Below are 144,179 nucleotides of genomic sequence, written 5' to 3'. Positions count from 1 at the left end.
GAAAAAAAAAAACGACAGTGGTACCCCTTTCGTATTTTATTTTTTTTTTGGGCGAAAAATTAAGTTTCTCCAATCTTCTCAAAACTCTGGTTTCTGATAGAGGGCCATGGGACTTAAACCTGAGTGCAAAAATGGAGGCTCTAGACCCTTCCAGAGCTGAGATATCGAAACTCAAAAATTCGACCCGGAAAAAAAACGACAGTGGTACCCCTTTCGTTTTTTTTTTTCGGGCGAAAAATTAAGTTTCTCCAATCTTCTCAAAACTCTGGATTCTGATAGAGGGCCACGAGACTTAAACCTGAGTGCAAAAATGGAGGCTCTAGAACCGTCCAGAGCGGAAATATCGAAACTCAAAAATTCGACCTGAAAAAAAAACGACAGTGGTACCCCTTTCGTTTTTTTTTTTGGGCAAAAAATTAAGTTTCTCCAATCTTCTCAAAACTCTGGATTCTGATAGAGGGCCATGAGACTTAGACCTGAGTGCAAAAATGGAGGCTCTAGACCCTTCCAGAGCTGAGATATCGAAACTCAAAAATTCGACCTGAAAAAAAAAACGACAGTGGTACCCCTTTCGTTTTTTTTTTTCTGGGCGAAAAATTAAGTTTCTCCAATCTTCTCAAAACTCTGGATTCTGATAGAGGGCCATGAGACTTAGACCTGAGTGCAAAAATGGAGTCTCTAGACCCTTTCAGAGATGAGTTATCGAAACTCAAAAATTCGACCCGAAAAAAAAAAAACGACAGTGGTACCCCTTTCGTTTTTTTTTTTGGGCGAAAAATTAAGTTTCTCCAATCTTCTCAAAACTCTGGTTTCTGATAGAGGGCCATGAGACTTAAACCTGAGTGCAATAATGGAGGCTCTAGACCCTTCCAGAGCTGAGATATCGAAACTCAAAAATTCGACCCGGAAAAAAAACGACAGTGGTACCCCTTTCGTTTTTTTTTTCGGGCGAAAAATTAAGTTTCTTCAATCTTCTCAAAACTCTGGATTCTGATAGAGGGCCATGAGACTTAAACTTGAGTGCAAAAATTGAGGCTCTAGACCCTTCCAGAGCTGAGATATCGAAACTCAAAAATTCGTCCCGAAAAAAAAAAACGACAGTGGTACCCCTTTCGTTTTTTTTTCTGGGCGAAAAATTAAGTTTCTCCAATCTTCTCAAAACTCTGGTTTCTGATAGAGGGCCATGAGACTTAAACCTGAGTGCAAAAATGGAGTCTCTAGACCCTTTCAGAGATGAGTTATCGAAACTCAAAAATTCGACCCGAAAAAAAAAAAACGACAGTGGTACCCCTTTCGTTTTTTTTTTTCGGCGAAAAATTAAGTTTCTCCAATCTTCTCAAAACTCTGCATTCTGATAGAGGGCCATGAGACTTAAACCTGAGTGCAAAAATGGAGGCTCTAGACCCTTCCAGAGCTGAGATATCGAAACTCAAAAATTCTACCCGAAAAAAAAAACGACAGTGGTACCCCTTTCGTATTTTTTTACGGGCGAAAAATTAAGTTTCTCCAATCTTCTCAAAACTCTGGATTCTGATAGAGGGCCATGAGACTTAAACCTGAGTGCAAAAAATGGAGGCTCTAGACCCTTCCAGATCTGAGATATCGAAACTCAATACTGAGATATCGAGTGGTACCCCTTTCGTGGTTTTTTTTTCGTGTGAAAAATTAAATTTCTCCAATCTTCTCAAAACTCTGGATTCTGATAGAGGGCCATGAGACTTAGACCTGAGTGCAAAAATGGAGGCTCTAGACCCTTCCAGAGCTGAGATATCGAAACTCAAAAATTCGACCCAAAATAAAAACGACAGTGGTACCCCTTTCGTATTTTTTTTTTTGGGCGAAAAATTAAGTTTCTCCAATCTTCTCAAAACTCTGGTTTCTGATAGAGGGCCATGAGACTTCAACCTGAGTGCAAACATTGAGGCTCTAGACCCTTCCAGAGCTGAGATATCGAAACTCAAAAATTCGACCCGGAAAAAAAACGATAGTGGTACCCCTTTCGGGTTTTTTTTCGGGCGAAAAATTAAGTTTCTCCAATCTTCTCAAAACTCTGGATTCTGATAGGGCTATGAGACTTAAACCTGAGTGCAAAAATTGAGGCTCTAGACCCTTCCAGAGCTGAGATATCGAAACTCGAAAATTCCACCCGAAAAAAAAAAACGACAGTGGTACCCCTTTCGTTTTTTTTTTTTCGGGCGAAAAATTAAGTTTCTCCAATCTTCTCAAAACTCTGGATTCTGATAGAGGACCATGAGACTTAAACCTGAGTGCAAAAATGGAGGCTCTAGACCCTTCCAGAGCTGAGATATCGAAACTCAAAAATTCCACCCGAAAAAAAAAAACGACAGTGGTACCCCTTTCGTATTTTATTTTTTTTTTGGGCGAAAAATTAAGTTTCTCCAATCTTCTCAAAACTCTGGTTTCTGATAGAGGGCCATGGGACTTAAACCTGAGTGCAAAAATGGAGGCTCTAGACCCTTCCAGAGCTGAGATATCGAAACTCAAAAATTCGACCCGGAAAAAAAACGACAGTGGTACCCCTTTCGTTTTTTTTTTTCGGGCGAAAAATTAAGTTTCTCCAATCTTCTCAAAACTCTGGATTCTGATAGAGGGCCACGAGACTTAAACCTGAGTGCAAAAATGGAGGCTCTAGAACCGTCCAGAGCGGAAATATCGAAACTCAAAAATTCGACCTGAAAAAAAAACGACAGTGGTACCCCTTTCGTTTTTTTTTTTGGGCAAAAAATTAAGTTTCTCCAATCTTCTCAAAACTCTGGATTCTGATAGAGGGCCATGAGACTTAGACCTGAGTGCAAAAATGGAGGCTCTAGACCCTTCCAGAGCTGAGATATCGAAACTCAAAAATTCGACCTGAAAAAAAAAACGACAGTGGTACCCCTTTCGTTTTTTTTTTTCTGGGCGAAAAATTAAGTTTCTCCAATCTTCTCAAAACTCTGGATTCTGATAGAGGGCCATGAGACTTAGACCTGAGTGCAAAAATGGAGTCTCTAGACCCTTTCAGAGATGAGTTATCGAAACTCAAAAATTCGACCCGAAAAAAAAAAAACGACAGTGGTACCCCTTTCGTTTTTTTTTTTGGGCGAAAAATTAAGTTTCTCCAATCTTCTCAAAACTCTGGTTTCTGATAGAGGGCCATGAGACTTAAACCTGAGTGCAATAATGGAGGCTCTAGACCCTTCCAGAGCTGAGATATCGAAACTCAAAAATTCGACCCGGAAAAAAAACGACAGTGGTACCCCTTTCGTTTTTTTTTTCGGGCGAAAAATTAAGTTTCTTCAATCTTCTCAAAACTCTGGATTCTGATAGAGGGCCATGAGACTTAAACTTGAGTGCAAAAATTGAGGCTCTAGACCCTTCCAGAGCTGAGATATCGAAACTCAAAAATTCGTCCCGAAAAAAAAAAACGACAGTGGTACCCCTTTCGTTTTTTTTTCTGGGCGAAAAATTAAGTTTCTCCAATCTTCTCAAAACTCTGGTTTCTGATAGAGGGCCATGAGACTTAAACCTGAGTGCAAAAATGGAGTCTCTAGACCCTTTCAGAGATGAGTTATCGAAACTCAAAAATTCGACCCGAAAAAAAAAAAACGACAGTGGTACCCCTTTCGTTTTTTTTTTGGGGCGAAAAATTAAGTTTCTCCAATCTTCTCAAAACTCTGGTTTCTGATAGAGGGCCATGAGACTTAAACCTGAGTGCAAAAATGAAGGCTCTAGACCCTTCCAGAGCTGAGATATCGAAACTCAAAAATTCGACCCGGAAAAAAAACGACAGTGGTACCCCTTTCGTTTTTTTTTCCGGGCGAAAAATTAAGTTTCTCCAATCTTCTCAAAACTCTGGATTCTGATAGAGGGCCATGAGACTTAAACTTGAGTGCAAAAATTGAGGCTCTAGACCCTTCCAGAGCTGAGATATCGAAACTCAAAAATTCCACCCGAAAAAAAAAACGACAGTGGTACCCCTTTCGTTTTTTTTTTTTCGGGCGAAAAATTAAGTTTCTCCAATCTTCTCAAAACTCTGGATTCTGATAGAGGGCCATGAGATTTAAACCTGAGTGCAAAAATGGAGGCTCTAGAACCGTCCAGAGCGGAAATATCGAAACTCAAAAATTCGACCTGAAAAAAAAACGACAGTGGTACCCCTTTCGTTTTTTTTTTTCGGGCAAAAAATTTAGTTTCTCCAATCTTCTCAAAACTCTGGATTCTGATAGAGGGCCATGAGACTTAGACCTGAGTGCAAAATGGAGGCTCTAGACCCTTCCAGAGCGGAAATATCGAAACTCAAAAATTCGACCTGAAAAAAAAAACGACAGTGGTACCCCTTTCGTTTTTTTTTTGGGGCGAAAAATTAAGTTTCTCCAATCTTCTCAAAACTCTGGTTTCTGATAGAGGGCCATGAGACTTAAACCTGAGTGCAAAAATGGAGGCTCTAGACCCTTCCAGAGCTGAGATATCGAAACTCAAAAATTCGACCCGGAAAAAAAACGACAGTGGTACCCCTTTCGTTTTTTTTTTCGGGCGAAAAATTAAGTTTCTCCAATCTTCTCAAAACTCTGGATTCTGATAGAGGGCCATGAGACTTAAACTTGAGTGCAAAAATTGAGGCTCTAGACCCTTCCAGAGCTGAGATATCGAAACTCAAAAATTCGTCCCGAAAAAAAAAAAACGACAGTGGTACCCCTTTCGTTTTTTTTTTCTGGGCGAAAAATTAAGTTTCTCCAATCTTCTCAAAACTCTGGTTTCTGATAGAGGGCCATGAGACTTAAACCTGAGTGCAAAAATGGAGTCTCTAGACCCTTTCAGAGATGAGTTATCGAAACTCAAAAATTCGACCCGAAAAAAAAAAAACGACAGTGGTACCCCTTTCGTTTTTTTTTTTGGGCGAAAAATTAAGTTTCTCCAATCTTCTCAAAACTCTGGTTTCTGATAGAGGGCCATGAGACTTAAACCTGAGTGCAAAAATGGAGGCTCTAGACCCTTCCAGAGCTGAGATATCGAAGCTCAAAAATTCGACCCGGAAAAAAAACGACAGTGGTACCCCTTTCGTTTTTTTTTTCGGGCGAAAAATTAAGTTTCTCCAATCTTCTCAAAACTCTGGATTCTGATAGAGGGCCATGAGACTTAAACCTGAGTGCAAAAATTGAGGCTCTAGACCCTTCCAGAGCTGAGATATCGAAACTCAAAAATTCCACCCGAAAAAAAAAACGACAGTGGTACCCCTTTCGTTTTTTTTTTTTCGGGCGAAAAATTAAGTTTCTCCAATCTTCTCAAAACTCTGGATTCTGATAGAGGGCCATGAGACTTAAACCGGAGTGCAAAAATGGAGGCTCTAGAACAGTCCAGAGCGGAAATATCGAAACTCAAAAATTCGACCTAAAAAAAAAAACGACAGTGGTACCCCTTTCGTTTTTTTTTTTCGGGCAAAAAATTAAGTTTCTCCAATCTTCTCAAAACTCTGGATTCTGATAGAGGGCCATGAGACTTAGACCTGAGTGCAAAAATGGAGGCTCTAGACCCTTCCAGAGATGAGATATCGAAACTAAAAAATTCCACCCGAAAAAAAAAAAACGACACTGGTACCCCTTTCGTTTTTTTTTTTTTCGGGCGAAAAATTAAGTTTCTCCAATCTTCTCAAAACTCTGGATTCTGATAGAGGGCCATGAGACTTAAACCTGAGTGCAAAAATGGAGGCTCTAGACCCTTCCAGAGCGGAAATATCGAAACTCAAAAATTCGACCTGAAAAAAAAAACGACAGTGGTACCCCTTTCGTTTTTTTTTTTCGGGCAAAAAATTAAGTTTCTCCAATCTTCTCAAAACTCTGGATTCTGATAGAGGGCCATGAGACTTAGACCTGAGTGCAAAAATGGAGGCTCTAGACCCTTCCAGAGATGAGATATCGAAACTAAAAAATTCGACCGGAAAAAAAAACGACAGTGCTACCCCTTTCGTTTTTTTTTTTTCGGGAGAAAAATTAAGTTTATCCAAACTTCTCAAAACTCTGGATTCTGATAGAGGGCCATGAGACTTAAACCTGAGTGCAAAAATGGAGGCTCTAGACCCTTCCAGAGCTGAGATATCGAAACTCAAAAATTCATCCCGAAAAAAAAAAACGACAGTGGTACCCCTTTCGGTTTTTTTTTCTGGGCGAAAAATTAAGTTTCTCCAATCTTCTCAAAACTCTGGATTCTGATAGAGGGCCATGAGACTTAGACCTGAGTGCAAAAATGGAGGCTCTAGACCCTTTCAGAGATGAGTTATCGAAACTCAAAAATTCGACCCGAAAAAAAAAAAACGACAGTGGTACCCCTTTCGGTTTTTTTTTCTGGGCGAAAAATTAAGTTTCTCCAATCTTCTCAAAACTCTGCATTCTGATAGAGGGCCATGAGACTTAAACCTGAGTGCAAAAATGGAGGCTCTAGACCCTTCCAGAGCTGAGATATCGAATCTCAAAAATTCGACCCGAAAAAAAAAACGACAGTGGTACCCCTTTCGTTTTTTTTTTTCGGGTGATAAATTAAGTTTCTCCAAACTTCTCAAAACTCTGGATTCTGATAGAGGGCCATGAGACTTAAACCTGAGTGCAAAAATGGAGGCTCTAGACCCTTCCAGAGCTGAGATATCGAAACTCAAAAATTCTACCCGAAAAAAAAAAACGACAGTGGTACCCCTTTCGTATTTTTTTACGGGCGAAAAATTAAGTTTCTCCAATCTTCTCAAAACTCTGGATTCTGATAGAGGGCCATGAGACTTAAACCTGAGTGCAAAAATGGAGGCTCTAGACCCTTCCAGAGCGGAAATATCGAAACTCAAAAATTCGACCTGAAAAAAAAAACGACAGTGGTACCCCTTTCGGTTTTTTTTTTCGGGCAAAAAATTAAGTTTCTCCAATCTTCTCAAAACTCTGGATTCTGATAGAGGGCCATGAGACTTAGACCTGAGTGCAAAAATGGAGGCTCTAGACCCTTCCAGAGATGAGATATCGAAACTAAAAAATTCGACCCGAAAAAAAAAACGACAGTGCTACCCCTTTCGTTTTTTTTTTTTCGGGAGAAAAATTAAGTTTATCCAAACTTCTCAAAACTCTGGATTCTGATAGAGGGCCATGAGACTTAAACCTGAGTGCAAAAATGGAGGCTCTAGACCCTTCCAGAGCTGAGATATCGAAACTCAAAAATTCATCCCGAAAAAAAAAAACGACAGTGGTACCCCTTTCGGTTTTTTTTTCTGGGCGAAAAATTAAGTTTCTCCAATCTTCTCAAAACTCTGGATTCTGATAGAGGGCCATGAGACTTAGACCTGAGTGCAAAAATGGAGGCTCTAGACCCTTTCAGAGATGAGTTATCGAAACTCAAAAATTCGACCCGAAAAAAAAAAAACGACAGTGGTACCCCTTTCGGTTTTTTTTTCTGGGCGAAAAATTAAGTTTCTCCAATCTTCTCAAAACTCTGCATTCTGATAGAGGGCCATGAGACTTAAACCTGAGTGCAAAAATGGAGGCTCTAGACCCTTCCAGAGCTGAGATATCGAATCTCAAAAATTCGACCCGAAAAAAAAAACGACAGTGGTACCCCTTTCGTTTTTTTTTTTTCGGGTGATAAATTAAGTTTCTCCAAACTTCTCAAAACTCTGGATTCTGATAGAGGGCCATGAGACTTAAACCTGAGTGCAAAAATGGAGGCTCTAGACCCTTCCAGAGCTGAGATATCGAAACTCAAAAATTCTACCCGAAAAAAAAAAACGACAGTGGTACCCCTTTCGTATTTTTTTACGGGCGAAAAATTAAGTTTCTCCAATCTTCTCAAAACTCTGGATTCTGATAGAGGGCCATGAGACTTAAACCTGAGTGCAAAAAATGGAGGCTCTAGACCCTTCCAGATCTGAGATATCGAAACTCAATACTGAGATATCGAGTGGTACCCCTTTTGTGTTTTTTTTTTTCGTGTGAAAAATTAAATTTCTCCAATCTTCTCAAAACTCTGGATTCTGATAGAGGGCCATGAGACTTAGACCTGAGTGCAAAAATGGAGGCTCTAGACCCTTCCAGAGCTGAGATATCGAAACTCAAAAATTCGACCCAAAATAAAAACGACAGTGGTACCCCTTTCGTTTTTTTTTTTTCGGGCAAAAAATTAAGATCTGAGATATCGAAACTCAAAAAATTGACCCAAAAAAAAACGACAGTGGAGATATCGAAACTCAAAAATTCGACCCGAAAAAAAAAAAAACGACAGTGGTACCCCTTTCGTTTTTTTTTTTCGGCGAAAAATTAAGTTTCTCCAATCTTCTCAAAACTCTGGATTCTGATAGAGGGCCATGAGACTTAGACCTGAGTGCAAAAATGGAGGCTCTAGACCCTTCCAGAGCTGAGATATCGAATCTCAAAAATTCGACCCGAAAAAAAAAACGACAGTGGTACCCCTTTCGTTTTTGTTTTTTTTTTCGGGTGAAAAATTAAGTTTCTCCAAACTTCTCAAAACTCTGGATTCTGATAGAGGGCCATGAGACTTAGACCTGAGTGCAAAAATGGAGGCTCTAGACCCTTCCAGAGCGGAAATATCGAAACTAAAAAATTCGACCTGAAAAAAAAAACGACAGTGGTACCCCTTTCGTTTTTTTTTTTTCGGGCAAAAAATTAAGTTTCTCCAATCTTCTCAAAACTCTGGATTCTGATAGAGGGCCATGAGACTTAGACCTGAGTGCAAAAATGGAGGCTCTAGACCCTTCCAGAGCGGAAATATCGAAACTCAAAAATTCGACCTGAAAAAAAAACGACAGTGGTACCTCTTTCGTTTTTTTTTTTTCGGGCAAAAAATTAAGTTTCTCCAATCTTCTCAAAACTCTGGATTCTGATAGAGGGCCATGAGACTTAAACCTAAGTGCAAAAATGGAGGCTCTAGACCCTTCCAGAGCTGAGATATCGAAACTCAAAAATTCGTCCCGAAAAAAAAAAAACGACAGTGGTACCCCTTTCGTTTTTTTTTTCTGGGCGAAAAATTAAGTTTCTCCAATCTTCTCAAAACTCTGGATTCTGATAGAGGGCCATGAGACTTAGACCTGAGTGCAAAAATGGAGTCTCTAGACCCTTTCAGAGATGAGTTATCGAAACTCAAAAATTCGACCCGAAAAAAAAAAAACGACAGTGGTACCCCTTTCGTTTTTTTTTTTCGGCGAAAAATTAAGTTTCTCCAATCTTCTCAAAACTCTGCATTCTGATAGAGGGCCATGAGACTTAAACCTGAGTGCAAAAATGGAGGCTCTAGACCCTTCCAGAGCTGAGATATCGAAACTCAAAAATTCTACCCGAAAAAAAAAAACGACAGTGGTACCCCTTTCGTATTTTTTTACAGGCGAAAAATTAAGTTTCTCCAATCTTCTCAAAACTCTGGATTCTGATAGAGGGCCATGAGACTTAAACCTGAGTGCAAAAAATGGAGGCTCTAGACCCTTCCAGATCTGAGATATCGAAACTCAATACTGAGATATCGAGTGGTACCCCTTTCGTGTTTTTTTTTTCGTGTGAAAAATTAAATTTCTCCAATCTTCTCAAAACTCTGGATTCTGATAGAGGGCCATGAGACTTAGACCTGAGTGCAAAAATGGAGGCTCTAGACCCTTCCAGAGCTGAGATATCGAAACTCAAAAATTCGACCCAAAATAAAAACGACAGTGGTACCCCTTTCGTATTTTTTTTTTTTTGGGCGAAAAATTAAGTTTCTCCAATCTTCTCAAAACTCTGGATTCTGATAGAGGACCATGAGACTTAAACCTGAGTGCAAAAATGGAGGCTCTAGACCCTTCCAGAGCTGAGATATCGAAACTCAAAAATTCCACCCGAAAAAAAAAAACGACAGTGGTACCCCTTTCGTATTTTATTTTTTTTTGGGCGAAAAATTAAGTTTCTCCAATCTTCTCAAAACTCTGGTTTCTGATAGAGGGCCATGAGACTTAAACCTGAGTGCAAAAATGGAGACTCTAGACCCTTCCAGAGCTGAGATATCGAAACTCAAAAATTCGACCCGGAAAAAAAACGACAGTGGTACCCCTTTCGTTGTTTTTTTCGGGCGAAAAATTAAGTTTCTCCAATCTTCTCAAAACTCTGGATTCTGATAGAGGGCCATGAGACTTAAACTTGAGTGCAAAAATTGAGGCTCTAGACCCTTCCAGAGCTGAGATATCGAAACTCAAAAATTCGTCCCGAAAAAAAAAAAACGACAGTGGTACCCCTTTCGTTTTTTTTTTCTGGGCGAAAAATTAAGTTTCTCCAATCTTCTCAAAACTCTGGATTCTGATAGAGGGCCATGAGACTTAGACCTGAGTGCAAAAATGGAGTCTCTAGACCCTTTCAGAGATGAGTTATCGAAACTCAAAAATTCGACCCGAAAAAAAAAAAACGACAGTGGTACCCCTTTCGTTTTTTTTTTTCGGCGAAAAATTAAGTTTCTCCAATCTTCTCAAAACTCTGCATTCTGATAGAGGGCCATGAGACTTAAACCTGAGTGCAAAAATGGAGGCTCTAGACCCTTCCAGAGCTGAGATATCGAAACTCAAAAATTCTACCCGAAAAAAAAAAACGACAGTGGTACCCCTTTCGTATTTTTTTACAGGCGAAAAATTAAGTTTCTCCAATCTTCTCAAAACTCTGGATTCTGATAGAGGGCCATGAGACTTAAACCTGAGTGCAAAAAATGGAGGCTCTAGACCCTTCCAGATCTGAGATATCGAAACTCAATACTGAGATATCGAGTGGTACCCCTTTCGTGTTTTTTTTTTCGTGTGAAAAATTAAATTTCTCCAATCTTCTCAAAACTCTGGATTCTGATAGAGGGCCATGAGACTTAGACCTGAGTGCAAAAATGGAGGCTCTAGACCCTTCCAGAGCTGAGATATCGAAACTCAAAAATTCGACCCAAAATAAAAACGACAGTGGCACCCCTTTCGTATTTTTTTTTTTTTGGGCGAAAAATTAAGTTTCTCCAATCTTCTCAAAACTCTGGATTCTGATAGAGGACCATGAGACTTAAACCTGAGTGCAAAAATGGAGGCTCTAGACCCTTCCAGAGCTGAGATATCGAAACTCAAAAATTCCACCCGAAAAAAAAAAACGACAGTGGTACCCCTTTCGTATTTTATTTTTTTTTGGGCGAAAAATTAAGTTTCTCCAATCTTCTCAAAACTCTGGTTTCTGATAGAGGGCCATGAGACTTAAACCTGAGTGCAAAAATGGAGACTCTAGACCCTTCCAGAGCTGAGATATCGAAACTCAAAAATTCGACCCGGAAAAAAAACGACAGTGGTACCCCTTTCGTTGTTTTTTTCGGGCGAAAAATTAAGTTTCTCCAATCTTCTCAAAACTCTGGATTCTGATAGAGGGCCATGAGACTTAAACTTGAGTGCAAAAATTGAGGCTCTAGACCCTTCCAGAGCTGAGATATCGAAACTCAAAAATTCCACCCGAAAAAAAAAACGACAGTGGTACCCCTTTCGTTTTTTTTTTTTCGGGCGAAAAATTAAGTTTCTCCAATCTTCTCAAAACTCTGGATTCTGATAGAGGGCCATGAGACTTAAACCTGAGTGCAAAAATGGAGGCTCTAGAACCGTCCAGAGCGGAAATATCGAAACTCAAAAATTCGACCTGAAAAAAAAAACGACAGTGGTACCCCTTTCGTTTTTTTTTTTCGGGCAAAAAATTAAGTTTCTCCAATCTTCTCAAAACTCTGGATTCTGATAGAGGGCCATGAGACTTAGACCTGAGTGCAAAAATGGAGGCTCTAGACCCTTCCAGAGCTGAGATATCGAAACTCAAAAATTCGACCTGAAAAAAAAAACGACAGTGGTACCCCTTTCGTTTTTTTTTTCTGGGCGAAAAATTTAGTTTCTCCAATCTTCTCAAAACTCTGGATTCTGATAGAGGGCCATGAGACTTAGACCTGAGTGCAAAAATGGAGTCTCTAGACCCTTTCAGAGATGAGTTATCGAAACTCAAAAATTCGACCCGAAAAAAAAAAAACGACAGTGGTACCCCTTTCGTTTTTTTTTTTGGGCGAAAAATTAAGTTTCTCCAATCTTCTCAAAACTCTGGTTTCTGATAGAGGGCCATGAGACTTAAACCTGAGTGCAAAAATGGAGGCTCTAGACCCTTCCAGAGCTGAGATATCGAAACTCAAAAATTCGACCCGGAAAAAAAACGACAGTGGTACCCCTTTCGTTTATTTTTTCGGGCGAAAAATTAAGTTTCTCCAATCTTCTCAAAACTCTGGATTCTGATAGAGGGCCATGAGACTTAAACTTGAGTGCAAAAATTGAGGCTCTAGACCCTTCCAGAGCTGAGATATCGAAACTCAAAAATTCGACCCGGAAAAAAAACGACAGTGGTACCCCTTTCGTTTATTTTTTCGGGCGAAAAATTAAGTTTCTCCAATCTTCTCAAAACTCTGCATTCTGATAGAGGGCCATGAGACTTAAACCTGAGTGCAAAAATGGAGGCTCTAGACCCTTCCAGAGCTGAGATATCGAAACTCAAAAATTCTACCCGAAAAAAAAAAACGACAGTGGTACCCCTTTCGTATTTTATTTTTTTTTGGGCGAAAAATTAAGTTTCTCCAATCTTCTCAAAACTCTGGTTTCTGATAGAGGGCCATGAGACTTAAACCTGAGTGCAAAAATGGAGGCTCTAGACCCTTCCAGAGCTGAGATATCGAAACTCAAAAATTCGACCCGGAAAAAAAACGACAGTGGTACCCCTTTCGTTTTTTTTTTCGGGCGAAAAATTAAGTTTCTCCAATCTTCTCAAAACTCTGGATTCTGATAGAGGGCCATGAGACTTAAACTTGAGTGCAAAAATTGAGGCTCTAGACCCTTCCAGAGCTGAGATATCGAAACTCAAAAATTCCACCCGAAAAAAAAAACGACAGTGGTACCCCTTTCGTTTTTTTTTTTTCGGGCGAAAAATTAAGTTTCTCCAATCTTCTCAAAACTCTGGATTCTGATAGAGGGCCATGAGACTTAAACCTGAGTGCAAAAATGGAGGCTCTAGAACCGTCCAGAGCGGAAATATCGAAACTCAAAAATTCGACCTGAAAAAAAAACGACAGTGGTACCCCTTTCGTTTTTTTTTTTCGGGCAAAAAATTAAGTTTCTCCAATCTTCTCAAAACTCTGGATTCTGATAGAGGGCCATGAGACTTAGACCTGAGTGCAAAAATGGAGGCTCTAGACCCTTCCAGAGCTGAGATATCGAAACTCAAAAATTCGACCTGAAAAAAAAAACGACAGTGGTACCCCTTTCGTTTTTTTTTTCTGGGCGAAAAATTTAGTTTCTCCAATCTTCTCAAAACTCTGGATTCTGATAGAGGGCCATGAGACTTAGACCTGAGTGCAAAAATGGAGTCTCTAGACCCTTTCAGAGATGAGTTATCGAAACTCAAAAATTCGACCCGAAAAAAAAAAAACGACAGTGGTACCCCTTTCGTTTTTTTTTTTTGGGCGAAAAATTAAGTTTCTCCAATCTTCTCAAAACTCTGGTTTCTGTTAGAGGGCCATGAGACTTAAACCTGAGTGCAAAAATGGAGGCTCTAGACCCTTCCAGAGCTGAGATATCGAAACTCAAAAATTCGACCCGGAAAAAAAACGACAGTGGTACCCCTTTCGTTTATTTTTTCGGGCGAAAAATTAAGTTTCTCCAATCTTCTCAAAACTCTGGATTCTGATAGAGGGCCATGAGACTTAAACTTGAGTGCAAAAATTGAGGCTCTAGACCCTTCCAGAGCTGAGATATCGAAACTCAAAAATTCGTCCCGAAAAAAAAAAAACGACAGTGGTACCCCTTTCGTTTTTTTTTTCTGGGCGAAAAATTAAGTTTCTCCAATCTTCTCAAAACTCTGGTTTCTGATAGAGGGCCATGAGACTTAAACCTGAGTGCAAAAATGGAGTCTCTAGACCCTTTCAGAGATGAGTTATCGAAACTCAAAAATTCGACCCGAAAAAAAAAAAACGACAGTGGTACCCCTTTCGTTTTTTTTTTTGGGCGAAAAATTAAGTTTCTCCAATCTTCTCAAAACTTTGGTTTCTGATAGAGGGCCATGAGACTTAAACCTGAGTGCAAAAATGAAGGCTCTAGACCCTTCCAGAGCTGAGATATCGAAACTCAAAAATTCGACCCGGAAAAAAAACGACAGTGGTACCCCTTTCGTTTTTTTTTTCGGGCGAAAAATTAAGTTTCTCCAATTTTCTCAAAACTCTGGATTCTGATAGAGGGCCATGAGACTTAAACTTGAGTGCAAAAATTGAGGCTCTAGACTCTTCCAGAGCTGAGATATCGAAACTCAAAAATTCCACCCGAAAAAAAAACGACAGTGGTACCCCTTTCGTTGTTTTTTTTTTCGGGCGAAAAATTAAGTTTCTCCAATCTTCTCAAAACTCTGGATTCTGATAGAGGGCCATGAGACTTAGACCTGAGTGCAAAAATGGAGGCTCTAGACCCTTCCAGAGCGGAAATATCGAAACTCAAAAATTCGACCTGAAAAAAAAAACGACAGTGGTACCCCTTTCGTTTTTTTTTTTCGGGCAAAAAATTAAGTTTCTCCAATCTTCTCAAAACTCTGGATTCTGATAGAGGGCCATGAGACTTAAACCTGAGTGCAAAAATGGAGGCTCTAGACCCTTCCAGAGCTGAGATATCGAAACTCAAAAATTCGTCCCGAAAAAAAAAAAACGACAGTGGTACCCCTTTCGTTTTTTTTTTCTGGGCGAAAAATTAAGTTTCTCCAATCTTCTCAAAACTCTGGATTCTGATAGAGGGCCATGAGACTTAGACCTGAGTGCAAAAATGGAGTCTCTAGACCCTTTCAGAGATGAGTTATCGAAACTCAAAAATTCGACCCGAAAAAAAAAAAACGACAGTGGTACCCCTTTCGTTTTTTTTTTTCGGCGAAAAATTAAGTTTCTCCAATCTTCTCAAAACTCTGCATTCTGATAGAGGGCCATGAGACTTAAACCTGAGTGCAAAAATGGAGGCTCTAGACCCTTCCAGAGCTGAGATATCGAAACTCAAAAATTCTACCCGAAAAAAAAAACGACAGTGGTACCCCTTTCGTATTTTTTTACGGGCGAAAAATTAAGTTTCTCCAATCTTCTCAAAACTCTGGATTCTGATAGAGGGCCATGAGACTTAAACCTGAGTGCAAAAAATGGAGGCTCTAGACCCTTCCAGATCTGAGATATCGAAACTCAATACTGAGATATCGAGTGGTACCCCTTTCGTGGTTTTTTTTTCGTGTGAAAAATTAAATTTCTCCAATCTTCTCAAAACTCTGGATTCTGATAGAGGGCCATGAGACTTAGACCTGAGTGCAAAAATGGAGGCTCTAGACCCTTCCAGAGCTGAGATATCGAAACTCAAAAATTCGACCCAAAATAAAAACGACAGTGGTACCCCTTTCGTATTTTTTTTTTTGGGCGAAAAATTAAGTTTCTCCAATCTTCTCAAAACTCTGGTTTCTGATAGAGGGCCATGAGACTTCAACCTGAGTGCAAACATTGAGGCTCTAGACCCTTCCAGAGCTGAGATATCGAAACTCAAAAATTCGACCCGGAAAAAAAACGATAGTGGTACCCCTTTCGGGTTTTTTTTCGGGCGAAAAATTAAGTTTCTCCAATCTTCTCAAAACTCTGGATTCTGATAGGGCTATGAGACTTAAACCTGAGTGCAAAAATTGAGGCTCTAGACCCTTCCAGAGCTGAGATATCGAAACTCGAAAATTCCACCCGAAAAAAAAAAACGACAGTGGTACCCCTTTCGTTTTTTTTTTTTCGGGCGAAAAATTAAGTTTCTCCAATCTTCTCAAAACTCTGGATTCTGATAGAGGACCATGAGACTTAAACCTGAGTGCAAAAATGGAGGCTCTAGACCCTTCCAGAGCTGAGATATCGAAACTCAAAAATTCCACCCGAAAAAAAAAAACGACAGTGGTACCCCTTTCGTATTTTATTTTTTTTTTGGGCGAAAAATTAAGTTTCTCCAATCTTCTCAAAACTCTGGTTTCTGATAGAGGGCCATGGGACTTAAACCTGAGTGCAAAAATGGAGGCTCTAGACCCTTCCAGAGCTGAGATATCGAAACTCAAAAATTCGACCCGGAAAAAAAACGACAGTGGTACCCCTTTCGTTTTTTTTTTTCGGGCGAAAAATTAAGTTTCTCCAATCTTCTCAAAACTCTGGATTCTGATAGAGGGCCACGAGACTTAAACCTGAGTGCAAAAATGGAGGCTCTAGAACCGTCCAGAGCGGAAATATCGAAACTCAAAAATTCGACCTGAAAAAAAAACGACAGTGGTACCCCTTTCGTTTTTTTTTTTGGGCAAAAAATTAAGTTTCTCCAATCTTCTCAAAACTCTGGATTCTGATAGAGGGCCATGAGACTTAGACCTGAGTGCAAAAATGGAGGCTCTAGACCCTTCCAGAGCTGAGATATCGAAACTCAAAAATTCGACCTGAAAAAAAAAACGACAGTGGTACCCCTTTCGTTTTTTTTTTTCTGGGCGAAAAATTAAGTTTCTCCAATCTTCTCAAAACTCTGGATTCTGATAGAGGGCCATGAGACTTAGACCTGAGTGCAAAAATGGAGTCTCTAGACCCTTTCAGAGATGAGTTATCGAAACTCAAAAATTCGACCCGAAAAAAAAAAAAACGACAGTGGTACCCCTTTCGTTTTTTTTTTCGGGCGAAAAATTAAGTTTCTCCAATCTTCTCAAAACTCTGGATTCTGATAGGGCTATGAGACTTAAACCTGAGTGCAAAAATTGAGGCTCTAGACCCTTCCAGAGCTGAGATATCGAAACTCGAAAATTCCACCCGAAAAAAAAAAAAACGACAGTGGTACCCCTTTCGTTTTTTTTTTTTCGGGCGAAAAATTAAGTTTCTCCAATCTTCTCAAAACTCTGGATTCTGATAGAGGACCATGAGACTTAAACCTGAGTGCAAAAATGGAGGCTCTAGACCCTTCCAGAGCTGAGATATCGAAACTCAAAAATTCCACCCGAAAAAAAAAAACGACAGTGGTACCCCTTTCGTATTTTATTTTTTTTCGGGCAAAAAATTAAGTTTCTCCAATCTTCTCAAAACTCTGGATTCTGATAGAGGGCCATGAGACTTAGACCTGAGTGCAAAAATGGAGGCTCTAGACCCTTCCAGAGCTGAGATATCGAAACTCAAAAATTCGACCTGAAAAAAAAAACGACAGTGGTACCCCTTTCGTTTTTTTTTTCTGGGCGAAAAATTAAGTTTCTCCAATCTTCTCAAAACTCTGGATTCTGATAGAGGGCCATGAGACTTAGACCTGAGTGCAAAAATGGAGGCTCTAGACCCTTCCAGAGCTGAGATATCGAAACTCAAAAATTCGACCTGAAAAAAAAAACGACAGTGGTACCCCTTTCGTTTTTTTTTTCTGGGCGAAAAATTAAGTTTCTCCAATCTTCTCAAAACTCTGGATTCTGATAGAGGGCCATGAGACTTAGACCTGAGTGCAAAAATGGAGTCTCTAGACCCTTTCAGAGATGAGTTATCGAAACTCAAAAATTCGACCCGAAAAAAACAAAAACGACAGTGGTACCCTTTCGGTTTTTTTTTTGGGCGAAAAATTAAGTTTCTCCAATCTTCTCAAAACTCTGGTTTCTGATAGAGGGCCATGAGACTTAAACCTGAGTGCAAAAATGGAGGCTCTAGACCCTTCCAGAGCTGAGATATCGAAACTCAAAAATTCGACCCGGAAAAAAAACGACAGTGGTACCCCTTTCGTTTATTTTTTCGGGCGAAAAATTAAGTTTCTCCAATCTTCTCAAAACTCTGGATTCTGATAGAGGGCCATGAGACTTAAACTTGAGTGCAAAAATTGAGGCTCTAGACCCTTCCAGAGCTGAGATATCGAAACTCAAAAATTCGTCCCGAAAAAAAAAAAACGACAGTGGTACCCCTTTCGGTTTTTTTTTCTGGGCGAAAAATTAAGTTTCTCCAATCTTCTCAAAACTCTGGTTTCTGATAGAGGGCCATGAGACTTAAACCTGAGTGCAAAAATGGAGTCTCTAGACCCTTTCAGAGATGAGTTATCGAAACTCAAAAATTCGACCCGAAAAAAAAAAAAACGACAGTGGTACCCCTTTCGTTTTTTTTTTTGGGCGAAAAATTAAGTTTCTCCAATCTTCTCAAAACTCTGGTTTCTGATAGAGGGCCATGAGACTTAAACCTGAGTGCAAAAATGAAGGCTCTAGACCCTTCCAGAGCTGAGATATCGAAACTCAAAAATTCGACCCGGAAAAAAAACGACAGTGGTACCCCTTTCGTTTTTTTTTTCGGGCGAAAAATTAAGTTTCTCCAATCTTCTCAAAACTCTGGATTCTGATAGAGGGCCATGAGACTTAGACCTGAGTGCAAAAATGGAGGCTCTAGACCCTTCCAGAGCTGAGATATCGAAACTCAAAAATTCCACCCGAAAAAAAAACGACAGTGGTACCCCTTTCGTTTTTTTTTTTTCGGGCGAAAAATTAAGTTTCTCCAATCTTCTCAAAACTTTGGATTCTGATAGAGGGCCATGAGACTTAAACCTGAGTGCAAAAATGGAGGCTCTAGAACCGTCCAGAGCGGAAATATCGAAACTCAAAAATTCGACCTGAAAAAAAAACGACAGTGGTACCTCTTTCGTTTTTTTTTTTTCGGGCAAAAAATTAAGTTTCTCCAATCTTCTCAAAACTCTGGATTCTGATAGAGGGCCATGAGACTTAGACCTGAGTGCAAAAATGGAGGCTCTAGACCCTTCCAGAGCGGAAATATCGAAACTAAAAAATTCGACCTGAAAAAAAAAACGACAGTGGTACCCCTTTCGTTTTTTTTTTTTCGGGCAAAAAATTAAGTTTCTCCAATCTTCTCAAAACTCTGGATTCTGATAGAGGGCCATGAGACTTAGACCTGAGTGCAAAAATGGAGGCTCTAGACCCTTCCAGAGCGGAAATATCGAAACTCAAAAATTCGACCTGAAAAAAAAACGACAGTGGTACCTCTTTCGTTTTTTTTTTTCGGGCAAAAAATTAAGTTTCTCCAATCTTCTCAAAACTCTGGATTCTGATAGAGGGCCATGAGACTTAAACCTGAGTGCAAAAATGGAGGCTCTAGACCCTTCCAGAGCTGAGATATCGAAACTCAAAAATTCGTCCCGAAAAAAAAAAAACGACAGTGGTACCCCTTTCGTTTTTTTTTTCTGGGCGAAAAATTAAGTTTCTCCAATCTTCTCAAAACTCTGGATTCTGATAGAGGGCCATGAGACTTAGACCTGAGTGCAAAAATGGAGTCTCTAGACCCTTTCAGAGATGAGTTATCGAAACTCAAAAATTCGACCCGAAAAAAAAAAAAACGACAGTGGTACCCCTTTCGTTTTTTTTTTTCGGCGAAAAATTAAGTTTCTCCAATCTTCTCAAAACTCTGCATTCTGATAGAGGGCCATGAGACTTAAACCTGAGTGCAAAAATGGAGGCTCTAGACCCTTCCAGAGCTGAGATATCGAAACTCAAAAATTCTACCCGAAAAAAAAAAACGACAGTGGTACCCCTTTCGTATTTTTTTACAGGCGAAAAATTAAGTTTCTCCAATCTTCTCAAAACTCTGGATTCTGATAGAGGGCCATGAGACTTAAACCTGAGTGCAAAAAATGGAGGCTCTAGACCCTTCCAGATCTGAGATATCGAAACTCAATACTGAGATATCGAGTGGTACCCCTTTCGTGTTTTTTTTTTCGTGTGAAAAATTAAATTTCTCCAATCTTCTCAAAACTCTGGATTCTGATAGAGGGCCATGAGACTTAGACCTGAGTGCAAAAATGGAGGCTCTAGACCCTTCCAGAGCTGAGATATCGAAACTCAAAAATTCGACCCAAAATAAAAACGACAGTGGTACCCCTTTCGTATTTTTTTTTTTTTGGGCGAAAAATTAAGTTTCTCCAATCTTCTCAAAACTCTGGATTCTGATAGAGGACCATGAGACTTAAACCTGAGTGCAAAAATGGAGGCTCTAGACCCTTCCAGAGCTGAGATATCGAAACTCAAAAATTCCACCCGAAAAAAAAAAACGACAGTGGTACCCCTTTCGTATTTTATTTTTTTTTGGGCGAAAAATTAAGTTTCTCCAATCTTCTCAAAACTCTGGTTTCTGATAGAGGGCCATGAGACTTAAACCTGAGTGCAAAAATGGAGACTCTAGACCCTTCCAGAGCTGAGATATCGAAACTCAAAAATTCGACCCGGAAAAAAAACGACAGTGGTACCCCTTTCGTTGTTTTTTTCGGGCGAAAAATTAAGTTTCTCCAATCTTCTCAAAACTCTGGATTCTGATAGAGGGCCATGAGACTTAAACTTGAGTGCAAAAATTGAGGCTCTAGACCCTTCCAGAGCTGAGATATCGAAACTCAAAAATTCGTCCCGAAAAAAAAAAAACGACAGTGGTACCCCTTTCGTTTTTTTTTTCTGGGCGAAAAATTAAGTTTCTCCAATCTTCTCAAAACTCTGGATTCTGATAGAGGGCCATGAGACTTAGACCTGAGTGCAAAAATGGAGTCTCTAGACCCTTTCAGAGATGAGTTATCGAAACTCAAAAATTCGACCCGAAAAAAAAAAAACGACAGTGGTACCCCTTTCGTTTTTTTTTTTCGGCGAAAAATTAAGTTTCTCCAATCTTCTCAAAACTCTGCATTCTGATAGAGGGCCATGAGACTTAAACCTGAGTGCAAAAATGGAGGCTCTAGACCCTTCCAGAGCTGAGATATCGAAACTCAAAAATTCTACCCGAAAAAAAAAAACGACAGTGGTACCCCTTTCGTATTTTTTTACAGGCGAAAAATTAAGTTTCTCCAATCTTCTCAAAACTCTGGATTCTGATAGAGGGCCATGAGACTTAAACCTGAGTGCAAAAAATGGAGGCTCTAGACCCTTCCAGATCTGAGATATCGAAACTCAATACTGAGATATCGAGTGGTACCCCTTTCGTGTTTTTTTTTTCGTGTGAAAAATTAAATTTCTCCAATCTTCTCAAAACTCTGGATTCTGATAGAGGGCCATGAGACTTAGACCTGAGTGCAAAAATGGAGGCTCTAGACCCTTCCAGAGCTGAGATATCGAAACTCAAAAATTCGACCCAAAATAAAAACGACAGTGGCACCCCTTTCGTATTTTTTTTTTTTGGGCGAAAAATTAAGTTTCTCCAATCTTCTCAAAACTCTGGATTCTGATAGAGGACCATGAGACTTAAACCTGAGTGCAAAAATGGAGGCTCTAGACCCTTCCAGAGCTGAGATATCGAAACTCAAAAATTCCACCCGAAAAAAAAAAACGACAGTGGTACCCCTTTCGTATTTTATTTTTTTTTGGGCGAAAAATTAAGTTTCTCCAATCTTCTCAAAACTCTGGTTTCTGATAGAGGGCCATGAGACTTAAACCTGAGTGCAAAAATGGAGACTCTAGACCCTTCCAGAGCTGAGATATCGAAACTCAAAAATTCGACCCGGAAAAAAAACGACAGTGGTACCCCTTTCGTTGTTTTTTTCGGGCGAAAAATTAAGTTTCTCCAATCTTCTCAAAACTCTGGATTCTGATAGAGGGCCATGAGACTTAAACTTGAGTGCAAAAATTGAGGCTCTAGACCCTTCCAGAGCTGAGATATCGAAACTCAAAAATTCCACCCGAAAAAAAAAACGACAGTGGTACCCCTTTCGTTTTTTTTTTTTCGGGCGAAAAATTAAGTTTCTCCAATCTTCTCAAAACTCTGGATTCTGATAGAGGGCCATGAGACTTAAACCTGAGTGCAAAAATGGAGGCTCTAGAACCGTCCAGAGCGGAAATATCGAAACTCAAAAATTCGACCTGAAAAAAAAACGACAGTGGTACCCCTTTCGTTTTTTTTTTTCGGGCAAAAAATTAAGTTTCTCCAATCTTCTCAAAACTCTGGATTCTGATAGAGGGCCATGAGACTTAGACCTGAGTGCAAAAATGGAGGCTCTAGACCCTTCCAGAGCTGAGATATCGAAACTCAAAAATTCGACCTGAAAAAAAAAACGACAGTGGTACCCCTTTCGTTTTTTTTTTCTGGGCGAAAAATTTAGTTTCTCCAATCTTCTCAAAACTCTGGATTCTGATAGAGGGCCATGAGACTTAGACCTGAGTGCAAAAATGGAGTCTCTAGACCCTTTCAGAGATGAGTTATCGAAACTCAAAAATTCGACCCGAAAAAAAAAAAACGACAGTGGTACCCCTTTCGTTTTTTTTTTTGGGCGAAAAATTAAGTTTCTCCAATCTTCTCAAAACTCTGGTTTCTGATAGAGGGCCATGAGACTTAAACCTGAGTGCAAAAATGGAGGCTCTAGACCCTTCCAGAGCTGAGATATCGAAACTCAAAAATTCGACCCGGAAAAAAAACGACAGTGGTACCCCTTTCGTTTATTTTTTCGGGCGAAAAATTAAGTTTCTCCAATCTTCTCAAAACTCTGGATTCTGATAGAGGGCCATGAGACTTAAACTTGAGTGCAAAAATTGAGGCTCTAGACCCTTCCAGAGCTGAGATATCGAAACTCAAAAATTCGACCCGGAAAAAAAACGACAGTGGTACCCCTTTCGTTTATTTTTTCGGGCGAAAAATTAAGTTTCTCCAATCTTCTCAAAACTCTGCATTCTGATAGAGGGCCATGAGACTTAAACCTGAGTGCAAAAATGGAGGCTCTAGACCCTTCCAGAGCTGAGATATCGAAACTCAAAAATTCTACCCGAAAAAAAAAAACGACAGTGGTACCCCTTTCGTATTTTATTTTTTTTTGGGCGAAAAATTAAGTTTCTCCAATCTTCTCAAAACTCTGGTTTCTGATAGAGGGCCATGAGACTTAAACCTGAGTGCAAAAATGGAGGCTCTAGACCCTTCCAGAGCTGAGATATCGAAACTCAAAAATTCGACCCGGAAAAAAAACGACAGTGGTACCCCTTTCGTTTTTTTTTTCGGGCGAAAAATTAAGTTTCTCCAATCTTCTCAAAACTCTGGATTCTGATAGAGGGCCATGAGACTTAAACTTGAGTGCAAAAATTGAGGCTCTAGACCCTTCCAGAGCTGAGATATCGAAACTCAAAAATTCCACCCGAAAAAAAAAACGACAGTGGTACCCCTTTCGTTTTTTTTTTTTCGGGCGAAAAATTAAGTTTCTCCAATCTTCTCAAAACTCTGGATTCTGATAGAGGGCCATGAGACTTAAACCTGAGTGGAAAATGGAGGCTCTAGAACCGTCCAGAGCGGAAATATCGAAACTCAAAAATTCGACCTGAAAAAAAAACGACAGTGGTACCCCTTTCGTTTTTTTTTTTCGGGCAAAAAATTAAGTTTCTCCAATCTTCTCAAAACTCTGGATTCTGATAGAGGGCCATGAGACTTAGACCTGAGTGCAAAAATGGAGGCTCTAGACCCTTCCAGAGCTGAGATATCGAAACTCAAAAATTCGACCTGAAAAAAAAAACGACAGTGGTACCCCTTTCGTTTTTTTTTTCTGGGCGAAAAATTTAGTTTCTCCAATCTTCTCAAAACTCTGGATTCTGATAGAGGGCCATGAGACTTAGACCTGAGTGCAAAAATGGAGTCTCTAGACCCTTTCAGAGATGAGTTATCGAAACTCAAAAATTCGACCCGAAAAAAAAAAAACGACAGTGGTACCCCTTTCGTTTTTTTTTTTTGGGCGAAAAATTAAGTTTCTCCAATCTTCTCAAAACTCTGGTTTCTGTTAGAGGGCCATGAGACTTAAACCTGAGTGCAAAAATGGAGGCTCTAGACCCTTCCAGAGCTGAGATATCGAAACTCAAAAATTCGACCCGGAAAAAAAACGACAGTGGTACCCCTTTCGTTTATTTTTTCGGGCGAAAAATTAAGTTTCTCCAATCTTCTCAAAACTCTGGATTCTGATAGAGGGCCATGAGACTTAAACTTGAGTGCAAAAATTGAGGCTCTAGACCCTTCCAGAGCTGAGATATCGAAACTCAAAAATTCGTCCCGAAAAAAAAAAAACGACAGTGGTACCCCTTTCGTTTTTTTTTTCTGGGCGAAAAATTAAGTTTCTCCAATCTTCTCAAAACTCTGGTTTCTGATAGAGGGCCATGAGACTTAAACCTGAGTGCAAAAATGGAGTCTCTAGACCCTTTCAGAGATGAGTTATCGAAACTCAAAAATTCGACCCGAAAAAAAAAAAACGACAGTGGTACCCCTTTCGTTTTTTTTTTTGGGCGAAAAATTAAGTTTCTCCAATCTTCTCAAAACTTTGGTTTCTGATAGAGGGCCATGAGACTTAAACCTGAGTGCAAAAATGAAGGCTCTAGACCCTTCCAGAGCTGAGATATCGAAACTCAAAAATTCGACCCGGAAAAAAAACGACAGTGGTACCCCTTTCGTTTTTTTTTTCGGGCGAAAAATTAAGTTTCTCCAATTTTCTCAAAACTCTGGATTCTGATAGAGGGCCATGAGACTTAAACTTGAGTGCAAAAATTGAGGCTCTAGACTCTTCCAGAGCTGAGATATCGAAACTCAAAAATTCCACCCGAAAAAAAAACGACAGTGGTACCCCTTTCGTTGTTTTTTTTTTCGGGCGAAAAATTAAGTTTCTCCAATCTTCTCAAAACTCTGGATTCTGATAGAGGGCCATGAGACTTAGACCTGAGTGCAAAAATGGAGGCTCTAGACCCTTCCAGAGCGGAAATATCGAAACTCAAAAATTCGACCTGAAAAAAAAAACGACAGTGGTACCCCTTTCGTTTTTTTTTTTTCGGGCAAAAAATTAAGTTTCTCCAATCTTCTCAAAACTCTGGATTCTGATAGAGGGCCATGAGACTTAAACCTGAGTGCAAAAATGGAGGCTCTAGACCCTTCCAGAGCTGAGATATCGAAACTCAAAAATTCGTCCCGAAAAAAAAAAAACGACAGTGGTACCCCTTTCGTTTTTTTTTTCTGGGCGAAAAATTAAGTTTCTCCAATCTTCTCAAAACTCTGGATTCTGATAGAGGGCCATGAGACTTAGACCTGAGTGCAAAAATGGAGTCTCTAGACCCTTTCAGAGATGAGTTATCGAAACTCAAAAATTCGACCCGAAAAAAAAAAAACGACAGTGGTACCCCTTTCGTTTTTTTTTTTCGGCGAAAAATTAAGTTTCTCCAATCTTCTCAAGACTCTGCATTCTGATAGAGGGCCATGAGACTTAAACCTGAGTGCAAAAATGGAGGCTCTAGACCCTTCCAGAGCTGAGATATCGAAACTCAAAAATTCTACCCGAAAAAAAAAACGACAGTGGTACCCCTTTCGTATTTTTTTACGGGCGAAAAATTAAGTTTCTCCAATCTTCTCAAAACTCTGGATTCTGATAGAGGGCCATGAGACTTAAACCTGAGTGCAAAAAATGGAGGCTCTAGACCCTTCCAGATCTGAGATATCGAAACTCAATACTGAGATATCGAGTGGTACCCCTTTCGTGGTTTTTTTTTCGTGTGAAAAATTAAATTTCTCCAATCTTCTCAAAACTCTGGATTCTGATAGAGGGCCATGAGACTTAGACCTGAGTGCAAAAATGGAGGCTCTAGACCCTTCCAGAGCTGAGATATCGAAACTCAAAAATTCGACCCAAAATAAAAACGACAGTGGTACCCCTTTCGTATTTTTTTTTTTGGGCGAAAAATTAAGTTTCTCCAATCTTCTCAAAACTCTGGTTTCTGATAGAGGGCCATGAGACTTCAACCTGAGTGCAAACATTGAGGCTCTAGACCCTTCCAGAGCTGAGATATCGAAACTCAAAAATTCGACCCGGAAAAAAAACGATAGTGGTACCCCTTTCGGGTTTTTTTTCGGGCGAAAAATTAAGTTTCTCCAATCTTCTCAAAACTCTGGATTCTGATAGGGCTATGAGACTTAAACCTGAGTGCAAAAATTGAGGCTCTAGACCCTTCCAGAGCTGAGATATCGAAACTCGAAAATTCCACCCGAAAAAAAAAAACGACAGTGGTACCCCTTTCGTTTTTTTTTTTTCGGGCGAAAAATTAAGTTTCTCCAATCTTCTCAAAACTCTGGATTCTGATAGAGGACCATGAGACTTAAACCTGAGTGCAAAAATGGAGGCTCTAGACCCTTCCAGAGCTGAGATATCGAAACTCAAAAATTCCACCCGAAAAAAAAAAACGACAGTGGTACCCCTTTCGTATTTTATTTTTTTTTTGGGCGAAAAATTAAGTTTCTCCAATCTTCTCAAAACTCTGGTTTCTGATAGAGGGCCATGGGACTTAAACCTGAGTGCAAAAATGGAGGCTCTAGACCCTTCCAGAGCTGAGATATCGAAACTCAAAAATTCGACCCGGAAAAAAAACGACAGTGGTACCCCTTTCGTTTTTTTTTTTCGGGCGAAAAATTAAGTTTCTCCAATCTTCTCAAAACTCTGGATTCTGATAGAGGGCCACGAGACTTAAACCTGAGTGCAAAAATGGAGGCTCTAGAACCGTCCAGAGCGGAAATATCGAAACTCAAAAATTCGACCTGAAAAAAAAACGACAGTGGTACCCCTTTCGTTTTTTTTTTTGGGCAAAAAATTAAGTTTCTCCAATCTTCTCAAAACTCTGGATTCTGATAGAGGGCCATGAGACTTAGACCTGAGTGCAAAAATGGAGGCTCTAGACCCTTCCAGAGCTGAGATATCGAAACTCAAAAATTCGACCTGAAAAAAAAAACGACAGTGGTACCCCTTTCGTTTTTTTTTTTCTGGGCGAAAAATTAAGTTTCTCCAATCTTCTCAAAACTCTGGATTCTGATAGAGGGCCATGAGACTTAGACCTGAGTGCAAAAATGGAGTCTCTAGACCCTTTCAGAGATGAGTTATCGAAACTCAAAAATTCGACCCGAAAAAAAAAAAACGACAGTGGTACCCCTTTCGTTTTTTTTTTTGGGCGAAAAATTAAGTTTCTCCAATCTTCTCAAAACTCTGGTTTCTGATAGAGGGCCATGAGACTTAAACCTGAGTGCAATAATGGAGGCTCTAGACCCTTCCAGAGCTGAGATATCGAAACTCAAAAATTCGACCCGGAAAAAAAACGACAGTGGTACCCCTTTCGTTTTTTTTTTCGGGCGAAAAATTAAGTTTCTTCAATCTTCTCAAAACTCTGGATTCTGATAGAGGGCCATGAGACTTAAACTTGAGTGCAAAAATTGAGGCTCTAGACCCTTCCAGAGCTGAGATATCGAAACTCAAAAATTCGTCCCGAAAAAAAAAAACGACAGTGGTACCCCTTTCGTTTTTTTTTCTGGGCGAAAAATTAAGTTTCTCCAATCTTCTCAAAACTCTGGTTTCTGATAGAGGGCCATGAGACTTAAACCTGAGTGCAAAAATGGAGTCTCTAGACCCTTTCAGAGATGAGTTATCGAAACTCAAAAATTCGACCCGAAAAAAAAAAAACGACAGTGGTACCCCTTTCGTTTTTTTTTTTCGGCGAAAAATTAAGTTTCTCCAATCTTCTCAAAACTCTGCATTCTGATAGAGGGCCATGAGACTTAAACCTGAGTGCAAAAATGGAGGCTCTAGACCCTTCCAGAGCTGAGATATCGAAACTCAAAAATTCTACCCGAAAAAAAAAACGACAGTGGTACCCCTTTCGTATTTTTTTACGGGCGAAAAATTAAGTTTCTCCAATCTTCTCAAAACTCTGGATTCTGATAGAGGGCCATGAGACTTAAACCTGAGTGCAAAAAATGGAGGCTCTAGACCCTTCCAGATCTGAGATATCGAAACTCAATACTGAGATATCGAGTGGTACCCCTTTCGTGGTTTTTTTTTCGTGTGAAAAATTAAATTTCTCCAATCTTCTCAAAACTCTGGATTCTGATAGAGGGCCATGAGACTTAGACCTGAGTGCAAAAATGGAGGCTCTAGACCCTTCCAGAGCTGAGATATCGAAACTCAAAAATTCGACCCAAAATAAAAACGACAGTGGTACCCCTTTCGTATTTTTTTTTTTGGGCGAAAAATTAAGTTTCTCCAATCTTCTCAAAACTCTGGTTTCTGATAGAGGGCCATGAGACTTCAACCTGAGTGCAAACATTGAGGCTCTAGACCCTTCCAGAGCTGAGATATCGAAACTCAAAAATTCGACCCGGAAAAAAAACGATAGTGGTACCCCTTTCGGGTTTTTTTTCGGGCGAAAAATTAAGTTTCTCCAATCTTCTCAAAACTCTGGATTCTGATAGGGCTATGAGACTTAAACCTGAGTGCAAAAATTGAGGCTCTAGACCCTTCCAGAGCTGAGATATCGAAACTCGAAAATTCCACCCGAAAAAAAAAAACGACAGTGGTACCCCTTTCGTTTTTTTTTTTTCGGGCGAAAAATTAAGTTTCTCCAATCTTCTCAAAACTCTGGATTCTGATAGAGGACCATGAGACTTAAACCTGAGTGCAAAAATGGAGGCTCTAGACCCTTCCAGAGCTGAGATATCGAAACTCAAAAATTCCACCCGAAAAAAAAAAACGACAGTGGTACCCCTTTCGTATTTTATTTTTTTTTTGGGCGAAAAATTAAGTTTCTCCAATCTTCTCAAAACTCTGGTTTCTGATAGAGGGCCATGGGACTTAAACCTGAGTGCAAAAATGGAGGCTCTAGACCCTTCCAGAGCTGAGATATCGAAACTCAAAAATTCGACCCGGAAAAAAAACGACAGTGGTACCCCTTTCGTTTTTTTTTTTCGGGCGAAAAATTAAGTTTCTCCAATCTTCTCAAAACTCTGGATTCTGATAGAGGGCCACGAGACTTAAACCTGAGTGCAAAAATGGAGGCTCTAGAACCGTCCAGAGCGGAAATATCGAAACTCAAAAATTCGACCTGAAAAAAAAACGACAGTGGTACCCCTTTCGTTTTTTTTTTTGGGCAAAAAATTAAGTTTCTCCAATCTTCTCAAAACTCTGGATTCTGATAGAGGGCCATGAGACTTAGACCTGAGTGCAAAAATGGAGGCTCTAGACCCTTCCAGAGCTGAGATATCGAAACTCAAAAATTCGACCTGAAAAAAAAAACGACAGTGGTACCCCTTTCGTTTTTTTTTTTCTGGGCGAAAAATTAAGTTTCTCCAATCTTCTCAAAACTCTGGATTCTGATAGAGGGCCATGAGACTTAGACCTGAGTGCAAAAATGGAGTCTCTAGACCCTTTCAGAGATGAGTTATCGAAACTCAAAAATTCGACCCGAAAAAAAAAAAACGACAGTGGTACCCCTTTCGTTTTTTTTTTTGGGCGAAAAATTAAGTTTCTCCAATCTTCTCAAAACTCTGGTTTCTGATAGAGGGCCATGAGACTTAAACCTGAGTGCAATAATGGAGGCTCTAGACCCTTCCAGAGCTGAGATATCGAAACTCAAAAATTCGACCCGGAAAAAAAACGACAGTGGTACCCCTTTCGTTTTTTTTTTCGGGCGAAAAATTAAGTTTCTTCAATCTTCTCAAAACTCTGGATTCTGATAGAGGGCCATGAGACTTAAACTTGAGTGCAAAAATTGAGGCTCTAGACCCTTCCAGAGCTGAGATATCGAAACTCAAAAATTCGTCCCGAAAAAAAAAAACGACAGTGGTACCCCTTTCGTTTTTTTTTCTGGGCGAAAAATTAAGTTTCTCCAATCTTCTCAAAACTCTGGTTTCTGATAGAGGGCCATGAGACTTAAACCTGAGTGCAAAAATGGAGTCTCTAGACCCTTTCAGAGATGAGTTATCGAAACTCAAAAATTCGACCCGAAAAAAAAAAAACGACAGTGGTACCCCTTTCGTTTTTTTTTTGGGGCGAAAAATTAAGTTTCTCCAATCTTCTCAAAACTCTGGTTTCTGATAGAGGGCCATGAGACTTAAACCTGAGTGCAAAAATGAAGGCTCTAGACCCTTCCAGAGCTGAGATATCGAAACTCAAAAATTCGACCCGGAAAAAAAACGACAGTGGTACCCCTTTCGTTTTTTTTTCCGGGCGAAAAATTAAGTTTCTCCAATCTTCTCAAAACTCTGGATTCTGATAGAGGGCCATGAGACTTAAACTTGAGTGCAAAAATTGAGGCTCTAGACCCTTCCAGAGCTGAGATATCGAAACTCAAAAATTCCACCCGAAAAAAAAAACGACAGTGGTACCCCTTTCGTTTTTTTTTTTTCGGGCGAAAAATTAAGTTTCTCCAATCTTCTCAAAACTCTGGATTCTGATAGAGGGCCATGAGATTTAAACCTGAGTGCAAAAATGGAGGCTCTAGAACCGTCCAGAGCGGAAATATCGAAACTCAAAAATTCGACCTGAAAAAAAAACGACAGTGGTACCCCTTTCGTTTTTTTTTTTCGGGCAAAAAATTTAGTTTCTCCAATCTTCTCAAAACTCTGGATTCTGATAGAGGGCCATGAGACTTAGACCTGAGTGCAAAATGGAGGCTCTAGACCCTTCCAGAGCGGAAATATCGAAACTCAAAAATTCGACCTGAAAAAAAAAACGACAGTGGTACCCCTTTCGTTTTTTTTTTGGGGCGAAAAATTAAGTTTCTCCAATCTTCTCAAAACTCTGGTTTCTGATAGAGGGCCATGAGACTTAAACCTGAGTGCAAAAATGGAGGCTCTAGACCCTTCCAGAGCTGAGATATCGAAACTCAAAAATTCGACCCGGAAAAAAAACGACAGTGGTACCCCTTTCGTTTTTTTTTTCGGGCGAAAAATTAAGTTTCTCCAATCTTCTCAAAACTCTGGATTCTGATAGAGGGCCATGAGACTTAAACTTGAGTGCAAAAATTGAGGCTCTAGACCCTTCCAGAGCTGAGATATCGAAACTCAAAAATTCGTCCCGAAAAAAAAAAAACGACAGTGGTACCCCTTTCGTTTTTTTTTTCTGGGCGAAAAATTAAGTTTCTCCAATCTTCTCAAAACTCTGGTTTCTGATAGAGGGCCATGAGACTTAAACCTGAGTGCAAAAATGGAGTCTCTAGACCCTTTCAGAGATGAGTTATCGAAACTCAAAAATTCGACCCGAAAAAAAAAAAACGACAGTGGTACCCCTTTCGTTTTTTTTTTTGGGCGAAAAATTAAGTTTCTCCAATCTTCTCAAAACTCTGGTTTCTGATAGAGGGCCATGAGACTTAAACCTGAGTGCAAAAATGGAGGCTCTAGACCCTTCCAGAGCTGAGATATCGAAGCTCAAAAATTCGACCCGGAAAAAAAACGACAGTGGTACCCCTTTCGTTTTTTTTTTCGGGCGAAAAATTAAGTTTCTCCAATCTTCTCAAAACTCTGGATTCTGATAGAGGGCCATGAGACTTAAACCTGAGTGCAAAAATTGAGGCTCTAGACCCTTCCAGAGCTGAGATATCGAAACTCAAAAATTCCACCCGAAAAAAAAAACGACAGTGGTACCCCTTTCGTTTTTTTTTTTTCGGGCGAAAAATTAAGTTTCTCCAATCTTCTCAAAACTCTGGATTCTGATAGAGGGCCATGAGACTTAAACCGGAGTGCAAAAATGGAGGCTCTAGAACAGTCCAGAGCGGAAATATCGAAACTCAAAAATTCGACCTAAAAAAAAAAACGACAGTGGTACCCCTTTCGTTTTTTTTTTTCGGGCAAAAAATTAAGTTTCTCCAATCTTCTCAAAACTCTGGATTCTGATAGAGGGCCATGAGACTTAGACCTGAGTGCAAAAATGGAGGCTCTAGACCCTTCCAGAGATGAGATATCGAAACTAAAAAATTCCACCCGAAAAAAAAAAACGACACTGGTACCCCTTTCGTTTTTTTTTTTTTCGGGCGAAAAATTAAGTTTCTCCAATCTTCTCAAAACTCTGGATTCTGATAGAGGGCCATGAGACTTAAACCTGAGTGCAAAAATGGAGGCTCTAGACCCTTCCAGAGCGGAAATATCGAAACTCAAAAATTCGACCTGAAAAAAAAAACGACAGTGGTACCCCTTTCGTTTTTTTTTTTCGGGCAAAAAATTAAGTTTCTCCAATCTTCTCAAAACTCTGGATTCTGATAGAGGGCCATGAGACTTAGACCTGAGTGCAAAAATGGAGGCTCTAGACCCTTCCAGAGATGAGATATCGAAACTAAAAAATTCGACCGGAAAAAAAAACGACAGTGCTACCCCTTTCGTTTTTTTTTTTTCGGGAGAAAAATTAAGTTTATCCAAACTTCTCAAAACTCTGGATTCTGATAGAGGGCCATGAGACTTAAACCTGAGTGCAAAAATGGAGGCTCTAGACCCTTCCAGAGCTGAGATATCGAAACTCAAAAATTCATCCCGAAAAAAAAAAACGACAGTGGTACCCCTTTCGGTTTTTTTTTCTGGGCGAAAAATTAAGTTTCTCCAATCTTCTCAAAACTCTGGATTCTGATAGAGGGCCATGAGACTTAGACCTGAGTGCAAAAATGGAGGCTCTAGACCCTTTCAGAGATGAGTTATCGAAACTCAAAAATTCGACCCGAAAAAAAAAAAACGACAGTGGTACCCCTTTCGGTTTTTTTTTCTGGGCGAAAAATTAAGTTTCTCCAATCTTCTCAAAACTCTGCATTCTGATAGAGGGCCATGAGACTTAAACCTGAGTGCAAAAATGGAGGCTCTAGACCCTTCCAGAGCTGAGATATCGAATCTCAAAAATTCGACCCGAAAAAAAAAACGACAGTGGTACCCCTTTCGTTTTTTTTTTTCGGGTGATAAATTAAGTTTCTCCAAACTTCTCAAAACTCTGGATTCTGATAGAGGGCCATGAGACTTAAACCTGAGTGCAAAAATGGAGGCTCTAGACCCTTCCAGAGCTGAGATATCGAAACTCAAAAATTCTACCCGAAAAAAAAAAACGACAGTGGTACCCCTTTCGTATTTTTTTACGGGCGAAAAATTAAGTTTCTCCAATCTTCTCAAAACTCTGGATTCTGATAGAGGGCCATGAGACTTAAACCTGAGTGCAAAAATGGAGGCTCTAGACCCTTCCAGAGCGGAAATATCGAAACTCAAAAATTCGACCTGAAAAAAAAAACGACAGTGGTACCCCTTTCGGTTTTTTTTTTCGGGCAAAAAATTAAGTTTCTCCAATCTTCTCAAAACTCTGGATTCTGATAGAGGGCCATGAGACTTAGACCTGAGTGCAAAAATGGAGGCTCTAGACCCTTCCAGAGATGAGATATCGAAACTAAAAAATTCGACCCGAAAAAAAAAACGACAGTGCTACCCCTTTCGTTTTTTTTTTTTCGGGAGAAAAATTAAGTTTATCCAAACTTCTCAAAACTCTGGATTCTGATAGAGGGCCATGAGACTTAAACCTGAGTGCAAAAATGGAGGCTCTAGACCCTTCCAGAGCTGAGATATCGAAACTCAAAAATTCATCCCGAAAAAAAAAAACGACAGTGGTACCCCTTTCGGTTTTTTTTTCTGGGCGAAAAATTAAGTTTCTCCAATCTTCTCAAAACTCTGGATTCTGATAGAGGGCCATGAGACTTAGACCTGAGTGCAAAAATGGAGGCTCTAGACCCTTTCAGAGATGAGTTATCGAAACTCAAAAATTCGACCCGAAAAAAAAAAAACGACAGTGGTACCCCTTTCGGTTTTTTTTTCTGGGCGAAAAATTAAGTTTCTCCAATCTTCTCAAAACTCTGCATTCTGATAGAGGGCCATGAGACTTAAACCTGAGTGCAAAAATGGAGGCTCTAGACCCTTCCAGAGCTGAGATATCGAATCTCAAAAATTCGACCCGAAAAAAAAAACGACAGTGGTACCCCTTTCGTTTTTTTTTTTTCGGGTGATAAATTAAGTTTCTCCAAACTTCTCAAAACTCTGGATTCTGATAGAGGGCCATGAGACTTAAACCTGAGTGCAAAAATGGAGGCTCTAGACCCTTCCAGAGCTGAGATATCGAAACTCAAAAATTCTACCCGAAAAAAAAAAACGACAGTGGTACCCCTTTCGTATTTTTTTACGGGCGAAAAATTAAGTTTCTCCAATCTTCTCAAAACTCTGGATTCTGATAGAGGGCCATGAGACTTAAACCTGAGTGCAAAAAATGGAGGCTCTAGACCCTTCCAGATCTGAGATATCGAAACTCAATACTGAGATATCGAGTGGTACCCCTTTTGTGTTTTTTTTTTTCGTGTGAAAAATTAAATTTCTCCAATCTTCTCAAAACTCTGGATTCTGATAGAGGGCCATGAGACTTAGACCTGAGTGCAAAAATGGAGGCTCTAGACCCTTCCAGAGCTGAGATATCGAAACTCAAAAATTCGACCCAAAATAAAAACGACAGTGGTACCCCTTTCGTTTTTTTTTTTTCGGGCAAAAAATTAAGATCTGAGATATCGAAACTCAAAAAATTGACCCAAAAAAAAACGACAGTGGAGATATCGAAACTCAAAAATTCGACCCGAAAAAAAAAAAAACGACAGTGGTACCCCTTTCGTTTTTTTTTTTCGGCGAAAAATTAAGTTTCTCCAATCTTCTCAAAACTCTGGATTCTGATAGAGGGCCATGAGACTTAGACCTGAGTGCAAAAATGGAGGCTCTAGACCCTTCCAGAGCTGAGATATCGAATCTCAAAAATTCGACCCGAAAAAAAAAACGACAGTGGTACCCCTTTCGTTTTTGTTTTTTTTTTCGGGTGAAAAATTAAGTTTCTCCAAACTTCTCAAAACTCTGGATTCTGATAGAGGGCCATGAGACTTAGACCTGAGTGCAAAAATGGAGGCTCTAGACCCTTCCAGAGCGGAAATATCGAAACTAAAAAATTCGACCTGAAAAAAAAAACGACAGTGGTACCCCTTTCGTTTTTTTTTTTTCGGGCAAAAAATTAAGTTTCTCCAATCTTCTCAAAACTCTGGATTCTGATAGAGGGCCATGAGACTTAGACCTGAGTGCAAAAATGGAGGCTCTAGACCCTTCCAGAGCGGAAATATCGAAACTCAAAAATTCGACCTGAAAAAAAAACGACAGTGGTACCTCTTTCGTTTTTTTTTTTTCGGGCAAAAAATTAAGTTTCTCCAATCTTCTCAAAACTCTGGATTCTGATAGAGGGCCATGAGACTTAAACCTAAGTGCAAAAATGGAGGCTCTAGACCCTTCCAGAGCTGAGATATCGAAACTCAAAAATTCGTCCCGAAAAAAAAAAAACGACAGTGGTACCCCTTTCGTTTTTTTTTTCTGGGCGAAAAATTAAGTTTCTCCAATCTTCTCAAAACTCTGGATTCTGATAGAGGGCCATGAGACTTAGACCTGAGTGCAAAAATGGAGTCTCTAGACCCTTTCAGAGATGAGTTATCGAAACTCAAAAATTCGACCCGAAAAAAAAAAAACGACAGTGGTACCCCTTTCGTTTTTTTTTTTCGGCGAAAAATTAAGTTTCTCCAATCTTCTCAAAACTCTGCATTCTGATAGAGGGCCATGAGACTTAAACCTGAGTGCAAAAATGGAGGCTCTAGACCCTTCCAGAGCTGAGATATCGAAACTCAAAAATTCTACCCGAAAAAAAAAAACGACAGTGGTACCCCTTTCGTATTTTTTTACAGGCGAAAAATTAAGTTTCTCCAATCTTCTCAAAACTCTGGATTCTGATAGAGGGCCATGAGACTTAAACCTGAGTGCAAAAAATGGAGGCTCTAGACCCTTCCAGATCTGAGATATCGAAACTCAATACTGAGATATCGAGTGGTACCCCTTTCGTGTTTTTTTTTTCGTGTGAAAAATTAAATTTCTCCAATCTTCTCAAAACTCTGGATTCTGATAGAGGGCCATGAGACTTAGACCTGAGTGCAAAAATGGAGGCTCTAGACCCTTCCAGAGCTGAGATATCGAAACTCAAAAATTCGACCCAAAATAAAAACGACAGTGGTACCCCTTTCGTATTTTTTTTTTTTTGGGCGAAAAATTAAGTTTCTCCAATCTTCTCAAAACTCTGGATTCTGATAGAGGACCATGAGACTTAAACCTGAGTGCAAAAATGGAGGCTCTAGACCCTTCCAGAGCTGAGATATCGAAACTCAAAAATTCCACCCGAAAAAAAAAAACGACAGTGGTACCCCTTTCGTATTTTATTTTTTTTTGGGCGAAAAATTAAGTTTCTCCAATCTTCTCAAAACTCTGGTTTCTGATAGAGGGCCATGAGACTTAAACCTGAGTGCAAAAATGGAGACTCTAGACCCTTCCAGAGCTGAGATATCGAAACTCAAAAATTCGACCCGGAAAAAAAACGACAGTGGTACCCCTTTCGTTGTTTTTTTCGGGCGAAAAATTAAGTTTCTCCAATCTTCTCAAAACTCTGGATTCTGATAGAGGGCCATGAGACTTAAACTTGAGTGCAAAAATTGAGGCTCTAGACCCTTCCAGAGCTGAGATATCGAAACTCAAAAATTCGTCCCGAAAAAAAAAAAACGACAGTGGTACCCCTTTCGTTTTTTTTTTCTGGGCGAAAAATTAAGTTTCTCCAATCTTCTCAAAACTCTGGATTCTGATAGAGGGCCATGAGACTTAGACCTGAGTGCAAAAATGGAGTCTCTAGACCCTTTCAGAGATGAGTTATCGAAACTCAAAAATTCGACCCGAAAAAAAAAAAACGACAGTGGTACCCCTTTCGTTTTTTTTTTTCGGCGAAAAATTAAGTTTCTCCAATCTTCTCAAAACTCTGCATTCTGATAGAGGGCCATGAGACTTAAACCTGAGTGCAAAAATGGAGGCTCTAGACCCTTCCAGAGCTGAGATATCGAAACTCAAAAATTCTACCCGAAAAAAAAAACGACAGTGGTACCCCTTTCGTATTTTTTTACAGGCGAAAAATTAAGTTTCTCCAATCTTCTCAAAACTCTGGATTCTGATAGAGGGCCATGAGACTTAAACCTGAGTGCAAAAAATGGAGGCTCTAGACCCTTCCAGATCTGAGATATCGAAACTCAATACTGAGATATCGAGTGGTACCCCTTTCGTGTTTTTTTTTTCGTGTGAAAAATTAAATTTCTCCAATCTTCTCAAAACTCTGGATTCTGATAGAGGGCCATGAGACTTAGACCTGAGTGCAAAAATGGAGGCTCTAGACCCTTCCAGAGCTGAGATATCGAAACTCAAAAATTCGACCCAAAATAAAAACGACAGTGGCACCCCTTTCGTATTTTTTTTTTTTTGGGCGAAAAATTAAGTTTCTCCAATCTTCTCAAAACTCTGGATTCTGATAGAGGACCATGAGACTTAAACCTGAGTGCAAAAATGGAGGCTCTAGACCCTTCCAGAGCTGAGATATCGAAACTCAAAAATTCCACCCGAAAAAAAAAAACGACAGTGGTACCCCTTTCGTATTTTATTTTTTTTTGGGCGAAAAATTAAGTTTCTCCAATCTTCTCAAAACTCTGGTTTCTGATAGAGGGCCATGAGACTTAAACCTGAGTGCAAAAATGGAGACTCTAGACCCTTCCAGAGCTGAGATATCGAAACTCAAAAATTCGACCCGGAAAAAAAACGACAGTGGTACCCCTTTCGTTGTTTTTTTCGGGCGAAAAATTAAGTTTCTCCAATCTTCTCAAAACTCTGGATTCTGATAGAGGGCCATGAGACTTAAACTTGAGTGCAAAAATTGAGGCTCTAGACCCTTCCAGAGCTGAGATATCGAAACTCAAAAATTCCACCCGAAAAAAAAAACGACAGTGGTACCCCTTTCGTTTTTTTTTTTTCGGGCGAAAAATTAAGTTTCTCCAATCTTCTCAAAACTCTGGATTCTGATAGAGGGCCATGAGACTTAAACCTGAGTGCAAAAATGGAGGCTCTAGAACCGTCCAGAGCGGAAATATCGAAACTCAAAAATTCGACCTGAAAAAAAAACGACAGTGGTACCCCTTTCGTTTTTTTTTTTCGGGCAAAAAATTAAGTTTCTCCAATCTTCTCAAAACTCTGGATTCTGATAGAGGGCCATGAGACTTAGACCTGAGTGCAAAAATGGAGGCTCTAGACCCTTCCAGAGCTGAGATATCGAAACTCAAAAATTCGACCTGAAAAAAAAAACGACAGTGGTACCCCTTTCGTTTTTTTTTTCTGGGCGAAAAATTTAGTTTCTCCAATCTTCTCAAAACTCTGGATTCTGATAGAGGGCCATGAGACTTAGACCTGAGTGCAAAAATGGAGTCTCTAGACCCTTTCAGAGATGAGTTATCGAAACTCAAAAATTCGACCCGAAAAAAAAAAAACGACAGTGGTACCCCTTTCGTTTTTTTTTTTGGGCGAAAAATTAAGTTTCTCCAATCTTCTCAAAACTCTGGTTTCTGATAGAGGGCCATGAGACTTAAACCTGAGTGCAAAAATGGAGGCTCTAGACCCTTCCAGAGCTGAGATATCGAAACTCAAAAATTCGACCCGGAAAAAAAACGACAGTGGTACCCCTTTCGTTTATTTTTTCGGGCGAAAAATTAAGTTTCTCCAATCTTCTCAAAACTCTGGATTCTGATAGAGGGCCATGAGACTTAAACTTGAGTGCAAAAATTGAGGCTCTAGACCCTTCCAGAGCTGAGATATCGAAACTCAAAAATTCGACCCGGAAAAAAAACGACAGTGGTACCCCTTTCGTTTATTTTTTCGGGCGAAAAATTAAGTTTCTCCAATCTTCTCAAAACTCTGCATTCTGATAGAGGGCCATGAGACTTAAACCTGAGTGCAAAAATGGAGGCTCTAGACCCTTCCAGAGCTGAGATATCGAAACTCAAAAATTCTACCCGAAAAAAAAAAACGACAGTGGTACCCCTTTCGTATTTTATTTTTTTTTGGGCGAAAAATTAAGTTTCTCCAATCTTCTCAAAACTCTGGTTTCTGATAGAGGGCCATGAGACTTAAACCTGAGTGCAAAAATGGAGGCTCTAGACCCTTCCAGAGCTGAGATATCGAAACTCAAAAATTCGACCCGGAAAAAAAACGACAGTGGTACCCCTTTCGTTTTTTTTTTCGGGCGAAAAATTAAGTTTCTCCAATCTTCTCAAAACTCTGGATTCTGATAGAGGGCCATGAGACTTAAACTTGAGTGCAAAAATTGAGGCTCTAGACCCTTCCAGAGCTGAGATATCGAAACTCAAAAATTCCACCCGAAAAAAAAAACGACAGTGGTACCCCTTTCGTTTTTTTTTTTTCGGGCGAAAAATTAAGTTTCTCCAATCTTCTCAAAACTCTGGATTCTGATAGAGGGCCATGAGACTTAAACCTGAGTGCAAAAATGGAGGCTCTAGAACCGTCCAGAGCGGAAATATCGAAACTCAAAAATTCGACCTGAAAAAAAAACGACAGTGGTACCCCTTTCGTTTTTTTTTTTCGGGCAAAAAATTAAGTTTCTCCAATCTTCTCAAAACTCTGGATTCTGATAGAGGGCCATGAGACTTAGACCTGAGTGCAAAAATGGAGGCTCTAGACCCTTCCAGAGCTGAGATATCGAAACTCAAAAATTCGACCTGAAAAAAAAAACGACAGTGGTACCCCTTTCGTTTTTTTTTTCTGGGCGAAAAATTTAGTTTCTCCAATCTTCTCAAAACTCTGGATTCTGATAGAGGGCCATGAGACTTAGACCTGAGTGCAAAAATGGAGTCTCTAGACCCTTTCAGAGATGAGTTATCGAAACTCAAAAATTCGACCCGAAAAAAAAAAAACGACAGTGGTACCCCTTTCGTTTTTTTTTTTTGGGCGAAAAATTAAGTTTCTCCAATCTTCTCAAAACTCTGGTTTCTGTTAGAGGGCCATGAGACTTAAACCTGAGTGCAAAAATGGAGGCTCTAGACCCTTCCAGAGCTGAGATATCGAAACTCAAAAATTCGACCCGGAAAAAAAACGACAGTGGTACCCCTTTCGTTTATTTTTTCGGGCGAAAAATTAAGTTTCTCCAATCTTCTCAAAACTCTGGATTCTGATAGAGGGCCATGAGACTTAAACTTGAGTGCAAAAATTGAGGCTCTAGACCCTTCCAGAGCTGAGATATCGAAACTCAAAAATTCGTCCCGAAAAAAAAAAAACGACAGTGGTACCCCTTTCGTTTTTTTTTTCTGGGCGAAAAATTAAGTTTCTCCAATCTTCTCAAAACTCTGGTTTCTGATAGAGGGCCATGAGACTTAAACCTGAGTGCAAAAATGGAGTCTCTAGACCCTTTCAGAGATGAGTTATCGAAACTCAAAAATTCGACCCGAAAAAAAAAAAACGACAGTGGTACCCCTTTCGTTTTTTTTTTTGGGCGAAAAATTAAGTTTCTCCAATCTTCTCAAAACTTTGGTTTCTGATAGAGGGCCATGAGACTTAAACCTGAGTGCAAAAATGAAGGCTCTAGACCCTTCCAGAGCTGAGATATCGAAACTCAAAAATTCGACCCGGAAAAAAAACGACAGTGGTACCCCTTTCGTTTTTTTTTTCGGGCGAAAAATTAAGTTTCTCCAATTTTCTCAAAACTCTGGATTCTGATAGAGGGCCATGAGACTTAAACTTGAGTGCAAAAATTGAGGCTCTAGACTCTTCCAGAGCTGAGATATCGAAACTCAAAAATTCCACCCGAAAAAAAAACGACAGTGGTACCCCTTTCGTTGTTTTTTTTTTCGGGCGAAAAATTAAGTTTCTCCAATCTTCTCAAAACTCTGGATTCTGATAGAGGGCCATGAGACTTAGACCTGAGTGCAAAAATGGAGGCTCTAGACCCTTCCAGAGCGGAAATATCGAAACTCAAAAATTCGACCTGAAAAAAAAAACGACAGTGGTACCCCTTTCGTTTTTTTTTTTCGGGCAAAAAATTAAGTTTCTCCAATCTTCTCAAAACTCTGGATTCTGATAGAGGGCCATGAGACTTAAACCTGAGTGCAAAAATGGAGGCTCTAGACCCTTCCAGAGCTGAGATATCGAAACTCAAAAATTCGTCCCGAAAAAAAAAAAACGACAGTGGTACCCCTTTCGTTTTTTTTTTCTGGGCGAAAAATTAAGTTTCTCCAATCTTCTCAAAACTCTGGATTCTGATAGAGGGCCATGAGACTTAGACCTGAGTGCAAAAATGGAGTCTCTAGACCCTTTCAGAGATGAGTTATCGAAACTCAAAAATTCGACCCGAAAAAAAAAAAACGACAGTGGTACCCCTTTCGTTTTTTTTTTTCGGCGAAAAATTAAGTTTCTCCAATCTTCTCAAAACTCTGCATTCTGATAGAGGGCCATGAGACTTAAACCTGAGTGCAAAAATGGAGGCTCTAGACCCTTCCAGAGCTGAGATATCGAAACTCAAAAATTCTACCCGAAAAAAAAAACGACAGTGGTACCCCTTTCGTATTTTTTTACGGGCGAAAAATTAAGTTTCTCCAATCTTCTCAAAACTCTGGATTCTGATAGAGGGCCATGAGACTTAAACCTGAGTGCAAAAAATGGAGGCTCTAGACCCTTCCAGATCTGAGATATCGAAACTCAATACTGAGATATCGAGTGGTACCCCTTTCGTGGTTTTTTTTTCGTGTGAAAAATTAAATTTCTCCAATCTTCTCAAAACTCTGGATTCTGATAGAGGGCCATGAGACTTAGACCTGAGTGCAAAAATGGAGGCTCTAGACCCTTCCAGAGCTGAGATATCGAAACTCAAAAATTCGACCCAAAATAAAAACGACAGTGGTACCCCTTTCGTATTTTTTTTTTTGGGCGAAAAATTAAGTTTCTCCAATCTTCTCAAAACTCTGGTTTCTGATAGAGGGCCATGAGACTTCAACCTGAGTGCAAACATTGAGGCTCTAGACCCTTCCAGAGCTGAGATATCGAAACTCAAAAATTCGACCCGGAAAAAAAACGATAGTGGTACCCCTTTCGGGTTTTTTTTCGGGCGAAAAATTAAGTTTCTCCAATCTTCTCAAAACTCTGGATTCTGATAGGGCTATGAGACTTAAACCTGAGTGCAAAAATTGAGGCTCTAGACCCTTCCAGAGCTGAGATATCGAAACTCGAAAATTCCACCCGAAAAAAAAAAACGACAGTGGTACCCCTTTCGTTTTTTTTTTTTCGGGCGAAAAATTAAGTTTCTCCAATCTTCTCAAAACTCTGGATTCTGATAGAGGACCATGAGACTTAAACCTGAGTGCAAAAATGGAGGCTCTAGACCCTTCCAGAGCTGAGATATCGAAACTCAAAAATTCCACCCGAAAAAAAAAAACGACAGTGGTACCCCTTTCGTATTTTATTTTTTTTTTGGGCGAAAAATTAAGTTTCTCCAATCTTCTCAAAACTCTGGTTTCTGATAGAGGGCCATGGGACTTAAACCTGAGTGCAAAAATGGAGGCTCTAGACCCTTCCAGAGCTGAGATATCGAAACTCAAAAATTCGACCCGGAAAAAAAACGACAGTGGTACCCCTTTCGTTTTTTTTTTTCGGGCGAAAAATTAAGTTTCTCCAATCTTCTCAAAACTCTGGATTCTGATAGAGGGCCACGAGACTTAAACCTGAGTGCAAAAATGGAGGCTCTAGAACCGTCCAGAGCGGAAATATCGAAACTCAAAAATTCGACCTGAAAAAAAAACGACAGTGGTACCCCTTTCGTTTTTTTTTTTGGGCAAAAAATTAAGTTTCTCCAATCTTCTCAAAACTCTGGATTCTGATAGAGGGCCATGAGACTTAGACCTGAGTGCAAAAATGGAGGCTCTAGACCCTTCCAGAGCTGAGATATCGAAACTCAAAAATTCGACCTGAAAAAAAAAACGACAGTGGTACCCCTTTCGTTTTTTTTTTTCTGGGCGAAAAATTAAGTTTCTCCAATCTTCTCAAAACTCTGGATTCTGATAGAGGGCCATGAGACTTAGACCTGAGTGCAAAAATGGAGTCTCTAGACCCTTTCAGAGATGAGTTATCGAAACTCAAAAATTCGACCCGAAAAAAAAAAAACGACAGTGGTACCCCTTTCGTTTTTTTTTTTGGGCGAAAAATTAAGTTTCTCCAATCTTCTCAAAACTCTGGTTTCTGATAGAGGGCCATGAGACTTAAACCTGAGTGCAATAATGGAGGCTCTAGACCCTTCCAGAGCTGAGATATCGAAACTCAAAAATTCGACCCGGAAAAAAAACGACAGTGGTACCCCTTTCGTTTTTTTTTTCGGGCGAAAAATTAAGTTTCTTCAATCTTCTCAAAACTCTGGATTCTGATAGAGGGCCATGAGACTTAAACTTGAGTGCAAAAATTGAGGCTCTAGACCCTTCCAGAGCTGAGATATCGAAACTCAAAAATTCGTCCCGAAAAAAAAAAACGACAGTGGTACCCCTTTCGTTTTTTTTTCTGGGCGAAAAATTAAGTTTCTCCAATCTTCTCAAAACTCTGGTTTCTGATAGAGGGCCATGAGACTTAAACCTGAGTGCAAAAATGGAGTCTCTAGACCCTTTCAGAGATGAGTTATCGAAACTCAAAAATTCGACCCGAAAAAAAAAAAACGACAGTGGTACCCCTTTCGTTTTTTTTTTGGGGCGAAAAATTAAGTTTCTCCAATCTTCTCAAAACTCTGGTTTCTGATAGAGGGCCATGAGACTTAAACCTGAGTGCAAAAATGAAGGCTCTAGACCCTTCCAGAGCTGAGATATCGAAACTCAAAAATTCGACCCGGAAAAAAAACGACAGTGGTACCCCTTTCGTTTTTTTTTCCGGGCGAAAAATTAAGTTTCTCCAATCTTCTCAAAACTCTGGATTCTGATAGAGGGCCATGAGACTTAAACTTGAGTGCAAAAATTGAGGCTCTAGACCCTTCCAGAGCTGAGATATCGAAACTCAAAAATTCCACCCGAAAAAAAAAACGACAGTGGTACCCCTTTCGTTTTTTTTTTTTCGGGCGAAAAATTAAGTTTCTCCAATCTTCTCAAAACTCTGGATTCTGATAGAGGGCCATGAGATTTAAACCTGAGTGCAAAAATGGAGGCTCTAGAACCGTCCAGAGCGGAAATATCGAAACTCAAAAATTCGACCTGAAAAAAAAACGACAGTGGTACCCCTTTCGTTTTTTTTTTTCGGGCAAAAAATTTAGTTTCTCCAATCTTCTCAAAACTCTGGATTCTGATAGAGGGCCATGAGACTTAGACCTGAGTGCAAAATGGAGGCTCTAGACCCTTCCAGAGCGGAAATATCGAAACTCAAAAATTCGACCTGAAAAAAAAAACGACAGTGGTACCCCTTTCGTTTTTTTTTTGGGGCGAAAAATTAAGTTTCTCCAATCTTCTCAAAACTCTGGTTTCTGATAGAGGGCCATGAGACTTAAACCTGAGTGCAAAAATGGAGGCTCTAGACCCTTCCAGAGCTGAGATATCGAAACTCAAAAATTCGACCCGGAAAAAAAACGACAGTGGTACCCCTTTCGTTTTTTTTTTCGGGCGAAAAATTAAGTTTCTCCAATCTTCTCAAAACTCTGGATTCTGATAGAGGGCCATGAGACTTAAACTTGAGTGCAAAAATTGAGGCTCTAGACCCTTCCAGAGCTGAGATATCGAAACTCAAAAATTCGTCCCGAAAAAAAAAAAACGACAGTGGTACCCCTTTCGTTTTTTTTTTCTGGGCGAAAAATTAAGTTTCTCCAATCTTCTCAAAACTCTGGTTTCTGATAGAGGGCCATGAGACTTAAACCTGAGTGCAAAAATGGAGTCTCTAGACCCTTTCAGAGATGAGTTATCGAAACTCAAAAATTCGACCCGAAAAAAAAAAAACGACAGTGGTACCCCTTTCGTTTTTTTTTTTGGGCGAAAAATTAAGTTTCTCCAATCTTCTCAAAACTCTGGTTTCTGATAGAGGGCCATGAGACTTAAACCTGAGTGCAAAAATGGAGGCTCTAGACCCTTCCAGAGCTGAGATATCGAAGCTCAAAAATTCGACCCGGAAAAAAAACGACAGTGGTACCCCTTTCGTTTTTTTTTTCGGGCGAAAAATTAAGTTTCTCCAATCTTCTCAAAACTCTGGATTCTGATAGAGGGCCATGAGACTTAAACCTGAGTGCAAAAATTGAGGCTCTAGACCCTTCCAGAGCTGAGATATCGAAACTCAAAAATTCCACCCGAAAAAAAAAACGACAGTGGTACCCCTTTCGTTTTTTTTTTTTCGGGCGAAAAATTAAGTTTCTCCAATCTTCTCAAAACTCTGGATTCTGATAGAGGGCCATGAGACTTAAACCGGAGTGCAAAAATGGAGGCTCTAGAACAGTCCAGAGCGGAAATATCGAAACTCAAAAATTCGACCTAAAAAAAAAAACGACAGTGGTACCCCTTTCGTTTTTTTTTTTCGGGCAAAAAATTAAGTTTCTCCAATCTTCTCAAAACTCTGGATTCTGATAGAGGGCCATGAGACTTAGACCTGAGTGCAAAAATGGAGGCTCTAGACCCTTCCAGAGATGAGATATCGAAACTAAAAAATTCCACCCGAAAAAAAAAAAACGACACTGGTACCCCTTTCGTTTTTTTTTTTTTCGGGCGAAAAATTAAGTTTCTCCAATCTTCTCAAAACTCTGGATTCTGATAGAGGGCCATGAGACTTAAACCTGAGTGCAAAAATGGAGGCTCTAGACCCTTCCAGAGCGGAAATATCGAAACTCAAAAATTCGACCTGAAAAAAAAAACGACAGTGGTACCCCTTTCGTTTTTTTTTTTCGGGCAAAAAATTAAGTTTCTCCAATCTTCTCAAAACTCTGGATTCTGATAGAGGGCCATGAGACTTAGACCTGAGTGCAAAAATGGAGGCTCTAGACCCTTCCAGAGATGAGATATCGAAACTAAAAAATTCGACCGGAAAAAAAAACGACAGTGCTACCCCTTTCGTTTTTTTTTTTTCGGGAGAAAAATTAAGTTTATCCAAACTTCTCAAAACTCTGGATTCTGATAGAGGGCCATGAGACTTAAACCTGAGTGCAAAAATGGAGGCTCTAGACCCTTCCAGAGCTGAGATATCGAAACTCAAAAATTCATCCCGAAAAAAAAAAACGACAGTGGTACCCCTTTCGGTTTTTTTTTCTGGGCGAAAAATTAAGTTTCTCCAATCTTCTCAAAACTCTGGATTCTGATAGAGGGCCATGAGACTTAGACCTGAGTGCAAAAATGGAGGCTCTAGACCCTTTCAGAGATGAGTTATCGAAACTCAAAAATTCGACCCGAAAAAAAAAAAACGACAGTGGTACCCCTTTCGGTTTTTTTTTCTGGGCGAAAAATTAAGTTTCTCCAATCTTCTCAAAACTCTGCATTCTGATAGAGGGCCATGAGACTTAAACCTGAGTGCAAAAATGGAGGCTCTAGACCCTTCCAGAGCTGAGATATCGAATCTCAAAAATTCGACCCGAAAAAAAAAACGACAGTGGTACCCCTTTCGTTTTTTTTTTTCGGGTGATAAATTAAGTTTCTCCAAACTTCTCAAAACTCTGGATTCTGATAGAGGGCCATGAGACTTAAACCTGAGTGCAAAAATGGAGGCTCTAGACCCTTCCAGAGCTGAGATATCGAAACTCAAAAATTCTACCCGAAAAAAAAAAACGACAGTGGTACCCCTTTCGTATTTTTTTACGGGCGAAAAATTAAGTTTCTCCAATCTTCTCAAAACTCTGGATTCTGATAGAGGGCCATGAGACTTAAACCTGAGTGCAAAAATGGAGGCTCTAGACCCTTCCAGAGCGGAAATATCGAAACTCAAAAATTCGACCTGAAAAAAAAAACGACAGTGGTACCCCTTTCGGTTTTTTTTTTCGGGCAAAAAATTAAGTTTCTCCAATCTTCTCAAAACTCTGGATTCTGATAGAGGGCCATGAGACTTAGACCTGAGTGCAAAAATGGAGGCTCTAGACCCTTCCAGAGATGAGATATCGAAACTAAAAAATTCGACCCGAAAAAAAAAACGACAGTGCTACCCCTTTCGTTTTTTTTTTTTCGGGAGAAAAATTAAGTTTATCCAAACTTCTCAAAACTCTGGATTCTGATAGAGGGCCATGAGACTTAAACCTGAGTGCAAAAATGGAGGCTCTAGACCCTTCCAGAGCTGAGATATCGAAACTCAAAAATTCATCCCGAAAAAAAAAAACGACAGTGGTACCCCTTTCGGTTTTTTTTTCTGGGCGAAAAATTAAGTTTCTCCAATCTTCTCAAAACTCTGGATTCTGATAGAGGGCCATGAGACTTAGACCTGAGTGCAAAAATGGAGGCTCTAGACCCTTTCAGAGATGAGTTATCGAAACTCAAAAATTCGACCCGAAAAAAAAAAAACGACAGTGGTACCCCTTTCGGTTTTTTTTTCTGGGCGAAAAATTAAGTTTCTCCAATCTTCTCAAAACTCTGCATTCTGATAGAGGGCCATGAGACTTAAACCTGAGTGCAAAAATGGAGGCTCTAGACCCTTCCAGAGCTGAGATATCGAATCTCAAAAATTCGACCCGAAAAAAAAAACGACAGTGGTACCCCTTTCGTTTTTTTTTTTTCGGGTGATAAATTAAGTTTCTCCAAACTTCTCAAAACTCTGGATTCTGATAGAGGGCCATGAGACTTAAACCTGAGTGCAAAAATGGAGGCTCTAGACCCTTCCAGAGCTGAGATATCGAAACTCAAAAATTCTACCCGAAAAAAAAAAACGACAGTGGTACCCCTTTCGTATTTTTTTACGGGCGAAAAATTAAGTTTCTCCAATCTTCTCAAAACTCTGGATTCTGATAGAGGGCCATGAGACTTAAACCTGAGTGCAAAAAATGGAGGCTCTAGACCCTTCCAGATCTGAGATATCGAAACTCAATACTGAGATATCGAGTGGTACCCCTTTTGTGTTTTTTTTTTTCGTGTGAAAAATTAAATTTCTCCAATCTTCTCAAAACTCTGGATTCTGATAGAGGGCCATGAGACTTAGACCTGAGTGCAAAAATGGAGGCTCTAGACCCTTCCAGAGCTGAGATATCGAAACTCAAAAATTCGACCCAAAATAAAAACGACAGTGGTACCCCTTTCGTTTTTTTTTTTTCGGGCAAAAAATTAAGATCTGAGATATCGAAACTCAAAAAATTGACCCAAAAAAAAACGACAGTGGAGATATCGAAACTCAAAAATTCGACCCGAAAAAAAAAAAAACGACAGTGGTACCCCTTTCGTTTTTTTTTTTCGGCGAAAAATTAAGTTTCTCCAATCTTCTCAAAACTCTGGATTCTGATAGAGGGCCATGAGACTTAGACCTGAGTGCAAAAATGGAGTCTCTAGACCCTTTCAGAGATGAGTTATCGAAACTCAAAAATTCGACCCGAAAAAAAAAAAACGACAGTGGTACCCCTTTCGTTTTTTTTTTTTGGGCGAAAAATTAAGTTTCTCCAATCTTCTCAAAACTCTGGTTTCTGTTAGAGGGCCATGAGACTTAAACCTGAGTGCAAAAATGGAGGCTCTAGACCCTTCCAGAGCTGAGATATCGAAACTCAAAAATTCGACCCGGAAAAAAAACGACAGTGGTACCCCTTTCGTTTATTTTTTCGGGCGAAAAATTAAGTTTCTCCAATCTTCTCAAAACTCTGGATTCTGATAGAGGGCCATGAGACTTAAACTTGAGTGCAAAAATTGAGGCTCTAGACCCTTCCAGAGCTGAGATATCGAAACTCAAAAATTCGTCCCGAAAAAAAAAAAACGACAGTGGTACCCCTTTCGTTTTTTTTTTCTGGGCGAAAAATTAAGTTTCTCCAATCTTCTCAAAACTCTGGTTTCTGATAGAGGGCCATGAGACTTAAACCTGAGTGCAAAAATGGAGTCTCTAGACCCTTTCAGAGATGAGTTATCGAAACTCAAAAATTCGACCCGAAAAAAAAAAAACGACAGTGGTACCCCTTTCGTTTTTTTTTTTGGGCGAAAAATTAAGTTTCTCCAATCTTCTCAAAACTTTGGTTTCTGATAGAGGGCCATGAGACTTAAACCTGAGTGCAAAAATGAAGGCTCTAGACCCTTCCAGAGCTGAGATATCGAAACTCAAAAATTCGACCCGGAAAAAAAACGACAGTGGTACCCCTTTCGTTTTTTTTTTCGGGCGAAAAATTAAGTTTCTCCAATTTTCTCAAAACTCTGGATTCTGATAGAGGGCCATGAGACTTAAACTTGAGTGCAAAAATTGAGGCTCTAGACTCTTCCAGAGCTGAGATATCGAAACTCAAAAATTCCACCCGAAAAAAAAACGACAGTGGTACCCCTTTCGTTGTTTTTTTTTTCGGGCGAAAAATTAAGTTTCTCCAATCTTCTCAAAACTCTGGATTCTGATAGAGGGCCATGAGACTTAGACCTGAGTGCAAAAATGGAGGCTCTAGACCCTTCCAGAGCGGAAATATCGAAACTCAAAAATTCGACCTGAAAAAAAAAACGACAGTGGTACCCCTTTCGTTTTTTTTTTTTCGGGCAAAAAATTAAGTTTCTCCAATCTTCTCAAAACTCTGGATTCTGATAGAGGGCCATGAGACTTAAACCTGAGTGCAAAAATGGAGGCTCTAGACCCTTCCAGAGCTGAGATATCGAAACTCAAAAATTCGTCCCGAAAAAAAAAAAACGACAGTGGTACCCCTTTCGTTTTTTTTTTCTGGGCGAAAAATTAAGTTTCTCCAATCTTCTCAAAACTCTGGATTCTGATAGAGGGCCATGAGACTTAGACCTGAGTGCAAAAATGGAGTCTCTAGACCCTTTCAGAGATGAGTTATCGAAACTCAAAAATTCGACCCGAAAAAAAAAAAACGACAGTGGTACCCCTTTCGTTTTTTTTTTTCGGCGAAAAATTAAGTTTCTCCAATCTTCTCAAAACTCTGCATTCTGATAGAGGGCCATGAGACTTAAACCTGAGTGCAAAAATGGAGGCTCTAGACCCTTCCAGAGCTGAGATATCGAAACTCAAAAATTCTACCCGAAAAAAAAAACGACAGTGGTACCCCTTTCGTATTTTTTTACGGGCGAAAAATTAAGTTTCTCCAATCTTCTCAAAACTCTGGATTCTGATAGAGGGCCATGAGACTTAAACCTGAGTGCAAAAAATGGAGGCTCTAGACCCTTCCAGATCTGAGATATCGAAACTCAATACTGAGATATCGAGTGGTACCCCTTTCGTGGTTTTTTTTTCGTGTGAAAAATTAAATTTCTCCAATCTTCTCAAAACTCTGGATTCTGATAGAGGGCCATGAGACTTAGACCTGAGTGCAAAAATGGAGGCTCTAGACCCTTCCAGAGCTGAGATATCGAAACTCAAAAATTCGACCCAAAATAAAAACGACAGTGGTACCCCTTTCGTATTTTTTTTTTTGGGCGAAAAATTAAGTTTCTCCAATCTTCTCAAAACTCTGGTTTCTGATAGAGGGCCATGAGACTTCAACCTGAGTGCAAACATTGAGGCTCTAGACCCTTCCAGAGCTGAGATATCGAAACTCAAAAATTCGACCCGGAAAAAAAACGATAGTGGTACCCCTTTCGGGTTTTTTTTCGGGCGAAAAATTAAGTTTCTCCAATCTTCTCAAAACTCTGGATTCTGATAGGGCTATGAGACTTAAACCTGAGTGCAAAAATTGAGGCTCTAGACCCTTCCAGAGCTGAGATATCGAAACTCGAAAATTCCACCCGAAAAAAAAAAACGACAGTGGTACCCCTTTCGTTTTTTTTTTTTCGGGCGAAAAATTAAGTTTCTCCAATCTTCTCAAAACTCTGGATTCTGATAGAGGACCATGAGACTTAAACCTGAGTGCAAAAATGGAGGCTCTAGACCCTTCCAGAGCTGAGATATCGAAACTCAAAAATTCCACCCGAAAAAAAAAAACGACAGTGGTACCCCTTTCGTATTTTATTTTTTTTTTGGGCGAAAAATTAAGTTTCTCCAATCTTCTCAAAACTCTGGTTTCTGATAGAGGGCCATGGGACTTAAACCTGAGTGCAAAAATGGAGGCTCTAGACCCTTCCAGAGCTGAGATATCGAAACTCAAAAATTCGACCCGGAAAAAAAACGACAGTGGTACCCCTTTCGTTTTTTTTTTTCGGGCGAAAAATTAAGTTTCTCCAATCTTCTCAAAACTCTGGATTCTGATAGAGGGCCACGAGACTTAAACCTGAGTGCAAAAATGGAGGCTCTAGAACCGTCCAGAGCGGAAATATCGAAACTCAAAAATTCGACCTGAAAAAAAAACGACAGTGGTACCCCTTTCGTTTTTTTTTTTGGGCAAAAAATTAAGTTTCTCCAATCTTCTCAAAACTCTGGATTCTGATAGAGGGCCATGAGACTTAGACCTGAGTGCAAAAATGGAGGCTCTAGACCCTTCCAGAGCTGAGATATCGAAACTCAAAAATTCGACCTGAAAAAAAAAACGACAGTGGTACCCCTTTCGTTTTTTTTTTTCTGGGCGAAAAATTAAGTTTCTCCAATCTTCTCAAAACTCTGGATTCTGATAGAGGGCCATGAGACTTAGACCTGAGTGCAAAAATGGAGTCTCTAGACCCTTTCAGAGATGAGTTATCGAAACTCAAAAATTCGACCCGAAAAAAAAAAAACGACAGTGGTACCCCTTTCGTTTTTTTTTTTGGGCGAAAAATTAAGTTTCTCCAATCTTCTCAAAACTCTGGTTTCTGATAGAGGGCCATGAGACTTAAACCTGAGTGCAATAATGGAGGCTCTAGACCCTTCCAGAGCTGAGATATCGAAACTCAAAAATTCGACCCGGAAAAAAAACGACAGTGGTACCCCTTTCGTTTTTTTTTTCGGGCGAAAAATTAAGTTTCTTCAATCTTCTCAAAACTCTGGATTCTGATAGAGGGCCATGAGACTTAAACTTGAGTGCAAAAATTGAGGCTCTAGACCCTTCCAGAGCTGAGATATCGAAACTCAAAAATTCGTCCCGAAAAAAAAAAACGACAGTGGTACCCCTTTCGTTTTTTTTTCTGGGCGAAAAATTAAGTTTCTCCAATCTTCTCAAAACTCTGGTTTCTGATAGAGGGCCATGAGACTTAAACCTGAGTGCAAAAATGGAGTCTCTAGACCCTTTCAGAGATGAGTTATCGAAACTCAAAAATTCGACCCGAAAAAAAAAAAACGACAGTGGTACCCCTTTCGTTTTTTTTTTGGGGCGAAAAATTAAGTTTCTCCAATCTTCTCAAAACTCTGGTTTCTGATAGAGGGCCATGAGACTTAAACCTGAGTGCAAAAATGAAGGCTCTAGACCCTTCCAGAGCTGAGATATCGAAACTCAAAAATTCGACCCGGAAAAAAAACGACAGTGGTACCCCTTTCGTTTTTTTTTCCGGGCGAAAAATTAAGTTTCTCCAATCTTCTCAAAACTCTGGATTCTGATAGAGGGCCATGAGACTTAAACTTGAGTGCAAAAATTGAGGCTCTAGACCCTTCCAGAGCTGAGATATCGAAACTCAAAAATTCCACCCGAAAAAAAAAACGACAGTGGTACCCCTTTCGTTTTTTTTTTTTCGGGCGAAAAATTAAGTTTCTCCAATCTTCTCAAAACTCTGGATTCTGATAGAGGGCCATGAGATTTAAACCTGAGTGCAAAAATGGAGGCTCTAGAACCGTCCAGAGCGGAAATATCGAAACTCAAAAATTCGACCTGAAAAAAAAACGACAGTGGTACCCCTTTCGTTTTTTTTTTTCGGGCAAAAAATTTAGTTTCTCCAATCTTCTCAAAACTCTGGATTCTGATAGAGGGCCATGAGACTTAGACCTGAGTGCAAAATGGAGGCTCTAGACCCTTCCAGAGCGGAAATATCGAAACTCAAAAATTCGACCTGAAAAAAAAAACGACAGTGGTACCCCTTTCGTTTTTTTTTTGGGGCGAAAAATTAAGTTTCTCCAATCTTCTCAAAACTCTGGTTTCTGATAGAGGGCCATGAGACTTAAACCTGAGTGCAAAAATGGAGGCTCTAGACCCTTCCAGAGCTGAGATATCGAAACTCAAAAATTCGACCCGGAAAAAAAACGACAGTGGTACCCCTTTCGTTTTTTTTTTCGGGCGAAAAATTAAGTTTCTCCAATCTTCTCAAAACTCTGGATTCTGATAGAGGGCCATGAGACTTAAACTTGAGTGCAAAAATTGAGGCTCTAGACCCTTCCAGAGCTGAGATATCGAAACTCAAAAATTCGTCCCGAAAAAAAAAAAACGACAGTGGTACCCCTTTCGTTTTTTTTTTCTGGGCGAAAAATTAAGTTTCTCCAATCTTCTCAAAACTCTGGTTTCTGATAGAGGGCCATGAGACTTAAACCTGAGTGCAAAAATGGAGTCTCTAGACCCTTTCAGAGATGAGTTATCGAAACTCAAAAATTCGACCCGAAAAAAAAAAAACGACAGTGGTACCCCTTTCGTTTTTTTTTTTGGGCGAAAAATTAAGTTTCTCCAATCTTCTCAAAACTCTGGTTTCTGATAGAGGGCCATGAGACTTAAACCTGAGTGCAAAAATGGAGGCTCTAGACCCTTCCAGAGCTGAGATATCGAAGCTCAAAAATTCGACCCGGAAAAAAAACGACAGTGGTACCCCTTTCGTTTTTTTTTTCGGGCGAAAAATTAAGTTTCTCCAATCTTCTCAAAACTCTGGATTCTGATAGAGGGCCATGAGACTTAAACCTGAGTGCAAAAATTGAGGCTCTAGACCCTTCCAGAGCTGAGATATCGAAACTCAAAAATTCCACCCGAAAAAAAAAACGACAGTGGTACCCCTTTCGTTTTTTTTTTTTCGGGCGAAAAATTAAGTTTCTCCAATCTTCTCAAAACTCTGGATTCTGATAGAGGGCCATGAGACTTAAACCGGAGTGCAAAAATGGAGGCTCTAGAACAGTCCAGAGCGGAAATATCGAAACTCAAAAATTCGACCTAAAAAAAAAAACGACAGTGGTACCCCTTTCGTTTTTTTTTTTCGGGCAAAAAATTAAGTTTCTCCAATCTTCTCAAAACTCTGGATTCTGATAGAGGGCCATGAGACTTAGACCTGAGTGCAAAAATGGAGGCTCTAGACCCTTCCAGAGATGAGATATCGAAACTAAAAAATTCCACCCGAAAAAAAAAAAACGACACTGGTACCCCTTTCGTTTTTTTTTTTTTCGGGCGAAAAATTAAGTTTCTCCAATCTTCTCAAAACTCTGGATTCTGATAGAGGGCCATGAGACTTAAACCTGAGTGCAAAAATGGAGGCTCTAGACCCTTCCAGAGCGGAAATATCGAAACTCAAAAATTCGACCTGAAAAAAAAAACGACAGTGGTACCCCTTTCGTTTTTTTTTTTCGGGCAAAAAATTAAGTTTCTCCAATCTTCTCAAAACTCTGGATTCTGATAGAGGGCCATGAGACTTAGACCTGAGTGCAAAAATGGAGGCTCTAGACCCTTCCAGAGATGAGATATCGAAACTAAAAAATTCGACCGGAAAAAAAAACGACAGTGCTACCCCTTTCGTTTTTTTTTTTTCGGGAGAAAAATTAAGTTTATCCAAACTTCTCAAAACTCTGGATTCTGATAGAGGGCCATGAGACTTAAACCTGAGTGCAAAAATGGAGGCTCTAGACCCTTCCAGAGCTGAGATATCGAAACTCAAAAATTCATCCCGAAAAAAAAAAACGACAGTGGTACCCCTTTCGGTTTTTTTTTCTGGGCGAAAAATTAAGTTTCTCCAATCTTCTCAAAACTCTGGATTCTGATAGAGGGCCATGAGACTTAGACCTGAGTGCAAAAATGGAGGCTCTAGACCCTTTCAGAGATGAGTTATCGAAACTCAAAAATTCGACCCGAAAAAAAAAAAACGACAGTGGTACCCCTTTCGGTTTTTTTTTCTGGGCGAAAAATTAAGTTTCTCCAATCTTCTCAAAACTCTGCATTCTGATAGAGGGCCATGAGACTTAAACCTGAGTGCAAAAATGGAGGCTCTAGACCCTTCCAGAGCTGAGATATCGAATCTCAAAAATTCGACCCGAAAAAAAAAACGACAGTGGTACCCCTTTCGTTTTTTTTTTTCGGGTGATAAATTAAGTTTCTCCAAACTTCTCAAAACTCTGGATTCTGATAGAGGGCCATGAGACTTAAACCTGAGTGCAAAAATGGAGGCTCTAGACCCTTCCAGAGCTGAGATATCGAAACTCAAAAATTCTACCCGAAAAAAAAAAACGACAGTGGTACCCCTTTCGTATTTTTTTACGGGCGAAAAATTAAGTTTCTCCAATCTTCTCAAAACTCTGGATTCTGATAGAGGGCCATGAGACTTAAACCTGAGTGCAAAAATGGAGGCTCTAGACCCTTCCAGAGCGGAAATATCGAAACTCAAAAATTCGACCTGAAAAAAAAAACGACAGTGGTACCCCTTTCGGTTTTTTTTTTCGGGCAAAAAATTAAGTTTCTCCAATCTTCTCAAAACTCTGGATTCTGATAGAGGGCCATGAGACTTAGACCTGAGTGCAAAAATGGAGGCTCTAGACCCTTCCAGAGATGAGATATCGAAACTAAAAAATTCGACCCGAAAAAAAAAACGACAGTGCTACCCCTTTCGTTTTTTTTTTTTCGGGAGAAAAATTAAGTTTATCCAAACTTCTCAAAACTCTGGATTCTGATAGAGGGCCATGAGACTTAAACCTGAGTGCAAAAATGGAGGCTCTAGACCCTTCCAGAGCTGAGATATCGAAACTCAAAAATTCATCCCGAAAAAAAAAAACGACAGTGGTACCCCTTTCGGTTTTTTTTTCTGGGCGAAAAATTAAGTTTCTCCAATCTTCTCAAAACTCTGGATTCTGATAGAGGGCCATGAGACTTAGACCTGAGTGCAAAAATGGAGGCTCTAGACCCTTTCAGAGATGAGTTATCGAAACTCAAAAATTCGACCCGAAAAAAAAAAAACGACAGTGGTACCCCTTTCGGTTTTTTTTTCTGGGCGAAAAATTAAGTTTCTCCAATCTTCTCAAAACTCTGCATTCTGATAGAGGGCCATGAGACTTAAACCTGAGTGCAAAAATGGAGGCTCTAGACCCTTCCAGAGCTGAGATATCGAATCTCAAAAATTCGACCCGAAAAAAAAAACGACAGTGGTACCCCTTTCGTTTTTTTTTTTTCGGGTGATAAATTAAGTTTCTCCAAACTTCTCAAAACTCTGGATTCTGATAGAGGGCCATGAGACTTAAACCTGAGTGCAAAAATGGAGGCTCTAGACCCTTCCAGAGCTGAGATATCGAAACTCAAAAATTCTACCCGAAAAAAAAAAACGACAGTGGTACCCCTTTCGTATTTTTTTACGGGCGAAAAATTAAGTTTCTCCAATCTTCTCAAAACTCTGGATTCTGATAGAGGGCCATGAGACTTAAACCTGAGTGCAAAAAATGGAGGCTCTAGACCCTTCCAGATCTGAGATATCGAAACTCAATACTGAGATATCGAGTGGTACCCCTTTTGTGTTTTTTTTTTTCGTGTGAAAAATTAAATTTCTCCAATCTTCTCAAAACTCTGGATTCTGATAGAGGGCCATGAGACTTAGACCTGAGTGCAAAAATGGAGGCTCTAGACCCTTCCAGAGCTGAGATATCGAAACTCAAAAATTCGACCCAAAATAAAAACGACAGTGGTACCCCTTTCGTTTTTTTTTTTTCGGGCAAAAAATTAAGATCTGAGATATCGAAACTCAAAAAATTGACCCAAAAAAAAACGACAGTGGAGATATCGAAACTCAAAAATTCGACCCGAAAAAAAAAAAAACGACAGTGGTACCCCTTTCGTTTTTTTTTTTCGGCGAAAAATTAAGTTTCTCCAATCTTCTCAAAACTCTGGATTCTGATAGAGGGCCATGAGACTTAGACCTGAGTGCAAAAATGGAGGCTCTAGACCCTTCCAGAGCTGAGATATCGAATCTCAAAAATTCGACCCGAAAAAAAAAACGACAGTGGTACCCCTTTCGTTTTTGTTTTTTTTTTCGGGTGAAAAATTAAGTTTCTCCAAACTTCTCAAAACTCTGGATTCTGATAGAGGGCCATGAGACTTAAACCTGAGTGCAAAAATGGAGGCTCTAGAGTCTAGGCCTTTAGAAAAAAAATATGTTTTGAAGAAAATTAGCAACATGGTGTAACCACTAGATTGCATGTACAGCTGTCTATGGAGAGGCACGTGAATTCGCCAGATGTTTATGAACACATTTACTTTTTTTTTTTTTTTTGTGGATTTGAATATATATTTGAAACTTGATCTCAAAAACGATTTCTACAAAAATGACAAAAAAAAATGTGAATTTTTGTGTTTTGTCAATTTCCCATTCATTTCCTATGGGGGTCATTTTTGACTGAAGACCAAAATTGTGACAATTTTTTTTTTACGACCACTTAGCATGCTCGGATCATGACCTCATTTTTTTTGTGTGTTCACATCCCTAATGCCAGAAATGTCACCAAGTTTCGTATCATTCTGATGAAGCTGTGATTTTTAAAAATTCAAAACAGTTCAAAATTTATTGGTTTGTATGTGTATAAAAGTGTGTTTGTATGTGTGTGTGTGAATGGGTGTACATTTTTTGCATTCTTGATGTTATAGAGTGTAACCTCTTTACTGCGGTGTACTTTCTTTTAGAATCGTGGCCGATTTGTAGATTGTACATACAAAAATACAGAGAATTTTTGTGTTTTTGTAAAATTCCCATTCATTTCCTATGGGTCGGTCATTTTTGACCGTAGACCACGAGTGTGACTATTTTTTTTTACGTCCACTTAGCATGCTCGGATCTTGACCTCTATTTTTTTTTGTATTCACATACCTAATGCCAGAAAATTCCCCAAGTATCATAACCTTCTGATGAAGCTGTGATTTTTAGAAATTCAAAACAGAAAATTATTCGGTCAGAAGTGATCGAGGATCATCAGAGGGTTAATGACCCTATAAGTTTGTCAAAATGTATAGATTATACGAATATATATATATATATATATATATATATATTAAATATGAGGACAGATCAAAACACCAAACTTGGTTGAGGGATTTGTCTGAAAACTATTTGGCAAAAAAGGCAAACTGCAGCTGTGTTTTGTTTTATATGCAAAAACACAACATAATCCATTATTAATATTAATTGATTTTCTCATTTTTGAATGTGTCCAAAATTTCTTTGTAAGACAGCCTGTCCAAAACATTGTTTCACACAATTTTGCGTGTTTCATTGCGTTATAAAAAAATTGACTCCAAGCACAATATGCTTAGAAATTCTACAAATTTTCAAATATATTTGAATAAAAAGTGAAGATGTCAATTTCCTGAGGCCGGACATCACATTTGTCTGCTGTTTAAATGATTCAGATTGCTTGCAGAAGCCCTGATAAAATAGCGCATATCATTATGGTTTAGCCATTACACTGACTGATCTGGTTACCATTACATTGTTTGTTTGGCAGTTTCTTTCCACTCACTAGTTTCCTGTTGCAGAACTGACCATATTATGGCTGCTATCAAGTGACCCGATTCTCTTTAATGAATAATGGTGAATATAACAGGACTCCAACACTTTATGACCAGTTGACCAATTTCCAGTTATTTGTGATTAAAACAATTGTAGTGATTACGCAAAAAAAAAAAAAAAGCAATGCGAAAATATTAAGTGCACCTAGAAACAATTTCTCTCCCTGCCTTTTCTACATGGTTGAGCAACTGGTTTTGCGACATACAAAACTCTCAGAACATCATAAGAGCTTTACTTGCGCTGCATAACTTTCAGTTTGTACAATGTTCATCTCAGCTGAAGATTTTTCAGATGTGTAGCATATTTTTCGAGCAGTTAGATCTGAATTTGAAATATGGACATGATACAAGTACTTTTGTTTACTTGAGAGGATACAAGAACTTGGACACACAAAAATGAAATCTGTTAATGCTGCCTTGAGTGATTTCTGAGAAACGCACTAAACAATTTTCTGAATATTTGTTATGTCTATTTTGTGTTTATTGAAAAAAAATGTGTGAACAAAGTGGAATTACAAACATTTTGTTCACAAACTCAGTTTGTTTTTGTAGTTTACATGGTGATGACAATGGTATCGTTTAAAGAAAATCGTGCACTTTGAAAAGTTTGCATTTCAGGTCCCAAAAATGCCATTACCCTGTAAATGAACAGCCGAAACGCATAAAAAATATGTAGTTGAAATGTATAGTAAAAAAACAACATCAATCCTTTATTATTTTATTTTCATTAGTCAAACATGAAAATGGCAAATAATGCAACATCAAGACAATGAGGTTGTATTTAAAAAATAGATTTATTTTGCCTTCCAATTGTGCTCTTTTTTTGCCTTTAAACAGTGTAAAGCATGGCTGAACCTAATCTCCAGATTAGGGCCATCAAAAAAAAAAAAAAAAACAGACAAAAACAACAATTGCATGTGTATCAGATGATCACAACAGCTCTTATACAAGAACAGTCCAATATAAACGCTTCCATCTACAGTTTGCTGCTATTGCGGTCTATGTGTTTAGATACAGCTGTTCGGGGTATGATACTTTGTGAATTAAGATGTTCTCCAAATAAAAACAGCCAGAATTTAAAATGAAATAAAATATATTATTGGCAAAATAAGTTGGGCATGTGCATTGCGATCAAACCAGGAAATATAAAACCCTGCATGCAGCCGAGTTGCGAATAATATTTATTCAACATCAGTTTTAACGCTTCCTAATCGCTATTGAAAGCAAGTACTGATGTTGTGTTCAAGTGCCAGTGAACAGTTATTATTGTTTCTGGTAGTAATTGTCATGATTTAGATATAATAGCACCTCTTAAAGCTGACCATAAACGCCCAAAAGCCACAAAAACACCCTCGCTAGTAATATGCTTACAAAAATACATTATCTTTGCTGTTTTTAAACCTTCTACATTTTAAAATCACGAGGGCATTGCTGCAGCGTATGTACAGCAGCGTACATCGTACAAAATTGTTTCTAAACGGAAAATCATAAATATTTAGCTGTCGCATTTATTGACAATAGGAATTTCAAAGCGCAGACAGTAAGTGTGTGTGTGTGTGTGTGTGTGTGTGTGTTTCTTCTTTTTGTGACATCGTAGTGGTTCATCTGTTCCAAAGTGCTCAGAAGTTACAGGGCTGGAAATCATTGGTGTTTTGGCCAATCACAATGATGCGTTTTGTGCCACTGAATTAGCTCTGTGCCTTGTGCTGTAAGCTAAGTATGTAGTGTACATGCACTGTGCATTTAATTAGTGGTGCAGTGTAGATGTCTAATGGGCAAAAAACGCAGTTATGGTCTTCCGAACTTTGCGCTTGTGTGCAATGGCACACTGGGAAAATGTCTGTGGTGCAACTCCATCATTTCCTTCATTTAAGGCACTCGTTTGTGCGCACTGCTCGTGGCCAGTGTCATTGATTCATATTTATCCTCAGCTGTGAGCGGCATCAGTCTATGATGGGCGGAGTCAGAGTGAGGTCACAGTGGTGGGGCGTGTCAGGTGGGTGGAGTTAAAACAAGGCTGTGTTTGGGGGGCGGAGTCAGTGTTCTTTGGGTGCTGCTCAGGGGGCAGGGTCTCCTCCAGCCTCCTCACCTGCTCCTCCCCCTGGCGTATGAGCTCGTCCAGGTGGCGCTGGCGTATCAGCAGGGCGGGTTTGATGCGGATGTAACGCTGGTAGTCGTGCAGCTGTGGGCGGCTCAGGTAGCCGGACAGAATATCCTGAACCACTCGCTCGCGCCGGTCCAGGTTTTCCTTCAGCTCTCGAGCGTCTTCCTGTTGACTGCTCAACTGCTTCCGCTTCAGCTGCAGAGATTCCTACGGGGACACAAACACACGTTAACTCCAACACACAGACACGCATTAACTCCAACACTCAAAATTGTGGATCAGTAAGATTTCTTTTCTTTAAAAAAAAAAAAATTTTTTTTAAAAAGTAATACTTTTATCAGGCAAGGATCCGTTAAATTGATCAAAAGTGACTAAAGATTTTCATTTATAATGAATGCTATTCTAGTTAACTTTCTATGTAAAAAATTTATTGTGGGAAATGTTTTTTGAGAATCATATCATCATATTAGAATGATTTCTGAAGGATCACGTGACACTGAAGACTGGAGTAATGATGCTGAAAATACAGCTTTGATCACAGGAATAAATCACATCTTAAAATGTATTCAAATAGAAAATGGTTATTTTAAATTGAAATAATATTTCACTCACAATTTGACTATATTTTTAACCAAATAAATGAAGCCTCGGTGAGCATAAGAGACGTCTTTCAAAAACATAAAAAAATCTTAAAACAGTAGCATACATAATTGTTTACAATTGACCTATGGCTAAGCCACGCCCCCAAACGCGATGATCCAATCACAGCGCCCAGCTAACCCATTCTCTGCTTCCACGTCCATTGAATTGTATTGCAGTTAGTCAGTTTTCATTCGTTTTTTTCTTGTCATTTTAAGTTCAAAATGGTCAAACAGTGTGTATGGGGTACATGCAACTCCAACTGGGGCTGCGTGGCGATGGTGTGTATTTTTTTTTACCCTTTCCCAAGCCACATCTCAACCGAGATAAGTGTCTGCTCTGGATTAAGTTATGCGGTAGCTAGACCACAACACCAACTAAACGTGGATCAATCAAACAATGATGTCTACATCTGTTCTAAGTTAAGTCAACAATGTATTTGAACATTATCTTTGTTTTCTTCAAAATCTAACGTAACGTTAAGGCTAACGTTAGCCTAACATTAGAAAACCTTAACGTTAGCTTCTAGCTGCGGCGTACATCATGTCACTTAGCTTCATTAACGTATCTGTAAATAACCGAGATAACAAATGTTAACAATGTTGTGCTGAATGATTCATGTTAATACTGTGGCACCAAACGGTGATGGCAACGATATGCGGTTTATCACCTTTACACTCTGACCTGTACATTTTTCCTGGAGCTGAAGCTTTTCATCGACCTTCTCAACAACAAAATTATTAATATAACCCTCCAATGCATAGTTAAGGCCCTTTAGGTGACTTTGAGATGATATATAATCTTTCTGTCTCCAAAAATCACCAATTGCCTCCTGTGAAATGTCTCCTACTGTGACAGCTGCCATGGTGCCTGTTCCCAAATGTTGACTGTTTGTCCGAGTGAGTGGAGGGGGCGTGGCTTAGCCATAGGTCAATTGTATGTGATGCTAGTGATGTGATGTAAATTTTTTTTTAATAATTATTATTATATTTTAATATAGTCTCAATATGTCAGCAGTCTTCAAATCTGAGGCTGACTTAGCTTTAAAATGACTAATTACAGACACTCCAGCTGTTAACTTAGCAAGCAAGGATGTTTTTATGATGGTCTAGAGTTTGCAGAAGATATCTTTAAACAGCATTAAGCAGCATAATATCACAAACACTGTTTAACAGCATAATATCACAACATAACAGCATAATATCACAAACACTGTTCTTGCTGGAAGCTCCTCTCTATATATACTTGTACAGTTCCTGATGCTTGTCAAACAGGATTAGCTGTATAATACCATAATAAACACAAGCACAATCGAAGGACTTAAGACGTGGGAATTGCTATATTGATATAAGTGTGGCAGGCTGGTATTGTAAAAGTAAAAAAAGGTTTCTAAAATGCTCATGCATTTGCAATATCTAAAATATTACTGTCTGTATATTATTGAAACTACATTTTCAACACCAGTATATCATGAGATAAGCATAATCATAAACTTGACCCTCTATTCGCGATGACGTTCAGTTCTAGTGTAATTCACAGATAAAACTTTATCTGTGTCCTCACCTGAGTTTGAGGCGTTTCAAGTGAATCACTCTATCTTATGTAATATCATTCCTTTAATTAGCATTTCTTGTTCTTTCTCAGTGTGTGAAATGCGGACAAACTGTATCATTATTTGGAACAGCCCTTTCTTCAGTAAAACTAAAGGTTGGGAATTCAGGGTATAATTACAGGACAATAATGTGCTAAAAACGGAAAAGTTTTGCGTTTGCGTTTTTTTCACGACACAGTTGTCAAAGCGATGCCCGTTCACACGGATCTGTGAAAACGACCAAAAACGCTGTATTCTGCTGCCAGGCCAGAGTTGGCGATGTCACTTTTGAAAGAAACACTACTCTCCTATAGACTGATCACGTAATACACAATCACACGATGTCACCATTTTTTTTGTGTGTTTTTTTTGTGACAAATTTGCATTTTTGTAGTTTACATGGAGACGATAACGTTATCATTTTAAAAACAATGAAAACAGTTTTGTGTAAGCGGCCCTCAGACTGTTGTATGTTTTGGTCAATGTGAGGATGACATACACTTTCTAAAAATGATTTGTGCTAATTCTTTAATAATCATTTTACATGTCGCCTCAATTATTTGAAAGGCTACATGGAATATTTGTTCTTACATTACTGTTCAAAAGTTTGGTTCAGTAAGATTTCCAAAAAAGAAATTACAACTTGTATTCAGCAAGGATGCATTAAATTGATCAAAAGTGACAGTAAAGACATTTATAATGTTCATAATGAACTTTCAATTCATCAAAGGAGCATGAATCAAATGAATCATGGTTTCCACAAAAATATTAAGCAGCAAAACGGTTTTCAACATTGATAATAATTATAGAAATGTTTCTTGAGCAGCAAATCATCAAATTAGAATAATTTCTGAAGGATCATGTGACCTGAATTTTCAGCATCATTACTCGAGACTTCAATCTACGATCAAAGGAATAAATTACATTTGTATGACCATATATTACCTTAACAGAATATTACAGTACGTTTGATAAATAAATGCAGCGAGATTGTTTCAAATTCAATAAGACATCTTACTGACCCAAACTTTTAAACAGCAGTGTATATAAATGTATTTGTCACCAAAGGACCATTTCAAATGATGTTAGTGAGTAAACTCCAGCATGTGAGTAATAAGGTTTTCTTTTCAAATGATCACTGCAAATATTTGCTACTGTACCTTTAAGACTTATACGCACAACCAGCACATCCGGGAATTTAACTGTCAATTTTGTCCCCGCCCCCTTTTGGGGGAAAACAAACTAGACTCCCCATAGACTTAATTTGGCCAATTTAAAAACATGTCCCTTTATTCTCCCAGCGTCAAATTGGTGTAACAACCCCACCCAGTGGCCAGAGGTGTCTTACCCGTACATTTACTTGTACCTCATCGAGTCACCAGGTAAACCTGTGAATGATTTTATTTCGTTTTTTAAAGTAAAAAACCTTAATGTATATATTATGAATTTATGATGATGATGGCAGGTAGCCTGGGCTAGTTGATTACGGGCATAAAAAAAAAAGTATTTTTCACGCTCTATGGCAGGCAGGGTGGACATAATTACTTGACATGTTTTATATAAGTAATTTCTTAAGTTATTTAAGTTTTTGCCATTATTTTGTATTGAAGTCTATGGGGAGTCTAGTTTCTTTCCCCCAAAAGGGGGCGGGGACAAAATTGACAGTTAAGTTCCCGGATGTGCCGGTTGTGCGTATGTAAATTCATCTTTGCATATGAAATGAGCAATAAGCATTATAGCTCATTTCATATGCAAACATAATGTTTACATAGAAGTGTAAATGTGCAGGAGCAAAAATGTTTCAGAAAGATGAATCAAAATGACCATGTTAAATAAAATTAAATTGATAATGCTGAAATATTATAATATTGTAATTTTAAAGGGATAGTTCACCCAAAAATGAAAATTCTGTCAGTATTTACTCACCCTCATGTTGTTCCAAACCTCTATGTGTTTATTTGTTCTGCTGAACACAAAGGAAGATATTTGGAAGAATGTTTTAATCAAACAGATCTCATTCCCCATTGACTTCCATATAGTAGGAAAAATACTATGGTAGTCAATGGGGAATGAGATCTGTTTGATTAAAACATTCTTCCAAATATATTCCTTTGTGTTCAGCAGAACAAATAAACACATAGAGGTTTGGAACAACTTGAGGGTGAGTAAATACTGACAGATTTTTCATTTTTGGGTGAACTAACCCTTTAATAATAATATACATTATAAGGTTACACTTTATTTTAAGGTGATGTAGTTACATTGCACTTACTCAAATAAGTAGAGTGATATTAATTAACGTACTTACTATAGAGTTATGATTTGGTTCAGGGTTAGTTACTTGTAATGATGCATCATTTACTGTTATTACTATAGTAAGTACATGTGTAACTACGTCACCTTAAAATAAAATGTTACCTAATATTATAAATCCACTTCAGAGGGAAATTTTTTGGTGAAAAATTCAAAGTTTATTTTCTGAAACACGGCTCACCCTCTCTTCTCCACTCTCGTCGTCGTGGTCGTGGTCGCCGAGCGCGCTGAGTGTGTTCTCCACGCGTGCGAGCCGAGCGCTCAGCGACAGTAGCAGGTTTACGATCTTCTCCAGGTCTCCGACGAACATGCGGTACTTCTCTCTCTCGTTGGGTTTGCAGAATTCCTGAACCAAAGCCTCCATACTGCCGGCCAGAGCGCTGAACCTCTTCTGCTGCTCCACCAGACCCTCTCTCTCCCCTTGCAGAGACCGGATGCTCACGTGCAGCGCCTGCAACAGCTCCACCTGCAGGACGGGAGACCACATTACTCCACGAACAAACAGATTACAGTTCTGGGCCTCAGCCATTCAGCAGACGTCATCGCTTCAGGGAAATGAAGTATGGCATTGTGCTTATTTCAATATGAATCCGGTATGAGAGTTTGAATGAGTTTGAACTCATAAGGCAAAAAATATATATATTTTCAGATATATTTTAAAATATATTTCAGAATGTACAAAAAATTCCCAATTTTTTAAAGTATATTACAAATGCTATATACATTTTTTAAAAATATTTGTAATATATGAGGGTTATAATGTTATTTATGGGATATATTTAGTGTATACACACACACACACATGCATATATACATTTTTGTCAAAAATGTTAGCATTTATAATTTTATATATACTAGTTATTATTTTTGACTTTTTACATTTTATATTTAATTTATGAATGTGTATCTGACCTTCTTTTGATTCAAATAAGCTTCTTCGTCATCCAGGTTGGTTTCCATTTTCCTTGGAACGGCCTGAGAGGGAGTATCTTGAGCGCACGGACCATCTTGAGCCCTAATGGAGGTCAAAGACATCAAACAAAGAGAAATGTTTGTCTTGCTCACGCACAAACACACAAGTTTTACTCCCTGAATGTCCTATTTTTCAGATACAGGGACAGAGGCTGAAATCCACATTCCCCGTGTCAAACAGAGCACACGTAATTACACGTTTAGTTCAGCGGCAGAACAGAACAATCACACACACTGCATATCATTGGAGCAATCCAGTCAGAAAGAAAACTGTTGCTTTAGAAGGGATAGATAAATTCAAAAAGGTTTATAAGAACAATTTACTGTGGTATTACCATAGTACACACAGTAGTATATAATATATATATATATATATATATATATATATATATATATATATATATATAAAATACACAGACCACGTTCATGGAGCTAAAATAGTAGCGTTCAACAAAATTTTATGAGCCAATCTGTAAAATTGTGTGTGTGGTATATGAAGGTAACGCAAGTTTCTGCATTCACCAGGTGACAAATGGATGAGAAATGTGTGTTTCAGGATCGGCCACTAGATGTCAGTGTAACTCTACACTGTTAGCAGATCATCAATTATGCAGAAAGTAAACTTCAGAGAGAGAGAGAGAGAAAGAGACACGGTGAAAAATCTTACAAAATTAAGCAAGTTTATCAATTGTCTGGATAAATGAGGTGTAATACAATTCTTCTGTTTTATCTATGAGTTCCCATGTGTTTCATATCATTACAAACATTCTGTTACAGCATTTGTCAAATATGGTACCGCTGCCCTACAGATCAGTGTATTCATATTTCATCCAAACACATGGAATGTGCGGGATTATATTGAACATGTTTTTCATGTTGCCTATATGTTCTTATCCTGGAGTACTTTGGTGCAATGATAGAATATATATATATATATATATATATATATATATATATATATATATATATATATATGTCTTTTAGCTATTTTTTATAAATCTCTTCTTTTCCAAATTAAAATTGTATTAAGTACATATCTGCATTCTATCAGTTAGCCTGGCAGTGTAATTTTAGTATGATTTATATACAATTATTATATGATGAATCGGCTTTCATTTTAATTTTAGTTTTAGTATTTTTGTTAAAGGCTTCTGTCATTTTAATAAATTTTCTATTTTAAATATCTTTTTTAAATTAGATTTAATATTTCATTTAATTTTAGTACCTCAACTAAATATATATATATATATACACACACACACATATTATTCCATTATATCGTATATCATTACCGGCATTGAAATACCCATTCACTACTTCCGTGTACCATGTAAATAATACCATGCTAAATGACTCTTGTAATCATTAAGTTAATGGTACAGCAAAATACACCAGTATTTATCATCTGCTATGATCTCTCTATTATTGTACTACCACGGTCATTTTTTGTAAGGAACAAGAGTAAGTTATGCACTAAATTCAGGAAGAAAATATACAGAAGTGTTTCATTATCTTTACAGCTCTATTGCATGATCTATTGTTGAGTTATCACAATAAAATTAGGCCAAGCACTAATATAATCAGCTTTAAACAAAGAGCTCTCGTGTTTATCGGTCCTGTGAGCATAAAATCCACCTGATTATTGGGTAACGCTGTATTCAGGCTGCACCTTCACCTTCTGTTCAACGCTCACCTGTGACCCACATGGCTGCCGCTGCTCCTCTTGTGTGAAGGGAAGATGTCCTCCATCAGATCCAGGGTGCTTTTACCTGCCCAGGTGTCCAACAGTGCGGTGAGGGATTTGTCGTGGCTCACCAGCTCTCGGGCTAAAGTCTCCACAAGCAGCTCGGCGTGTGTCCGCTCTCTTCTGGACAGCAGATGGTAGTCGGGTCCCAGTATCTCAGAGGTGTCCTCCTCTAGAGGAGATGAAGTGCTGGTGTTCAAGGTGGACTGAGGGTCAGGCGTCACCGATGGAGTCGAGTGGTTGTTTGATGCTCGGTCTGGTTCTGGATGGACTGATGTATCTGCCAGATTCTCACAATCGCTGCAAAGTGAGATGAGTGAAAATCATGTTACATTAATGGGATTGAAGGAATATTTGCGGTTCATTAGAGTTAAGCTCAAACGTAAGCATCTGTGACAAATACATTTTCTTTACAAAATAAAGCAAAAATCTGGGTTACAGTGAGACAAAATGGAAGTAAATGTGGCATACAGTTACTGTTTCACGATCAAGACGTGATTTAGTGCGAAAAAAAAATCTTTCTAACCATAAAAAGGCTGTGAAAATGATTTAAAGCTCATTATAAGCTTGATTTTAAGATTCATATTTCACATTCGCTTTCATTGTAATTTACCATATGGCCAAAATAAATCAATCAATTCTGGCCAAAATATATTTATCTCATTGTAAATAGCACAGCTAAAGGAAAATTTACAAAAAATATAGATTTAATTTCAACATTCAAACGTCAAAATAAATTTAATTAATATAATTAGCTAGGACAAATAAGTATATTTCCCAAAATATTTCATGCAATGTTTTTACAGCAATATTAGCAATATATTACTTGTGTATTTTGAAATATATTTAAAAATTCATTGAAAATTTATATTTTTTTTATTGAAGGGGTTTCCTCACCATAACCTTGCCTCTTTATATTTTTAATCAACATCATGCTACAAATGCTGATTGAGCTTGTATTGAACCCAGATTATTCCATTAAATGTGTCTAGTGTAATGTCTAAATGTGATGGAGTCAAGAAGAACAGCATTAATTTATAGTATAATATAATTGGCTAGTAAAAAAAAAACTTTAACCCCAGCTTTTCACCAAACCATTTCCCTAAAATCAGATTGGTTTATGTAAATGTTGTTCCAAGGCCAACAAGGAGAGTGTGTTTACCTGATGGGCTGTAATGGTCCTGGATGCTGTAAATCTTCCGTCAGACACACATCCTTCTCGATCTGGGGTGTGAGAGGCGGAGGCGGCGGCGGGAAGTCCTCTGAAATCTCCGTCTCTCTGATGGGCAGTGGTGGTGGAGGAGAAGGTGGCGTAGGAGCTAAAAACACTTCATCATCATCTTGCAACACGGCAATACTCTGAACATCGTGAAGATTCGACTCTGAGATACGAAGAGACAAGAGTGGCTTTGCTGGGGAGTAGGAGCTCTCGGGAAGGGAGGGCGGCTTTGAATTGGGTGAAAGTTGTGACCCTATGACCTCTGTGTGTGGAGGTGATGGAGGTGACACCGGACACGGGAAGTCCTTCAGGGTGTCGTCAGAAGTGCTGGTGTCGCTGGAGCCTTGCCGCACCATTCCCAGTGCTCTGGACGGACTTTGTGGCCCAGTTATTGGAAAAGCAATAGAGTCCAGGTTGGGCTGACACAGTCTGTTTTCGTTATGCCAGTTGAGGCTGGTGGAAGTGTCTGGTGAGGTGAAAGGGCAAGGAAGTCCCACAGACGCAGCTAGACCAGAAGCGCTTTGCACTCTAGGCCGGTCTGAATGTCTTTGACGCTCACGCAACAACACAGGTGGGTTTTGCTGGACATGACCCTGGTTTAGCTGGTAACTCCTCTCCATACGTGCTGAACATAACGACTGTTTGTGTCCTGTGTTCATCAACACCCTGTTAAAACAAATGCATTTGAAATATAAATATCAATTTGTGCTTGTCAGGTTTTTTTTTTCAATACCTGCCATTTTTAAAGTAAATGAAATGAATGCAACTAATTTGTCTTTTAATGCCTGGTGGGAATTCTTGCATGGCTCAAAACAAACTCAAAAATAGCTGCAGTGGGATTCCTGTCACGGGCACTGACCAATTAAGGATTGGCCCTTAATTTAAGACCTTTTAAGGTTAAATATTTCCATAAAACTGTTTCAGTTTTGAACTTGCAAAGAAATATTCTTGCTTCTTGCTCTTTAAAGGACTGATCTACTTAATTCTTCCACACACACAAAAATAAATAAATAATAATTATTCTTATCCAGTTTGGATAAGTTCAACAATTTATTTTTATATGTATTTATGTGTCTCAAGGCATACAGAACTCAAGAGGCTCTATTTGTAAGTTTTATGTATATATTTATACACACAAACCTGTTTTCAGAGGATTCCTGGGAGGAAACTCTAAACATCTGAAGGTCTGTGGCTAAGAAGTCCTAGACAAAAAAAGAACAAATAATGTTTAATTTGAGCAGGTGATGTATTGTCGCCCTTTCTGATAGAGGTTTCAAAATAAAACATAAAGTAAGCGTTCATACACCAGGAACAAGAAGTAAATCATTATTTTATGGTTACCTCAAGTTTAGAGAATGTTGGCACTTTCATGTTAATTTTAAACCGAAGCGCATGCCACGACTACTGATAAACTAAGATCTACTAATAAAAAAGAGACATAGCATGACAACATCCTCATAGCTGGACTGTGTCGTATTTAATTAGCGCACTGTGGACAGATGCATAGACCGTGACCTGAATGATGTGCTTGGTTCTGATGATTTATTCATGGCCAGAATGTTTAACTTTATGTTAAACCACAATATTAGTCAGTAGCAAAATCATCATGCTGGTATTTTATCTACTGGCTTCAAACCATTTCAAATTTTGGAATTTGTGAATCGTCTGGGATTTCACAGGATAGTTGTGCGTCTACTGTACACAGTCATCATCATACCAGAACCATTATTGTTTATATAAAGGATAATTATTCCCTTAGATAAATGGCCTTCTTAACCATTCCAAATATTTTAAACCCAAAACCATGACAAGTTGTCCATTATCTCCAACTCCTCCTCTCTGGCACAGAAGGAGTGCAGTTATCTATTTCACATCTGTCAGATATCGGACTACATCCCAGGCTCTGTGGCACCAAACAGGAAGTGAAGAGCACTGGCCTCTTCCTGTGGAGCCTAAGGAGTGGGTACAAACATCAATATCTGCCCATCTCAAGAAAAGGAACTGCTCCTTTGCCCTACAACAGACCACCATGTACCATAATTGGTTGAAAACTCATGCACTGATTATAACTGAAGACCAATCAACTGTTAGGGTTTTCTTAAAGGACACCTATTATGCCACCTTTTACAAGATGTAATATTGGTCTCGGGTGTCCCCAGAATGTATTTGTGAAGTTTTAGCTCAAAATGCCCCACAGTTAATTTATTATAACCTTTTGAAAATGTCATTTTTGGGGCCTGTTTAAAAATGAGCTGTTTCGGTGTATACGACCTTAAATGAAAATGAGCTGCACCTGCCTTTGGATGAGGGCGTCACTTGCATACCTATGGCAGCCGGTCTAAGCAGATCATTTAAAGATCATTTTCTTCAATAAAAAAATGAAAGTCATCCTTTACTAATCGGAGGAAATCATTTTTATAGTTTTGTTGAGACTGGGTGCTGTTTTTTTCCTTAGAAAAATGCTAGCAAGGGGAAATCTGAGTGAGTAATTGGTTTTAACTATTCAATAGGAGAGTTAAATTAAGCAAATCTGCTCTGCCATGAACACTGTTACTGTTTAACTTTATGTGATATGAAGTCATGTCATTTCAGTGATCTAACCAATGAAACAGTCAAGTTTATCTGGCTTGTTTGCCACCAAATAAATGATTGTTACCTGACTAAAGTTTTCCACTGGAGATGACTTGGAGCGGAAGTGGTGAGGAACGGGACGTTCTTCACTACGGTCCAACAAATCCTCGGCTGAAGCTGACCTCCCTGAGCTTCTAGCTGTTGTGGCTCTCTCAAAAATGGCCTCCAGGTGCTGTGGAAGGGTATTTCTGGTCAGGGTTGGACCTGGTATATGAGATTCAGAATTTGTGCCTTGCGACTGATGGGCAAAAAACTCAGGCCGTGTGTGGTTTTGGGTGCCCTTGAGAGGGTAAAAGGAGCTTTGCATTCCTGCTGGAAGGGTGGAGGCTTTCTGTGTACCACCAGAGTGGCCATCGTGTCCCGGCTCTTGCAAAGAGAACATACTTGGGGTAGAGTTGAGGCTTCGCAAGTCAGCAGAAGAAGAAGCGGACTGTAGATAAGCACTATGTGGGCGGTTTGGACGTCCATCTACTCTTCTACCAGTTTTGCGCTCCATGTACTCAACTAAGGCATCTTGCTGCATTTGCTTCAAATCAGGCCTGGAGGAGAAAAGTCTTGACTCGACGCTACGATTCGCCACCTGCTCAAACATCCTGCGTCGATCTGCGACACTCGTCTCGCTCGCCAGAAACTGCTGTTGAACATTCCTCTCAGCCTGAATGATTTCCTGAGGCAGCACTCCAACTTCATGCATATTTTCAGGCTCGGAATATGATCGTTTCTTTTGGTCCATCGTGAACCGTTTGCGTCCACAGATCCGTATAACTGCAGGTCCAACAGCCGGGATACTAGGGAGTTCAGGAGGAGTGGTCCTAGTTGGTGCTTCAACGGGAACAACATGGCGTTCCTTTGGAGTGTGTGGGGACGTTGTAGCTGGTTTGGGACTTGTACTTGTTCCTTTTCGTTCTAAGGAGGCGTGTTTGGCTGGCACTGGTGGAGGGATAACATTAAGGTCCCGTCTTCTAAAGGAAGTTGACCTGAGAACCTTAGACTGGGCATCTTTAATGCTGTCTCTATATGCTCTGTTAAAATATGTGTCTTGGATGGTGCCCAAGATGTCATGATTGTCACCTTTCCCGTGGATGTCTTTACCATTCCCCTCACCAAGCTGAAAGGTGCTCTTACTTCTTTGAAGAGAGGTCTTGTTGGCGACAACAGCTTCTTTTTGCTGGCGATGTTGGACATGGTCACTACTCCCACATCTCGTTCGGATATCCTGCTGCACTTCCATACGTCCATCGTAGCTTGCCATGCTAGAAGCACTCTGAGTTCTCCCATGAGGGATCGAGCTGTTGCTTCTCTCCAACATGTTGTGCATGTCCTCCACACTAGAGAAGGAGCTCTTGGCACTGGAAGGTCTTGATGTTTGGCTCAGACGAGCCATAGAACCATGGTGGGACAGGCTGCTATGACTGCGAGGTTTGACTTGCTGTCTCTCAAAATGACTTACTTTCTCCAGCACAGACATGCTACGCTCACTCTGGTAACTGCATTGGCTAGCAGTACTCTCGGGACTGACGCATCTTTGAACCTCAGCAAGTGCATTCTCCAGTCTGGTCAGAGGGTGATCACAGTCTTGACCTCTCTGCTGAAGAGCACTAGAGTCACTGTAGTGCCTTGAAGGTTTGACTAGGTGGTCATTTCCTTGAGTTTGGACTAAGTTTCCTCTGTAAGCTTGAGCAACTTGTCCCAGTGCAACTTTCCCAGTGTAAAGTGGGTCTGAATGAATGTTTTGCTCATTGCATTTATTCTGTTCTTCATCTCGAGGTGCCCTGTAGTTGTCGTAAACTTCCATACCAAGCGAAAGCCTTGGCTTCTCTGCTCTTGGTTGCACAGGAGTGTAAGGGTCCCTCCTCTCCTGGGGTACATATGGTGTTTGTGACTTCTGCACTTGTTGTTGCAAATGAGGCCGATAAAAACCAGGTTTGAATTGTGTGTCATTTTGCACTTTATCGGAGAGCTTGGGTTGTGCCGAAACATTGGGTTGGATAGGGTTTGGGTTGGGAGTATTGCTTTGGTATCCGTTTTCAAGGGTGACCCTATCCTCTTTAACTGGTCCACCCAAGTGATCACAGTGATTGTTTTGCTTGCTCTCCTTGGCCAGTGCTGGGTAGACACTACCAGAGTTAGGGTTGCTGGTTGGGATTTGTGCAAAATGAGGCTCGGGTGGTGGAACAGGGTAGATGCTGGTGGGTAACATGAGGCGACCAGGTTGTGCGGCCTGAGGACAACCCTGTTTGGGTTTGGTGGTGGGGCTACTTTCAGGGCTTTTTTCAATCACCGTGTGCAACTGGCCTTCAGCTCCGAACGAGGACTTTCCTGTTGCTACAGAACCACTTGAGTGATGCCAAGAACCCTTGTTAAGTGCCCGCTGTGACCGAGCTTGCTCAAGACTCGACCAAGAGTTGGGACGCTCGTGATTGCGAAATGCTAGATAGCTGTCGCTGCGTAATGGAGGAGCTGGCGCCCCCTTTAGATTTTCAAAAGAGTGCCGGTTGTGAGCTGGATCCCAGACTGTCCCAACACTATGGCGTTGTGAGCTGGTGGTGCTTCCACTACTCCCACTGCTTCCACTACTACTGCTACCACGATGACAGATCATGCCTGGGACATTCCCACTTCTAGACTGTGCTCTGCTGTCATTGGTTCTTAATAATGCCACAGAGGTAATCTCATGCTCTTCAGACACACCCTGTTGGGGGTCGTACACAGTGCGTACGTAGCGTATATCGGCCTGCTGCATCCCTTCTCTCTGTGGAACGTTCTCCATGGAATATGACCTCTCTTTGTTAAACGATGGTGCAGCTGCAAGGTACTCTGGGATACTAGAGCTGGTCGAGAATGAGCTGTATGCAGAATCCCGCTTGCTGTGCAGGTGATCGATACTGCTGGAGGATTTGGATGATGATAGTTGATAGCAGGAGCTGTAGGCTGGGTGAGTGTGGTCTAGGCTCTCCATGCTGCCCCGTGAACTGTACTGATCTGGGCTCTTCCTAAGGAATCCCGTCTCAAATCCTGATAGGTCTGTGGTAGAAGCACTGCAAGAAAAAAAACCAAAAAACATGAGTAATATACTATGAACTGACATTGATAAAAACGTATATACATACACACAGACCTGAGTTATTTAAGATTAACATTATATATGCGTAGATAAAATGAATGAAAAACATCACCGACCCAAAATAACTTGAGTCAGTCTTTACTATAAAATCTATTAATTGAATCACTGGCATAAGACAATGGACAAAACCACATGCAATGATATTTGAAGTAATTCTGGTTATTTTACTGGGGATCTAAGAGCAATAATATTGTTTTACTGGGGTAATATATCGGCAGATTGAGATACTATTGTGGTTGTCGATCCGAGCAGTTACAAACTTGGATAGACATCAAAGACATTGATTCACTGATCTTTATAAAATAAGAATGAGCTCATAGTCACAATTTGTGTTTGCTATGCTTGTGACTCTATTTACCAGAAAGTATAAAGATTGTCTCTGATAAGAATAACTATCAAAATGCATTTGATGTCTGGACTGTTTACAACATATCAAGTGTTGATTAAACCATGAAATCCAGTTGTCATGAATTTGCATTGAGATTAAATTTACTCAAACACAGTAATAGTAATCAGAAATCAGTAAGAGTTCAAACATGACTTCACTCATCCCTGATGATAATGTGAGAATAATGTGAAAAACACGCACTGTTAGATCCGTTATCAAACTTATCCACTGTGGGAATCTGCTACGTAAAGGTTGGAATCACGGCGGTATGTGTGTGAGACAGTGATGCCCTGGGTATGTGCCCTTGTATGGGTATGTGATTGCCGGACTCTGAAAGCTGGCATTAGACTGCTGGTATTTCTGCTGGCATAATTACATGATGTCACGGACCCATTGTCAACAGGACTGCAGTCACCCCTCTAAGAACTAGATCAACCAATCACAGGTCAGTCCATCAAACAATGACACCAGGTCTCAGAATGTGGAATGCTATTGGTGTAGCCCTCGGTGACCATCACCATGGGAACCTTTGGAGGGTTGTTGAGGGATCGTCCTCCCAAAGAATTTTTTTTATTAGATTGTGCGTCACTGCTTTGCTTTCTGGTCCTCTTTGAACACTCAAAATGTTTTTCTTTCAGTGTCATCACTGATGGCCCTTGAACATTCTGGTCTAAATACAGTGATAATGACCCATATAACAAGCACAAAAGGTTTTTGAATGTTTAGGCAACTACCTAAAATATGTCCTCTGCTTATGCTATGATCGTACAAAACAAGAAACCACCAACAGAAAGACAAAAGAGCCATGTCTGACCAAAATAATCAACATTTACAGATACTAACGGTCATGCTTATGGACTTTTTAAGCTGTTGATATATGTATATGCATCCATAGGCCACTTAATTAACACCCTCAAGTGCTAGTAATTGTAAAGAAGTAAAATTGAAGGTGATTAAAATATTTAAGTGTATATGTGTGTGTGGCATGCTAGATAACATGTATCAAGAGGTTGCAACTTTCAGGAAATACCTCATGAAGCCAAATCAGGTGCTGCAACCCAAACTAAGCACACACATTATCCTCTCTCTTTGAATAAATAACTTCATTGTGGATTATTGCTAAGCTGTGTTACCAGATCCTTCAGTTGCATAGCTGGGAACTGTTAAAAATGTCATCTTCACTACTTTATCTCTGACATGCTATACTTGTGAAACAGAGAAACAACCGATGAAGAAAAACAATTAGGGCTTGAAAGTACGTTGCCCTGCTGTTATTTTCTTCATTCTTAAACAGAAAAGGTTGGAAGCACTAGACTGCAGGTGTGTTTGTGTGCGAGCTGCACTGACCTGGAGTGGTAGTTCTGGTGCCAGGGGGGTCCCACACCACCCTGGGTGACTTGCATCATGCTTTCTGGGTCCTGAGGGCCCTCGCCCAGCTTTGTAGAATGCCAGGAATGAGGTCGAGATCCAGGCTCACTCCGTCTGGGAAAAAGACATTCAAAGAAATGTAAAAAGCCATGCCTTTTTTTTTGCAGAATGCAACTCAAATACATAAAGTAAACAAAAGTGTAAACACAGCATGATATAACAAAAACGATTCGAATTAAAAATAAATAAAATAAAGCACAAAAACAAAAGTCGGAATGGAATAGTTCAGTGAAAAGTCAAAGTAGTTTAATGTAAGCATAAAGCATGTATTGTCTGGTGTAGTCAAGGCCACCGAGGATAAAGGATCAAAACATCCCTGAAGAATGTGGCACTGCATTATAACCAGAATCTCACTGTCTAAATAGATACTTCCTAATCTAGCCACTGACAAATTGAACCATTTATCTGATATTTGGACTAAGAATTTAATTTCTTATTTTATGTTACAAATATTTATGTATAATAAACATTTATTCCTAAGAATGAGAAATAAAACTGGGAAGTTGGAAGTAGATTTCTATTTCTGGTTTTGGCACAGGGTGCTGAAGTATGTTGTCGAAACATGGCAAGAATGCCGGCATTGTTTAAAACAAAAACATTTTTGGTTTCAAACAGCGTGGAGCATAATGAATGTTTTTCATATAACGATCAGCAGACTGTCTGTGCCTACTGCTGCTCCAGACATTTGAACACACACACACACACATACAATGCCAGTGTGTGCCCAACCAGTCTGCTGACTGAAGTGACCTACTAAGGTCTTAAATGATGGTGTGAGATCACTAGCCAGAAAGGCAAGGCCTGTACGAGACTAAAGATCATGTTAAGTCAGCTGACTGGGCAAATGCAGCACATACCTCTTTTAGAGATTTTCTAGAATTGCTCAGTTCTAGAACTTTAGGTTTGACCTGAAGCAATACATTTTTAGGACTTGAGTGTTGCACCAGATTGTGGTGCATTTTTTATTGATATGACTATGATTATAAATATATTATAATTATATTATTTTTACTATCACTATTAAACTAGATTACTATTATAATAGATCACTGTCAAATTAAAAGAGACAGTAGGTCATTGTTTGAGGAGCTGCAAATTCCTCCACAAAGCTGCACCTAGATGATTCAGACTGATCACATTTCTCAGGACAATGAAGTTTTTTTAGCCTCCACATAGACTTGTTTCCTTAACAACCCCACTCCCTTGAACTTTGACCCTGCTCTATGGAGACAGATCAGACATTGCATCTGCAAAACATCTGGCTTTTATGATATGTTGCTATGGATGTAACTTTCTGGCTGCTTTAACACACCCTCTTCCAAAGGGCCATTCCTTTTGACCAGTCTAGATTTGGACAAGATCCGTGTTAATGACTTCCACAAGTAAAACTTTTGAAATCGATGTTGAGCAAAGTAAAAGAACTGAGACAACAGAAAACCCTTCGACCCCCTTATGATTGTCCGAACCCACCGCGGGTAAATCTGAAAGGGGTAAACAGGAAACGCTGATCAAGAAGTACTTATTTAGATTCACAGGAACGCAGTCGTTTCATCTAGGGAGGATAATGATTTTGCATTTTTTAAATAGTTGTTGTGTGATGAGTAATAATCAATCATATACAGATTGTGGATTCCTGCCGTGTATTACCTGCTCGACTGGAACTTATTCATATATATTGCAATTATAATAACAGGTTATCATCATTAACTAAAAACTAAAACTGCCCCCAAAAAATGTGTTAATTGAAAATGAGATACATTTTAGATGAAAAACCTAATTAAACAAAAACTAGAAACACTGTCTTGGCAGCTAACTGAAATACGTTTAAGTAGAAGCACTAAACCTACTAATTGGAAATAAAAAAATAACAAAAACTAAAATAAATTAAACCTAAATAATACATCTATAATAATAATAATAATACAAATAATCCATCATTTTTTGTCCATATAATGAAAGTCAAAAATATATATTGACAAAAAATACAGAAATTTTCCAAAATACCTTCTTTTCATGCTCACAGAACAAAGAAAATCATACATTTTTGGGGTTATCATGACAGGATTTCATTATATAAAAATATCCCTTTTTCTCGGCAGGTTTATAAAGCAAGTAACCTTAAACCATGTCAAAGGCCAGTAGGAGTCTGTCCTTAAATCATTACCTGCCCTGCAATCCACAACCTGTTATTCCCTTGCTATCCTCCCTTACTGAACACTTAGCAATTACCTTGCAGTAAGTCTCAGCACTTTGGAGATGAGTCCAGTGGCCAGGCCGTTGACGCTGGTCTCGGACGGTGTCTTACACAGCGCCCCGTCTGATCGCCCAAGATTTGATTTCTGCTTTCTCCGCAGCTTTTTGCGGTAAAAGGCCCCGAGCAGCTCCATGGCGTCCTTCGCAGTCTCCCGATAAACTGAGATTAAACCAAGCGGCGGTTGGCAGGGTTTGGAAGGGTTAGTGGGGCGCAGCTTGACGACGCAAAGATCATTAAAACACATAATTAAGCGTCATTAAAATGACACGATAAGAGCTAGAATAAACATCCTGCCCTCGGCAGCACTGGACGCTCGGGACAAACATATTTCAAAAACGAAGATACAAGGAGGACAAATGGGAGGAAAAAGCTTCCTTCACGAGATTGGATATTTGCAAGTGTTGGAGTTGGATAGAAGAAAGTCCGAAAATAGTAATATAACGCAACACGCAGACAGCTGGGAGCAAATGTGAACATATGATAGCATGCGTTCACAACATCAAACAAAGACGGCTCTTTGTGTGCTTCTTCCTCTCTTCCTTTCTTTTTCTCCCTCTTCGTCATCATGATCATCCACGTGATCCCAGGCAAGTCAACAAGCCCATCAGTGCCCAGAGGGCATTATGGGAACAGGAAGGCCAGATCGGGTGTGTCGCAGGGCTGCTTTCATGTGCTGGTGACAGCCATCTCCGGGCCAACGATGAATATGTGCAGGTGTAATAGCACAGGTGTCTTCACCTGTCCAAAAAATAAGGCCACTGGACATGAGCACTGTGTTGACATATTGCTCAGTTTTCGCTTGCGTGCACATCAGAAGAACCTGAGGTTTCTTTCACAAATACATCACAGAGTAATGACACCCGAGTACAATAACTGCGGATTTCCGTGGCATGCCATCATTCCCGGGGGAGTCCCTTCTCGCCACACTCTCACAGTAACCTGACACTTAGAGAATCCAAAGGGTCTGACCCAGGAAAACAAAAAACAAACCGTCTCTCTCGAGCCTTCTCGTCGCCTGCCCGGCTGGGTCAGTCTGCAAAGGGTGTGTCCCGCTGCAGAAACCTTATCTGATCCTTGGGAACACGGCCTGTCAACTACACTAATCTGTTTGATCTGAGGAAACTGAAATGGGAGAGTTGGATTAGACTGGGATGGGGGTGTTTGAACGGCGGGGTTTGAGAGAAGAATGGAGATGGATGCTAAATACTGTCTTTCTGGTGTGGCTCAGATTGTTGCAATCATAGACCCTCTATGTGTGATGGAAATGGATATAGTTAGTGATGAGCAGGTCACAGGCTGCATCCCAAATTGTTTTCTATTTAATACATTTTTAATATAAATGTATTCCTGTGATCATTGATCAACCCTGAATTTTCAGCATCATTACTCCAGTGTCACATGATCCTTCAGAAAACATTTGAATATGCTGATTTGATGCTCAATAAATATCTGGTTATTATCAATGTTGAAAACAGTTGCGCTGCTAAATAGTTTTGTGGAAACTGTGATGCATTTTTTCAGGATTCTTTAATGAATAGAAAGTTCAAAAGAACAGCATTTAATTTTACATTTGAAATGTCGTTGGCACTTTTGATCAATTTAATGCATCCTTGCTGAGTAATAATTACTTTTACTTACTGAGCCCAAACTTCTGAACAGTTCTGAACATATTGTTTGCAACATACACTGTACTTTTTTTTTTTTTACAATAAATTACTGTAGTCAGAAATTTACAGTGAAATTAATGCATGCTGGGTAATTTTCTTACAAATTACAACAAACTATCAACAGTAGAATGATGCTGACATCACAGTTATTTACTTCTCTTGTTTTCTTGTGAATTCACATTATAAAGTTGTCTTTAACCATGCCACTGTAAGAAATGATATTGTTTAGTACTGTAATTGTTTTCCAGCACTAAAAGTCACCATGATGGTGATTAGTGTTCCATTTGCTTGGGCATCTTGGACCTTGTATATTCATATTCAAATTTCTGATCTTTCTGATAAACTCTAAACAAACTTTGTTTGGCCTTTACATTTGGATGCCATCTCAAGACATAAGTGAAGTAACTGTTTTCTTATATCCTCCATCAAGATGGAGAGAATAAAGAGAGGATCACGCTCAGACCCCACAGGAGTTACCATTACTATGAAGAACCTTCATACCGGGTGTAGTAAGTTCTTTAAATGAACACGGTTCATCGGAATGAAGACATCCAGGGGGGAGATGGGTTATGTTATTAATGCGTGTCACTGTGGGATTATGGGAAATCCTACCTCTGAGTGTGCGAATAACATTGGAATGTTCACAATCCAGGAACATGGATGAAAAACACACATGACAGATGAACTGCAAGTGAACTAGAAATTATTAACGTCCAAAAAGAAGACTCTTCTAAGAACCAATTACAGCATTATGGAGAAATCCAAGCGAGTAAAATTTAAGATGCAGAGATTTTAATCGTTGCCCCAAGATACTTCAGACTCACTTCCTGTAAACATTCCATGAATATCTCAATGCATGTGTAAGATAACACATACACATATGTAGATAACTGCTCTAAAGTGTTGGGCGGGTCTAACACCATTTTCTTGGACTAATCTTTGTATATTCATTGTCTTTTACATAACAAATTCCTCAAATCCATCAAATTACCAATGGAAACTCCAATAACTGCAGAGAAGGACCATCTAAACGTATAATGCTTGTCTTGTGTAGCATTACAATGTCTCTGATATTCAGAGCCCGAAGGTAAGTGGTCCATCCAAAGCAAAGACTTAAACAAGGTAGGTTGAAGATGAACTTGGCAACTAAACAGACACAATTAAAACATATTTAGTATTTGTTTACATGACAGGGATGGGAATGATGGGGAATATTGTACACGTTATCTGTCTTTGTGTCTCTGGTGTGATCAGCACGCCATCTGTCGGACTAGAGAAATCTACTTGAAGCAAAATAAATGTATTTATGTATTTGAAATTACAGGACATTATATGTTATACTTTATAATCAAAGCATTTACAAAAAAAAAGTCTTTCTGACCCCAAAATTTTAAATGGTTGTTTATCTCATCTGATCAATCTTGTAATTTATTTGATCAAAAATAAAGTAAAAACAGTAATATTGTGAAATATTTTTACAATAAAAAACAGTTTGAATAAATTTTAAAAAGACATTATTATATGTATACACAGTGTATATAGGGCTCGACATTAAGCCTATTCATGTGCTTGTCATTCACTTGTTTGAGTAGATTTTTTTCTTTTCTTTTTTTGTTTTATAAACATAATTTAACCGGAAGCAATATTCTCATCAGTTTTCAATCAGCTTTGATATAATATATTAATATCTGCACCTTTAAAGGGACTGCCTTAATGATTGAGTCATTGATAATTCATTCAACGCCTGATTCATTCAAGAATGAGACATATGTTTATGAATGGGTCATAGAATCTTTGACTCAACTGATTCATTCAGTAATGCTAAATCATTCAGTAATGAAAACACGGTGAACTTTTCCTGTGAGATGAGGAATGGTTCTGCTGTGATCTTTGCTTGGAACTATTTTTTTAGGAAAAAAAAAAACAGCCAATATTGCATCTAAAATGTAAATTACTTAAAGGGATAATTCAGGATTTAGCATTAAGCTTTATATTAGTAAAAAACCTGTAGTATTTTCAAATTACCATGCTTTCCACCCTCATATCCCCCTGAGACGAGAGATTTATGTATTTTTTGTCTGGAAAATATCCTCAGATGACGCAAAAATCACCATTTTGCTTCATCGGAGGATTTTTTTGGCTAGAGGCTAAAGACTACAGTCAGTAGTAGGTAGGTAATCACGCCACTGGCCTTGCGCCGTTCTCCCGCCGCCCTCACTCGTCCTGCTCGCCACAGTTAACATGATAAATGGCGACTGTAGAACGCAAAAGCCAAATCCTGGACATTTTGGGCGATCTTGAAACACATTTTTGGGCAGACTCATCACAGAGACTCACATCCTAGACTTGTTGTTTAACTACTGCACTCTGTTACTGGTAGGCGTGGCCTCCTAGTGCAGCGAAGCAAATTGCATTATGGGAGTTGTTGTCTTTCATCCACATAAGCCAAAAGTACATTTTCTGGCTTTTCTTAGTCTAGAAAGCTCATAATTTCACATTTCTTCTACATAAATGACCCATTTTAAATACACATTCATCTTTCCAGAGGTGAAGTATCCCTTTAATTTTAACTGTTTACTGATCTATTGTAGGAAATCAATGTAACATTTTCAATTGTGATGATACTCAGGAAACAGCACTTGTTGTGTGAGGTTGCTTAACATATGTTACAAATATAAAAACTCCACATTTTGAATTTTTATAGACTGCATGTTGTTAACTGAGTTTCTTTTGTATGCGCTGCAGTCATTTGTTTAGATTTCTCCCCGAGAGGCTGCACTTGCCTCAACAGCGCAACCTTGTTACTGTCAGTAATACATTTATTATCCACTATTGATTGCAACTTACAATAAATATAATGAAATCAGAATCATTCTTTCATCTTAGTCATACCCTAGTTATTTTTTGTTGTTATTGATCTTCTACTCAGGCTACTTGTCCGGTCAGGCAAGTAAAATTCTCTTTTACTTATCCTTTCAAAAAAGACAAGTGTTAATGTTGAGCCCTTTATAGGATACTTTATTAGGATACTTTGGTGAATAGAAAGTTCAAAAGAACATAATTTCTTTAAAAATATTTTTTTGTTACATTATAAATGTCTTTACAGTCACTTTTGATCAGTTTAATGAATCCTTGCTCAATAATAGTTTTGATTAAAATTTTTTTTGTAGAAATGGAAGAGTACTTCTGAAAATAATGTGAATCACTCACTTTGAATGATAATTTGCAAAATTGCTACCATATGACTTGGGTCCCTTTTTTAATATACGTTTAACCATCTTTTAGATTGTCCACATCAGCATCATGTGACATCTCCATTACAGCCTTATTCGGATGAAAGTCAGATTTCTGATCAGATCGTTTCGCTATTTATAGTATCTGTATACACTACTCCAGTTTTATATACACATAGAAAGAGTGGAAAAGAAGCAGAGAAAAACTAGAAAAAAGGATTCCTTTTGAGCCTGTAAACTTATCCGCTTAAAAGCCTGTAAACAACTCAGTAACACTGGATTTAGAGTAAATGGAGACGGGATGCAATGACAGTCACCCCTAACGAGACCGTCAAGGAAAACATAAACCCAAATCCACTTCAGCGCTTCCTTTTCCTGTAAGAGACACGTTTGTTTCCTGTTTCCCATAGATTCAAAATAGATGTGAGGTTCCGTTTCCCAGAGATGTTCACAAATCCTTATCACTGGAGTCCAAGTCAAGTTTGAAGTCTTTATCACTGGAGTCCGATTCAAGTCTGAAGACTTTATCACTAGAGTCTGATTCAAGTCTGAAGTCTTTATCAGTGCAGTCCGAGTCAAGTCTGAAGTCTTTATTACTAGAGTCTGATTCAAGTCTGAAGACTTTATCACTAGAGTCTGATTCAAGTCTGAAGTCTTTATCACTGGAGTCCGAGTCAAGTCTGAAGTCTTTATCACTGGAGTCTGATTCAAGTCTGAAGTCTTTATCACTGGAGTCTGATTTAAGTCTGTAGTCTTTATCGCTGGAGTCCAAGCCAAGTTTGAAGTCTTTATCACTGGAGTCCGATTCAAGTCTGAATACTTTATCACTGGAATCCGAGTCAAGTCTGAAGTCTTTATCACTGGAGTCTGATTCAAGTCTGTAGTCTTTATCACTGGAGTCCGAGTCAAGTCTGAAGTCCTTATCACTGGAGTCCAAGCCAAGTTTGAAGTCTTTATCACTGGAGTCTGATTCAAGTCTGTAGTCTTTATCACTGGAGTCCGAGTCAAGTCTGAAGTCCATATCACTGGAGTCCAAGCCAAGTTTGAAGTCTTTATCACTGGAGTCCGATTCAAGTCTGAAGACTTTATCACTGGAGTCCGAGTCAAGTCTGAAGTCTTTATCACTGGAGTCCGAGTCAAGTCTGAAGACTTTATCACTAGAGTCCGATTCAAGTCTGAAGTCTTTATCACTGGAGTCCAAGTCAAGTCTGTAGTCTTTATCACTGGAGTCCAAGTCAAGTCTGAAGTCTTTATCACTGGAGTCCGAGTCAAGTCTGAAGTCTTTATCACTGGAGTCCGAGTCAGGTCTGAAGTCTTTATCACTGGAGTCCGAGTCAAGTCTGTAGTCTTTATCACTGGAGTCCGAGTCAAGTCTGAAGTCTTTATCACTGGAGTCCGAGTCAAGTCTGTAGTCTTTATCACTGGAGTCCGAGTCAAGTCTGTAGTCTTTATCACTGGAGTCCGAGTCAGGTCTGAAGTCTTTATCACTGGAGTCCGAGTCAAATCTGAAGTCTTTATCACTGGAGTCCGATTCAAGTCTGAAGTCTTTATCACTGGAGTCCGATTCAAGTCTGAAGTCTTTATCACTTGAGTCCAAGTCAAGTCTGTAGTCTTTATCACTGGAGTCCGAGTCAGGTCTGAAGTCTTTATCACTGGAGTCCGAGTCAAATCTGAAGTCTTTATCACTGGAGTCCAAGTCAAGTCTGAAGTCTTTATCACTGGAGTCCGATTCAAGTCTGAAGTCTTTATCACTTGAGTCCGAGTCAAGTCTGAAGTCTTTATCACTGGAGTCTGATTCAAGCCTGAAGTCTTTATCACTGGAGTCCGAGTCAGGTCTGAAGTCTTTATCACTGGAGTCCGATTCAAGTCTGAAGTCTTTATCACTTGAGTCCGAGTCAAGTCTGTAGTCTTTATCACTGGAGTCCGAGTCAAGTCTGAAGTCTTTATCACTGGAGTCCGAGTCAAATCTGAAGTCTTTATCACTGGAGTCTGATTCAAGCCTGAAGTCTTTATCACTGGAGTCCGAGTCAGGTCTGAAGTCTTTATCACTGGAGTCCGAGTCAAGTCTGTAGTCTTTATCACTGGAGTCCGAGTCAGGTCTGAAGTCTTTATCACTGGAGTCCGAGTCAAGTCTGAAGTCTTTATCACTGGAGTCCGAGTCAAGTCTGTAGTCTTTATCACTGGAGTCTGAGTCAGGTCTGAAGTCTTATCACTGGAGTCCGAGTCTGGTCTGAAGTCTTATCACTGGAGTCCGAGTCAAGTCTGAAGTCTTTATCACTGGAGTCCGAGTCAAGTCTAAAGTCTTTATCACTGGAGTCCGAGTCAGGTCTGAAGTCTTATCACTGGAGTCCGAGTCAAGTCTGTAGTCTTTATCACTGGAGTCCGAGTCAAGTCTGAAGTCTTATCACTGGAGTCCAAGTCAGGTCTGTAGTCTTTATCACTGGAGTCCGAGTCAAGTCTGAAGTCTTATCACTGGAGTCCGAGTCAAGTCTGAAGTCTTTATCACTGAAGTCCGAGTCAAGTCTGAAGACTTTTTCACTAGAGTCCGATTCAAGTCTGAAGTCTTTATCACTGGAGTCCAAGTCAAGTCTGTAGTCTTTATCACTGGAGTCCAAGTCAAGTCTGAAGTCTTTATCACTGGAGTCCGAGTCAAGTCTGAAGTCTTTATCACTGGAGTCCGAGTCAAGTCTGAAGTCTTTATCACTGGAGTCCGAGTCAAGTCTGTAGTCTTTATCACTGGAGTCCGAGTCAAGTCTGAAGTCTTTATCACTGGAGTCCGAGTCAAGTCTGTAGTCTTTATCACTGGAGTCCGAGTCAAGTCTGTAGTCTTTATCACTGGAGTCCGAGTCAGGTCTGAAGTCTTTATCACTGGAGTCCGAGTCAAATCTGAAGTCTTTATCACTGGAGTCCGATTCAAGTCTGAAGTCTTTATCACTGCAGTCCGATTCAAGTCTGAAGTCTTTATCACTTGAGTCCAAGTCAAGTCTGTAGTCTTTATCACTGGAGTCCGAGTCAGGTCTGAAGTCTTTATCACTGGAGTCCGAGTCAAATCTGAAGTCTTTATCACTGGAGTCCAAGTCAAGTCTGAAGTCTTTATCACTGGAGTCCGATTCAAGTCTGAAGTCTTTATCACTTGAGTCCGAGTCAAGTCTGAAGTCTTTATCACTGGAGTCTGATTCAAGCCTGAAGTCTTTATCACTGGAGTCCGAGTCAGGTCCAAAGTCTTTATCACTGGAGTCCGATTCAAGTCTGAAGTCTTTATCACTTGAGTCCGAGTCAAGTCTGTAGTCTTTATCACTGGAGTCCGATTCAAGTCTGAAGTCTTTATCACTGGAGTCCGATTCAAGTCTGTAGTCTTTATCACTGGAGTCCGAGTCAAGTCTGTAGTCTTTATCACTGGAGTCCGAGTCAAGTCTGTAGTCTTTATCACTGGAGTCCGAGTCAAGTCTGTAGTCTTTATCACTGGAGTCCGAGTCAAATCTGAAGTCTTTATCACTGGAGTCTGATTCAAGTCTGAAGTCTTTATCACTGGAGTCCGAGTCAGGTCTGAAGTCTTTATCACTGGAGTCCGAGTCAAGTCTGAAGTCTTTATCACTGGAGTCCGAGTCAAGTCTGAAGTCTTATCACTGGAGTCCGAGTCAAGTCTGAAGTCTTTATCACTGGAGTCCGAGTCAAGTCTGTAGTCTTTATCACTGGAGTCCGAGTCAGGTCTGAAGTCTTATCCCTGGAGTCCGAGTCTGGTCTGAAGTCTTATCACTGGAGTCCGAGTCAAGTCTGAAGTCTTTATCACTGGAGTCCGAGTCAAGTCTGAAGTCTTTATCACTGGAGTCCGAGTCAGGTCTGAAGTCTTATCACTGGAGTCCGAGTCAAGTCTGAAGTCTTATCACTGGAGTCCGAGTCAGGTCTGAAGTCTTATCACTGGAGTCCAAGTCAGGTCTGTAGTCTTTATCACTGGAGTCCGAGTCAGGTCTGAAGTCTTATCACTGGAGTCCGATTCAAGTCTGAAGTCTTTATCACTGGAGTCCGAGTCAGGTCTGAAGTCTTATCACTGGAGTCCGAGTCAGGTCTGTAGTCTTTATCACTGGAGTCCACAGTGATAAAGTGCAGATGCAGTAAGGCATCACCAAATACAAAGATATTTAACTTCACACCTGTTTTTGATGCGTAGTTTCACTCCTCCGCTGCATCTGCCATCTCTGGAAGGACTTAGAGGACGGCGTTCAGAACAGCAGGGACCTGGACAACACTCTCTACAAACACAAACAGAAGTTTAGGTTAGAAATTTACTCAATAAAATCGCAAGCAATTAAAGTGATCGTATCGTGGAAAACAGAACAGCTTTTTTTCAAAATAAAACAAAACATGATAAAATGTCCGTAACTAATCAAAACTTCCTGCTCAGTTCAGCCAGAACATCTTTAAACTTGTTCAAATTTTGTCAAAAATTATCATGATTATGACATCACAACCATGAGCTCATTAAGTTAAAAAACGGTAAAAAAAAATCTCAATACGCCTGCATGGTATATGAATGCTCCCCAAGAAATGCATGCGATGGACATGACTAAACAGGGCTTGACTAGTTGAATGTGAAAATATGTAATTTTGTACATCCCTAGTCTAGACAGTATAATCTCATTGGTTACTTTGCAGATGATGCGTGTCTGTTTGTCTTTAGATTATATATTTTTGGAATTTGGAGAATCAATGTTGGTCAGAGAGTCAAAGAACTCATTTAAAAGTTCACGTGAGTGTATTGTGTGTGCATGTTTGGGATTGACTCAGTTCAGAAGCTCTGTTGTAGTGGCTGTATTTGACAAAGGAGGCACCGGCCGGTCCATTCACCACATGCTCACATGGACGTCATACACAGAGAGTTTCTATTACCCTGAAGGACAGTATATAGTGAAGCCAAGTCTACTGCACACTGCTCTGAAGTAAAAGTATTATACACATCTCATATTAGTTTTATTTCATATACATATAAACGCATTTATATTTATCATAATAGATAAATAGATAGGTAAATAGATGGATTTCATCTTCCTTCTTATTGTTATTATTATCACTAGCTATGTTTCCATCCATCTATTTTTATCCACCTTTTGAGATATCATAAAAAAAAAAATTGAATAGATGGAAAGGCCAAGATGCGCATAAAATCTAAACATGCACATAAAAAAAAAAACGTATGCGCTTTTATGCGATAAGAAGACCTGCACATTGCTTTATGAAACACATTTATCGAATAAATTCCTCGATGCACAACAAAAAACTCCTGTGACTTAACAGAGGATGTGACGACTGAACTATCCAGGGGACTAGGGCTGCGCAATACATCAAAATATGCATATCGCAACATGAACAAGAGAGAAAATCACTCCCTGCTCTCGACTGAATAACTTTTGTAGCTTTAATAATTATTGAATCCATACAGTGAAGACTAAGCAGCGTTTTATTTTTACTTTTTATTGTTCAGTTTCTGTTGTTACCTAAACCATAATGTAGGCCTACCTGAAACCATAAACCCAGTGGTTTTAACACCGATGTTAAAATAACATGTATTAATCTACAGTAAAACACTGCTGTTAACTTTCAGAAGGTGTAGCGATGCTTTCTTCTGACATAAACAATATGAAACATTGTAGGTTATATATAAATATAATTTAAGTTTATTTTACACACTTTAAGCATTATCGTATCGGATATCGGATTATTTAATTAGAGTTATTGCATATCGCATTTTTCTTTCCTGTAGGCCTACAGTGGACCAATCGCATCGCACGGCATCTCAAATGTATAGTCATTTTGAAATGCCTGAGCTAAAGTTTGTCATCAAAATGATTTGGTTTAATTTCCTCCATTCTTACACACCAGGCATCCGCCTCCGAACACAAGAAAATAACATGATAGCTTTTATTGCGTTTTGTCTGCATGCTCTGAGACACAAGTCATTTATGATGATGTAAGGAAACAGATTTATAGTTTCTTCCCCAATTGCAGCAACTTCCATTTTTATTAGATATTTTGGGCCGATTTTCCAGGAAGTGATGATTTTGTTCTTTTGAACACATGGAATGGAAAACCTTCTTTATTCACAAATGTATTAAGCGATATTCCAATTTTGCACACAAGTTAAATTCACAACTTTAAATGGAAACATAGCTATTGTTGAAAACAGTTATGCTGCTTATTTTTGTGGAAAATAATAAAACAATTCCAGGATTCTTTGATTAACAGAAATTTCAAAAGAACAGCATTGGATTCCTTTTTATTAATAATTAATTAATTAATTAATTAATAATAATTATTATTATATATTTTAAATGGTTATGAATGTTATTTTATGGGTCTCGTGTTAGGATGGGAGGGTGTTTATTTACTTATTTATTTTCACTTTATGAAAACCTTGCCCTGTAAATAATAATAAAAATAGGTTCAGAAAAAAAAGAACAGCATTTATTAGAAATAAAAATATTTTGTAACATTATAAATGTTTCACTGTTGCATTTGATCAGTTTAATGCATCCTTGCTGAAAACAAGTATTAATATCTTTCTAAACAGAACAAAACATATCTTTATTTTCTTTTTTTTATAAACTGAATGCTTATTTATTGTAAAAAAAAAATATTGCAAAGCATTTTGTGTGGTAAGTGCTTTAAGACCATTTCATACGCTGCAACTACAAGAGCTTAGACAGCAAAACAGCAGCTCTCCTCCCATCTCACTGAGGAATAGTGCGAGAGAAACACACGTAATGTTGACACAGCATTCCTATAGTTAGAGACTGTGTCATCACTCCCTTTTTAAAGGCTTTTTGAAAGGTTTAACACACAGCTAATAAAAGACAACACAAATATGCTCCAAACAAACCCAACATAAACGTTCAATTATAGAGACATTTCAGTCTAAAAACAAAAAGCAGAAATTCTCACTCAAAACCAAAACCAGTATGAACCACCTTAAAATCAGTATGACTTTCTTTCTTTCTAGCACTGGACATGAAAAAAAAAAAAAGAGAAATGTAATATGATTGATTGTGTGAATAGAGCAGCTTTGACATTCTGCTATAGATAAAATTTGCATCAACATGAGCATGAGAGAATGCTATCCCTTTAAAAGTGAACAGCATTCACATACCTGTTTTAAATGTTCTTTCGTTTTTAAAGCTTGATTTATCCCTCTCTTTTCAAAAGGGTGTGATTGGCCCGACTGCTGAAAGTATGCATTGGCTCGGAGTCGTTTCAGAAAAGACATTAATTATTTCTCTATTAATCAGTTCAAGTGGCCTGTGAAATGTAGGGATATTTATTAGAGCGCCGAGTCTTGATATAACATCTCTGATCAACACATTAACAATCCGTGATTTAGTTCCCAGCGTCTGCATCTCTAAACTCCTCTGTTCAAATGCCCCAGCATTCCTTGCATACCTGCCCCCTGGAGGACCTTAGTGATCACCATAGAGACATGACCACCATGCAACTTCCTGAAAAACCACAATGCTGCTCAGAGATACACCTACGTTCAAAAGCCGTTCGGGGATGCATAAAAGTTCTTCTGAACTTTCTATTCATCAAACAAATATGTAGGGACCACACATAGTCACATTTGAGGATGGGCTCTTTTGATTTTTGGACAGTAAGGGTCATGAATTTTTTCATGAGTGTTGAGAAATGAGGAAAATTACTCTCACAAACCAGTGAATACACGGAGGAGTTCAAATTCCACATGGCTGTTGTTGTCTGTGTGTGTGTGTGTATAAATATTCCATGCCACCCACATGCTTGACCCTTTCCTCACAGATCTGACCTCTTCTCTTGTTTATATGCGTCTCGAGTGAAACGCACCCAACCACAACATCAATCAGCCACGCAATAATAAACGCTGAGTACAGCCGAACTCTTCGCAGAGCACAAGATGAACAAGCGGGTTACTGAACAGGGACAGTCGCTTAGAGGGGGGTCGAAGAAGACCACCAGCGCTCGTCCCACCCTGGCCTATCATAAGACTGGAAGATCAGAGGTACCTAAAACGTTGCCAAAAACCCTTTTGGGGGTTCGTTAAACATCTTAGTATTGTTGTTCGGATGAAACTTTTTCTCCACTGATTTTTGCAGAGAACTACATGGAAATCTGCAGAATAGATTGCAAACATGGTAAACATGGTTATTTATGTCTGAACATTTCAGCAATTAAAATGGGAATAGTCTGTACATCAGATATACTGCACATCTGCAGGTGCATATATATATATATACACACACACAGTATATACACTCACCTAAAGGATTATTAGGAACACCTGTTCAATTTCTCATTAATGCAATTATCTAATCAACCAATCACATGGCAGTTGCTTCAACGCTTGGTGATTAGGGCTGGAATGATTAGGGATGCATCGATTAATCTAACGATTCATTTTCCCAGTCCGATTCAACTTTGATTCGATTATCTCCCCATTAATTGACTAATAGCAATTTATACATGTTGATTTACATACACACATTCCTTAACATTGCAATATATGTTTATTGCTCTTAAAATTACAAAATAAAAGACTATTCAAGTGCAAAGTAATGCATTCTTAGTCAGAGGTAGCATTCAATAAAACCTTGAAGCCTTGAAAACACATAGGCCTAGCTTACTGAAAAAAGTGCAATCTGTCACAACACATTAAATAACCACAAAATAGGTCTATTTATGGTTTAATTTTCTTTGACTGGACAAATTTGAAAGTTAAGACTTTATTAAATGTTACCTTCTTGGTTCTGTCTGTTAGCGTGTTGTTAGTGTCCTGTAGTTGTTACCACTGTGCAGGCTAGTGGTGGTGGTGTAATGGTGTGGGGGATGTTTTCTTGGCACACTTTGAGCCTCTTAGGCCCCGTCCACACTACTGCGTTTTCGTTTAAAAACGGAGAATTAAATCGAATACGATTTCTGTCCACACCAGCATTTTCTCTGCGTATTAGAATTGATCTCCGTCCACATTAAAACGACTGAAAAGGCAGATCACGTGACCATTCACCAACACTGGGTATGCGCGTGCCGGTGTAACACGCATGCCCAACTCATGTATTCAGCGCTGCGCTCGTTGTCTTTTGTCTTCCGGTTTGTATTTTCACTGTGATCTTACGTATTTGTGACTGAACGGCTCATTTTAATATCTTCCTGGTCTACTAACAAAATTACAATCCTCATGATAAATTTTGTTAACTTTAAAATAAGAAAATCCACTTCACCAGGTAATTACTCATCGACAGCGATGCCATAGAGATATACAGAGCGAACACGGAAGTTCAAAGACAATTTTCTAAAGATGGCTGCGCACTTGATTGTCTGGCGCATAAGGTCTATACAGCCGGAAACTTACAGCAGTATAGACCTTATGCGTAAAGGGGTCACGATATTGACTTTCTTCTTTTTTTATATATATATGTTCATTAATGTTTTTAATGTTTTTTTCCCCCAAAAAATTGCATTTTTAACATAGAAAATGTTTTGAAAACATTACGCATATAAACCAGCATGAGTTGCACTTTCATCATACTTCAAATCTGACAAACAAAGGGACGTTCCCTTTAAAACATGCCGTTCTCCTTGAACACACCCTTCACCTGAATTTAGGGATCCTGTGAAAGTGTTTAAAGCTAAACCAGCTTGACCCGCTGCAGGAATGCTATTAACAGCTAAGAGAACAAATGCCGAGAGAAAGAACAAAGTAATGAAAGAATTTGTTTTGACAGACGTCACTTGAAGAAAAATGAATGACATAAAAGTCAAATTTAATTTGTTTACATTAATAATGCTGGTATTTGCATGTGCAACTAGAAATCTGACATTAGTGCAGCTCTTGTATATCATCTCTTCAATACAAAGATGATGAGTTGACCTATCAGAGTATCGGATCAGCACAATCAATATAATCTGAAAGTTAATGCAAAACAGTTTTTTTGATTTGCTTTTTACATGAGACAGCCAACCAGAATAGCCTAGCAACTGAATAGCGACACAATAAACAAAACTGGCATCGTGGTGGCAACCCGTGCACAGCATAAACCATTCACATTGGGTCTCATTCACAAAAACGGTACAAAAAGTGTTGAATACTTACAGTGGATTCTCAAAAAGTTTGTGTAAACATGAATTTGTTCTCATAATCAAATTATTCCAAAGAACTATGAAGAAAAATGCAGAATCTATTCAGAAACCATGACAGAATCACTGTAGGGCCAGCTAGTCATTAAATTTAATAATCTGGATTAATCAGCAATTTATAATTTATAAATTATTCAATTTCTAGAAATTGAATAATCTGAATTAATCAGCAATTTATATTAATAATAATAATAATTATTATGATAAAATAACAATCTATTACTTATAATATTTAAATTACTTCAAACTTTCTGATCTTTCTTTCTCAAGCAAGCATAAATGTTGGTCTTCTTGACGAACCTAAACTAGTTATCATATAATCAAAGTAAAATGTAATGCAATTAACCTAACCCTAACAATGATCATAATATGCTGCTATTAATATAATTAAATTTATATATCATTATATTTAACTATCCCAGTGTTACTGTATGGTCACTTAGGTATTTCTTTTTTTTATATATATATATATTTGAAATTGTCTCCTTAATTTAAGTGCAAATTCATGCTTGAAAATGTTTATGCAAAAGTTTTACGCATGGTCAAATGACACAATTTTCATCAGAAAATATGAACATCTTGTTTGCATCTTCTGGGCTGCATGCTGGAAGACAGCGTTTCAGTTCATCTCCCCTGCATGCCTGCCCTCGGTCACTGAACACAACCCCCGAATGAAAGAAAAAACCAGGAACCCGATATCAGCGGAGAACAGGAAGAGACAAAATACTCTGGCAGAGGAAGAGAACAAAGGGATACAGATGAAAATAAGAGATGATAAAAACACATGGAATATTCACTTTGGGGATTAAGTGCTCCTTACACTTTGAAGCCACACCAGAAGTTCAACAAAGCTTTGCTAATAAATTAAGTGACAACCAAACACGCTGACCTTTAGTGACTACCCCAAAAAACAAACACGGTAACCTGACTTAAACTGCATTCTGGATGAACACCTCTTCCTTTATCTCTTCGCTTTATCCTGCATTGGCTCCATCTCTAAGCCTTTCTCTTGCTCTGTGTTTACAGCAGCTTAAAACAACGTAAAATCATAAAAACAATTCTCATTCCTTCATGCCAGACAGGATTAACTTGTGCTTTTCGGAGTATCGTGCTGTTCATTATGCAGTGTTTTGCGTTCTCTCGTCTATGGACAATAAACCTTGTGAATTTTGGATCTAGATGCAGGTGCATTCCAGATGAGTCATACAAACATCAATTATCTACCTTACGCTGCTCCAAACACTGCCATATGTTAATTAAAGCAACAGTCCGTAACCTTTTTGTTTGTTCAAAATGTACAACTTTTATATGATAAGTGAGCACATCATGAATCCATTTGAAAACATAGTTATCTACACTATAAATAAACAGCTACTATAGCTACTAATAAAAAAGCAACACTACTTAAAAGGCACAGTATAACAATTTTGGAATAAAATATCTAAAATCCACTACGAATATTTTGTATATATTTTGTTGACGTGTGTACTTATCTCAAACGTTTCCAACAAAGTTTAAAATCCAAATAAATCCACAATTTCTATCCAATGTAACGGCCCGTGTCATTGTGTCACCTGTCAGTGACATCACAACCGCGTTACCCTCGCCTTCCGGTTTTATTTCAGTAGAACGCTTTAATATATAGTGCTTTATTTAGCGATTTTTAAATAGTTGGAAACATTTGGGATATTGTAAGTATTCAACTAAGCAAAATATATAACATTGGCCTAGTGGTTTTAGGATATTTTACTGCAAAACTCCTGCATATCGTACCTTTAATCACAATAAGCCACGGAAAAGACCCATTAAACTGTCTACCACAGTCAAATAGGAAAAGTAACCCAAAACAGTACACTAGAATCAAATCAAAGCATGTCGGATCGAAATTTGATTTAAAACCGAGAATCGATATGCATCGAATCGTGAGGTACCAAAAAATTCCCACCCCTTAATGTGAATTTAAGTGATCAAACAAAACTGTAACAAAGTTCAAGTTAAGGGAAGAAGGAGGTGGGAACCTGTAAACGTAAATTTAATCATAAAAATAAACAACAAAAATGAAAGGAGTGGCAGCGGCCGTGGCCAGCTGTGGCTAAGACTTTGTTACAGTATTGAAATGGCGACCTCTAGCGGCAAAACTTACATACTGTGCCTTTAAAAGGATGATAAATATTACTTTGTAGCCCTCAATCGGGTCATGGGGTCTATACGACCCAAATAGACTTTTACTTAACAAAAAAAAAAAGGTTCCCTTCATCTCAATGGAACAAGATTTTGTGACTTTTCATACATTATCTATCTATACACACAAAAAAACTGGGCTTGATTCGGTTGTTCTGAAGGTATGTAAAAAAATATGTTTACACTTCTGGTCTTCGGGGTCATTTTGACCCCACATTGAAATGAATGGGAAATGTGGAAAAAAAACTAAATATATTTTCTTCATGTGTCAAAAAATAAATAAATAAAAAAATCCGGCATGAATCTGAAAATTTTTAAATGCAATGTATAATAAATATTATATCATATGCTAATGCTAAAGCTAATGGAGTAGTTGAGGAATTGTGTGGTATATGGATACAAAAGTACTTTATAGCTCCAAAAACACAGCATTAATGAAGAGAAGTAAACAAAACAAATGATATATTATTTATATGATTAAAAATGTATATTTTTTGTACAAATACTCAATCAATTGTTGGGGTCGTATAGACCCCGAAGCCCAGAAGTGTGAACATGAAACAAAGACAATTTGAAGGTTAAAAAGAATAAAAGAGATCAGATTATATACATTTATCTGAACAGTATTTATCAAACACAAAAGCAATGAGAATTACGTATGATGATAACTTGAATGTATGAATTTTGCAACACGGACACTGTTATTAATCGGAACTGAAACAACATTGAACTAAATTGAACTGAATAATTACAACATTAACACTCCTGTTTAACATGAAGGTGCTTTTAAACCAATCTGTATTATATACAGTGCTGTATAAATAAACAAATGCCTTTTACCTTACCAAACACAACCATTAAACCTAGAAACTGAGCTGAAAACACAGTGACGAACATCAGCATTTCATTTATATTCAGTAAATCATTTTTCGCAGTCTATTCAACACAAACTCAAAACAGACAAGCCTTTCATTTGCATATGGAAACAGGGAGTTCACATGCAATTAAACAAAACGACTTTCTCACAGTAACCAAACTCACAGCCATCACACCATGATCTCATTCATTTATGCAATATTAGAGATCTGTTAAATATTCAACCAAACACACCTGGAAGCTTCACTAGTTTCAAGGTTTTGCAAGATCAAGGTTAAACTTAAGAAAACTGCATATTTTTGGATGCTGTAAAAATATGCATCCAAATATGCAGTTTCATCTGACAGCTCACTTAATAGTCATAAAAAGTGACTAATTACATTTTTACGGTACAGATATTCCATGTGATCACAGAATTAATAAGGTCATAAAACAGTAATTAGAAAAATGCGGTTTTAAACAGGTTTCGATTGAGTCACTGCTGTCGCTTGCCAGCTACCTATTTATATCATGATATATAACTGTTGTGTGATTTATTCCAAACAAAGACACATTGTTAGACACAGCAGTAAGATTAGAAACGACTTCTACCCGTTTTAAATGCATGTATGTGAACGGGATTACAGTACCTGTCACGCAGATGGAGTGTCTGTCCCAGCACAGACCTAAACAAACCTGCAGTCACACATCCAAAGCAACAGGAAATAAATCCTAACTTCACTCATTGAGGTTTAAAAGAGACTGGCTCCACATACTAGACACAGACTCCACACTGGTAGGGGAAGAACAACATCTCTCTGTTGCTCGCTCCCAAACACGGGTGACACACATCAGAGGCAAACGACTGCGTCCTCTCAGCCAATCAGAGGAGCCGCAGGGCTGACTGAAAGCCACAGCGGTGATGTCACAGAGCAGGTTCCTCTCGTCCTGCCTTCAGGCTAACTCTCTCTCTCTTTGTTTTTCTTTCCTCTTGTTCGGCCTCTTTCTTTCCCCCCACTTTTCCTCATTGAAGCTCATGCTAATGGACATTTAAATATTTTTACCTGTGGTGACTCAACCAGTTTCACATCTGAGTTCATATCCTCATTTTCACCTTCCATCACAGTTTTAGGGGCTGTTTATATACACTTTATGCATTTTGGCCGTTCATTTACACGGCAACGGTGTTTTTCGGGACCCGCAAATGCAAACTTTTGAAAATGGGTTTCCAAGTGCAAGTTATCCTCTCTGTGGAACTACAAAAATGTAGATTTGTGAAAAAAGTGACTTCATGCACGTGTTAAACGTGTTCAGTCAACAGGCATGCGCAACTAAAACAATGGTGGTCTAGAGGACTGTGTTTGTGCTGCTCAATACAACGTCTGCAACTACTGGCCTGGCAGGGTTAACAACTGGCATAATACTGGGTTTTTAGTTGTTTTCGTTGTAATAATACTTAAAGGGTTAGTTCACCCAAAAATGAAAATTAAGTCATTAATTACTCACCCCCATGCTGTACCAACCCCGTAAGACCTTCGTTCGTCTTCGGAACACAAATGAAGATATTTTTGATTAAATTTGAGAGCTGTATAACTACCACATTGGCTCCTAAAGGACTAAAGGACGCGAATACTTTTTGTGCGAAAAAACAAACAAAAATAACGAGTTTATTCGACTATTTCTTTTCTTCCTTGTAGGCCAGAACGAGACTTCCTTAGATTTCCATGACGCATGCGCGAGAATTGCGATCTGAAGTAGTGTAAGCTGGTGTGAGCAGATCGCAAATCTCGCGCATGCGTCGTGGAAATCTAAGGAAGTCTCGTTCTGGCCTACAAGGAAGAAAAGAAATAGTCGAATAAACTCGTTATTTTTGTTTGTTTTTTCGCACAAAAAGTATTCGCGTCGCTTGATAAACATATAGTTGAGCCACGGTAGTCACTTGGGATATTTAAACATTTTCTTCATTGACTTTTTGGGCCGTCAAGAAGCAGTCCCTTAGGAGCCAATGTGGTAGTTATACAGCTCTCAAATTTAATCAAAAATATCTTCATTTGTGTTCCGAAGACGAACGAAGGTCTTACGGGGTTGGTACAGCATGGGGGTGAGTAATTAATGACTTAATTTTCATTTTTGGGTGAACTAACCCTTTAACGATATTACAATTCTTCCACTATTTTTGATCAAATACATGCAGCAATTATTATGAGTATAAGAGACTTCATAGTGGCACCTCCCTGCCTATATATATTAGGGCTGTCAGTTAAACGCGTTATTAATGGCGTTAACGTAAACCCATTTTAACGGCATCAATTTTTTAATGCATGCGATTAACATTGTAAAACATTGTAGTTTTCTTTCACATGCTTTTGCAACAGGACGCGACATTGGTGCACTATGAAATCCATTTTAATGGCTTGCACCGCGCGAGGACGTTTTGTTGCTTCGCCGATCAAAGCACAAGCGAATCTTGCTAGACCGGAAAACAAAACAACAGGCACGCCGCACACACTCGTTTGGCTTGCGAACCGGCCAAATAGTAGGTTAACGTTACGTTTTGAGAGTATGACGAATGCGAGACACCGAAATGGATGCCAATAAGATTCTGAATGGAAAGTTTACTTTTAAAAAGTTGCAAAATGGTTCCATTGACAAGATCAAAGTATCTGTGTGTTTTGTCGTTGTGAACTGAGCTATCATCATCGCAGCACGTCTAGTCTGAAATACCGCTTGATGATGGCCAAGCACACACACACACACACACAGCTGATGCGAATTCTCCGCCCTCTCGTCAATATCAGGACCTCGTAAGTATTTCTTTTTAACCCTTTTATTGATGGACAGTGTTACATTGTGTGAGAGATTATTTGCTCCAAGTGAGAATTTTTTATTGTGAATTTGAACACAGTATATGCCAATGTTGTTTTCAATTAAAAACATTTGCACAAAGCAAGCCGATCCACTTTTCCATGTTGATAAGAGCATTAAAATGAGAAAAAATAATGGGCCAAAAAGAAATCAAGAGACATTTATAATAGATAAAAATGTGCGATTAATCGCGAGTTAACTATGACATTAATGCGATTAATCGTGATTAAATATTTTAATCATTTGACAGCACTAATATATATATATAAAAGGGCAGGTGGGTGGCAATATCAGGAAAGGCTCTTGAATTGCTCTAACAGGTGGGAATAAGGGAAACCCGTCCTATTCCACACCTGTTTTGAATCCTGCGCCTTGCATCTGTGTGTGGTGAGCTGACCGTCACCATAGAAACATACAAACCTTGACCACCACAAAGCATTCAGTCCAAATTGGGGGGTGGGTGCAAGTGTGCTTGTTTGTGGGTGGAGGAGGGTGTTCAACGCAATGTGTTCAATGGGAGTAAAACGCAATAAACAGCATCTGGGCCTTTTAGCCAACCCCCCCCCCCCCCCTCCCCCCCTTTAAATTAAAGACTGAGATCTTTGCATCAGATGCAGCAGTAATGTGACTAACAATGTGACCTACAGTATCAAGACACAGCATCACGCATATTTTCCCTCGCTGACAGCAAAATGCTGCATGATGCAACAGAATTACAGCTGATTAGAACATATTTAAAGTTAGATAGATAGATAGATAGATAGATAGATAGATAGATAGATAGATAGATAGATAGATAGATAGATAGATAGATAGATAGATAGATAGATAGATAGATAGATAGATAGATAATGCCTTGTGCAAACCCACTACCATTGGGCTCAATTACAGTTTTAGCTCTCTTTCTATTTTTCACTGTTTCTGACAGTCAGGACAAATAAAAGGCCACACAGTAAACACTGTTTGTTTAATTTACAAGCCAGTATCTCTTTTTTTCTATAGTGGTCTGGCAGAGTGCACCGAAACGTGTTATGCAACAAGCTGTATAACTGCCATAATAATACTGATCCATTTCCCTGTGTTGATATATAAACAAACCAAAGGTGTATGCTAGTATCTAATGCCCTGATCAGCCTATAATAAAACAGGTCCAGGTCCACATTAGCATGTGATCAGTTTCAGGTGTGTGCTAAGGGTCAGATGTCGGATACACGTGTGTGTGCGTGTGTGTGTATGGTCAGGTAGAACCTCACCAACTGCATCATGTCTTTTTGCACACATGCAAATGCACACATGCAAATGTTTGATTAAACACCGAGTGGACATAATTCAATCTTACTTTACAGTGTCTTCACGTTCAATGTCATACACACACACACACACACCTGAAGCCTTGTGTTTCAGAGGACAGGCAAGTCTGCAGCACATCTCTGGACCAGTCTGGTAGCATTTTTGCAGAATGTGACTGTGTTTTCAATAGACAACCAACACCGATTTTCAATTGGTATGTTTAAGTAATGAGTTTATAGATATTTCATTAATTAAACTTTGAGCTTCCACAACAACTAATGAGATTCATTTTCGTGTTACGCAGCACGTTTGAGCTTTCGCAAGAACCAATGAGATTTGTTCTTGCGTATCAAGCAGGTTCGGTTGAGCTTCTGTTTACGTGAATAAAAAAATGAAATCTGTTCATCATATAAAGCAATCAAGTCTCTTCAAAAAATTTGGAGCAGCTCAATTCATTACGGACTAGTTTTATGACCTCTTCATTAATTGTAGAAGAGCTAAAGTTGTAGCTGTCAATGGAGGGACAGAAAGCTCTCAGATTTCATCAAAAGGATTTTCATTTGTGATCTGAAGATGAACGAAAGTCTTGCGGGTTTGGAACGACATAGTGAGTAATTACTGACAGTTCACCTAAATACCCTTCACCTGTCAAGACTGTCAGCAAGCTAAAATCATCTTTGAAAAGAAATTGTTCCATCTAAATTCATCCTCCTAAAGGAACAATGTGACAATGTAAGTACACAAAGTTGTAATTAAAGATTACTTAATATGCCTTTACAAGAAAATGCTATTTAAATCTTTCTACCTCAAAATTTCATGTTTATTTCAGTGTTACTTGCTGTTTTAAGTTTGGTAGCAATTTCTCAGTGAAAATTGTTCCTAGACCAATTTTTTATTCAGGTGTACAGCCATAAAAACAAACTTTGAAGCAAATCCAATACATTAACTGGTAAATTTCCCACAACGCACTGTACCTGGCCTTCCATTCTGTTTTTAACATCCTTGTTTGATGATCACATAAAAATTTTTTTAAATGTAGTAGGCAGAATAGAGCATATATGCAGTATAAGATGGTAGTCCATTCAGGACATGTCTTGTGTTTCTTATGCCTGTAATTAGTCTTCCAATGAGGTGAGAGAGGAGAAAGCAGAGACCGAGAGAAGCAGGCAGGTGTTAGGTGGAGGCTCTTGGCACGTAAGCATAATTTAACAAGACATTGTTAAATATTTACAGTGCTCCTGAGTGTCACGTTGAGACTGACTATCTGTTTTAGTGGTAAGAATGGTTTATTTCTGTCTCTCACCCTCATAACCAGGTTATGAATGAGAAAAAAAAGAGAGAGACCAGAACAATGTTCTTCCACAAAATGTATGTTTTTTTTTATCACTAGAGTGCAAAAAGTTACATAATGTACCTTTAAATAAAGGGTTGTCGAACGTGTAGTTTGTTCACAGTTTACTTCTGTCAATTGTATTGAGATATAAAATTCATGGAAGTTGTAGGGCTGTCACCAACGATAATTTTGGTAATTGAGTAATCGGTCTGTAATTTTGGCCATTAATCGAGTAATCAAAAAAACTTTTGTAGTAAAAATAGACTTAAGCAAAGACTTAACAATGAGGCAATAATATTTGGTTCAAATAAAATATCAAAAGCAATTAATCATGGTTTCATAGAACAACATTGTTATAATACATTATATAAACAATCATCTTATGTATATGTATTATAACAAATGCCTGCAGGGGGCGCCAACGACCTAGTGTTGTTACACTTCGTGATTAACGATTTGCATATTTAGAAACATTGATGTATTCTCCTATGTTGACGTAGGTTTATAAAAGATTTACCTTATCAATGATGAATGTTAGATGAACGTTATAAGCTACCCAAATGCTCCACGTACTTAAACGATACCAGTTGACATGGAGCATAATTTACTGTGAATGAAGCCACTCTGAGATGCATGAAAGTAACCAACGCATGTAAATAAATCGCATGGATATTAAACCTGCGGGGCTATGTCTTTGTAAATTTACAATAGCACTATGCTATAGAATGTTTTTTAAATGTTTAAATGTATTGTGCAGCCTTACAAAACGGTCTAATAATGCAGTTCATGGTTTCTTGTTTCGTGAAATGCCCAACCTTCGGTACTTTACTGGTTACTCGACACGGGTAAGTTGCATTAGTGGATTTTTTTAAATCGAGTACTTGAATTTAATCAAGGAATTATGACACCCCTAAAAAAGTTGTGTTAAGATCATCATGATGAAAACAACATGTAATAAACAACATTTTCTGGGTCAAAGATCTTATTTTCTGCAATAATCATTGGGAAAATCCTTTAAGCTTTTTGTTGAGGGAACCAGGATGGCCTACAAAAATATGTCATCACTGCAGCACTCTAGAAAAAGCATTAGCTCAACAAATGATGTGAGTTTGGGGTGAAACTACCTGTTTTCCAACCAAAGACAGACTAGGGTATTCAGGAAACCTGTTTGAAAATTTTAGCAATTCTGAAAGATGCCGATAGTTCTTGCCAATAGTTTTTCCTCTGTCGCCATCTCTGTTCGAAATCTGCAATTGCAGTTATTAGCGGAATAATCAACTTTACGTGTGTCTTGTCAAGTACAACACGACACAGCGTGGATGAACACAATGTTTGAGGGGAGTGTGTGGCTGTCAGTTACCGCGCCAGTGTGGATACTGGCATTCAGAATCACAGATTATTATTTTTGGAAGTATGAACAACATAAGAATTTTCACCGAAAAATATCCTCTGAACAAGTAACATCCATTTTTGTTCTGGTTCTGACATTGCAGTAAATCACGCTGCTCAAATCTAAAAATTGCTTATCATATCACGCAAAACCATGTAAATTTTACTTTGTTCTCAAATTGTTAATGTTAACAACGTCAGCAATACGTGACTACATGTAATGTCCTTCCAATATGTATCCTTGTTTTCGTGTGGGTCCGGTTGCCGTCTCTTTTTTTCTTTAGCCACTTCGAAGTCCGAACAAAGTCTTTTGCATTCTATAGCAGGTGAATCTGTTGTCACTAGTGATTGTCGTTTGAAGTTTAATTATATCAAGTGCTGAGAGAAAAGGCTATGAATCTCCACTTCCAACATCCTCACTCGCAATATAGCCTACTAGCCGAGACTCTTCTTTATCTGTACGGATGTGATGTAATGACTCAATATAGCCTACTAGCCGAGACTCTTCTTTATCTGTACGGATGTCACTTAATGACTCAATATAGCCTACTAGCCGAGACTCTTCTTTATCTGTACGGATGTGATGTAATGACTCAATATAGCCTACTAGCCGAGACTCTCCTTTATCTGTACGGATGTCACGTAATGACTCAATATAGCCGACTAGCCGAGACTCTTCTTTATCAGTACGGATGTCACGTAATGACTCAATATAGCCTACTAGCCGAGACTCTTCTTTATCTGTACGGATGTGATGTAATGACTCAATATAGCCTACTAGCCGAGACTCTTCTTTATCTGTACGGATGTGATGTAATGACTCAATATAGCCGACTAGCCGAGACTCTTCTTTATGTGTACAGATGTCACGTAATGACTCGATATAGCCGACTAGCCGAGACTCTTCTTTATGTGCAATGTGACGTAATGACTCAATATAGCCGACTAGCCGAAACTCTTCTTTATCTGTACAGATGTGACGTAATGACTCAATATAGCCGACTAGCCGAGACTCCTTTATGTGTACAGATGTGACGTAATGACTCAATATAGCCGACTAGCCGACTCTTCTTTATGTGTACAGATGCGACGTAATGACTCAATATAGCGGACTAGCCGAGACTCTTCTTTATCTGTACAGATGTCACGTAATGACTCAATATAGCCGACTAGCCGAGGCTCTTCTTTATCTGTACGGATGTCACGTAATGACTCAATATAGCCGACTAGCCGAGACTCCTTTATGTGTACAGATGTGACGTAATGACTCAATATAGCCGACTAGCCGAGACTCTTCTTTATGTGTACAGATGCGACGTAATGACTCAATATAGCCGACTAGCCGAGACTCTTCTTTATCTGTACAGATGTCACGTAATGACTCAATATAGCCGACTAGCCGAGGCTCCTTTATGTGTACAGATGTGACGTAATGACGCAAAGACATGCTCAAATCTCCAGTGGAAATCCACCAGTACCACTGGAATTAAAACATTATTACAATCTTACCACTTTGAATCGAGCTAAGGCAAGCAGGACTGCAGCTTTAAAGAAAGAGTATCATCTGTTCAATAAAAATTTCTTCTGGAACAGGATTACTCCTTAAAAACTTTTAAATTCCACTTCCAAATTTGCATACAAAACACATAAGTAATTTCTGCCCCTGTGAATCATTCATGTGTTTTACATACCTGGCTGACTCAGCAAACGCCTCTGTATCCTTCATCTAATCTGGACTGAGACCTGATCTCTCCAAGCATTCACTTGAGCTTGAACGAACGCTCTTAAAAGTTGTTACTCAGCTGTAAGAGGCTTTAGGCTTGCTTCCCCTGGACATAACTAAAGATCTCCACGATTATTTGGACCCAATCGAGTCTGGTCTATTCACAAAAGTGTCTGATTTTGTTATCCTTGGAAAATCGTGGAAGTTGCACATCACTTCATCATCAGCGAGATCTGACGTTCTCAGATACCTTCCCCCTTTGACACACAGTCTCAAGTCCTTTCTCTTGTATAACTCTTCCTGAATGGCGAGGCGATGATGTCATAGGCCACACGGCAACCGTTGCCGGGCCCGCCGGGCCCGTTGCCGAGACGGGCTTGTTGGACTTTGAGGCTTGACTCTGACAGGCTAGAGAGATCACACAAGGCTTAACAGAGTCAACACAGAAAATGACCACGAGAAAAGAAACTGAAGGAAACCTGGAGTACCAAAGAGTGTGTGTGTGTTTTCGCATTGTTGAGCTTTCCTTTGTGTTTTCTTTCCCTCCTTCCCACCGATGTTTGACCTCTGGACTCATATGTAAATCAACATCCTCCTTCACCAGACTGTTCCACTGCTGAGCTGTTCTGACAACACTTCGCTGTATTCTGTATACACTATCATTCAAAAGTTTAGGGTCAGTATGTTTTTTTTTGTAAGAAATTAATACTTTTCTTCAGCAAAGACGCATTCATTTGATCAAAAGTGAAAGTAAAGACATTTGTAATGTTGCAAAAGATTTCCATTTCAAATAAATGTTCTTCTGGACTTTCAATTCATCAATTTGAATAGCGGTTTCTGCAAAAATATTAAGCAGTTAAAAGGTTTTCAACATTGATAATAATAAGAAACGTTCAAATCAGCATATCTGAATGATTTCTGAAAGATCATGTGACACTGAAGACTGGAGTAATGATGCTGAAAATTCAGCTTTGTATCACAGAAATAAATTGCATTTTAAAACATATTAAAATAGAAAACTTTTAAAGTTGCTGTTTTCAACATGTTCTCCGATAAATAAATGCAGCTTAGGTAATCATAAGAGACTTCCTTCATAACTGCAAACCTGTGTAGTGTTATGTGAAGGGTGGAGGTCAATTGGAATAAATTCTTGTTACTAAAATCTTTCGAAACTTCAACAACATGCATTTGAAAGTCTTTGTAAAATCTAGCTCTTCCTTGGAAGCTTTGATTCTTGGAAACTATTCATTCCTCAGAAGCACTCAAAGTAGCAGCTATGAAACTTTGGTTTGTTCCACAGCGGTATAGCTTTCTTCCTTCAGCAGAACACAACAAAAAAAGTTTTTTTTTTTTTTTGCCACACTGAAAAACACCTGTGCCCCTTGTCTATGGAAATTGCGTAAAGGCAGCCAATCAGATTGCAGCGTTGTGATTTGAGATTGCCCTCAATATCCAGCAAACATCTTGTTTCCTCTCTGTACTTGAGAATGACAATCCCTCTCTTTTTGCATTTCCCTATGTTCTTTCACCTCTGATCTGGAGTCAGGCTGGGTGAACGTGACACCAACACTGTCCTCACAAAACCAGGTGTGACACAATGCCTCCCATTATAAGAGCATTATCCAGGCTGAGAGAGGCCTTGTGTGTGTGTGTGTGTGTGTGTGTGTGTGCCTCACTGTGTAAATTGCAGTGTCTGATGTCATTGTCACCCCATGCCAAAGACTCGCACTCTCTCTCGAAATCAGAAGAATACTTTTGGAAAAAGCCTATTTATTAATTAATTTGTTCATTCTTAAAAAAAAGCCACACAAATCAACTTATTTTCGTAATTGATTACATTGACATTTATATATATAAATATATATATATATATAAACTCTACAAATATTTACTGCAATTAAAGCAGCATACATTTTGTTTGTCATCCATTGTCTTGTTACACATTATTTGATAACTCAATTTATATATATCCTACATGTTAGACCTACCTAAAAAACCTTAAAGCACTGTTAACAAGGTTATATGGGCAAGTAAAAATCTTAACTGGTCCGACTGGGACAAAATAAAAAAAGAAATTTGCCCTGATTTATTGAAGGACAGCTAAATGTGACATTGATTACAATAGGTTTGATTGTTTGAAGTTCACTTGAAATTAAACGTTTTTTTAAAGCCTAATAAATATTTTAAAAAATATATAGCTTTCAATTATACTGTAATGCCGAATGGCTGTAATGGCTAAAATTCAGAAAATTCGCCCATAAAAAATAGGATGGAGTTTGTTCAAATGTTTGCTCAACAGTACTAGTTATGGCACATCTTTGCAAATACCAATATACAATTTTTAATTTCTCCTTTAATTTCTACAAAGCAGTCTTTAGAAACTTGACAGAACAGAATGCATTTGATGTCAAATTAGGTATATGCATTAAACTAATTTAAAAGGGACAGTTAACCCAAAAATCTAACTTATCATCTTTTACTCACCCTCATATCATTCAAAACCTCTCTTTTTTTGTGGAAAATACAATATGATATTTAAAAATGCTTCCTTTTTTGTTTATACAATAAAATTTCCAAAGACTTCCAATGTTGATCTTTGGACACCATTAACTTTCATTGAATAGACAAAAGTGGTTGAAACATTGTTCAAAATATCATCTTTTGTGTTTCAAACATTTAATGAATATTAAAATGTAACTTTGGAAGCCCGTATGTATAAACTCTTTTAAAACATCAACAATCAGAGAATCACGTGTAGTCCTGAAAGCAGCACAGGCTTTCACAATCATGTGTGAATCATCCGGTATCATAACTGAACAGTTCTTCAAAACTACTTCTCTTGACTAATACAGATTATTGTGTACTGGCCCTGAAACCACAACACATGCAATACTGTAAACCACCCAGCATTTCTCACTCCTGTGAGAACACAGGCGTCTTTGTGTCATCTGTGATGCTAGTCCTCTTTGCTCTTTGCTCAGTCCCGCCCCCTAGAGGCCTCACTGTACACATCAACCTGTCACCATGGCAACGCTCCACACCTGTCAGTTTCAGGTGAACCTCAAGCCCGTATCATGTGTCTAGCATGTGCTTTTCAATGGGTTAACAGTCCAGGAGTCTAATGACAGCAAAAGGTAAGACAGCATTAGACCTGTACGCATGTCTTTATCAGTAGGAAAGTGTTTTCTATTTTTAGTGGTGTCAAACACGTCCACCCTGCTGCAGTAATGTTGATAACGGCAGTGCCAGACTACTTTGTATGCGGTCATGGTTTAGTCTACAGTCTTGCACAAACTAAGCAACAGTACTGATTGACAAAACTATTTAAAAGTCACCCTGTGGTGAAAAATCAAGATTTTAATGTTGTTTATGTCTATGTGGTGTTTTTAATATGCTTTGAGACTAAATTATGTGCAAATTCATGTCAACACCATTGCTGAATATTTTCTCTTTAAAACTGCAGTGAACCAAAGACTGTCTCAAAAACCCGGTTTGATATCACTGGTATTTCTGACGTCAGCTCTTACTATTCTAGAGTTTTTCTTAATACCCTGGTTCAACAATAATGCAAAGGTTAAATAATAATTCACTTAAGCTGAGAAGTTAACAAAAAATGTCATGGTCATTATAATTTTTTTCTGCATGGGTATCAAATTGTCGTAATTTACTCCTTTACTACACCCACTTCTGAACAAACAATACATTTTGGTTTATCATGTATCGTCATATACTGCTCTTTCTTAAAATTACAGAGGGATTTATGGATATCTACTTTTGTTATCCTGTAAATCAGAATATACTGTCAATAGCTTTAAAAATGATTTTGGAATAAAATGTTATATAAAAGCACGCTACGAATAATATATTTACAAATCCCTCTGTAAATGTCTAAATAATATAACCAGGTGCAAGACTGGAAAGTTTGGTGTATATAGGTGCTACAGAAGTGGAGATTTTGAACTTGGGAGTATGAGAGAAAAGTCATTTTGAGAAAATGGGCTTTAAAGATTTAGCAGCAGCCAATGAGATTGTGCATCTAGAGTTGAACCCCCCCCAACTTTCATGATTGGTTGCTGATAAAAAGGAAATGACCATATTTGGATCCGACAGCATTACAGGAGAGAGAGAGAGAGCTTTGACAGGGTGCAGACAGCGATCGCGGAGCAGCGGGATGATTTAGATCGTTAGTTAGACCAACTTTTTATGAATTTATGAGAAATCTACAGACGCAAACAGACAAAATGTAGTATAAAGACCTAAATGTGTATTCAGACTATTCTGAAAGAAGACAAATATCCCAAAATCTCAAAACTGACTAGTAAAAAACGATGTTTTTGCCTGCTGTGTCTCGCCTTAATTGCATTTAATATTTTGCTTGTGAATAGGTTGTGAATAATAAAGCTACACTGGTATTTGCCGAATAATTACGTTGCAGCGTTGCAAATGCTAATCATTACTAGGCCTATCTCTCTTTACATGTCGCCACTTGTGTTGTGTTTGTCCTCTTGAAAATAAATCTGTAAACTTAGCACATTTGGCAGCATCCTCCTCCAATGCCTTTCTTTTTTTTCAACCTGGCTTTTTCAGCCCCTCCTGGAAGGGGCCCACCGGGAATTCTCCCGATTTTCCCGATTACCCACCCCAGGCCTGTTTCTAAGGATGCTGATTGTTATAAGGCAGCTGTGTGACTCTGAGATGGTGAACGGGAACATGGTTTGTATCAGAACCGCGTTTCCTCGCAGCGGATCTTTATTCGTATGTGTGACGGAGGGATTCCTGCAGCTGGTTTGCCTCTTTTACACATTTTAAGCCCTTCACGAGTTCTCAGCTCCATCATATACAATCAAATGTATTCACATACAGCGATGTTCATGGATGTTCGACATGTTCTTGTCACAAAATATATGTCAGAAAAGCCTTCTTTTTTTGCATCTGTAGGTTTGGTGTTAAAAATGACAGTGTGAACGCTAAGTGAAGAAAGACTAAATGTATCAGGGTTTTTTGGTTGAGTTATAACAGTTTGACAGAGTATGATTAAAAACACAACGAGGCTGTGAAAGCGAATGAGTAGATGAGTTTATCTGTTTGGCTGATGATGTTTAATGACCCTGTAGTCCCATTTAGCCACATGTTAGCAACTGCATTTTACAAGACAAATAAAGAGCAGTTGTACTTGTGTTCACCACAGACCTTATCCTCCAACACCCTAGAAACCACACAGAAATGTGTTGCAAATTCTAGCATTGTGGGAATGAGTTTTGCATGGGCAGGCGCCACAACAAAAATGTAAAAATCTACTTATATTTATGTAAACTGTATGGTTATTAGCAACTTGGTGCATTAATATAGCATCCACATAATGTTCTGGTATATTTTATAAAAGCTTCAAACATCATCCAGTTCAGTTTCAGACCAGGAACTATTTGACATATAAACCACTGGTCATGAAGTTGGAGCAAAGTTCATGACCAGAGTGAATGAGGAAAGACTTGCACTAGCCAAGAGTGTTTGAAAATGATCAACAAAAAGGGCAACTTCAGGATATAGAGCTCTGCAGTCAATAAACTATTTTAAATAACCTTGACGAACAGAAAATGATCTTCCAAAAAAAAAAAAAAATCGTACAGACCTCAAAATTGTGATCACTAGTGTAAATAAATCAAATAATAAGTGAACTGCGTTTGGTCTTACCTTCTCACTGTGAGCCGCAGTGATTTGTAAGATCCTTTAACGAGTGATATGGCCTCCTGCCTCCATCCACTCAACTCCACCTCATTAATTATGACCACCTCATCCCCCACCTGCAGGGGGTGCTGCAACAGAGACGCCTTCCCGGCCTCCTCTACCTGCGGGACATAAAGAAAACACACAAACAGACCGTGAGCGCTCTGTGCGGTAACAGATAGAGGCTGCGATGCTCTACGAACAAAATTAAAAACACATGCATGCTCACGGACTAACAGAGCCCCCAGTAAAACCCGGCTAGAATTCGAAGAATGTTTTCTTTGGACCTTTACGCCTACACATTCGCAGAGTCTCTTGACACTAATATTTTGGTCACACAATCTCTCGTCCTGATCGGATGGAGTCCCACGTTACAAAAAGCTCAGCAGCATCCAGACGACATAATGTCAATGTGCACCTGAGAGGACTCCATTCATTGCTCCCAAACAATACAAAGAGCACAAGGCATTATTCATGCGCAGGAAATGTAATGTTTAGATATGTCAACCACAAAGAAACCTCAGTAAATCCCTAGTAGCATCTAATTGTGGACAAAAAGACAGAATTGGTTAGATAAGATCGGTTAATGTACTCTTCTTGTATTGGGTGTCTCGCACTTAATTATTCTGACAACGGATTTACAATACACGAAAGAAATGTCCTGTGGTGTGACGGTGAAATATTCCCCCTGGAAACATGCATTTTTGTACAGTATATGTGACAGCAATTCAGGCGAATTGTCTACACCATACCCAGATTGTGAAGTTTAAATGGAGTTTCTAGAACTAGCACTCTTTAGACTTTCTTTGTAAATATATCGTTTTGATCCAAATATAAGATTATATGCGTTTTTCTCGGAAATACATTTTCATTTTTTTAGATATATATATATATATAATGTATGTATATATTTTTTATATATACTGTACATACAGTCTAGACAGCCCTTGTCCTCTGACTTCCGGGAGAAACTGCTGTCTTTTCAGCGCTATGTGAATGACTCAAGGAAAAGACATTCATATCCCCCCCTAGATAAGATAAAACACACCCCAACATCTGTCACTGCATAAAAAAGGTGAGAAATCAGTCATTTTGAAATCTACTGAAAACAAGAACTACAGGTTATATTTATGGTATGCAATAAAGTGTATATTCTAAAAAATGATTGTTGGTACATTATACCAATATATACCATATTTTCAATAAAATAATTAAAATTTGCAAAACGAAAAAAATGTCTTTCAGTTCTTTGCATTAGTTCTGTCATGCCTTGAAATACAGCATTTAAATTGAATCACAAGTAAGGTCATATTTATTTGTGAAGCGTTTTCACACAATCACATTGTTCCAAAGCAGCTATTTAGGAAGTTAAATTGTAATAGGAAGTCATACAGTCGTGTCTATAAAGTTCCTACTGAACAGTTTCAACAATACTTGTGTGTTTAACTTGAAATTACAATGTTTCTGGCTGTATTTAAAAGCTGTGAGAGCTGCCGGGGGGAAACATGTAGTATGTTTAAATAAGTCAAAGTTCACATTGTGGCTTTAGACAGTTGCATTATTCACTGCCTGGACAAAAAAATGTCACTGCTTGGATTTAAATAGGCAAATGCTTAAGAGTCCATCATTATTGCAGTGATAATTATCCTTATAATTTATGTTTATGTTTGTCCATCCGTCATTAGAGCAGACGCATCTGAGGCAGTAAATACATCGCATTACATTTCATCAAACTACAGGTTATTTCTGTAGCTTTGTGGGCACTGTTTTTTTCTTTTGTTTGACCAAAATCTCATGTTACAAAAGAGGAAGTGCTATTTAAAGGGGTCATTAACTCACAATTAAGTTAATGAACAGTTAAGAGTTTATTATATAATAAAAAATACCCTGTAAGTTTCTCAAAACGTCCTTGTTTCATTAGTGAATGGTGACATGAGAAGAAGAAAAGATTATGCATCTGTAAATCAAGCCAGTGTCTAAAAGATCACCTTCGCATAATTTTTTCTTAGTAGGATAAAAATAATCTTATTTTTTAAAATGTAAGCAACTAATTTAGACATGCAAATTGGGTGCTGGTGTGATGAGAAGTTCGTGCTTGGCTTTGTTTTTATGAGAGGACATTTATTTTAAAAAACTCTCTGCAGGCCAGTAGATTATTTAATGTACTGTTCACATGAGTGGGGTCAAGTTAAACATGCGCTATGTGCTAAATAAATACAGTATTTGCATAATTTGTAATTGATTTATTCTTTGAAAATGCTATACTAATTTATGCAATTGCAATGCCTTGATTTTAGTAAAGTTTGTACACAGTCATAGCCATAAATGCAATGGTAGTACTAATAATTGGCATAATTTATTTGGGTGTTTCGGTTTTCGGCTTCGGCCAAGAATTTTAATTTTGGTGCATGCATACCTAGTTAGCAGCCTAGATGCATGACCTGTTGGATATCGGCACATTATAATTCGGCTTCCCAAAGAACTGAAAGCGACTGTAAATTGCTTTGAAGAAAAAAAAACCCCACAATGATTAACAACTAAACGTATAGATGTGTAGCCAAGCAAATTCTAACAGAATAAGATTCAACCTCTGGTTTATTGTTAGCATTCCTTAACTGCAGACAGATCAGTGCCAAACAAAATAAGTCCTTCAGGAAGCCCTTTCAAGATAACACTCGGTACAAACTCGCATTTCATTCTCCTTCTAAACATGTGCATTTGGGAAGTGTCCCCAATTGTGTGTCGTTTCCTGTTAAAACCTGTCTTTCATTTGGCTCTTTCCTGACGGCGCTCACTCTCAAAAGCCCGCCGTGAGCCACTTTCCTCCCAGCATTCAAATCAGGACATATTCAGAATAATCGTATGAGCAAGCATGTCTTCCCTTTCACCGGTTATTGAGCGCAAAGCCAGGCGCCTCAAAGAAAAGACGGCTAGCGGAGATTTACTTAACACTCGGCCTCAGGGCCATGAATAAGAGTGTTTAATTGTGGATGCGCCGCCAAGCCAGTGACAATGAATCCATTAATATGTAACTGAACAAAGCGTCTAATTCTCTTAACCTTATTTTAACCCCCCGACTTCCTGGGGTTTAGGTCGCTCTTAGCTCGTCTTGCATTGCCGCCACACTGTAAACAACACGCCGCGTTCTGAGACGGACGAATAAAAGAGCAGCTCCACAGAAGAGGCTGAATCAGTATTCAAGACTACATAAAGTACGGTTGGAATTGCAATGTAAATTTTTTTTTGATCATCTCGATTCTTTTGTTGTTTTCCAGGCTAGTGAGGCTCTCCTGAGGAATTCCGTAGCTGACATTCCCCTCTCTCTGTTGGGTCTTTGCCAGAGGCCTGGGCTTTATCCTGCCCTATATTTGCCTGCTCTCAAGGAGAAGATGAAGGGGGTAAGAGCAGTGTGGGGGGTAAGAGAGAAGAGAAATGTTTAGAATAAGATACAACAAGCATTGCATAATGCATATTACTCAGTATTAGAATGGCATTCTAATACTATTTTTTTACAGCATGCACAGCCAGTATCTGTGTTTAGGATGCTAGACATCTATCTACGAACATTTCTCTACATTGAACTTAAACTTTCTATTCATCAAAGAATCCCAGAAACAAAAAACACCACTGTTTGCACACAAATGTTGCACACAAATGCGAAAATAATGTGGAAACAAAGACACCTACATCTTGGATGCCCTTGAGGTAAGCTACATAGCGAACTATCCCTTTAATATTTGTATCACTTAAAGCAGCACAACAGTTTTTAACATGAACCAGCAAATCAGCATAGAATGATTTCTGAAGGATCATGTGACACTCACTGATGATATGCATTTTGATATCACTAAACCCACGTACTGTTATGTACATTCTGTTTGCTAGTGTTGTCAAAAACACCCACGTTGGTACTGAAATTTTAAAAATGTGATGCTTTGAGCACTGTTGAGTAGAATTGTAAACACCTCTGATTGGCCATTGTGCTCAGACGCTCATCAAATATGCTAAAAATGATCAGCGCTTCAAAAACATGCTATTAATAATGTTTTACCGAGTGCTTACACGGATACACACGGGAGTGTTTAAAAACAGGCATCTATCAGCGGACCGTCGCCTGCTTGTGCTTTCAAAGCGCTTTCGAACACTTCTGTGCGCTCTCAAAAGCTCCTGTGCGTTGATCATTGTAGCCAATCACAGACAAATCTGAGGAGCGCATGAACACAATGTCCAATCAGAGGTGTTTATGATTCTGCTCAACAGTGCTCAAAGCATCACATTTTTAAAATTTCTGTTTTAGTTTTGACAACACAACTAATGCATGTAATTAACTTTTAGCTTCATACATTAAAAAAAAAATCAATAAAGAGAATGCCACAAATGCCCACCACAAGTATATTTTTCTAAAAAGCATTAAAAAACCCAGTGCACTTACATTTTTAATCTTGCATACTATTTAGGACGAATAACATGCGAATGAGAATACAGCCAGGCAGTTTCATTAACCCAGTTACTGGTGTTGACACTGCGACACACACAAGAGAAGATCTGAGTGTGAGGCGCTGAAAGAAGCCCATCGGTGACATTTACACCACCCATAATCCCCGAGACTTCGCTCCATCTCTCCCTCTCTTCCGTCACTGTCCCTCTGTATACTCCTCTGTCTCTCTTTTCAGATAAGAGCAGCTCTCAAGGCCTATAGCTCCTCTTCATCCTTCCTCCTTATCTCCCGTTTCGTCCGGGCGTCTTAACCGCGCTCCGGGGCCGTATTGTTGCCGTGGTAATGGTGACAAGCTCTTAAATGGGGAGTGAAGGGCCATGGCTGTTGTTTGCGTCCTGCTCACTATTCAGCACAACACACTTCACATCTCACTACAACACACAACACACTACTCACCATTGAAAACAAAACACTGCTCTACAGCACGCAACAGAAAGCACGGCATTCAGCACAACACACATTACAGCACAAAAGGGCCACATCGGACATTATGAACCAAACCGCAGCTCTATGTTAGCTTGTGCTCTCGGGACTGAAGACACTAAATACAGACAGATGAATTATGTCTCCTGTTGAGACAAGTCCAGATTTCTTCAGTTTGGTTTTGACAGTAAAACGTTATAAGTTTGCATCCCAAATCACATGCACTTACTATTCTCTATATTTTATGTACTTTGCTGGTGTTAACACTGCCGTTCAAAGGTTTATGTTTATGTAATACTAATATTATATACTGCTAACTGTTACCATGTCAAATAAATTCTTTAACTTTCTGTTCATCAAAGAATCCTGAAATTGATCATTGTATCATGGTTTCAACAAAAATATTAAGCAGCACAACTGTATTAAACAATAATATAATATTGAGATTTTTTTCTTGAGCAACAAATCAGCATATTAGGATTTTCTGAAGGATCATGTGACACTGAAGACTGGAGTAATGATGCTGAAAATTCAGCTTTGCATCAAAGGAATAAATTGCATTTTACAATACATTAAAAAGTAAACAGTTATTTTAAACTATAATAATATTTTACAATATTAGAGTTTTTACTGTTTTTTCCATCAAATAAAATCAGCCTGAGTTAGTATAAAAGCATAAAAACATTTTAAAAAATCTTAAAGACCAAAACTTAATCAATAGTAGACTACTGTACAACCAGTACAAGTATTGGGATAGTCTACCATGGAATAATGTTGTGTACACCATTTATTTAATTTTTTGCATTAGGATAGCTAGACAAAAATTACGAATACTTAACTTTTATTTCAATTTTAATTTAATCATCTCAAAATTGACAAAACTCAAAAATTTCAGTCTATCACAACATTTCCAACACATAAATCAGATGCAGTACACAGAACAGGAAAATCTAGGAAACTTTGTCATTCTGGTTTCAATGAACTATGAATTGGGATGCATTAACCCTAATCTTGAATGCTATTCAGGACAAACAAAATGCAAACTGGGTTGCAGCCAAAGGGTTTATTCAATCTGAATGTAAATTATGAGATCTGTATAGACTTTGAATTCAGGATAGACTGAATTTGCTTTGGTATGCAATTCCAAATTGCACGTTTAGGGTCGGATTGGGTGTACAGTGCACAGATCCTCATGCTTTGGAAACATCTGTTTCCAAGCAGAAACCATCATTGTAATCAATTCCTGTTTATGCGGTTGAACTAAACAGGTACTGTATACACAAACTCAGGAGTGCAAGGGATCTGGGATCCCATTGTCATGGCAGCAACGAATCCACAAACTATCTAGATATTTTGTGTTGTTTTTCTGAGAAGCTAGAGAGAAAGAGAGAGAGAGATTGGAGTCAAGCAACAGAGGATATTACTCAAGTACCAAAATCCACAGCACCAAATAAGGCAGGACGTGGATCTCCTCGGCTTTTGCCTGTTTCCATCCAATAATTACTCTCCAAACAAATACAGCCATGCATTTTAATCAAATGAAACTTTCATATCAAGCTGTAATCAAAAATGTTAACAATTTTAACACAACCAAAAAAATGCATGCATATAGTCTTGAAAAGTTGTTGGTGCAGAGTTTTAGTAGAACTATTATTATCTAATTCTCTTGTTTCATCAATGTACTGATGCTGAAGCTAGAAACTTAAACACTGATCTAAAGAACCTATGATGACAATCTCCAAAAAAAAATCCATAGCATCTCATGAAGCCAAAATGTTTTAAGAGGGATTTGCTGAAAAAAAGCATTATTAAATCCATGCAGAATATTGTAAACATGACAGTAAAGACATCATAAACATGTGACTCAAGTGGTTTACCTTCAATTTTATGAAGTGAGTGTTTTGTTTGCACCAAAAAACATAATTTACCACTTTATTCACAAAATATTAATCTTCAACATGCGTTAATGAGAGCACCATGACGTAAGTGTTGACGTGAGAGCAGAAGTTGTTGTATCAATGCATGTTGGAGATTGATATTTTATTAAATTTATGAAAATAAAATCACAAATAAAGCACTCTTAATAAAATTGAGGATAAACCACTGGATTCACATGGATTACTATAATAGTCGTGTTTCCACTGCCAGACCAAAAGCGTTTCCACTGTCGGTCCAAAAGCGTTTCCACTGTCAGGCCAAAAGCGTTTCCACTGTCGGTCCAAAAGCGTTTCCACTGTCAGGCTAAAACTGTGTCCACTGCTTGGGCCAAAAGCGTTTCCACTGTCGGTCCAAAAGCGTTTCCACTGTCGGTCCAAAAGCGTTTCCACTGTCAGGCTAAAACTGTGTCCACTGCTGGGCCAAAAGCGTTTCCACTGTCAGGCCAAAAGCGTTTCCACTTTTGGTCCAAAAGCGTTTCTACCACTGGGCCAAAAGCATTTTCACTGTCGGTCCAAAAGCGTTACCACTCTCTGTCCAAAAGCATTTCCACTGTCGGTCCAAAAAAGCGTTTCCACTGTCGGTCCAAAAGCATTTTCACTGTCTGTTCAAAAGCGTTTCCACTGTCGGGCCAAAACAGTGTCCACTGCTGGGCCAAAAGCTTTTCCACTGTCGGTCCAAAAAAGCGTTTCCACTGTCGGTCCAAAAGCATTTTCACTGTCGGTCCAAAAGCGTTTCCACTGTCAGGCTAAAACTGTGTCCACTGCTGGGCCAAAAGCGTTTCCACTGTCAGGCCAAAAGCGTTTCCACTGTCGGCCCCAAAGCGTTTCCACTGTCGGCCCAAAAGCGTTTCCACTGTCGGTCCAAAAGCGTTTCCACTGTCGGCCCAAAAGCGTTTCCACTGTCGGTACAACAGCGTTTTCACTGTCGGCCCAAAAGCGTTTCCACTGTCGGCCCAAAAGCGTTTCCACTGTCGGTCCAAAAGCGTTTCCACTGTCGGTACAACAGCGTTACCACTATCTGTGGTACACTATCAAAAGCGTTGTCTGTCCAAAACCAGGGCCGTTTGCGTTTACATTGTCACTTCCTGGGATTGATCGAGCCTTGTCGGGGCTTCCTCTGGGCTACTTCCTACTTGTCTCCTTATACCGGACTGTCTGATATCCATATTTAGTTCTGGATGTCAAAAAAAAATCAACTCCTGTTTTGCTTCTGCTTGCTCTGTTTTTCTTACTGAAAATATAAATGTATTGGGACTGTTACTGGAGAGAAAGCTAAAGCTCCACAGGTCGTCTTTTTGGAGAAAATTTGTAGAAATGATCATTCTTTCTAAATGTGATGTAAACATACTGTCCTGTGAGTGACTACAAATAAGCAAAAAAACAAATGCGACTGAATAAGAGTGTGTCCTCTCTTTCTTTTGTGAAATAACGGTAAATACCACTTTATTTCTGTATGACTAATGAGCAATCTTGAGACAAATGAATTAATTATGCTAAATGTATCACTTATTATTGTAAAACTGTGTTAAACCATAGATGTTTGGGTTTTAAAGCTTTGAGTAAATGAACAAAAATGACAAAAAAAACAGCAGCTTTTATCATGTTCGCTTTAGGATCTCAGGTTTGTATGATGTTGTATGATGGGTTTGTATGATGTTCCAGAGAAGCGTATTACAGATGTGTTTTAGTGAAGAATGGCGCTGGAAAAGCAGCTAATGATGTCTTTACTACCTTTCTGGGGCTTGAAAGTGATAGCTGGGTAGACTGTTAATGGAGGGACAGAAAGCTCTCAGATTTCATCAAAAGATCTTCAATTGTGTTCTGAAGATCCATTATTTACTACTTCTCCAGTTTTATCTATGTACTGATGCTTCAAACAACCTAAAAACCAAACACTTATCTGAAGAACCAATAATGACAATCTCTTAAAGGACCAAACAACAACTCAAGAGCACTATAGAGCCAAATGTTTTATATTAGGGTTTTTGCTGAAAATAACCAGCTCATGACTGGATGAAGGGGATAAATTACATGATTAATAGCCAGAAAAAGTGACTCTGAGGAAATGAATATTCCTACATGAGATCTTCCAGTATTAGTCACAAAACCAGCTCATGGATTCTTGCTCAATTTCATGATTGTAAGCACCTGCTGAAGTTCATGTTAAGTCTAATTATATTATTTTTTACTTCCCAGAAAGCAAGTGTAGTTTCCCCCCATTGATCAATTGCCGTCTACCACAAACATCCTGCCACATGCTGACTTTGGACTGATTTAAGTGTGATTCAAGGGCTCATAATCTCTTGTACAGCTAGAACTCACACACACACACACACTCAATAAAACTCTTATCAATTTCAAGGAAAAAGTGTTTAACCCTTATGATGCCAACAATTAGTCTACATTATTCTCCAAAGACAAAGCCATACTTTCTCTGGGTCAGAGTATCTACACATTTAATCCATAATATTAAGTAAGAAAGAATAAAGCAGGAATGATCCTGTGAGGCCTATTTACAGGCATTTCACAGTCTAACCTGTGATGTTTTCGTTTCATTCCCATGTGTCTCCCTGACTGTAGTGTACTGATTAGCCGACATGACTGATGAGTACTGATCCAGTACAGAGCGAAAGAGCTCATTCTGATCACAAGATCAGAGATTAACCACCAGTTTGCAGTCAGCACTGACATGACAGACCTGAATTGATAAATTAGTTCTGATCAAAACAACAGAAGTGTCATCCCACAAAATATCTTAAGCACCATGAAGAACACCCGATTTTAATTAGAACCCTTCTTTACTTTGTAAACTTGAAAACTAAACTTGCGTATATGTAATGCGTTAATCTAATAAGACTGGATAAGCTTACTGCTTCTGTTGCTTTACTTCTTAACTGGGAAGAAAATTAATTATGTTTTCATGTTTCCAAGAAGGAAAAAAATAAATTAGTCTGGAATTTCCAATTTCCATTTAAAAAGTCCCCATGAAGTTGATCTATTGATTTATCGGCAAAGTAAAAGTCATTAGCAAGAAAATCATCACAATAACTGTGCTAATACATAAGGTTAGTGAACTATTCACTTATATTAAAACCACTCCACTTTTAGACATGAATGATACCTTAAGAGTACTTTATCTTCACCACTGGAAAAATGGGCTTTCAATAAAATGTGGCTGCCTATACAGTAGAAAGGAGAAAACATTTGAAATCGATGCTACATGACAAGAAAAAAAAAAGAAAAAAAAAAGGCTGTTGTCTTCACTTTTGCCAAATAGGTAGGAAAACGTCAACACCCATAATGCACTGGGCATGTTGCAGACCAAGGCCACTCACAGTCTACTACGCTTGACAAATACTGCCTTGCTTTAGTGTTAGATACTTCTAAGTAAACTTTTAGTCATAATGGTGTCGAATTGTTATTGTTCCCTGGTGCAATAATTCAAAGAGTAAACTTTTAGCAGTGAAGGATCCAGCACATTTTAAGCAGTTGACCAAAGGGATGAGAAAATCATAAAGACTAGCAACCACCAAAAATAGCATATCAACCACATAGCAACATATTAAAAAAACAATCTCAACACTGTAGCAACCTGTATTGACCACCATCATAAATGTAATAGTTCTTTAAGCAAGAGAGAACATGTTCCCCTTTAAGATGGCTACAACCAATCCAGTTAGATAGATACTAAAACTAACTTACCCAGATGGCCACCTAAGAATCTTGAGCTTGTCAGAACTATAATGGATTCTTAAATTCCGCTGTCTAATAATTTTTGTGCCCAGGCTCCAGCCGTGTGGGAAAATTCAACAGGAGCATGTGGAAAACTGTTTTATGAATGTAGCAGGTCAAAATCTGTTACTTACGCTGGTCTGGATGTCGCACCAAGAATCTGACCCTGTACTCAGCAATTACGGTCTAGATGCCTGAAGGACGCTCCTTCTCATTGAGAAGTGTGTGTGACATAGAGACCCTGTGGTCTGTATTTTATCTCATGTGACCTTCCTATGTGAAATCCATTTCCATAATATGACTAGCACTGAATTCCAAGCAAAAAAACACATAGTGGCCCCATGGATACTAGAAATAAAACTAACTAGGGTCAGGACAGGAGCCATTTTAATAATGACCTTTAATCTAACTGACAACACACTTATTTTTAGCAGATATAAGAAGATCAGTGACAATAAATATTTTTTTTTTTTTGCCAGTTAGCAAGTAAACCTGGATCAGAATCACTTAATCAGAATGATTTGGAAAGGGGTTGAGTTAGGGCCAAGTTTAGGGGCTTGTAATGTACACCATTTTCAGTTTCAACCTATCATTTCTCTCTATGGTTAGGGTTTTATTTTAACATTGACTGTTTGATAAAAACTGTTGCTGATGTTGATCTAGCAACATCCCAGTGACAGAAGATCACACAGGTGTCCAAGCCAAAATAACCATAACCACAAGTCTAGTCATCGCATTAACCACATATATATAGACATGTTCCACTAACATTTGACTATCAAAAAGTGCCCAAATAGCCTAATGTGTGTATTCATTTTGAACATTGATTTATTTGATCTTTTAAAACGTTCTTTACAAGAAATATTTAGGTCATTCGTTATATCATGCACTAACATTAAAGCATTTTAAGTGACTTAAGTGTGCATCACACAGTGACATCACGCTCTCTGGCATCTCACATTCATAATTTCCATTTCACTTCCAGCCAACAAATCATGACACCCTCATTATGTTTCTCTCTGGGGTATAGAAGCTGACTGACGCTTTCTGGCGCTTTTAGGGCAGTAACTTAGCTGTTATATTAAGGTGACAGAAACGCATTCATCATCATTTGAAAGAACAGGTGAGTAAGTTCAAACTTTACCTTCGATATGATTAACGGCTCGTCGTGTTCGAGCCCACCTTTGAGCGTGAAACCCCAAGGCGCTCCACCCTGCAACTGAGCCTCGACGAACACAAACTTTCCCTTTTGGATCACGGCACTGCTGCTCCCTGGAAAACTATTATCCATCGCTGGAATGTTGGGGAAAAGAATGGACGAGGACGTCTCTTAGTTACTCAGTCAACCAATAAACTCCGCTAGGAACACGGCCAAGGATGTACTAGATGTTTCTTCTTCTCGGTCAAAACTTCAACGGTATGATGGGTCATTTCCTCGAATTAAGTTACTTGATTTGGGATCGCAGCGTAACATAACAATCCTGTTTCTACCTACCTTTAACGTTAACGTTACATCCCTAAGTGACCTGCTAGACATGTGAAGGAACGACACGAAAACTTTTCCTGCCTTTCAAAGAATTTACATTCGCAAATAAGCAGGCAAATTTGATTTTGTGTACCACTTTTCCAGGCAGTGGTCTCCCTTTTAAACACCGTTTGTCAGCCCTTTCTCGCTTCCGACTTCATTTTTACATCACAATAGAATTTGATTCATTTCACTGCGTCCGCAGAAAGACAGAGCGCTCGCGCGCGCCGAGATTCCCCTCAGCGAGTCCTGTCAGAAAGAAAAAAGCGCCTTTACGAGTTTCCCAAATCTTCAATTCAGTGCGAACACGCGTTTACGCTTTTAAAATACATAGTATTTAAGTTTTATTTTCTAGCTGATGCGCAGAAACTCTCCCAACCATGGATGAGGGAGTCTGTGGTCGACCCCCCCACCACCAAACTCCACAGTTCATCGGGATGGTTATGCGCATGCGCGAACTCTGCAAACCGCTCTACCACAGTGAACTACTACAACAGCTCTCGAAATCACAGACTAGCAGTGCCTCTGACCGAAACTGGCTGACATAATCTAGTCAAATCACCACCCTGTCCTCCCACATTATGCACCTAAAATATACAAACACACGTTTTCAACAAGTTTGGTCAAGTCCTTCAATTCAATTCAGTAGAATCCACGCATTCTAATTTCTGTCAAGGTATCAAAACACAGTAGCTACGAAGGGAACATTTAAAGAACTGGATTAATACATTTGACTGAAGTCCTTGCCAGCAGTTTAGTTGCTCAATGGACTGGATATTGAGTTCTTGCCTCAAAAAATCTGGATATTTAGGTTAGATATTTATTTACTTCCAGTGGCATTAAAGATTATGTAGGAGATTTGTATAAAATACATTTCTTAAATTGTCCTTGGACTGGTGTCACTGTAATAATTGTCTCTTATATCACCTGTTTATGTGATAGCCATTTGTAAACAGCAAACTAGCAGCGGGCTGCCGTTTTTTACCCAATCACAAACGCCCTCTGCCTGTCAATCACTGAGCTTTGCAGACAAGTTTTTGTGGGCGGGGTTTTGAAAAATGTGTGTGGTTGATCAAACATGGCGTCATTTTGTAGGCCATTCTCAATCCGTTTTTAGGATAGCAGTAGCACTAGCAGTTTTTCTTATAAAGGCTTGTGCTTAACATTAGTCAAAGAGACTTTCATGTTTTGTTCTAAGTATGCATACACACAGCTATTCCTAAAATGTGACCTTAAAAAAATCACATGTGAGGTATAATTTATAGGCATTGGAGGGGGAAATTTTCATCATAAATCAAACTGCTAATCTAAAAACCAAAGTCCCTTTCAAGGAAAGTTTGTTCACTCAGCGGCCATATTTCCAACGCCATGCAGGACCAAGTCCTGTCTATTTGAATGGTTGTAATCGTGAACTTTCAAAAACTGCTTGCCAAACTCACAATTAGCAGTAAATAAATGTTTCAAATTAGCAACAAAATCTGACATGACCTGCATGTACAATAAATGTTTTTGCGCATTGCAGTTTCTCCCTTTCATAAGTAATTGGAGTAACCATCTTAATATCAATAGTCTTTGCTAAAAAACTCACTGGAAATTCCTGAGGAAACTGGTGTGGTGACAGATCAGGTCCTCCATCGAAAATGGGCCTATGTTAGGACCCCAAGCCATCCCATTGGCTCAAATTACTCTCTTTAGTGCCTGATTACAATTCCTACAAAATCATGTTATATGATAAATTATGTTTAAACTATGTTATAATGACCATTAATGCCCATATTAGTTCGCTTAAGTATTAGCATAGTGTGCATATTAGGATGTTAGCTTTTAGTTTACAGGCATTCGCAATCACCCACATGCATCCACAATCATCTTTAATATAATTACGTGTTAAAATAAGCGTTAAACATCCAAATATTTCAGTTATAAAAATAATGTAATGTTCAATTATTCACAAATAGACATTATTAATAATTAACAGTTTATCAAATGAAATCATTATCCTAACTGATAGTTGATGAAGACCCAATTTCGAGGTAGGGCTCGATTTATTTGACACTGGCACAGAAATGCACATTTTCTCCTGGCTTTAGGGAACAGTTTATTCATTGCTAACTGCATTAATGAAATGTCTTAAATCTCATCGCTGCTCATTAACAGTAATTTAAAAAAAATCTTTGCACCATCAGTTGTTTTAAATAGCCAATAAAATAGTCTGACTTGTGGTTTAAAAGTTGAAGATAGCTGATACTTTGTCTTTATTAAAACTGATTTAGATTTTTAAACACTGACAGTTTTATTCAAATCGATGTTGACATTGTTCAGTAGAAACTTTCAGGAGAACTTTTTAAAAGTAAAATGTGTCCTTTCTGGCTAACCCTGACCTGTTAATCATCACCTTAACCTGTTTTTACTTGTCTCTATACCAGTAGCTGCAAGGCTTGACCCCTATTGTAAATGAAATTACACTCCTGTGGGGCAAGTTTTACTCACACTAAATTTGAGCCTTAGAGTATTGAGTGAAATTTGATTATTTGCAGGTATTCAACATTAAAAGCATGATCAGTTTTGTTTTTGGGGTGTTCGACTCTCTTCATTGGCAGCATGTTCCTCAAGAAAAACATTTATTTTCTTCAAATGAAAGACCATTTAAGGACAATCTACCTGTGCTGGTCCACTTTAATTTAGAAACTATCCAAAAATGATCTTCCCTTTGTCTTTCCAGCAAATGCACACACTATAAAAGGCTTTCAAAAAATGGCGAAACCAAAATGAGCTGAACTTGATCTAAATGTGTCTTTTTCAGCCTTCATGCAATGAAAACAATATGATGTGAGAGCCTCTGGTTATTTTAAGTATATGATTGTGTGTTTTTTTTTCACTGGAAAGAACTCAAGTTCACTTCAAAACACATAAGTGGGAAAAAAAAAAAATCTGTCTGAGTAAAACATTTCCCTGTCCTGCTTTCATGATCACTGAAAGCTCCAAAGGTGCCTTTCATCATTACAATAGCACACCTGCGGCTAGTATAACAGGTGTGGCCACTGTGCTCAGCCTCAAGACACATCTGAACATGTTTACCAATGACATCATACCTAGGTCATTTCCTGATATCTACTTTATTACTGAACTATGGGGAGATTGTAAGAGGGGAAAACAAACAAAAAAAACCCCAAAACTTTGTAGGCCTACATGAAGTTCTTCAGCGCAAGCACTACATAGATGAAATGCTAATAGATTTTTGCAGAATAACTCACATAAAACATTGTCTACTCGTTGGCCAACTCTTAAAGGCATAGTTCACCCAAAAATGTAAATTCTGTTATTAATTACTAACCCTCATGTCGTTCCAAACCCGTAAGACTTTCGTTTATCTTCGGAAATGAAGATGAAGAGGCTATTTTTGATCAGCAAACATAAAACAGAAGCTCAACCGAACCCGCATGAGGCACAAAACAAACTCCTTAGAAACACGAGAATGACTCTAATTGGTTCCTTCTTTTGTTTATATGTGAATAAAAATGTAATCTTTACATCATATAAAACGACAATCTCTTCATAAAATTTGGACTAAACCGCTTAATTAATATGGATTCGTTTTACGATCTCTTTATGAACTTTTTGAAGTGTCAAAGTGGTAGTTGTGTAGCTGTCAATGGAGGGACAGAAATCTCCAGCCCATTCTCACCCCCAAGGCGTCACCTAACTGACGCCTTGGGAAGCATTTTGACCATGCTTCAATATCTGACGCTTTAGGCGCCCTTTAGCGTCAGTTAGATGACGCCCTAGGATTGAGTGTAACCCTACCCTACCAGACCCTACCAGACCTAAACCTAACCGCGTCTTCTAACTGACACTTTCCTTTAGCGTCAGTTAGATGACGCGGTAGGATCGCATCATGTAAGTGATGCTAAAGGGCGCCTAAAACATCAAATATTGAAGCATGGTCAAAGGTGACACCTTGAGGTGAGAATGCGTTGAAATCTCTCAGATTTCATAAAAAAAAATCTTCATTTGTGTGGAATGACATGGGGATAAGTAATTAATTAACAGAATTGTCTATTTAGGGTGAACTAACCCTTTAATAAAAATGCCATTCTGGATGGTGTTCTCTTTTGTTGTTACAATAGTTATTATTTTAAATAACACTTTAGACTATTGCCCTGATTAAAAGTAAGCCCAAACATGTTCTCTGGTTAGTATTAAACTAATAAATAGAATAAAATATTATCTTAAAAATTAAACACAAACATTTTCCTAGACCTATACTGTAGGCCTACTGTACATGACTGCACACAACAGAAAAAAAAATATGAGTGTTAGAACATACTGAGACCTTAAGAGGGCGCTAAACACACACATAACACTAATTCATTCCAGTTTTGAACTTTTTTGAGATTTAATAATTGCAGGTTGAAGCATCTTCCATGAGCCAGCACACCATAGTTCCAATTGTCTTATCCAAAACGTGTTCACTGAAAATCGTGAACACACTTAATTTTCAAAATCTTGACTGACCTATAAATGTCTGGGTGGTCTCTTTACACTGAAACATGTTTCCTAAATGTTTAAAGTGCATAATTAAATCGGGCATTGATGTTTAATTTGATTAAGATGTTTATGAGTGTGAATAATAAACAGTGGCGCTACAGCAGACAGCTTGTTTTTCCTGTATTTATGTAATGCACACAACGTTTGCATGCTGAGAAGTGCTGAGAGTTTGCCAGTAAAATAGCATCAGTGTTCAAAAATAAAAGCCATTTCGTAGACACAGTATCATCTTTCAGTGTCATAATAAACAGTACAACAAACAAATACACACACATTAAACATATATCTCATGTGTATATACATATGTGAGTAATTATACACATAAAAGAGTTGAAATAAGTGGATAGACCTCCTCTCTCTTCTCTTCCATCACAAAATAAAATTAATCTTTAAAATATATTAAAATAAAATAACAGTTCTTGGGAAAAAGGGGGGGGGGGGGGGGACGGACACAATATTACTGTTTTTATGTATTTTTGATTAAAAAAATGCTGCCTTGGTGAGAAGAGACTTGACCGGAAGTAACCATGGCAAAAAACGATCTGCGCATGTGGATTTGTGTCCTTTACCCCAATCTGCATGTAAACAATGTGATTCGGTGTGTGTAAGCGAGCCTGTTTGTTTTGACATCAAAACGAGGAGAAAACAAGATCCTTTCAAATCAAACGTTTTCTTGTGTTGTCAGGTTTATTGACTGAGCTGATTGATTTATAATTATCAGCTTGCAAACACACTCACGCAAACCCATAGCGGCCAATCACTTGGTTAAGAGCTTTAGTGTTCACGTGATCAAAGTGTGCTCAATGAGTCTTTACTCAACAAATTGAGTAATGTCAATGAACTTCTCATTCTGTGAAATGATGAAATAGCTGTACGTCTTTTTTTTTTTTTTTACTAGGAAATTGCTTCAACGTACTAGCTTCTAATGCATCAATAATAAAATAAGGTATTAAAAAACTTAACTAGTCTACTTTGCATGGATGTTCTGCACTCTAAAGGGGTGATGGTAAAAAACATGCTGGAATTACATATAGCTAAATCTTGCAGTGTAATCTTCTCCTTTTACTAAATAAATGGAGCAGGTATGACAATGACACAGCTCACTAAAGGCTGTCAGCGATGTGGGCTTGCTATGTTATCAAGGCTATTTCTGTGGTCTGGCCTTTAATTCACATGTTATCCTTTTATAGCGGGGTCTGTTGAAGGGCAACAGCAGTCATGGGGCTATAGCAGTATGAGAGAGATATGTTTTATTAATAGTCTCAAGCGCAGAGAATTTCCATTAAAGCCATGTAATGCTTGAGTGTGTGAGTTTCTCGGAGGCACATCAATTTTAATGTGTGTGTGTGTGTGTTTGCAATTGGGGATGAGCATAAGGGTGATTATGGATGTCTTGAAGTGGCATATCTGAATTAATACAAATTAGACTTAAGAGCTACAATGCATGGAAGTGTTTTAGCAAATAATTATGTAATTGTTAATGGGGCTATGTAAGAATTTCATGCATTAATCATATTTTTGTTGCCAATGTGTGAACCGCTTGTAACAACTTAAAAAATTAGACCATCCATGACTTCCTAAAGCCAAGTTCACACTACATGATTTTAAAATGTTGGGCTGAACTGTGTGGTTTACACTATGATTTGCTCTCTGTGAAAGTTGTTGAGCTGTTCACACGACACAACGTGATTGATCCGCAACATGAGGTAACGCACTACACGAGTTGACAACAACTGTCACCCAACGATTCGATCTTGTCTACAAACCACATTTTGCCAGGAAAAACACATGATAAAACAAACCGGAAATGACGCAAAACATCACACGTGCCAATACCCAGGGAAGAAGACGAAGAACACAACATGCAAATAGGGACGTCAGACAGAAGCTAGTGCTGCAAACTGTTTGCGTGATAATTTGCTCTGAGAAAAAATGCAAAAAATAAGAAAAAAATAAGATTTACCTGATGACCTCAACCCATGCCTTGCTCTGATTGGCTGTAGCTCATGACATCACTGAGGTTGAGTCCCGAGACAGTTCTGGATATCTAGCACGCTAGATATGTGAGCGTCTTAGATGCATTGTTGGCTTTCATACTAACAGGTTGGCCAGCGTTCATTGTCCGCCTCCCCCACAATTTGTACTTGATAACACCCTGACCTGTCGGCGAGCTCAACGATTTGCAAATCGGGCTTAGTGAACTAGGCTTAAGTTGTCTATGAAAGCCAATACTGATTTTTTATGTTAAGTATTTGGGACAATTTTGTCAGGAAATCAAAAGGAAGTGATGTTTATCATCACTCCTGAGCCTCTCTTCCATTCAATGACAAAATGTTTCTACAATGTTCTAATGCAGAGAAAGCTGTTCTGTATGTAATGTCAATGTGTCATGCAAAGAAAAGGGATTCATTCAAACTATAGTCTCCCATAGTCAGTTTCAAATACACTCACCTAAAGGATTATTAGTAACACCTGTTCAATTTCTCATTAATGCAAATATCTAATCAACCAATCACATGGCAGTTGCTTCAATGCATTTAGGGGTTTGGTCCTGGTCAAGACAATCTCCTGAACTCCAAACTGAATGTCAGAATGGGAAAGAAAGTGTGGTTGAGTGTGAGCGTGGCATGGTTGTTGGTGGCAGACGGGCCTGAGTATTTCACAATCTGCTCAGTTACTGGGATTTTCACACACAACCATTTCTAGGGTTTACAAAGAATGGTGTGAAAAGGGAAAAACATCCAGTATGCGGCTGTCCTGCCTTGTTGATGCTAGAGGTCAGAGGAGAATGGGCCGACTGATTCAAGCTGATAGAAGAGCAACTTTGGCTGAAATAACCACTCGTTACAACCGAGGAATGCAGCAAAGCATTTTTAAAGCCACAACACGCACAACCTTGAGGCGGATGGGCTACAACAGCAGAAGACCCCACCGGGTACCACTCATCTCCACGACAAATATGAAAGAGAGGCTACAATTTGCAAGAGCTCACCAAAATTGGACAGTTGAAGACTGGAAAAATGTTGCCTGGTCTAATGAGTCTCGATTTCTGTTGAGACATTCAGATTCAGAATTTGGCGTAAACAGAATGAGAACATGGATCCATCATGCCTTGTTACCACTGTGCAGGCTGCTGGTGGTGGTGTAATGGTGTGGGGGATGTTTTCTTGGCACACTTTAGGCCCCTTAGTGCCAATTGGGCATCGTTTAAATGCCACGGCCTACCTGGGCATTGTTTCTGACCATGTCCATCCCTTTATGGCCACCATGTCCCCATCCTCTGATGGCTACTTCCAGCAGGATAATGCACCATGTCACAAAGCTTGAATCATTTCAAATTGGTTTCTTGAACATGACAATGAGTTCACTGTACTAAAATGGCCCCCACAGTCGCCAGATCTCAACCAAATAGAGCATCTTTTGGGATGTGGTGGAACGGGAGCTTCGTGCTCTGGATGTGCATCCCACAAATCTCCATCAACTGCAAAATGCTATCTTATTAATATGGGCCAACATTTGCGTGCACATTAAATATATGTAACGTAATATCTAAACATTGCTCTCAGCAGTGGTGACGGCATCTGGATGTTTGTTAAGAGTATATCACTGCAATTTATTTCCAAATTATTTTTTACCATAAGCAACAAACAAAAATGAACATTTTATATAATATAAGAATAACAAGGGTTTCTGAATTGTACATGTAGCCCTCTTATGGGCTGTATCATTTTAAATTAGCTATAATATTTCCATTAGGCTACTTTTTTTAAGGTATGCTAAATGTATTTCTTTTTCACATTGGGAGGGTCAATAAATAATAACAGAAGTTCGGGTGTAAACTGTTCCTTTAAACAATTTTAGTGTTGTGTTGACACCCAGTGCAGAGAGAGATCAGGTGATCAGGTAACTGAGCAACTCTTCCGTTCATGAATCATCCGTTAGCAGGGTTAGAATTGAGGACCGTTGGGATACAGGGCAGGATTTTTATCCCCGAATTCATCACCAGGCCTATGATAGATAGACCTAACTAATCAGATACCATTCAGACATTTGATGTAAGATTTAGTTTTTTTTTTTAATTAGTCATATTATTCAGCAATGGGGATGCATTAAATTGATCAAAAGTGACAGAAATAAATACATACATATATAACATGCTGTTCTTTTGAACGTTCTATCCTAAATCCTGAAAACATTAGAATACTAATAAATGTTGAGCAGCAAATCAGCATATTAGAATGATTTCTGAAGGATCATGTGACACTGAAAACCAAAGTAATGATGCTGAAAATTCAGCTTTGATCACAGGATTGGAATAAATTACATTTTAATATATATCTAAATATGAAACAGTTATTTTAAACTGTAATAATATTTCACAATATTCTTGGTTTTGCTGTATTTTTGATCAAATAAACGCAAACATTGAAGTCAAATATTTGTAAATACTCAAACACAGCCCATAAATCATCTATGGCTAAAAGATGATCAAGCCCTATACCAGAGATGTATACAGAGGTCAGAGGTCAAACCCTGCAACACAACTGCAGCTTTGCATAGATCTAAAATGTCACACCTTGTCATATGATAAATAAGCTCCCGTTTGGCTGTGGCACATTTGAGTAAGTCCCTTCTCTCAGGTGTCAATTGTCTGTGAATTTGTTTGTCATAGAAACTCACAGGAGAATATAGTGAAGCCTGAAGGGTGTAAATGAGATTTCTAATAAAAGCAATAGCAACTCTTTCTGCTTAACACACACTTTAACACCTTTAAAATAAACACACTCTAGACTAGAGTATCTGAACTGCATGCTGATCCAACAGAATAATGCAAACTATATTCAAACTTCCCTAATACATAAATTAATAGATGATAATAGTATACGCACTCCTTACAAAAAGTATCATTACCATACAACAATTTACCATGGACACTAGTACTATTGATGAACATGAATATGATAATAAAACACTGGCATGGTAATCACAGTTTTTGTAATGGTCAATGTGGACCATCACGTCCTAAATGTTATCAGTTAGCTACTATCAATTCGGTACTTTGAACCAATCAGCATCCCATTTTCAGTGCCCATTTTAAAAGGTGCATTGAGTCAAACTTAGTTATCCTGAAAACAAACAAACAAATGAAAAACTAAAAAAAACCCAAGATGGTTAAACTAGCCTTCCAGTGTCTAACCAAAACAATATTGACCAGTCTGATCAGTGAAAACAAACTTGGCAACAAACTACAGACACTTTAGGCTGGTTTAAGCTTTTCTTCTGAAAAGATAAACTAGGTCACAGAAAGCTAAACCTGTTTTACACTAGAGTCAGAAGTCCGTTCTCTCCGAGGAGGGCTGGGATATTCAGAGATGACCCCCTTTCTGTCTGGAGCCTCTTCAAAACTACATGCAGATGACTTTGTGTATTTACTGTTGCAAGGCAGTTTATGAGTTGTTCAACAAAGAATTCTGAAAAACATATTGCGGTTTCAACAAATATATTAAGCAGCACAACTGTTTCAACACTGATAATAACCAGAAATGTTTCTACAGCAGCAATTCATCAAATGATTTCTGAAGGATCATGTGACACTGAAGACTGGAGTAATGATGCTGAAAATACAGCTTTGATCACAGGAATAAATTACATTTTACAATATATTCCCATAGAAAACGGTTATTTTAAATTGAAATAATATTTCACAATATTACTGTTTTTATTGTATTTTTTGATCAAATAAATAAAGCCTTGGTGAGAAGTAGTAATCTTACCGACCCCAAACTGAACAGTTCAGATGTTTAAGATCTCCGAAGACTGCATTGCATTTGCTTTGACTGGCATTTAACTGTGTAAGCCAACTGGTTTTCATTTTAGGCCCTTTTAAGTTTTACTTGTAAGTTTTCTGACCTGAAATAACTTCTCTTGTGGTCAAATGAATCATTTACAGGCCTTTGGTGCACTGGCAAACTCATGCAAATGCTCTCGATCTGTTTCTGTCACATATAGAAAATTCTCTGAGGGGAAAACAATAATAAGGAATGAAAGGATGTCATGAAGAAGAATATGAAATCTTGCATTACATGTAGAATGTTCCATCACATCCGACTTAAACTTCCTTTGAACCCATTAATGTTTCATGATCCTGTCAGAGGCCAAAGTCACTGTGTGTTTGGGGTAAAACAGCAAATAGTGCAGCAGTGGACTGAAGCAAACAAGCACTGCAATATCACACAGTCAGTGTAGAGGACATGATTCATTCTCTTTCATTTTCATTAGGACAGCAATGTTGAGTTTGTGATTACGGTAGTTTATCATATTGTCCGCACGTCAAGGACACGAGAATCATTCGCATTGACCCCAATTGTATGTTCAGACTTGGCCAAGAAAGTATTGATTTTAGCCAGTTTTGACAATTGTGTTCAAACTTCACAGACATATTCAGTGCTTCTCTTCGACCTCTGCTGGGAAGATTAACACAAACTAATCCAAAAGGAAGATTAGTGTGTCAATTCCACAGTTTTACTTATTTTGCTCATGATCTTTACCCTAAGCCATGATGGTTTGATTGATGCACCTCTTGATGGAAATAACATCACAACATTTATTTCCATCAAGAGGCACATACATTTTTGCTCAAGATCTTGTATTGTCAATGCAAGAGTGCAGCACTCTGTGAAGTAAAGTCTCCTCCAGCACATCTCAAACACTTTCAAAGAAATTAAGATCTGAACTCAGAGGAGCCGATTCATGTGTGAAAATGATTCTTCATGCTCCTCCCAACCATTCTTACACAGTCTGAGCCTGATGGACCTTGTCATCATGGAATATGGTCATGATGTGCTTTCCTACATGGTTGTTTAAGAAATGAAAAGCTACACACTCCATCAATTAGGGTTAGAAGAACTGTTGCCAATCATATAACATGTAGAAACATAATAACCTGCAATAGAGTGCCGAAGTTATGACGTCACTTTGTAGGACAACGCATGGGTTCACTCGATCGAAAAGCTATGGATTTTCCCCATAAATTGTGTTCAACAAAGAGTTGTGACCCTTACACGTTTTGTCTATCAAGATGATCTTTACAAGTTAATACAAAATGAATAAACTTTGAAGCCTATATAAAGTAAAAAAAAAAAACACAAGCAGACACAATAAAGTTAAAAAAACACAAGCAGGTTATAACTGGTGTGTTTTATGTCATAGATCAAAATTTGAAAATATTTAGAGGCTTTGTTAACCACAGACCTTATTTTAGGCGATTTAGCAAAAGCCCATTCAAAAAACTTATAGACTTTAGGGCGAGGGAACCGGAAGTGCTAAAATGCTAACTCACTTCAACTTTTGTGGCCTACAAAGTGACGTCATAACTTCGGCACACTATAATGATCCAATCATAGACTCTTAAAGGAGTAGTTCATTTTTTTTAAAAAAATTTGCTGATAATTTACTCACCCCCATGTCATCCAAGATGTCCACGTCTTTCTTTCTTCAGTCAAAAAGAAATAAAGGTTTTTGATGAAAACATTCCAGGATTTTCTCCATTTAATGGACTTCTTTGGGAACCAAACGGTTCAAGGTCCAAATGAGAGTTTTAAACGACACCAGAATAAGGGTCTTATCAAGGACCCTTCGAGTCATGACTTAAAACTTTTTTTAAAACTTTTTTATTCATTTTTGAAATGACCGATCGTTTCACTAGATAAGACCCTTATTCATCGTCTGGTGTCGTTTAAAGCCCTTTGAAGCTGCACTAAAACTCTCATTTGGACCTTGAACCGTTTGGTTCCCAATGAAGTTCATTATATGGAGAAAATCCTGGAATGTTTTCATCAAAAACATTAATTTCTTTTCGACTGAAGAAAGAAAGAAAGACATGGTCATCTTGGATGACATGGGGGTGAGTAAATTATCAGCAAAAGTTTTTTTTAAAAGTGAACTACTCCTTTAAGCATTTGCCTATTTAAATCCAGTGACTTTTTTTATACTGTATACTGTATACACACACACACACACACACACACATATATAAATATATATATTTTTTACAGTATTTGTCTTTACAGACATCTTTACAGTGAAAGATGTAAAATACAGTACGCAAGAAATTGTCAATTTAATAATTTACTTTATTGAATTAAGTAATTTGCTGAGTGACATTTACTGATTGACAGTTAAACATACCATACGTTTAAAGGTCAGAAACAGTATTACACCTGAATTTCGCAGAAAAAGAAAAACAGCCAACAGACACATAAACATGTTTAGTCAAAAGTGTAAGCAGCAAAGGTTTTAAGGCAGTCGTTGTGAAACAATAAAAATATATTCACGTTTTTTTTTTTTTTAGAATTCATTGCTACCTAAAATAAAAAGCATCAAATCTCTGTAAGGACTAAATTAGTGTGTTCAACATGCAGTTGACAGTGATGGCAAACAAAAATCTATAGTGATGTTGTCAGCAGGAATGCTGATGCCATTGTCACATTCTTAAATAATGTAATAGAATCAAGGGTACAGTAGCCTTGTGATTTAGAGAATGGCTGTATGCAAACAGTCCAGGCTATTTGTAAAGAGTAAGCTGATTTTAATGTCTGCATTTAACATATTAGAGCCAGAGTATAAGATGCCAAACTGCAAAGAAAAACGTGGTTTTTGGCTGGTGGGTGTTCTGCATTGCTCAAGCAATTCACAAAGCATTCAAAGCATACTTGGACAATCATATCACATGCCTGAAAGATACTCTATGCAAGCAAGTAAATACTAAAGTTTCTAGCAATTCAAACTAAAAAGTGTTCTGAAATGTGTCCACCAATTAAAAATGCAGAATAACTACACGCTGTATTATCAGTGTCACCACAAGGGGCGCTATAGCTGGCATTAGCACAAATGGACTTCTTCCGCATTTAGTTTTCTCTTTTCAAATATTGTCAAGACAGAGCAACACTATTAAAAATAAAGGTTCCAAAAAGGGGATTTCACAGCGAAACCTTCCTGGGGATCATTTCTTAAAATAACAATTTTTTTCTTAGTGTGATGAAATGCAGAATAACTAAATATTGTATTCTTACGCTGCTTCCAAAATCGTGTATAGTAGTGTATGAATGAATTTGGACGTACTACATCCGTCATGTTGTTGTTACTGTCATTTGACCTACCGGGTCGCTTCACTGCTATTCATAAATCCTCTCCCGTGGCTTTATGGGATAGTAAAGTGTCTATTCAATACGGACTTCTGAATTAGTAGGTCATACGGGGACTTTCCACCTAATGTTTTTCGCATACTATGCATTCGGACATACTATATAGATCATAGATATCCATAATAAAGGCTAGATGTCTCGTCCACGCTGCTGCCCAATGGAGGTCGACATCCGCACCCGGCGGCCATCTTGTCACAGCCAGCTCGCTCACTCATAACATTGTGTTTTAATGGTGCATGTATTTTAAATAACCATAACTTTTTTTTCAAACGGTTTGGTTTGTTATATATAATAACGTTTGTAAGAAACCAAACCATTTGTAAATCCCTCAAGATTTCAACGAGATAAGAGCATCTTACACCAGGTAACACAGAGCCCGCCAGAAAGCTTGCCTGTGACAAGATGGCCGCCGGTGATGACGATAGAGACTCCGCCGTAAGACATCTAGCCTTTATTTTGGATATCTAGACCCCTTCACGGTTGGCAGGGGTCTATACTATGTTGACGTAGTGTTTTTCGCATACTACATAGTAGCAAATTATTCGATTTTGGACACAGGGTCAGGATCGCCACAAGGCAAAAGTGGAAATTAGCACTTGTTGACTTTTCAGCATTCAGTTTTAACACTTAACAAGGTTAAGCCAAAGTCAACAAATGCATAGCTAGAAACCTGACTAACAAATTCAGTAATATTTGAAGGAAACTCCACCTGAGGTTTCTTATATGAGAACTGAGACTGTATATTTGCATCAACCAAGCATTTATTTATTTATTAATTCATTCAATCAACCAGGCGTCTGTTCACTTGCATAGAGTATGTTTCCAGGCTAAAGTTAAATATAAGAGTGACATCATGAAAAGATCAGTGTTGCAACATTATATATTAAAATAATACAGCACACAACACATTCTCAGAATGGAGATACACTTCAAAAAAGATGTTTCAACCTCTGAAAGCATTAGGATTATTCCCTTATGCATGAAGGAATTATTAGTGGATTTTCTCAATTTTGGTACACCGCTGTTACAGGATTATAGTTTTCAGTACAGTTGGATATAATCAAGACACATATCATTTATTGAAGTAAAAAAGTGCATATTTGAAATGTTATAATATTATTGCTATAGTAACAGTTCCACAGCCTCATGCTTTATTAAAATATTTCATTAACAATCAACAACATTATAATATAATCTTACATACTGTATTGGATTTCAATAATGCACTAAGGATTATTATTGCTGTATAGAGTTGGAAGAAGATAGTAAGGCTGCACGATTTGCTATGTTTGATCTAATTTGCAATTGTGATTTAAAATGTAATTTTTTTTTAAAAATCAAGGGTGCTGTGCTTGTTAGTAGGACTGCACAATTTGGCCAGAATATTATGATTTTATATCAATATTGCTAAATAACATTTTATAATATTAGAATGATTATTATTAAACATTAAACCAATCGTTTATTTTGACAAATCCCCTCAAAGTTTGTCTTTTGTTGAAAATCGTCTCTCACTACAAGTATCGTAAGACTGGAGCATGTTGCTTTCCCAAATACATGTTAAAGAGACCCAAACTCAGAGATGGAGATCATGTGGAGCAGCCATATTGTGATTTCATTTTTTATTAATCGTGCAGCCATACAATCTTAAAAATAAAGGTTCTAAAAGAACCATTCTTGGTTCCTCAAAGAACATTATGATGAACAGTTCTTAATTTTATTTTGTATTAGTGCAGAGAACATATTGGAAAGGTTCCACGGATGTTAAGGGTGCTTCATGGATGCTCCATATATGCTCATAAAGAACCTTTGTTTTTAAGAGTGTAGTAGATAGTCACCTCTGTGTTCAGCAACATCCCCAGCACTTGTCAAGATAGACTTCTTCATCTTGGCTGGTTAAAAAGAGATAACGGTTTCCACACTCCTCCCAGCGAGAGATCCTTCCATCTTCCACCAGGACGAACTTCCACTCCACCTGGCTCTCCACAGGGAGGGTGATCGTGTTGGCCCAGAACCCGTCCTTGGCTCTGTGGAGCGGAACGAAACTCTTCCAGGCCCCCAACTCCTGCAAGCTCCCGGTAACAGCCACCAGCTGTCTAGGAGAGTATGTGATGTAGTGAATCCTGAAGGTTACGTTAACCACTTGCGACAATGGCGGAACAGTCGCTACTCTTTTATTCGCCGTTTCTTCGTCCTCTTTGGCTAAACCAGTCTTGACTTGGCCTTCTTTTTCCAGCTGCGTCTGTTTATCTTCAGTGCTATTTGCAGTAAGCCAGGGAAGATCTCTGAACTCTGACGCACCTACGATTAACCACTCGTTATTGTCCATAATGGCGTCCATGATGCTGATCTCATTCTTTTCATGATTCTCCTCATTTGACGCATTTTCTTCATTGGTTTTCTTCTCACCAGACTCGTGTGAGAGGCTCACCTGTGTTGAAGACCCAACGAGGAAGGTATTATCAGTTTGGAAACCCAAGTAGTTGTGGAAGTCAAACCTGTTGCTGTGGTTCAACATAGTCTTATTGTCATAGCAACAGCAGTCGAAGTTATTTGTTGTTGGAAAACGGCAGTCATGGTGATCTTCAAACTTCTTGCTCGCTTCCTCCACTGTTGACGTCTTGTTGTCTTCCTCTAAACGGATCTTAATAGGATTGGATTGTTTAACCGCTTGGTCTGAAGAAGACCTAGTGACATGATGTCTCTGATAAATGAACTCCTGAGCGCTTTCAGTTTCAGATGGTTCATCTGTGTCTACACTCAGTCCCGTCTCAGATTTGTTGAGATATTCCTCACGTTGGCAATCTAATGGTGTCAATCGGACACTCACATCAGCCAAAACCTCACGTCCACCATTATCATCATCATCATCCTCATGCTGAATATGATTCTCACATTCTGTGTTTTCATCAAGATCCATTTCTACCCACTGATCCAGATCAGAATCTGTTTTGTCACGCATTTCAGGTTCTAAATCTGTTAGAAGCTCATCTGTAATCTCCTCCAAATCCTTGAGAGTGCTTTCATTCAGGTCTTTCTCTGATATCTCAGTGGGAAGGAGCATGTTGTCTGTGTCTGAGAGGTTACCGGATTCGCTGCAACGCTTTCCATCCTGGCATTCACCTAAAAGAGATTGAAAATGCATTAGCCGCGTCACATGTGCTTTCAACTGATCAAAAATTTATATAGGAATTCTTTTAGGAAAGAACGTATAATCTTTTCTCGCCTTTTCCATCTTTTTTTTTCTTTCTTATTTTCTCAAAATGTTATTTGCGGTTACGGTTGTTGAACAAAATTTTGTAAGGGAAAATGATCAGTTAATGGGAAAAGTGCATGTCAAAAAACTCAATGTTAAAATGACCTTTGGTTAGAAGTAGTTTACTTACTGATAGACCTTGCACAATGTTTATTCATCTATTATTAAATCAATCAAAATTCCTTAGTAATCGAGCAGCAATCTAACCAAGCAAATGTCAAACATTTGTAAAGTCTCAGCTAAAAACCATGACACTAGAGTCTGAAAACAACGATTCAGATCAGTAGAAATGAACTTGTGACTTTAGAACTTGGTATGCCAACTAGATTTGTATTTCTAGAAAGAAATACCATCGCTTACAGTGAGAGTGCTCTGACAAAAGAGTGCTGTGTAAGTTTACCTTTCAGGCTTTGGCTCTTTGAAATGAAATGCTACATCAGAGCTGCCTTTAACTTTGCACTTTCTCATGACATTCAGTTCATCTTGTATTTTGGCAGCTAAACAAGAGAGTCACTGTCAAACTTTCAACAAGATTGTGGAATATCCAGCCAGCAAAGGATGTTACGCAAACATTCGGACAAGCTTTGTTTTCGGGTTTTAACCTGTTACACAAACATTCGGATAAGCTTTGTTTTTGTTTTTTAACATATATATATATATATATATATATATATATATATATATATATATATATATGAACGTACTAAACGGTACTATCTGTCAACTGTGTATCTTCCCGCAAACCTGCAGCTCTGGGGTTTTGGCATTTCTTAAGTTATGATAATCAATGTTGTCAATGTCAACAGTTGTGCTGCTTGATTTTTTTTTTGTCTTAAATCCTACTGACCACAACCTTTAAATGGTAGTGTATATTTACACATTTTTGTGATGTAAAAATTGTAATAATAAAATTATTATTTTATTAAAAACAGAAGCTTTAAAGCCTGACATCATTTCCTGTTTGTGTGTCCAAAGAAATGTTGCATGCTCAAAGTAGAGTGTGACCTAGATTTAAGGCTAAAATTATTTCCAAACATGATTATATAACAATTAATAACATAATTCATCTACAAAACCCCTTCCTCCACATTTTTTTAAATAACATGTGTAGTGTAACGTTTCTGATTGGCTAAGTTTTCTGAATGGCCGCTCGCGCTGTTTCTTCGAGATAGCTTTTCGCCGTTTAACCATCTGTCGCACGTGCGATTTATTTTCCCATTACCGTGATAATCTGACAGATAATAGTGATATTTTATGTGTGGTATGGTATCCCCCCTCAAAAAAATAAAATAAAAAAGTCTCACATGTGTGCACCACTACTATTTAACCTATATGCTTCAACAATTGTCCGTTTTTTTTTTACCTGTTGACTCGGTTGGTCGATCGTCCTTCTCTATTTTCCTCCTCCGAGCCGAGCTCGCTTCTTCTCCCGCCGTTTCGCTGCCGTTATCCTCGTCACTCTTCCTGCGCTGACCTCTAAAGGATCGGTAAATGAAGAACGCGGCGCACACCGACAGCATGGCAATGATCCCCACGGCGACTACGACACCGGAGCCGCCGATCAGATCCAGCAAGGAATGAATATCGCGGTCCAGAGCAATCGGTTTGCTCTTCTTCATGGTCATGCTGTGGGTGAAAGCTGAAAGCTTCAGTGTAGATGTAACCCCGTGCAGGTGTCGCGATCACTTCATCCTCGACGCCGCGGGTGAAATGACCCTTTGATGCGGCAGAAGATGAAAAGAAGCCCCGCAATCAGGTGAACACACTGCCAATCTCTCTCTCTCTCTCTCTCTCTCTCTCTCTCTCTCTCTCTCTCTCTCTCTCTCTCTCTCTCTCTCTCTCTCTCTCTATTCAAATGAGCTTTACTGGCATGATGTGTAGCCTACAGTATAATAAAGGTCATTACAAGAGAAATTAAGAAAATAATATATAAAAAATAAATATAATGCAAATAAATCAATAAGAAAAATTTAAGAATAGATTTTTTTTAAATCATCAACAGTAGTTTATATACTTTAGTAGCCTATACGTATTTTCTTTTAATTTTATATTAATTAATTGATATATATTATTAATTAAGTAATAGGCTATGGTTTTATTTATTCATATAGCTATATACATACATCTTTAATATACATAAATACATTTATACATTTATTTTTTGTTTTGCCACTAAATTTCAAATATATATTTTTCTTTTATTTCATAATTATTTAGATTAGTTAGATATATCTTTTTGGTATTCTTACTTTTTTTGTATATTTTTTAAAATAATTTCTTTATATATTTGTATTACTTTTATATAATTTTTTTATTCCACTTTTTTGGCATTTCTCTCTCTCTCTCTCTCTCTCTCTCTCCATATATATATATATATATATATATATATATATATAAATATTTAGATTGCAGTGCATATTTAACATATCGAATATTGTTCATACTATGCATTTAAATTAAATATATTTATGAACTAAATGTCAGAGGTCAGTTATCAGTGCTGCTGATATTTTGGCTCTTTTACTCTGAATTTGACCAAGTCAATTTAGTCAAAGTTCAGTTATTGATTAAACAGGGAACACACTCTAGATTTGATTAAATCAGCAGCACAAACATTTCTGATAACCTCTAATTGATTAGGTTTTCTTTAGGGTTTTGATTGTATAAGAGACGAACATTTTTATCCTTAGAAGATTATTAGATTAGACATTTTTAGTAATCCATGCGTTTGCTGTAATAATAATTGGTGTTTAATATTAATAATATCATTTTGAATGCACAAAAGCAGATTTGAGCACAAACATAAACGTAAAAGGCTAATCATTTGATCTTGGTTCCTTCTAAATGAAAACTTTTGACATTTTCTACAGCAGTTTTTACTTCACCCGTTTGTTGACCTGCTGATTATCATCAGTGTTATCTATGAGGCTAATCAATAAGGACTGGCAATCATCAAGAGTTTGAAGATGACGATTTTCACTTGAAGCCAATTTTGTTCAGTTGTTCAGCTTGTAGTTTCTATTTTCTGCTGACTTCTGTGAGTTACGATCAAATTTAACAAACAATAACAATTGCAATTAATACAATAATATTGTGACAATGTATACAACATAATTGTGAAATAAAAAAAAACTAATTTTGTTATTTTGAAAAAAAAGAAAGAAAAAAAAAATCAACTGCTGCCACCTGCTGATAAATGTGGCTAACTGTTGTTTTACACTTTATTTAAACCAGTTACAGTACAACAGTTCTAAAAGAAAAATTCAAGTAGCTTAGGAAAACTTAGTTTGCTATATATCTTTTGAAGTTCTTTAGCATTCCTCCAAACCTTTTATTTGTATAGTTTTATTTTCAGTTAAGATTCATGAAACAAAACATACAGTTAAAAAATCAAACTATATAACAAAAAACATCAACAAAAAAACAAAAATAACACACAATTCAGACTTATTTAGCTGCACTAATCATTCAAATGAAAACTAAAAATAAGGAATGTCATGCCAATTAATTTGCAATAAGATGGTTAATGCTCCAGAAAAGATCCCCAAATTTTTCCAAAAGTCTTCATGATGTCCTGACATTAAAAAGGATTTTCTCAGGGGTGAAATGTGACATGTTTATTGATCCATTATTTTCTTGATCTAGAATGAGTCGACTTCCAGTCCACTAATATACATTTTCCCCCACAGTTCCTGCCAACAGTGTGAAATACTTTTTTTATGATGAGAGGAACCTTATAAATCAGTATCCCCAAATATCCAAATTTTAGAATCATTGTAATACCTATAATCTTTGAAGATATATCAATTCTA

General features: G+C 38.5%; 2 protein-coding genes across 6 annotated transcripts; both read right to left on the bottom strand.

The window, feature by feature from the left end:
- Positions 1-59,198: 59,198 nt before the first annotated feature.
- On the bottom strand, positions 59,199-124,328 carry shroom3 (shroom family member 3). 5 transcript variants are annotated; one of them, XM_039657416.2, is made up of 11 exons: positions 122,980-124,328; positions 111,213-111,367; positions 87,882-87,980; positions 76,496-76,630; positions 71,662-74,674; positions 70,146-70,207; positions 68,949-69,671; positions 67,736-68,086; positions 65,983-66,085; positions 65,252-65,536; positions 59,199-60,734 (listed from the first exon to the last, which is right to left on the bottom strand). In XM_039657416.2, exons 1-11 carry the CDS (start codon positions 123,124-123,126, stop codon positions 60,387-60,389), a joined length of 5,421 nt encoding a protein of 1,806 aa, XP_039513350.2. In that variant the 5' UTR covers positions 123,127-124,328; the 3' UTR covers positions 59,199-60,386. The 5 variants fall into 5 exon arrangements, with proteins under 5 accessions (XP_039513350.2, XP_039513352.2, XP_039513353.2 ...); XM_039657418.2 differs by lacking the exons at positions 111,213-111,367; positions 122,980-124,328 and adding an exon at positions 105,490-106,010; XM_039657419.2 differs by lacking the exons at positions 111,213-111,367; positions 122,980-124,328 and adding an exon at positions 97,572-97,742.
- A 14,372-nt stretch (positions 124,329-138,700) lies between these two features.
- stbd1 (starch binding domain 1) lies at positions 138,701-142,212 on the bottom strand. The gene is made up of 2 exons (XM_039657455.2): positions 141,731-142,212; positions 138,701-140,234 (listed from the first exon to the last, which is right to left on the bottom strand). The coding sequence occupies exons 1-2, from the start codon at positions 141,990-141,992 to the stop codon at positions 138,958-138,960; spliced, it is 1,539 nt and encodes a 512-aa protein (XP_039513389.2). The 5' UTR covers positions 141,993-142,212; the 3' UTR covers positions 138,701-138,957.
- Between the last annotated feature and the right edge of the window lie 1,967 nt (positions 142,213-144,179).

Source organism: Pimephales promelas, chromosome 19 (genome assembly GCF_988280905.1).
Source record: "Pimephales promelas chromosome 19, fPimPro1.hap1.1, whole genome shotgun sequence".
Classification (NCBI taxonomy): Eukaryota; Metazoa; Chordata; class Actinopteri; order Cypriniformes; family Leuciscidae; genus Pimephales; species Pimephales promelas.
The sequence above is the reverse complement of the archived record's forward strand: the minus strand, read 5'-3'. Positions and strand labels throughout refer to the sequence as shown.

What these genes read in the sequence shown, in the direction of transcription:
- shroom3 (XM_039657416.2), bottom strand. Translation starts at nt 123,126, where the DNA reads ATGGATAATAGTTTTCCAGGGAGCAGCAGTGCCGTGATCCAAAAGGGA. An exon ending in GGCAGCCATGTGGGTCACAG is followed by an intron (nt 66,086 to 67,735) that starts GTGAGCGTTGAA and finishes GACCTCCATTAG; the next exon opens with GGCTCAAGATGGTCCGTGCG. An exon ending in ACGAGAGTGGAGAAGAGAGG is followed by an intron (nt 60,735 to 65,251) that starts GTGAGCCGTGTT and finishes GTGTCCCCGTAG; the next exon opens with GAATCTCTGCAGCTGAAGCG.
- stbd1 (XM_039657455.2), bottom strand. Translation starts at nt 141,992, where the DNA reads ATGACCATGAAGAAGAGCAAACCGATTGCTCTGGACCGCGATATTCAT. An exon ending in TCGACCAACCGAGTCAACAG is followed by an intron (nt 140,235 to 141,730) that starts GTAAAAAAAAAA and finishes AATCTCTTTTAG; the next exon opens with GTGAATGCCAGGATGGAAAG.